The 144179-nt window shown below is 40.9% G+C and overlaps 5 protein-coding genes across 14 annotated transcripts in view; 2 read left to right on the top strand and 3 right to left on the bottom strand.

Moving 5' to 3' along the window:
• The window catches only part of RAB27A (RAB27A, member RAS oncogene family), a 74932-nt gene extending 30600 nt beyond the window's left edge, over positions 1-44332 (bottom strand). Inside the window, exons 1-3 of one of the 3 annotated variants that reach the window (XM_080667618.1) lie at positions 44148-44279; positions 27082-27199; positions 8631-8739 (exon numbers count right to left, since the gene is read on the bottom strand). The gene's annotated coding sequence lies outside the window, so the exon portion shown is untranslated. Of the gene's footprint in view, positions 1-8630; positions 8740-27081; positions 27200-44147 lie in introns of all 3 variants that reach the window. The other 2 variants (XM_080667617.1, XM_080667619.1) reach the window with 2 other exon arrangements.
• Positions 44333-59675: 15343 nt separating this feature from the next.
• On the bottom strand, positions 59676-63396 carry PIGBOS1 (PIGB opposite strand 1). 4 transcript variants are annotated; one of them, XM_080663805.1, is made up of 2 exons: positions 63290-63396; positions 59676-60038 (listed from the first exon to the last, which is right to left on the bottom strand). In XM_080663805.1, exon 2 carries the CDS (start codon positions 59962-59964, stop codon positions 59800-59802), a length of 165 nt encoding a protein of 54 aa, XP_080519931.1. In that variant the 5' UTR covers positions 59965-60038; positions 63290-63396; the 3' UTR covers positions 59676-59799. The 4 variants fall into 4 exon arrangements, with proteins under 4 accessions (XP_080519931.1, XP_080519929.1, XP_080519932.1 ...); XM_080663803.1 differs by lacking the exon at positions 63290-63396 and adding an exon at positions 61552-63214; XM_080663806.1 differs by lacking the exon at positions 63290-63396 and adding an exon at positions 62934-63059.
• PIGB (phosphatidylinositol glycan anchor biosynthesis class B) lies at positions 63259-93199 on the top strand (the record flags this gene model as incomplete). Its single annotated transcript, XM_080663793.1, is given in 13 exon segments — positions 63259-63472; positions 65510-65645; positions 66072-66189; positions 71552-71656; positions 74381-74511; positions 78424-78564; positions 80523-80574; positions 81882-82093; positions 82670-82734; positions 90748-90961; positions 92556-92736; positions 93054-93180; positions 93183-93199. Coding segments are annotated over 13 exon segments (1629 nt in total). The 5' UTR covers positions 63259-63342.
• On the bottom strand, positions 92185-137336 carry CCPG1 (cell cycle progression 1). 5 transcript variants are annotated; one of them, XM_080663751.1, is made up of 11 exons: positions 137154-137336; positions 119479-119547; positions 116250-116370; positions 112989-113065; positions 111095-111299; positions 109010-109105; positions 107029-107280; positions 100246-100367; positions 96527-97935; positions 94065-94162; positions 92185-93540 (listed from the first exon to the last, which is right to left on the bottom strand). In XM_080663751.1, exons 2-11 carry the CDS (start codon positions 119536-119538, stop codon positions 93524-93526), a joined length of 2457 nt encoding a protein of 818 aa, XP_080519877.1. In that variant the 5' UTR covers positions 119539-119547; positions 137154-137336; the 3' UTR covers positions 92185-93523. The 5 variants fall into 5 exon arrangements, with proteins under 5 accessions (XP_080519877.1, XP_080519879.1, XP_080519876.1 ...); XM_080663753.1 differs by lacking the exon at positions 109010-109105; XM_080663750.1 differs by lacking the exon at positions 92185-93540 and having other exon boundaries at positions 93830-94162.
• Positions 137337-137666: 330 nt separating this feature from the next.
• Positions 137667-143113, top strand: PIERCE2 (piercer of microtubule wall 2; the record flags this gene model as incomplete). The annotated part of the gene is made up of 2 exons (XM_080667166.1): positions 137667-137681; positions 142766-143113. 2 exons carry the CDS (start codon positions 137667-137669, stop codon positions 143111-143113), a joined length of 363 nt encoding a protein of 120 aa, XP_080523292.1.
• Positions 143114-144179: the final 1066 nt, after the last annotated feature.

The raw sequence follows: 144179 nt of genomic DNA, 5'->3' as shown, positions 1-144179 counted from the left end.
AAGAATGACATTTTACAGATGATGGCTTTCCTATGTCATAGCTTCTGTATTCACAGGTGTAGGCTACCAGTATTAATAGCATATAACAGAATTCTTCTCCAAAAGATGATCACTTGGGTACAAATAAATATTCTAGTGTATCATATTGCAGCATCTTACTTGGCTCCAAGTTATTCAGAAATAAGAGCTAAGAATTTTAAAGTGGGTCCCGTTAATGTTTAATCATTTGGGGGAGGGGGCCTCTTAAAATGAATGAGGAAGCAGAAAGCAACTCCAAATTCTGCAATGATAGTGATGCAAGAAGACACTGTGGCTGCCTTATTTCCTCTTTACATTTAATTTGAAAAAAATTGGTCATTTCTATAAGTATGTTTTTATATCATTTAAGGTACAAAAGAAAATGCTGTCACCAATGGTATCACTATTCTAGAATTCTCTAAACCCACTTGAATGGAATGTAAAGACAGATGAAACTATCTTTGTTGCACCAAAAGTTAATGGTATCATGGGAGAAGAATCACACATGTAAGTCTACAGATAATCTTCATGGGTTCTGTTTTCTATTCATGCTGATAGCAATACATAAGTTTGTTCCTAAACCAACCCCCCATAAAGGAAGTGTTAACAAACCAAATACTATAACTGAAGGTATAGAAATGCCACCATCAATATTCATCACAGTTTGCATTCTTCAGACTGTACCTTTAGACAATGATCTGCCTTATCTGAAAATAAATGCTCAGACCTTTCATTCTCTGGGCTCGGTTTTCTAAAGGATAAGTAGAACCCAGAAAGGTTAATTCGTTTGCACAACCAGTGTCCATTCTAGCCCAAACTTAGTGTCCATCACTCACGTTTTTACAAATGCATGTTGGGCTTACAAGCAACTAGATATAGCCCCAGATGGTTTGGCTCAGTTGTTAGAGCGCTGGCTTGCAGATTGAAGGGTCTGTGGTTCGATTCGGTTGGGGTGCACACAATCCATGTGTCTCTCTCACGTCAATGTTTCTCTCTGTCTCTCCCTCTCACTTCCACTCTCTCTAATAATCAAATGAAAAAATATTCTCGGGTGAGGATTAACAAAACAAAATAAAACAAAACAAAAAGCAGAGCTGGGTTGAATCCCCATGTTTCTCACATACCATCTACCCACACTCAGGGGCTTTAAGCCCTGCATTTCATGTTTCCATTCTATGAAAAAGAAGATGATGTGCACTATCTCAAGACATTGTCCTAAGGATTGAATGGGATACTCTTTTTTAAAAAATATATTTTTATTGATTTCAGAGGGGAGGAGAGAGGGAGAGATAGAAACATCAATGATGAGAGAGAATCATTGATCGGCTGCCTCCTGCATGCCCCTTACTGGGGATCGAACCTGCAACCCGGGCATGTGCCCTGACAGGAATTGAACCGTGACCTCCTGGTTCATAGGTCGACGCTAAACCACTGAGCCACACCGGCCAGGGTGAATGGGATACTCTTTGTGGAGTGCCCAGCACAATGCTTGGCATATCCTGGGTACTCAGTAAACGTTAGTTTATTCCTTTCTCCCCATGTGGACAGAGCAGACTGACTCTGAAGACCTAGAACAATTTCTGAAATTGCCACTGGGAAGCTCAAAGCATATATTTAGTACTACTTTTAATTGTTTTTATTTTATTGTTATAGAAAGAAAGAATTCAAAAAACCATAACCTGGAATCGAACCAGCAACTTTTCAGTACATAGGATGATGCTCAACCAACTGAGCCACACTGGCCAGGGCTCAAAATATATATGTATAGCACAAACGATTGCTGACTGGTTCACATTAGTTTGCTGAGTCGACAAGGATTACTTTCAAACTACTTCTTTTTTGGCAGGTTCAAATGATTTTCAATTCATTTTAAATAGATATGTTAATTTCAAAAGTTATGACCAGCTTAAAAGCAGATTCAGATTTGTATGAAAAACAGCAATCTGTTCTAACAAACTCATACTTGTTCAAAAAAATTTGAATGGTTCATACTAGTTCGGAGTGAAAGAGTTGAGTAAAAGAGGTTCTACCTAGAAAACCATCTCTGACTGATCTAAAACCACTCTGGCTAAAACCAGACATTTAATCAAAATTATTTGGGTCTGGGTTTTGTTTGTTTGTTTTGTTTTTTGGTTAATTGTCACTCAAGGATATTTTTCCATCGATTTTTTTTTTTTTAAGAGAGAGTAGAAGGGGAAAAAAGAGAGAGAGACAGAAACATCGATGTGTCTCTCTCACATCGATTGGTTGCCTCTCGCACATACACCGACCAGGGCCAGGATCAAACCTGCAAGCCAGGTACATGCCCCTTACCAGGAATCAAACCAGCATCCCTTTGGTATACAGGCCGAGCCTCTAACCACAGAGCCACATCAGCCAGGGCTATTTGGGTCTGGGTGTTTTTTTCTATGTATATTTTTTATTGTTGATAGCATGTCTCCCATTTACCCCCTACCCCCTTTACTTCCCTCCTCCCAGACTCTACCCACCTCCCCCAGGTCTTCAGCACCCTATTGCTCATGTCCATGCGCTATGCATATAGGTATACAAGTTCTTCGGTTTATCTCTTCTTGTCCACCCCCTCCCACATCAAAATATGTCAGTCTGCTCCATGTCTCCATGCTTCAGGTCTTATTTTATTGGTCAATTCATTTTGCTCATTAGATTCCACAAATAAGTGAAATCATGTGACATTTGTCTTTCTCAATTTGGCTTATTTCACTTAGCATAATATTCTCCAGGCCCATCCAGGCTGTCCCAAAGTGGGTCTGGTTTTAATAGCTCAAATAGCTTCAGACTGCTTTTAGCTAGCTCTAAGTTCACATCTGGAAAAGCAGGTTCTGACTGGCTCACAGAAGGTTTGATTGATTCAGAATATATTTTACTGAATCAAGCTAGTGCTGACCAATTAAATCTATCTCTAGCTGGGTCATACTTGCTCTAATTTTATCAAACTGCTTGTAAATAGTTCAAGTCATGTATAAAAGGGTTTTTACTGGCCTAGACTGATAAAAACTGGTTTAAAACAGTCCACATTGAGAGATCACATGTTCAAACGGTTCAAGACTAGAAATATAACATAATAATCAGAAGCACCAAAAACAATGATTTGTTGCTCTAAACTTACACTGAACCAACAAACTTAAATTTTTACATATAATTACCCTAATTGTAATTAGTCTGTATCCCCAAAACTTATCTCCACCACAGTATAGTTTCTTTCTACACTTGAACAGCTTGTACAGTAAACAGTTTGGGAGAAAGGAGTACTGGCAGAGAAGAACCCTCAATAAACAATTGGGAAAGATGAATAAACAATGGGGAAAAGAGTGATGAGTGACAAAGGCTTCCTTGGTTGAGAAGCCACCTCCTGTTTATCTCAGGGACCTGGCAAAAACACATCAACCCATGATCAGACAATAAAATAAAGAGTTCAGCCCTGGCCAGTGTGGTTCAGTTGGTTGAGCTTCACCCCAAAACACACAGCCCTGGAGACAGCCCAGTTGGATTCTCAGTCCAGGCACATGCCTGGGTTGCATAGGTTTCAGGCTCGATACCCAGTAAGGGGCGTCCATGAGCAGCCCATCATTGTTTCTGTCTTATCAGTATTTCTCTCTCTCCCTCTTCTTTCCTCTCTCTCTCTCTCTCTCTCTCTCTCTCTCTCTCTCTCTCAAATCAATTTTTAAACATATTACAAATATATAAGTAAATAATAAAGAGTTCAGTTGGGGAAGCTTAGCAAATTAGGGGGCTATGTAGTATTTGTCCTAAACTGGCCACAGAGACCAAGCTGATCTGGGTTAACAGAGACCAGAAGTCTAAAGAGTAAGGAAGCAGCAAGGAAATACAAGGAGTCAGGGGGCAGGCAAGTCTTTGAAGTGATAACGAGGATTTTTCAGGGTTTCAGCAGGGTATTGATGGCGACAGGCTCCTTATTTGAACTGGTGGTCCAGAGAGTCAAAGCCTGGAATTAATGGAACTATTTCATCTTTCAGCAGAAAATAATCCTAATCCATAGAAAATGACATCCCCAAACCCAATCTGCAGTCCCACATGTGGTTGTCTCACCACTGCTGATCACCACTAAATGAAGATAACTATTTGTGAAGGTTCAACTGCAGGTAGGTTTTCATATAGAACCATCTTCATATAAAAAAATTACTTTTGTTTCTTAATTTTGTTACTCAAATCTCAAGTAGTGTTACTGGGGCCTGTTTTCCAGGAAAAAAAAAGAAAAAGAAAAAAAAAAAACTCCACTCAATAATATAAATTATTTTTTATGTCAGTAATTTAGAACAGAGAGGAAAACAGTGAAAACACAGTGCAGAATTTGACATTTGGGGCACCCAAACATTATTTTGTGCATAGCATTTTCAGTAAGTAGTCCAGCCTGTGGATGCTTGGGAAGCCAATCATCAAGGCTTCCCAATTGCATTGCTCTTGCTAAAAATGGGTCAGAAGCCTAAGTCAGATGTCCATGTGCCGGGAACCAATTCCAGCATGTAATAATTACAAGAATTTCATCAAAAGGTTGGTGAAGCGTGGGGGGCTCAACAAGGGTGAGCCACATATGTAATTTACCTGTTGGAAATGGCTAAACAGCACTTTCCCCAAACCTGAATAGGATTGTCTGCTGCCAGACAGCTCAGGGCATTTTATTGCCTCCTGTTGGCCAAACACCTGAACAGCTGTAGGCTATTCCCCAAACTGACAATGCTTCTGTAACCTTACCCTTTGAAGTGTATTATCTCCACCTTGTCTTAGGACAGGTTGTGTTGAATAAAAGCATGGGTCCTCGGTCAAGGGAGAGTCTTTAGTTCCTTAAGCTGGAGATCCTCTGACCCCCAATGCCTTTCAAAATTATCTTTAGTCTCTGGACTTTTTAATCATCTACGCACAGCCCTTTTCTCCAGAATGCTGAACCCTTTGTAAGGCTGGGAAAAGAACCCTGGCATTATGGCACCCGAACAGGGACTACTTGAACCCTGGAAGTACCAACATCAATGGCAAACTTCTGGAGAAAGAAGGATTCGCCTGAGCGGATGGTAAAGTTCACTGTGCGTAGAGCCCATGTCAGTTTCGGAACCCCGAGGATCCATAAATGCGTGAGTGATATTTTGTGTTTAAGTCAGATTATAATGGGGAAAAATTTGGTCAATAGGCAAAATTATAAAGAAACTGGAATATGTAAAGATACTTTTTAAAATCAGGCTGAAAAAAGAGTGTCGTGGTCATCTTTCATGTGGTTTCTTGTTCAAATTAAAATCTTAATTTGCATTTGGAATCCAAAATCTGTTAAAGAAGTAAAACCCCGCTGCCGAAACCACCTCTGGTGCAGAGAAATTCAAAGGTGGCAGGAGAGGGCAGAGCTATCGCTCTCCTGCAATGAGATTACTTAAAGTTTTGTTTAAAAATTACCGAAGAACATCTTATGATAACCAAATTTTGGCAAAAATAAGCTTACATGCTAGTTATTACTTCGGAAAGCAAAAAAGGAAAAAATTTAAGATCTGTCTTTATCTATTAAGCATGAAAAGATACACAGCCAGATCTGATACTGGCTCTTTCCCCCAAAGCAAGCAGGATGTGGGGGAAGGGAGAAACACGTGGCAATCCAATATGGACGCCCACTCTCCCAGTATGCTAATTTAAAGTCTCCTTTCTTGCCATAAAAATTTAGAAATGTGTCTGGGATTTCTGTACTCGTGGGGAGAGAAGTTAGCTTGAAACAAATGTGCACAACTGTCCAACTTTTGAACATATTAGATAGGTTTTAAGCTGAACTTGACTTTCTACAAAAGCTACAGAAATGAAAAACCCAGAACTGGGGTTTTTTTCCTAAGAAAAATGGCAAATTTGACCCAGGAGAAGACACAAGTAGTTCCAGCAGCTAGATTGGCATTTCCATAATAAAGAGTAGTTTTTAAATTGCTAATGAAGCGTGTTAAAAAGTTAACTTTTAAGGCCTTCAAGAAAATCAGTAAATTGCGTTACAAAAATTTGCCAAAGAAAATGCTTTAAAATAATTATAATTGACTCTAGAATCTCAAAGAAATTGTTGAAATATAGATAAATAATGTATTAATTATAAAGATCTAAGTAGCCCAGCTAAAGACTGGCTACACCCTTTGTAAATGGAGGAAGGGGTAGTAGCCCTTCCCTCAGCAGACAGGTAAGCCAGTTTCCCACCAGTAGTTTTCCCTGCAGTGGCAAACTCTTAAAGAAAAAAATGTGGCTTGTTTGAAATCAGGCTTTCCCCTGAAGCTTCTCTTGACAAGGAATGTGGTAATTTGCATTTCAATGGCTACAAACTTCCTCCAAACTTGTTTGGCAGCTTAAAATTTTAGAAGTTTGCTTAATTATATAAATAATAAAATTAAATGTTTAGATATTTTGAAATGAAAAAATGCTAAAATATTAGTCTAAATTTGCCTCATGAAAAACCTAGAGGACAGAACTGAATCTATTAATTGATTATGTCTTGTATTTTTGAAATTTGTTCTTAAAAATATAAAGGTAATACTAATCTAGAAATGCTAAATATTTGACCTGCCAGCTCTGAAAGTTCAAGATTCAAATTAAATTGGGAGAAATTATATAGTTGTGGTAATTAAATGCCTAAAGTATAGAAATTTATTTTTGAGAAAATAAAATTTTGTGTGTTTTCTGAAATAATTAGGAATTCAAAATATGTTACTTATTGGTCTAATTAAAAAAGGATTAATTATGTGATCCCAATCGAAATTTTTAATATAAAGAACAGTTTAAATTTAATTGATATCTTAAGATAATTATAAAAAGTATTATAATCTTTAAATCATATATATGTATATGTATATGTATACACACACACACACACACATATATATATATATATGATATATATATGTGTGTGTGTGTGTGTATATATATATATATATATATATATATATATATGATAGTTTTTCCATGTTAAAATTTCAAGGCTCTAACCGAGAGATGATTCTTGGAAAACTCCAAGGGCCCGGAGTGATTCAAAGAATTTATTCTCTCTTACTAAAGGAAATATTTTGAATTTAACCGATCTAATATACTTGAAATTGTGTGGAAAGCTTTATCAAATAAAAATTAATAACTATATTTTACTTATAAATGTTATAAAGGTTTTGGCCTCTAAGAAGGGCAAAATAAGTAACTAAATATTTCTTAAAATCCAACAGAGGAAATTTCCCAGCCTCCATGGGCCAACCACTTCACCTACATTCACACAACAATGCTCATCACAGCCTTAGAGGCAGATGGTAAATACCACACACACTTCTCCCTTCTGAAGGATCTCAGTGCCATTCTGTCACAGATGGCACCATGAGGCGATGAGTAACTGGGTCTTGGGCAGTCTATCCACATGTTAGCATGGGCTCAACTCCAACATATTGTTGAAAGACAGAGAAAATTGGAGGTTTGTTAATTTTAATGTGCATCCACTTTCTTATTTTAACTTTTTAAAATTGGGGTGCATCTTACATTTCACAGTCTTACAACTCACAATACCTTGCAGCTGCTATTAAATCAGGGGGCACTGGAGATACAGCTGTGTGAAAATCTTTGATTCATGTCCTCAAACAATATCAAGAATATACCATCAACATTTTAGGTATGAAGAAGCACAGCAGTAAACCTACCTCAGATGGCCATTGTGAAGTTTGAATTAGTGTATACATATAAAGTACCTGGCACATAGTAAGTCCTATGTAACTACTATTACATAGTATTAGCTGCTATTAACTGCTATTATTAGTATTAACTGCTATTAGCATCATCATATAGCAATCTAGCTTCCAAAGAGCAATATGCAGACAATAGTCCTTTCCTAGAACTGTCAAAAAAGAACTGGGTCCTTAAACTAAAATTTAATAAGATAAAAAATAAGGATCTGTGAAGAACTTGAACATGAGGTCATTTCTTTAAACTCTGTAAATACCTTGAAGAAGTAGCATGTAAATACCACAAGTAAATGTCTCCTAAAAAGTCGAGAATGCCCCAATTTGGGAGATGCAAAAGACTTTCTTATTCAGCTCATTTCTGTCTCTCCTCCTTATACAAATATTTTTTCAAAGTGCTCTCCACCCTCACTCTCATCAGATTAAAAATAGAAAGCAAGGAACACCCACTTCCTCAACATGTACTATGTGGTGATAATTGCCTCGTGAGAGAAAGTCAATGATCTTCTTCCTTATTTAAAAATTAAAACATGCTTAATTGGTTTTTCAGGGAATAAGATAGAAGAGAGTGGTAAAGATCTATTTTTTGCTCTCGCTTTCACACACACACACACACACACACACACACACACACACACACACACACACCATAGCCCAAATTCTCCATGAAGCTTCTTATTAAACTCAATCATAGACTCCTCCAATCTCCTATCAAGGCAGAATAATTTCAAAACTCTTTCAGATAGCTCAGCCATTTCTTAAAAGCCAAAATTTCCCTCTATTGCCCATGGGATGGGATAATATTAACTGAACTGAGCAACTACCATAGGCCATAGACAGTACTAAACATCATGATTTTACTTTATCTGCTTATGATCCTTAAAGGGAACTTAATGTCTGTACAAGACTTACACTGTAAGAGTGGTGTTTTCTTAATGTGATGGCAAGTAGGGTGGGTTCAAATCCTGACTCTTTGTATAATGTGGTCCAAGTTCTTCAAACTAAACCTCCATTCTTTCAACTGTAAAAACAGAGATAGCATTACTAACCTCATTGGGTTATTTTAAGAATTAAGTGACATAAACCACAGAAAGTTTTTAGACATTGCTTGGTTTATGTTAATCATTCAATAATTGAAATTTGTCTTTAGCTTATGAGGTCTCTATCCATCACAAAAGCTACCTTAGCATTCCAATCTAACAATGAATTTTATCTGTGTGATTCTGGGCTATTTCAGATCTGGAATTCATCAGTTGAATGCTCTACTTTTCAGAATAGGAAACTGAGGTCCAGAGAAGGCGAGTGAATGGTCTAAAGTCAACCAGCTGGTTAGATAATGGGGCTGAGCTAGATCCTATGTCTTCTAAATTCCAATTCTATATTATTTTCTAACACACCAAGATTTTAATTTTATTTGTTTCCCCTCCTTCAGAGCCAAGAGCCTCAATTATAGTTGCTTTGATTCAGGAATCGAAACTTTTCTGAAGAGACGTTTTACTGGAAAATATTTTCAATTTGTGAGAATGGTTATAAAATATTACAATGTCCCTACATAGTTCATGGACTTCAATTGTCCTCACCTGATTCCTGTGTAGAAATAGGCACATGTGAATATAACTATTAGTTTTCAAATAACAGCACATAACAGCATTTTTGAGAACTATATTGCCATATATTCTTTCAAACATTTTAATGTCCCCTTATCCAGGGGTGCAGTTAGAGAAAAAGTTTCACATACCAATGACCTGCATAGAACTATAATATCTATCAGTGTTTTTTAACTTTAATGTTAAGAAGCAGTAAGCTTTTCTTGGTTTCTTTCTTTTTAAAAAAATATATTTTATTGATTTTATACAGAGAGGAAGGGAGAGGGATAGAGAGTTAGAAACATCAATGTGAGAGAAACATCCATCAGCTGCCTCCTGCACATACCCTATTAAGGATGTGCCTGCAACCAAGGTACATGCCCTTGACCAAAATAGAACCTGGGACCCTTCAGTCCACAGGCTGACGCTCTATCCACTGAGCCAAACCAGTTAGGGCTTTCTTGGTTTCTTATGGCACCATTGTTGACCCATACCTGGCATTCTGGAGGACATATATAATAGAGATAGTAGAAAGGGTGGAGGTAAGTCATACAGAGTAGGGCAGGACAAAAGAGGCATTTTATAATGTACCAACTTATCAGTAGAGGCAACTTGTGTTTACCATTGCAATTCCTACACCCTGAAGTGAAACACATCTACTTTCACTACAAACACAAGATATGTGCTGTCCCATAGTGGGGCTGTTCTTTCCATAAGAGGAGACAACTATTGGAATCCAGCTCTTCTTTGTCTCCTTATTGAAAGATGAGTTTGAGTTATTAAATTCAGAATATTCTATTGTAATTGCATTAGACCGTCACTTACAGCCTATGACTCATAAAGGCACTCCTATCATACAGAGTTTTGCAGTAATATCATATATCTATCCTTAACAGAGAAAGGAGATGTTCATGGATAAAAACTGACAGGATCTAAGTTTGCATACCTTTTAGCCTAATATTTATAAACGTGCCTGTGACATAGAAATATTCCACTTCCCCCATTTAAACAAAGTGAAAAGACTAAGTTCTAGTACATGGTGATATTCCAACATAGCAAGTTATTCAGAGAACAAATAAATTATCTGTAAATACTGTTGGATTAAATGTACATTTCCAAATGTACCCTCATTTGCAAAAGCTTCCTCCAGACATTTGCAAATTCTTCATAAGTATTGAAGAGAAAAGACCAGGATAAAGAAAAAAATCAGCATTCTCAACCCTGAGTTGACCTACTATTTCTGAAATGTTACCATCACCTCAGTAGGTGACCAACATAACCCAAGAAACAAATAATACAAGCAACTGTACATTAGGAAGTAAGAGGCACTGGAATAATTCTTGAAAATATTCTTCTGGATGACCACTGTCAAAGACTCAAATGAGATATTGGATCTTTTTAAAAAAATTATGGAGACCATTGATTCATTTACTCAAAAGATGTTATTTGCTGCCCAACCCTCTTCTACAATCAGAATATGATTGTTTATAAGAATTTATGGAAAGTAAACTTAACAAAACAGTGAGTGTTATATTACTTACAGTTTGTGAAAAGTACCTCCTGTTTTATAGACATAGGTGACAGGAAAAAGGGCACACTATAGAACATGCCATTTGCAAAATACAGGCAATACAGTAGCAAAAGGCGTGGCTGTTGGTTTTGCTGAGTAATACCTCAAATAATGTGAAAGCACCCCCATAATGAACACAACCATGTCCCTGCAATGGAATGTCCAACCCATGGCCAAATGTGCCTCCAATGACACCATGAACCAGCGATGTCTGTAAGAATTCAACAGAAGTATAAAGTCAATAAAGTCTACTCCCACTCAGTAATTACAATGGATTAAGGCTGCAACACTGATCATATGGCTTAAGCCTGGGGTTTTTTCCACTATAGCTTAAAAACTCAGAGAATAAACTAAAAATAGTTTCCAAAAGTGGAAAAGGAGGAGTGACCGGTTAGCAGGGGGAATTCTGATATTAACAAGTTCTGAAGAGGTCAAGTGATGGGGTGGAGGCTATGTCAAAGCGCCACCAAACTCCCGGGCCTGAGACTCAAAGGTGGAACTATTGGGAGTGACAGTGCTGCTCGCACATCCAGGACTGTGACAACAAGTAGCACTCAAAGACTTGCTATTAGAACATTTCAGCGTTGAAAAACACAGAACACCTTTCCATTTTTGACCTAGAAATGGAGTCTGCCAAGCCTTGTGCTCCTAGAACACGGGACATACGTGAGAAGAACTTTGACCAACACAGCCTGGCTCCAACTTGCATCTCAGCTACCTCAAGCCTTTCATGTGCTGCAGTTCTGGAAATGTGTCAGCCTGTCCAGGAAACACACCAAATCAAAAAGCAAACCACTTCACTTTGTGAAGGAGCAATGAGGCCTCTTTCAGTCCAAGAAAAATATTAGGATGAAAGAAAATTATGAATAAGAAGAAGCAAGAACTGTTGAGGATGACTGTCCAAATAATAAAAATAACTAAAGAAATATCCCTGAGTTGCAGTAACTGGGGAACAGAGGGACTCTTTTATCACTGCCTTTTTTAAAATATGAGAATATGAGTTGACAAGAGAAAAATTGAGATGTTCTACATTAAATTACAGCAGGCTAGAGAGTGAGAGAAAGAGGCAAGAGTAATTAGCCCTGCCTAATGTGGCTCAGCAGTTAGCACGTCGGCCGACGCACCAAGGGGTCGCAGGTTCAATTTCTAGTCAAGGGCATGTACCTGGGTTGTGGGTTCGCTCACCTAATGGACAAGGTCTAATCAGATATACTTCCTATTGATTCTCAAGAACTCTTTCCTTGTTCCAACTGTTCAGTATGCAGAAAGTTAGACTGTTTGCATTTCTATCAGCAGCTGTTACAGAATGGGGTGTGCCTTGGGTTTACTTATGCAAAAGGACTGAGGACCTATAATGTACTTGCAGCCATCCAGCCAATTTCTAAATCAGCCTGTTGGATCACAGTTCCCTTTTTTGTTATTGTTGCTGATTGCTAATTTTCTTGCATTTTGTTCAGTAAATGTGATCTCTAGAATATACAATTTTGTGAGTTAAGTTTAGTGAATGTTCCATGATTGTTATTGTTTTTTATTGGAATAAAAACTCTTATAGTTAAAGTAGTTACGTATGCGATTTAGACACCTCCAAATTATGCTGCTTTGCTAAGTTATTCAGCCTTTAGTGCATATGTTACTTGAAATTCTTATAAATGGGTCATTAATTGAAAATTTGCACTAGCCTTTTCTCTTTTTCTTTCCTTTTAAAAAAATTCAGAGTGGATTCACGTGTCCATTCTTGTGAAAATATTTAAGAAAGTGTTGTTTCATTTACACTCACTAAATGACAGCAAGGTCCTGACACACCTGTTCAGCCCATGTTTGTTTTCATACTGTTAGGATAGTCAACTGAGCAATAAGGAATGAACACAATATGTTGCATCATAACATTTTATTATGGATCACTGTAGAGATGATTTTATGTTTGGGGAGCTTCTTGTTTGGCTTCTATAACTATGAGAGCTACTCTAAGTCCATAGCAAATCAATGTCTTCATAGCCAGCTGGATGTTACTGCGTTAGGGTCTCAGAAACCTACATAATGCCATTGCAGCAAATCTTACTGCCTCACAAAACTGCTCTGGTCCAGCTGATTGCACACATTCTACAGCAAGTTTCTTTAAGTGAAATCTTACATGGCACTCCAACATACAAAATAAATGAAAGTAAAACCATCCTGATGAAAGGAATGAAGGTAAGACCTCCTCCTCCCCACCTCCGAGATCTGTGGGTCCAACAAAGACCTAACAAGAACTCCATTGTACACATTTGGAAAACCAATACAGAAAGCTCTGTGTTCAACCTGGCTCTGAATCAGGTCATTTGCCTTCAACTTTGTACCCAAACACTTCCTGTCTACCTAAATACCTTAGATTAACAACTCATTTACAAGGTCCCAGGCTTTTTTATTCAGCAATTCCTAAAGATGCCACCTCTCAGATCTCCCACACTTACCACAACCTTAGGACTCTTATCATGTGGGAGGGAAATCTGAAATGTGTTGGGTGTTCCTGGTGAGAATTCCAAGAAGGGCAACCTGGAGTTTGGAAGAAGTCTATAGGAAAGAATCTTGGGGACAATGATCATTGGACACTCATGGGGAAGGAAGAGCTGAGGTCTAGGGCTGAATAGCCCTGGGAAGATGTAGACCAAACTGGATGGAAGTAAACCAAGAGGCAGCACCACCCCTTAGGACAGGAAACTAGCATCCTTGAAAAAGTGAACTGTTGAAAAGATATTTATAACCAGCAACATTGGTTATCTTTTCCTGTATGTAAATGGACACACCGAGGCCATTAGAAAATATATCCAGCTCAGCTGGCATGGCCCGTTAGTTGAGTGTGGACCTATGAACCGGAGGTCATGGTTTGATTCCCAGTCAGGGCGCATGCCCAGGTTGTGGGCTCGATCCCCAGTAGGGGGCATGCAGGAGGCAGCCAATCAATGATTCTCATCATTGATGTTTCTCTCTCCCTCCCTCTCCCTTCCTCTCTGAAATCAATTTAAAAAATATTTTTAAAAAAGAAAAGGTATCCAGACTAGTCTTGATGGACTCAAGAACCTATACTTAGGTGGAACCCTCAAGAGTCAAGATATTCTTTGAAAAACATAGCAAACTTAGAATAATTGTGAATACATTATTTTTTGCTATGTCAGAAACCACTTTATACTAAATTAAAGCATAGAATATCATAGAGAGGCACAAAATTTTTTTAAATACCAATGATAGAAAAACAAAATTATCTCCACTAACTTAATCTTTTTCTATGAATTCAGAAGAAATTGCTACTATTGTATTTTATCCACAGAACCCCTTGTACCAGCTTATGACTATGTCATGAGCAATGTTTTACAGGCATACTTTGGAGATATTGTGAGTTTGGTTCTAGAATCACTATAAAGTGAATATTGCAATAAAGTGAGTCACACAATTTTTTTGGTTTCCCAGTGCCTATAAAAGTTATATTTACACTATATTATGGTCTACTTAGTGTGCAAATATAATCTATAAAAGTGTACATACCTTAATTAAAAATACTTTATTATTTAACAATGCTAATCATCACCTGAGCCTGCTGGAAAAATTATGCCAATAGATTTGCTCGACACAAGTTGCCACAAACTTTCAATTTGGAAAAAAAATGCAAATCTGTGAAGTGAAATAAAGTGAAGCTCAATAAAATGAGGTATGCTTGTAAATAAAAGCTTTTCTATTTAAAACTCCTAGAAAGTTACAGGAAAGAAGAAAAGGAAGGGCATAGGGAAGATGGGAACAGAACAAACCTTTGTGTTGCCTATCGGAGCAGACAGCCTTATGTAAAGGTGGCATAGAACCAATTCCAGGATTCCAGGGGTTAAGTATAAATGGAGGTGCCAGAGAGGTGGGCAAAGTTCATCAAAGTCAAATACAACAAATTAAGGAGAAGTTCAAGAAGGAGAGAGATGGAGAAAAACCAAGATGGTGGCATAGGTAAGCACCTAAACTGCTGCCTCGCACAACAATTTCAAAACTACAACTAAAAGACAGAACGGACACCATATAGAACCACAGGAAAGCTGGCTGAGTGAAAATTCTACAACTAGAAGGAAAGAGAAAAGCTCACAGAGAATTGGAGGTACGGCAAAGGGTCTTTGTGCGCGCAGAGGGAAGGGCAGCTGAGAGCCTGGCTGACTTTCTTTGGCGGAAGGGAAAAGGAAGCCCCCGACCACACTGAACCCCAGTTCTGACTGCACTGAACCCCAGTCCTGGGCGAAACCCCGTAGACCCAGGCTCATACGGGGGAGTCTGGACTATCAGGTAGAGAGAAAGGCACCCGGAGACTCGGCGACCCGGGGGAGACCTGGGGAAGCCCCAGCAGGCAGGGTTCCGGAGGTGCGCACGCCAGTGTGCACAAAGGCTTCGGAGGTTGCCACAGGCTTTCCCTAGCAGAAGGGAGTCCGAAGCTCCTGACTGCACTGAGCCCCAGTTCTGACTGCACTGAACCCCAGTTCCAGGCGAGCCCCTGGGGACCCACGCTCTTGTGGGGGGAATCTGGACTCTCGGGCGGAGACTTGGGAGCCAGGGAAGGCAAAGGTCTGCAGGCACGCACGCGCGCAAGGGCAAGGCTGACTGGAAGCGAGGACTGTCTGCTCCGCCCTGAGACTCCACCCCATCCAAACTGAGCACAGAGGCTATTGCAATTTGGCAAGTCTAATCCTATAAGGCTGTCTCCAACACCAAACTTCTCCCAGCGTAGACACAGCTGATCCCTACAGCCAACTGGCCTGGAGGTCAATTCCTCCCAGTGATACCAACAACAATCAAGACTTAACTACAACAAGGCTGTACACACAGTCCACAAAGGGGTGCACCAAGAGTGTCCACCTCAGGTTAACTGGGGAGGCCGACCCACTGGGCCATATAGGAAACCTAGCACACAAATCTACCCTACCAACTCAGGAAAGCAGTGAAAATGCGGCATCAAAGAAACAGATCACAAACGAAAGAAATGGAGGAAAACAAACGACTGGATATAGAATTCAAAACCACGGTTATAAGGCTTTTCAAGAATATCCTAGAAAAGGCCAATAAATATAACGAGACCCTTGAAGATATGAAAAAGGACCAACTAGAAATTAAACATACACTGAATGAAATAAAAAATATTATACAGAGACCCAAAAACGGACTAGAGGTACACAAGAATCAAGTCAAAGAATTGAAATACAAAGAAGCAAAAAACACTCAACCAGAAAAGCAAAAAGAAAAAAGAATCCAAAAGAGTTGAAGATAGTGTAAGAAGCCTCTGGGACAACTTCAAGCGTACCAACATCAGAATTATGGGGGTGCCAGAAGAAGAGAGAGAGCAAGATACTGAAAACCTATTTGAAGAAATAATGACTGAAAACTTCCCCCACCTGGTGAAAGAAATAGCCTTACAAGTCCAGGAAGTGCACAGAACCCCAAACAAAAGGAATCCAAAGAGGACCACACCAAGACACATCATAATTAAAATGCCAAGAGCAAAAGACAAAGAGAGAATATTAAAAGTAGCAAGAGAAAAACAGTTAATGACCTACAAGGGAGCACCCATACGACTGTCAGCTGATTTCTCAACAGAAACTATGCAGGCCAGGCGGGAGTGGCAAGAAATTTTCAAAGTGATGAATAGCAAGAACCTACAACCAAGATTACTCTACCCAGCAAAGCTATCGTTCAGAACTGAAGGGCAGATAAAGAGCTTCACAGATAAGAAAAAGCTAAAGGAGTTCATCACCACCAAACCAGGATTATATGAAATGCTGAAAGGTATTCTTAAAGAAGAGGAAGAAGAAAAAAGTAAAGATAAAAATTATGAACAACAAATACATATCTATCAACAAGTGAACCTAAAAATCAAGTGAATTAAAAACCTGAGGAACAGAATAATCTGGTGAATATAATAGAATCAGGGGCATAGAAAGGGAGTGGACTGATAATTCTCAGGGGGAAAGGGGTATGGGGGCGTTCAGGAAGAGACTGGACAAAAATCATACACCCATGGATGAGGACAGTGGGGGGGAGGTAAGGGCAGAAGGTGGGGTGGGAACCGGGTGGAGGGGAGCTATGGGGGGAAAAAGGAGAAACAATTGTAATAATCTGAATAAAGATTTATTTAAAAAAAAAAAAAAAAAAGAAGGAGAGAGATGGCTTAGGATTTGGAGGAGAATGTTCCAGGAAATCAGGAGGACAGCTTGCCATACAGAATGGAGAGACCACTTACTTAGCTCAGCAGAAATAGTAACTAGAAAAGGCCCAAGTAGTTGTCACTTCATCAAAAGTCAAAGAGATTCTCTTACCTTTGATAAAAACTAACTGGAATTTAAGAAAACATAACCGGTGGGGAGTATCTATGGGAGGATTCAGGACTTATGGAAGTTCTCCTACTCTACATAATTGTGAGAACCCTACAGGAAGAACTCTGTTTACAATAAAGCTCTATGGTTCTAACTTCGCCTTCCCTTAACTTCCTTTTCCTTTATATAAACACTCCTTCATCTTGGCACACAGAGGGTGCACATGGCTTGCCATGTCTGCAGGCACTGGGTTTCAACCCTTTCTTTTTCCAGAATAAATCGTTTAGGTAACGAAACACCTAGATGATATTATTTTTCAGTTGACATCTAAGTCAGGACAATTTATTCCATCCATTTGCTCTCCCCTAGCCTTAGCCCAGTGGTCGGCAAACTGCGGCTCTGTTGACTAATGAGTTTGCCAACCACTGGATAGGGGCTTAATCACAAGGAACAGCAACAGCCTGTAATTATTGGAATCGAGAGTCTAGGTCAGTGGTCAGCAAACTCATTAGTCAACAGAGCGACAAACCGCGGCTCACAAGCCGCATGTGGCTCGCGAGCCGCAATTTGCCGACCACTGCCTTAGCCCATTCAGTCTCAGGCTCCCCCTAATTGTTCCAGCCAGGTTCCTTCTCCCAGGTTCCTTCTGCCCTGGACAGATGAAAAGCCAAGCATCCAAGTTAGAACTTGGTCCTCCAAAGCCGTACCTTGTCTTTGTCATCAGCCAAGCCTGAGATAAGGCAACTTTGTGAACCAAGCCTCTCTTCTCTGAATGCACTTCTGAGAAAGATATATGAAGGTAGGAGGCTAAGAATACAGAGACTAAAGTGAATGGGCAATATGATCACTCAGAAGGAATCTAGAGGGGCCTGTTTAAAAAAAAAAAAAAAAACAGCAGCTAAAGAAACTTCATTATAAATTTACTAACACAAAGATTATGTGTTCACAGAAAAAGCATGAATCAGCAAGAGAAGGAGCCAAGAGATAAAGAAAGTTATAGACAAGAGGAGCATAAAGCACAGGAAAGGAGCACCATGATGTGAATATCCACGAGTTTATAAGACATTGGTAAGCAACAACTTCGGGGATTTTGTTTTAGTGTTGGAAGGAAATTAAAGAAGCATGATATTAGAGAATTGAGAGAGGTGACTGCAAAGTAATGGAAAAGATTTTATAAGACACACAAAAAATCTATCGCATAATTCTACAATCATGGCTTAGGAAGTTCACTTTTTAAAGTATAAAGTTAATCTCCACATACCAACACACTTAATTGCCAAGGTTTATAAGTTTAGTGTTTTGATCCCAGGAATTATCTTTCCATTTTAAAAATATGATATTATCAATGTGTATCCTTTTTAAGTTAAACTTGCCCATATGTATTTGTACATCACATAAAAACACAATTGGCATATAGCTATCAAGCAATGAAAATAAACTAAAACTTATAACAATAAACCCCAATAATGTTAATCAATTTTCCCAGCAATGAGGAATCACCTTAAAAATTCATACACAAATATCCAAGAAAAGCTCTTACCTATTTATATGTTAGAGTCTACTGCAAAGAACATAATAGAGAAAATCATTCTGCATAGAAATTACAAGTAGTAATTTGAGATCATCTCCATTAATTGCTGGTGCCTCTAAGCAGCTGGGATACACATTCCTTTAGCTCCTCTAAAACATTTCTAAACTATGAATATTTCTGACACAGGAAGGAATAGATATTAAAGTTCTATTACTTCTAATCTAAAAGGTCTTGATCTTATGTTCTCTGGAGAAGACAGAAGCTCATAAAAGAACATGGGTACAGTTCTACTATTAGGAAATTAGTTTCACATGCATTCTAGTAGAGAACTTTTACACTTTTGTTTAGATACAAAATGTTTATGAACTCAAGAGATATAGTGTGGTTTTTCAAACCAAAATCTGAGACATGAGGTCTGCCGATGGGTTTTTTGTGAGCCTCTCGGGAAAAGGCAGAGTTGGAAATACAGTTTAGTTGTCAAAGCATTAGAATTTCTACAGCATCTCACTGGTTTACGGGGCAAATGCACAAGGACGGGTGAAATGGGGCAGTACCAGAAAACCCATGCAGCTGGTCCTCACAACGCACTCTGTGCACAGAGGACACATGTGATTATTTGGGTTCTCTTCACTTCTGACCAGCAGGCTCAGCGCTGAGGGCCTCCTGATTCCATCGCAGAGAAAAGGGAAGGGAAGTTGTTTTCATGGAAACACCCTCACCTACTGTGCTCCTTTCTCACAGCCTCAGTAATTAACAGAAGGATCACAAATTAAGCCAAATGCTTCTCTACCCACTCCACTCGCACCCTGGAAACTCGTCCTCATAAGCCACATCCAACTTGGATATTCCTTTAACCAGTTTCTTCTCAACGTGTCTGAGTGCTTTACCTGCTTAACTTTATGGGTATTATGCTAATTCTAAGTGCTCCTCTGCCATCTTCTGAGTGTGTCTCATCTCCCCAGTAAACTTGCATGTTTCCTGAAGTCTGTCTACTTCTGTATTGCTTCGCCACCGACACTTACCAGTGGCTGACAGTAGGCCAGCTGTCACTCAACTGCTAATTGTGTCTACCATCTGGCTTTCTTTAACAACCTCTTCCTTCCTCTGGTTCCCTCTGTTCCCCGCTGATTTCATTCAGGAGTGACTCAAAAAGTATCCTGGAGCTCCACTGATAGCTGCTCTTTTTTTTGGTAAATTAAATTATATTTGCATTCAATTCAGCAGTATTTAATAAGCAACTTTTACCTGCCCAGCACTGTGCTAGCAACTATGAATGGCAGTCACTCCCCTCACAAATTGGTAATTGGGATGAGGAGACAAAATGAGCTCCTTGTCAACAAAGGACAAGTAAGTCAAGAAAATAAGGGAGAAAAATGTCTGGTATATCACACAGACTACCCAGCACAGGACATCCAAAGTAAAATAGAGGGCCCTGGCCAGAGAGCTCAATTTGTTAGAGCATCGTCCTTATACGCCAAGGTTATGGGTTTGATCCTGGTCAGGGCACATAGAAGAATCAACCAATGAATGCATCAATAAGTGGAACAACAAATCTCTCTCTCTCTCTTCCCCCCCCCCCCTTTCTCTCTCTCTCTTTCCCCCTTTCCTGATTTTTTTTTAAGTGAAGTGGACTAGAGGTCAGAAAACCTTCACTCTGCTTCTTACTTCCTAGCTGTGTGGGCCAGTCACCTCACCTCTTCCAGCCTGTTTACTCCAAATGGCAATATTCCAATTAAAGATTATTGGAATTAAAGGATACATTGGGTGAATGCATTTTATAAACTGTAAGCTGCTGCAGGGTACATGTAAGATGGTGGTTTTATAAAACAAGAAGACCCTCGGCAGTCAGAAAGAGGGAACTATCTGACCAAGGCTTCAAGCAGGAACCAGGGCCTGAGCTGAGCACCTTCAAAGTCAGGAAGGGTTTAGCTGGATGGGGAGGGAGAGGAAAGAGAGCATGTTTGGTGCAAGAGCATGTTTTCACTTCAATGTGACAAGTATTGAGAGCCCTGTTAACTACCTCACATGCTACAAGTGTCAGAAAGATGTCACTCTTCCCCTCAGAGAGCCACAAGAGAAATGCACAACTATAAATCACCCCTTGAGGAATGATTCTGAGGCGATGTGGCAAGCTGAAGAGGGCTAGAAGACAACCATCAGTGTGCGGCGTCCTAGTCCCAGCTCTGCTACCATGTGTGTGTGAGCTTCATGGCTCACCACCTCCTCCTGGCCTTTTCTCCTCAAATAGGAAATAAGAGGTTTAAACTTAATGGTCTCTTCCCTATACAAACACGCTATGCTGTATGATTCTAGGTTCAAAGTCCAAACTTTAGCCACGAGAAATTTAAATGGGGTCATGGTGGCAGCTGTCCCCTCTTACTCCTTAAAGCCTAGATAAGGGCAACAGCAGTGAAAATGAAACAAAGGAACCTGTGAGGCATTAATTTTCAAATAATATAATGCATTGATGCACTGGGGAGAAGATGAAGTAAAAAAAAAAAAAAGACGCCGAAAGAAATGCCTGAAAACCATCCCCATTCCCTATGGTCCCACATTTATCTCTGTCCTTGGGAGTGAAAGGTCCAAAAAGAAGACTATCACTGTGCAAACCATGGAAGAGGGGACACGCAAGACCCAGGGTCACAGCAGGATGTTCTTGGCCAAAGTAAATTACACAGGACGTGATGGGCAGTCCCTGCCGTTCCAATGAAATGTCATTTGCAAACCTCATTCCTCTGTGGTAAGATATTTTATCTGGCAATAAGGAAGGGGGAAATGTCAGCAAAGACAATTGGATGTCACTTTGGCTCCAAAGCATTCTCTCCACGGGGAAGCCTTTATTAAGGCATCTACTCATTCAAAACTTAGCCCTTGCCCATCATTATACACCTCCCAGCTGGCTACATGTTAATGAAAACACATACTGCCCAGGAGTAATATCATCTTCCTTCAGCCTCTATCTCAGTCTCTCTCACTTGGCTAGAAATAGCTACCATTTTACCACTGATGTTAAGAAATGACATGCCAAAATGCCTGTGGGTTTTCAGAGGAGAATTAGCTTAACTAAGCCACATCCCTCCATGTTCTTACTCTCATTTAAAACACCACTGCTATATGTGTGTGTGTCTCCTGATGCATGCCAGCAAGAGTGTCTCCAGGAAATTGCTTCCCAACCTTCTTCATGCTATTTGTCTGACAAACTGGGGCAAATGCTCATGACTGAGGGCAACAGATCTGGGGCTCTAGCAATGCCAGACCCTGTCCATCCACCCCAAGAGAAGAGGGGTTCAATAAGTGACTCAACACAACTTCAGGGCATAGGCACACCACAGAGGCTCTGCTCTAGGTAGATAGTGTGAAATTCCTGGGATACGGGTATATGAATGTCCAGTAATACAAGATAATGCCAAATTGTTGTCCAATATACTTGCTTTATGCTCCCAACTTCACATCTTCAACAACATTTGGTGTTTGTTGTCAGACTTCTCAAAATGGTAACATATTTTGATCTAAATTAGCATTTCTCTGATTGTTAATGTGGTTGAGCATCTGTTTTTAATTTGTTGGCCATTCAGGTTCTGTTTATGGAAAAGCACATTGATATTCTTTCCCTGTTTTTCTATTGGGTTGTCTTGTCTTAAGGACATGCAGGAGGGAGTTCATCCTACATTCCTGATGCTAGTCCTTTGTCAGTTATAGATGCAAATATCTTCTTCCTGTTTGTGGTTTGCCTTCTCACTTTTTTAATGGCTCAGTCTTCAAGTAGTCTAATCTAGCTATCTTTTCTTTGATAGTTGTTTCTGATAATATCCTGTCGAAGAAATCCTTCCTTACCTACTGGTAAGGAGATAAAAATATTCTTCTACATCATTTCCTAAAGGTTCTGCCTTTTACATTTAAGTCTTTGGTCCATTGGTAATTTATTAAGGCATATGGAGGGATTCACTTTCATTGTTTTTCCCTGAATGATACCTAACTGTCATAGTACCATTAATTGAAAAAAAATTCAACATATATGGTCAGATCTGTTTTAGGGTTCTCTCTTCTGTCCCTTTGGTCATTTTCACTACCCCTGGGCCAATGTCACAAGGCCTTAATTACCAGGATTTTACAATACGACTTTATGTCTGGGAGGACTAGTCCCCTCCACTGTACTATGGACATTCTTGACCTTTCACACTTCCATCTAAGTTCCACATAAATTTAATCTATAGATGAAATTGAGAACACTGACATATTCATGATATTGACCCTACCTATCTATGTCCATGTATTTATGTCTTTTAAATGCCTTTAAAACTGTTATCAACAAATAAATTCTCTTCATGAAGATCTTACACATCTTTAGACTTGTTGATACTTTATATTTGTGTCACTATTGTGAGTAATATCATACATATCTTCTATTTATTACTCAGCCATACTAATGCTAATGCTTTGTTAGCTAAAGTATTACATTTTGTTTATCCTTTCTACTCTCTATACCTTTTATTTTTGTTTCCTGTCTTACTGTGCTAGTTATGACCAACAAAAGTATTGAATAGACAGTTCACAGGATGATGTGGTAAAGGACTTCACATCATATGTCAAATAAGCATTATCCTTTAAAGGGAATAGACACTATCAACAAAATGGTCATTGATGCCAATCTGATAAAAAGTATAACTGATTTTTGATGGAATTAAGTAAGGGCTTCCAGACATCCAAGTATAGGCCAAGCTTAGAGCCATGAGAAGGGAGCAAGTACTGGCGTGACTGACTGGGAGGATGGGAGAGCATTCATACTTGCAAAGGAATAAGACAGAAAAAGGTTATGATGCATTTCGGGGACATCGGCAGATGGATATGGCTAATGGGTGCATGGGGACAGGAGAGGGTGTATCCAAACAGAGGCTGAAAGATGGGAGTTTGGGACCTAGGCCTGTAAGGACTCCTATATGGCACTAACATGGTTCCATTTCCTCTGGGCAATGGAAAGCCACTGCAGGCTTTTGTGAAGGAGAGGAACACAAGGTTTGTGCCTTAGAATGATGTCTCTGGCAGCCACGTGGAGACTGGGAATACACAGAGGATCAGGAGGCTATGGGGAATGATGGTGAGTGACTTGTGTCAGTGATGGTGAGGATAAAGAGGAAGGGATTAATTCAAGATATATTTAGGAGGAAGAAAAATCAGTATAACTTCTTAACTGACTGGAATAGACGTTAAAGATAACCAAAACTTCTAGCTTGGTAACTGAATGAATAGTATTATCATTAAGTAAGAGGAAAAGATGGTTTGAGATGATCATAACTAACATGTATTAAGTACTTTTCTAAGCCCTTTTAAATACTAATTTAATCCTCACAACAACCCAATGAGCTCTCTAATTTACAGATGAAAAAACAGATGCATAGGAAGGTTAAATAAGTTCTCCAAGGTCATACAGCCAGTAAAAAGCAGAACCAAAATTTGAACCCAGATACACTCTCAACTACATTATACTCTCTGGGACACGTCCAACTAAATGTCTCTCATGTCTGAGGGACATCCAGGGTTGTGTTTAATTGACAATTGGAAAACTGAACTAGGGCACAAAAGAAAAATAAGAGTTAACAATATGGATTTTAGAGTCATCAACATAGTTGATTTCTTGAGGCCAAGGGAGTGATAATAAAGATATTTAGAGTGAAGAGAGAGCCAAACTATCAGGATCAGTAAGAGAGATCTGAAAAGGACACTAGGAAGGAGATTTTTTAAATGATAGTCCATAAGCTGGTCAATCACCACAGCACAGAGGTATGAGCTTGAAACAGTCTGGACTTTCTCCTTCTCGTGAAACAGGGGATCCATTCAATATTGCTGAATGATGAATCTAGCATTCATACCCAAAAGGATCCCTGCATAAACTACAACAAAGAGAAGAAACACCTAATAAAGCATGGAATGGGGAAAACAAACAAAAAATCGATGCTGTCAGCTCCTGGATGATTTGTATCTGTGTTTGTGCAAAGTGGCTCCTGTCTCCAGAGGCAGCAACAATGCAAACTCCTCTCTCAAGCAGCACCCTCATCTCATTCATTACCTCCCTACCCTCCAATCCCCACAAACCCAGCCTCTGCGCAGCCAGAGGGCGGGACCTTACCAGGACACAGCCACACCAGAAAAGTAGAGAAAACAGGAAGCTGCCCCATTGAAAAGACAGCACAGAAGAATGATGGCTTCTGCAAAAATCAGCTTTTGCTTTCAATGGGCATGTTACATGACTTATCAGCTATCACATATGCTATAGCCTGAGCTCTAGCTCTAAATCAACCAAGTGCAGAGGGAAGAAGAAGGAAATAATAATAGCAAAAGATGGGCAGATATCTGAGGAAGCTTTAATCCTAACGAGGGGAAACAGAAACCGAGGGAAGTGGTGAGCATTTCCTCGTTGAGCTCTCAGGTACTGACTGTCTAAGGAGGGCAGAGGCTGAAACAGCAGCAGAGGCGGCCCTGGGCTCTGAGACCTGCTTACTTGCGCAGGTCCTGGTTGCCATGGTGCCATTGGCTAGCTGGCAGCATTCTCTTCTGCCACAGTTTCTGTCTTGTGGGCAGCAGCAGGAAAGAAGAAAAAATGTTTGTATTCTAATGGCTGCTGGGCCACTGAATACTATGTCTTGGAAGAACAAGGAGAAAATGTAAGAGACAGAGAAAACAACCCAGATAAGATTAAACCCCTTTGGAATGTTTTAAGTCCAATCTGGACATTCTATGGGTGAACCTCCCTCGTGAATAAACATTCCTCCCTAAAGCTTTTTTTTGGGGGTGGGGGTACCTGTAATCCAAGAATCTTGACAGAGAATGTCAGCTTTTTATCAAGGCTATTTCCCACAGTGATTTCTGAATAGATGAAAAGCATGAACATGCGGCAAAGAAAACAAAGCGAGGTATTGGTCAGCACACCACAGTGGAAGTCAGGACACTGCCTTTGCTCTGACACTAACCAGCCAAATGACATTAGCACTTCCAAATCTCAGTTTCTTTATCTGTGAAATGGGGAGGTTTTACTAGATGAATGTAAGGATCCTCCACTCTCCTAGCCTATGCTGAGGATACTCAGGAGTAAGAGAGTCCTTCCAGGTACCTCTCAAAGGGCATTAGACTGCTCATGTGCCAGGACTCTGATTGTGCCCAGGGACACCTGACTGTGAAAGTGACCACAACTCAATGGAAAAGACAAGTAAACACATACACAGGACACAGGAAGTTACACACATCTATTTGATTAAACCAACATTAGTGGGCAGAGGCCATGTCTCATTCATCTTCACACACTCAACATCCAGCACAGTCTAGACACTTGGCTAACAAATGGTTATTGAATGCACTTGCAAGCACATCTTTAAAACATAAGATTATGAAATCTGTTCAACTATGAGTTGAACTGTGTTGCCCCAAAATTCATAGGTTGAAGTCCTAACTCCTAGTACTTCAGAATGTGACCTTACTTGAACATAGGGCCTTTAGGGAGATAGTCAAGCCGGTGGACCCTAATCCAATATGACTAGTGCTCTTAGAAGAAGAAATCTGGACACAGACATGTATAATCGCAAGATGACAGGAAGGGACTCGGGGAGAAGATGGTTATCAACAAGCCAAGGAGAAAGGCCTCAGAAGGCGCCAGCCCTGCCGACACCTTGCTCTCAGACTCCTGGCCTCCAGAACTGAGACGATAAATGTCTGTTGTTGAAGCCACCCAGTTTGTAGAACTTTGTTTTGGCAGCCCTAGCAAACAAGTGGTACAAATCCAAAAGTAATGAAATGTGCTTCAAAGTCATCACCCAGATCTTTCATTACCGCATACTAATTACCCCCCAAAATCTATGGGCTTTTCCTTACATAACCACAATGCTATTACCAAACCTAACAAGATTAAGGCAAATTTAATTCATAGGAAAGATACACCTTATAAAATACAACCTACACCAAAACACATACTTAACATAAAAGCTATTGACAATATTAAAAACAAAATACCAATAAGTTTAAATTTTTGTGAATAAAATCCTCAGAGGATGAACAAGACTCGGAGAACAATTCAATTCCTTAGTCAGCTCTCCTAATCAACATACTATCTGAGAATAAAAACCTGTTACTTTATTAAAGTACAGAAAAGAAAGGAGACATGCAGTCAGTATTCATACCCACTCTCTGGTCATTGAAAATGCACTTTTCTCAAACTAAACTCAAGAAATTCAGCAGACATCTTAAAGTCTTTGCTTTAAAAAAAATACTAATATGTGCAGTGGTAGTCTATGTTAAATTGCACACATTTTAAGTGCCTGAAAATGACATGGCAGAACTCAAAGACTTAAAAAATATATATATAAATGTAAAACCATACCTTGACAAAGTATAAATCCTCAGTTGTTTTTCTAAGACTTTAGAGACTGGAGTTTCCAACACTTCAACAATTAGACAACTTCCAATCACATGTCCTCTTCAAAAAGCTTACTTTTTGTCTAATACAAAGAGAAATGTTAAAGTCAGAATTGCCTGCTTACAAAACTTTTTCAAAAGAGTCTTTTGAAAAGCAGTTTGCTCCATCAACTTTCAAAATCAGGCATCTCTGTAAAAACCACAATCCAGCTAATTAGTCTCAGCTGTTCGTCATATGGTCTGCAGACAAGTCAAGTGATTTTACCCTTTCAAGCTTACTAAAACCTGATTTGACTGGCCTCTCCGACAGAAGACGGCTTCTTGTGTTAAAGACTAGTCTGTGCTTAAACTCATTCTCCTCCCCCAATCAAAAAAGTTGAACATTTTTTTTCTTGAGAAAACATCTTTAAAAGTATCTTGTTCTCAAGCCCCTCCAAGGAATATAGGAGATACATGGAAGTGGTGGAGGGAATGGGGTTAAGATGACTTACTAGAACTCTCGCTTCTGGCCTCCAGACCCATAAGTAAAACTATCTGCTGGGAGGTCCACCCAGATATCTTTCTGGCATCCCAAATTCAACTTACCTCCTTTGCTCTTCTCTCAGGCCCTGTTTCAGACCCACTTCTCTCTGTGTGTTGAGTAACACAATCCCAAAAAGCACCCAGCCAGAAATCGGATGGTCCTCATTGACTCCTCCTGTTCTTCCCCACCCACTTCCGATTGGCCACCACATTGAAGGGATCGTTCCTTCTCTCGCCTTTATTCCAAGCTTTTATTTCCCATCTGCTGGCTACAATTAACCATTTGTTTGGTTTTCTGGCCCTCATCCTGGCCCCACCACTGGCATCCTCCGCATCGCACCCAAAGTGATCTTTCCAGAAGACAAACAGGGGCCCATCACTGTCCTCTGTAAAACCTGCCAATGGCCCCCAGGACCTCCACAATGGAATCCCTACTCCTTAGGCTTCTGCCTTCAGTGTTTCTTACTACTCCCTGCCTCCTGCCTCCAGCCACCAGAACTATTTGTAATTCTCTAAACCAGTGGTTTTCAAAATGTGAAATCAGCATCACCCGCATCACCTGGGAAACTGTGTAAAATGCACATTTTGGGGCCCAGCTCAGGCCTACTGAATCAGAAACCCTGAGGATGGGGCAGCCGTCTGTGTTTTAACGAGCCAGCCAGGTGATTCTGATACAGGCTGAACTGAGCCTCTGCCCTGGATCCACCAAGCTCTGTTCCCAGGAGACTTATCCTTTGGCTCCTCCTTCTAGGGAGCAATGCTGAGTTAGATACCTCTTCTCCATACTTTTTCCTTAAACTGGTCAACCCTGTATAACTGTCAGACTTACTCCTGGTTGGTTGGTGAATATCAGGAATTGTGTCTTAATTGATGCACTCATTCCACAATCATTTATTGAATACTAACTTGTCACTGAGATAGATGCTGGACATAAAACTAGGGACTGTATCCTTTGCCACTAGAAGCCACCCTGACTTTAGCAGCTCAAAGTGTCACTGAAGACTCTACCCATCCAATTTACAAAAACCCATCACCAACTGAAAGAACTGTGGGAAACTAAAGACGTGAACGTAACCAGTCTGACATCTCTGATGGTAACAGAATTTTTGGTTCACATCTGATGCCAACTCAGATGTATAGATTCAGATGTATAAAGGGGGAAAGGTGCATTTTCATGAAAACTTATGTACTATTCTTTATTATCTCACAGCAACCTTCGACTTTGGAGAATAATTTAGTAAAGGAATGTAGCAAGATTTTTATTTTTAAAAAAATATATTTTGATGGATTTCAGACAGGAAGGGAGAGGGGAGATCGAAACATCAATGATGAGAGAGAATTATTGATTGGCTGCCTCCTGCATGCCCCTCAGTGGGGATCAAGCCCATAACCCGGGCATGTGCCCTGACCAGGAATCAAACCTTCTGATTCATGGGTCGACACTCAACCACTAAGACACACTGGTGTGGCTATAGCAAGGTTTTTAAATCTCAGATTAAAATTCATCAGAGTTAGCTTAGTCTAATTACAGAAGTTGAATAAAGTTTCATATTAGCACTTCTCAGCTTTCATCTTGCATAGGACTCTCCTAGGGATTTTGTTAAAATCCTAATTACGATTCAATAGGAATCTGCATGTCTGACAAGCACTCAGGTGATGCCCAGGTAATACTAATGCACCCAGTCCTAGAACTATACTTTGAGTAGCAGGTAAAATATAGACAACCCATTTCCATAGAACTATCAGTCTATCCAGCAGAGCAACAAAACCTTTTTTTGACCCCTCTGCACGGAAAGCTTTCTAAAATGTCTTTCAGACTTCAGGATAAAGGTGACATCCAAAACATACACACATTTAGTTCGGCTACCTTCCCACACCTCACTAATCCTATCTAATAAAAGAGTAATATGCAAATTAACCATCACTCCGCTACACCCACCAGCCATGCCCACCAGCCAATCAGGAGCAAATATGCAAATAAACCCAACCAAGATGGCTACAGCCACAGAGAGCAGGAGGGAGGCTTGGGTTTCCCCAGCAATGGAAGAAGCCAAGCTTTCTGCACACCCTGGCCGGCCCAGGCCTCCACTCCAGGCTACAAAGTTTCAATTGTAGAAGATAAATAAGCCCCAGATACCAGGGCCTCCACTTGGGTCGCCAGGGGGCATGGCCGGCCTGCAAACCACCACAGGCCCTTCGCCCAGGCTGCCCCACGCCCCAAGGGAACCCCCACCCTTCAGGGCAAACCAGCTGGCCCCCACCCATGCACCAGGCCTCTATCCTATCTAATAAATGAGTAATATGCAGATTGACCATCACTCCAGCACACAAGATGGCTGCCCCCATGTGGTCAAAGATCCTGCCCCCATGTGGACACAAGATGGCCACCACAAGATGGCCAGCAAGGGAGGGCAGTTGGGAGGGACCAGGCCTGCAAGGGAGGGCAGTTGTGGGCAATCAGGCCAGCAGGGGAGGGCAGTTAGGAGGGACCAGGCCTGCAAGGGAGGGCAGTTGGGGGTGATCAAGCCTGCAGGGGAGGGCAGTTAGGGGTGACCAAGCCGGCAGAGGAGGGAAGTTGGGGGCGACCAGGCCTGCAGGGAAAGGCAGTTGGGAGGGACCCAGGCCTGCAGGGGAGAGCAGTTGGGGGGGACCAGGCCTGCAGGGGAGGGCAGTTAGGGGTGATCAGGCCTGCAGGGGAGGGCAGTTGGGGGTACCCAGGCCTGCAGGAGAGAGCAGTTGGGGGGGACCAGGCTTGCAGGGGAGGGCAGTTAGGGGTGACCAGGCCTGCAGGGGAGGGCACTTAGGGGAAAACAGGCTGTCAGGGGAGCAGTTAGGCATCAATCAGGCTGGCAGGGGAGTGGTTAGGGGGTGATCAGGCTGGCAGGCAGAACCAGTTAGGGGCAATCAGGAAGGCAGGAAGGCAGGCAGGCAAGCAGTTGGGAGCCAGCAGTCCTGGATTGTAAGAGGGATGTCCGACTGCCCAGTGGGATCAGGCCTAAATGGGCAGTCGGACATCCCTTGATGGGTCCCAGATTGGAGAGGGTGCAGGCTGGGCTGAGGGACACACCCCTCTCCCCCATGCACAAATTTTGTGCACCGGGCCTCTAGTATAACAATAAGGGAATTGTATTTAGACATAAACTCACAAGGACAAAGTGAGTGGAAATAACAGCATTAAAATATTGGAAGCTAGAAAGTAGATGGACATGAGGTAACAGATTAGCAGACCAGGAAAGGTGACTCATCTGCCAGGAGGGAAGGCCAAGAAGGAACTCATCACTGAATCTCCAGAAAGGCTCAGGCCTTTGGAACCTGAACATCCCTGGAGGTGGGGGGAGGGTAAAGTTACTGCTGAAAGTGGTGGAAGTCTGCTTAGATCCCAGCCTTGTGATTCCTCCAGCTCTGGCAGAAGTCGAAGGTTTATTCTCTGGAGAGAGTAAAACTCTGAGGGTCAAACTCTTGGAGGCTCTCAGAGGCATACCAACTTCAGTGGAGACAGAGGGAGGCAGTGAGAAGTTATATAATAAATATTGAGACACCCCCCCCACCACCACCACCCACCCACACAATGACTTCCAGAATGCAGGCATTCTCCACCAACCATGTTCAAACAATCTTCTCTGGACAATCTGCCCAACCCAGGAGGCAAGGCCTAAAGATAAAAGGAGCCCACAACATATCGATCTAACTAAAACCATAATGTGCTGTGGGATGAAGGAGGGGATGGGAATGGTACACAAGTGAAATAGAGGTAGGTAGAGAACCAAGCTAAAATTCTCTTCTTCCATAGTAAAGTGTCAATAGGTAATGCCTAAAACTGAAAATAATCAACCAAAGAATGTCATTTAGGACAGAGGCTTCAACTACCAGCAAGAGTCAACTAACAGTAAGAATTGAAAACGGATGACTCTGGGGAGCAGGAAATGAGCCAGGGGAGGGGACTCTGATGGTTTTTGGCAACAGGCTTTGTAGATCTATGTCCATGTGTAATCTTGATAAAAAATTTTAAATTAATACAAAAGAAAATGAATGCCCATACTTCAATATTTTTTTCTCAGCTGATTCGGGACATCACAATAAACATCACTAACTTGCTGTGCTCAGGGTCTAGGAAGGACTCACACTGAAGCAGGATGTTGACGTCCAGGCTCTGGAAATAGGCTGTTTGGCTTTGAATCTCAGCTATGCCACTCACTGACTGTGTGACCTTCAGCAAGTTACTTAACCTGTCTATGCCTCAGTTTCCTTATCTGTGGAGTGGATAATAACAGAATTATTTTGTAATAATTTAGTATTTAATTAAATGTAATAATCTAATACTATAAAGTACTTAGTGTTTGGCACATAGTAAATGTTCAATAACAGTTGTTATTGTTGAGGTATGTTTGCCCCTATAATAAATGCCTCCTGACCTCTGTACTGATTGTGTTTTTTATTAGTTTATTTCATTTTCCCTGGCCACACCTTTCTGGAATCACCCACTCCCCCTTCCAATGTGCAATATCTTTTTTTTTAAATATATTTTTATTGATTTCAGAGAGGAAGGGAGAGACAGAAACATCAATGATGAGAGAGAATCATCCATCTCTCCTGCCTTCTGCATGCTCCTACTAGGGATCGAGCCTGTGACCTCCTGGTTCATAGGTCAACACTCTGCCACTGAGCAACACTGGCCAGGCCAATGTGCAGTTTCTAATTGACAAGACATCTGGAAAACAAATGACCAAGCTTACTAGAACTGTGTATAAAGTGTATAAAATGGAGGATAATGGGCACCAAGAAATGTGAGGCTGATTGGCAAGTTTCAATATAGGAACCATCTGTCTGACTGTGTAGAACCCATTGGGTTTGCTTCCTAACTGTCAACTGTGGGTCAGCAGCTGGTGACCCTCAGTGTAACCAACCATCCCAGTTTACCCAGGACGAGCTGATGGAGTTTCAGCCCTGGAAGTCCTGAGTCCCTGGAAACCCCAGCACTGGGCAAGTCCCTTCATTCTTTTGAGCCTGTTTCATCATCTATAAAATGAAGGCTAATATCTACTTTGAAAGTCTGTTGAGGATTAAATGAGAGGATGTTGTATATTACCTGACACATAGTAAGCTCTAAATAAATGGTAGCTCTCGCTACTATCCTGTTATTATCAACTCTAATATCAGTGGCAAACAAATTATTATTAAAAACCTAACCTGTACCTTGGTTATTTTCTTACTGGCAAGCTGAAATGTTTGCTCTTGTGCATTTCCTTCCACTCTTGTCCTACACAATTTGTTCAGGAACCAAGACATATTAAAGGGCTTTAATATTTCAACATTTCTGACTTCTGCACTGGGCAAAGGCCAGGTGTCCACCATCTTTTGATACACATTATCTCTTCCACACAACGTAAGTCTTAAGGAGTATTTATGTCAGTAGCTGCTTCTAAACTTCCAGGCAGAAATCAGCATGCCACCTCACAAAGAAGGACATCAGGCATCATACCTGAAATTCGTTTTTTTAAAGTTGCATCATACTTTTTCCCTTCATAATGGCACCAAATCGCTGTCTCTTAATGGACTGACAACTCACTAAATATGTCAATTCTATCCCTAAAAAATAAAGGCTCTTATCAAACAAATGAAACACCATTTCTGACCTCAAAAGCTGAAGTAACTCAGTACTCATAGATCTGAATTAAAGTCTAGAGCAGCCGTGAGCAAACTACGGCCCGCAGGCCGGATCCGGCTGTTCTATCCGGTTCTCTTGCTCTCCCCTCGGCTCCTTTACTTTGAATTTATATTAGTTCACACAAACACTCCATCCATGCTTTTGTTCCAGCCCTCCGGTCCAGTTTAAGAACCCATTGTGGCCCTCGAGTCAAAAAGTTTGCCCACCCCTGGTCTAGAGAAAAACACTCACATCCGTGCACCCCACAACACAAGGGTGAGGCTGCCATAAGGAAAGTTGCACAATTAGGGGTAGATACCGAAAGCAACACAAGTTACTCAAAGCCAAGACATGGGCTGGGAACCCTCCAGAAGGCAGCAGAGAGAATACGAACAGCCAGGCACGAGAGAGACGTCTCCCTATGAGCTCCAAGCTCCCTCCTCCCGTGCTCATGTTCCCTCTGCCAACGTTCCCACCCAGGGCCCAAGGCCTGGGAGTGTGAAACACTAGAGAACCACAGGCCCTCAGAGAAGCTTTGAGGGGCATCTGGTCCAATCACTGGGTAAGGATGAACGGATCCTGGACAGGATTTCTCCAAGTCTGGTCTGATGCCTCTGGCAGCAGGGTCACCTGGGGACCTGATGGAAATCCAAAGTCCTGAGTTCCACCCAAACCTCTGTATTGAGAGGGACCTTCGGGCATTTGCATTTATAACAAGCGTCTGAGGGGACTCCTGGTTGTGCATAATAAGGTTTGAGAGCAGCTGCTCCAGGGAGAAAACATGCAATGATAGCTGCAGATAACCTGCAGGGAAGTCCCCGTTGAACCACTGCCAGTCTCAGATTCCAAATCTGTAAAAGAGGAATAATCACACCTCCACAGCAGGCTGGTGATGAGAGTGAAAGGAGAACAAGTAAGAGCCTCCAGCAGGTGTTCAATAGTGTTAACCCATCCCCTCTCCTCACACAGCAGGTGTTCAATAGTGTTAACCCATCCCCTCTCTTCTTGAGTGCATGGCATTCTAAGGAAGGTTTAGAACTATTGTCCCTGTTTTGAATAAATGTCACCAGGGAAAGCAGATGGCTGGCTTAAGTTAAAGCCTCGACTTTAATGAGTCACCAATGAAAAGGCCGAGGCCAGCAGCTCTAACCAATGGTTGGCTTGTAAAATGTCTGGTGGACAGTGGTTCTCAGGCCTCACTGTGTGTCGGAATCGCCTGGACAGCTTTAAACCAGACCGGGCCCCATCTCCAGAGTTTCAGACTCGGTAGGTCTGGGGTGGGGCTGCGGATCTGCATTTCTAACAAGCTCCCCGAGAGTGCTGACAGTGTTGGGCCCAGAACCACACTCTGATCATCGCTCTACAGCCCAGGATCTAAAATCTAACGGATCTGACACTTGGTAACAAAACAAGAAAACTATGCTGTATGCATTTCCTGTTTGACACCAGACGGGTTAGTTACATGTAAATAAAGAGAAAAGTAATAAACCAACAGTTGCCGAGGCTGTGCTGCCTCTGTTCCAGAGAATCTTTCTTACTGTGTTTCTTTTTAATTTTTATTTTTCAATTGAAATTTTCTTTTTCTTTTTTTTAAATATATTTTACTGATTTTTTACAAAGAGGAAGGGAGAGGGATAGAAAGTTAGAAACATCAATGAGCGAGAAACATTGATCAGCTGCCTCCTGCACACCTCCCACTGGGGATGTGTCCACAACCAAGGTACATGCCCTTGACCTTTCAGTCCACAGGCCGACACTCTATCCACTGAGCCAAGCCGGTTAGGGCTGAAATTTTACTTTTCAATATTATTCTGTACTAGTTTCGGGTGTAAGGCATAGTGTTTAGACAATCATGTACGTACAGAGTGGACTCCCTGATATTTCAAGTACCCAGTTGGTTCTATAAATAGTTATGATATTATTGACTAGATCCCCTCTGCTGTAATTTACATCTCTGTGACTATTCTGTAACTACCAATTTGTACTTCTTGGTCCCTTCGCCTTTTTCACCCAGTCCCCCACTAACCTCCCCATCAGTCTGTTCTCTGTATCTCTGACTCCGTTTCTATTTTGTTCTTTAGATGCCACAAGGAAGTGACTCATATGGTGTTTGTCTTTCTCTGTCTGACTTATGTCACTTAGCATTCTTACTGTTTCTTGAAAAGCACAGAGAGAAGACTGGGAGAGGTGAGTGCCATCTGCCTGCCCACTAGTGAGTGGCCCTGTGTGAGGACCACGATCTCCGAGCCTCAGTTTACTCACTGGGAACAGAGGTGGGCTTGGTCACAGGCTCCTAAACCTGGCTGTGCACTATCAATCACGACAGCAGCATTTAAAATAAAACATGGGTTCCCCAGACCTAACGCTAAATCTAAAAAATTAGAACCTCCGAAAGAGAGACTGAAAATGTGTTGCTTTTTGTGGGTCTGTTTTAAATAAAATCTCCCTGTGTGATTTTCCTGGGCAGCCAGTTTTGAGAACCTATTACCACGGTGATCTTTCAGGCCTCTTCCAGTGTTAAAGCTCTCTGATCTTTTTGATTTCTAAGTCCCCGTGCCCCGAGTCTGTGCTTACCAAATAACCTCCTTTTATATTTGCTTCCCATGGAGTTTTTACTGCAGGAAGTAAGTACATTAGTTCTCAAAGCAAAGGAACTAGTCTGCTTAACAGTTCCTTTTCTCATGTATCAATAAACTGGCATTCTAGTTTCAGTATAAAAAATAAAAGCCCAATGTGTAAGACAAATGAGAAATTACATAGGATGAGGGGGGTCACGGAGGCCAGCAGGGCTCAAATCACAGACCCTTACAGACCATGGTTAGAACATGTGGATATTATACCAACTGCAGTGGGAAGCAACTGAGGAATTTGAAACAGCAGAAGGATATGATCTGATTTATATTTTTAAAAGAGCACTGGCTTTGTGTGAGGAATGGGCTGGGGGAGGAGTGCATGACGGAGGCAAGAATGGCACCAGAAAAGCAGCAAGACAGGCAAGAAATGCTGGCCTTTAACTGGTATCTGGCACATAACCAGAGTGGGCACCAAGATATTCCTGGTGATATCATAACCCACTTGTTTCCCTTCCTGTGATAAGACACTGGTTGTTGGTAATGTTCCATCTGAAAGTCACTTCCTTTGAACAGCAAAGCAACACAATTTTGGACTGCCCACCTTACAACTGGTAACAATCAAGAAGTATTAGCATAAGGATATAGAAATAGCACGTGGGGAATGCGGAGACGTGTTTTCTAAAACCTTCTCTGCCATCAGTTAGCCATACGACCTTGGGCACAGCTCTGAACCTCTGAGGGGGAGGGGAGTCTGCACTGTGAGGTTTCTGAGGTGCCTACTGGCCCTTAAATTGTGTGATGCTGTAAGAGTAATAAGTGAGGTTTCCTAACCTAAGTGGCAAAATGAGCTGGTGACTCAGGGTAGAGGTTTTCATCATTGACTTTTAATTTCCCAGAGCGGCTCTGGTCAAGCAGGAAATGGGTGTTAATAAAGAAACCGTGCAGTCTTACTATTTCCATGGGAAACTCTGGTGGCGGGGGCACCTCTGGCCAGCGGGAACTTTGGGAGGTAGACACGCCTGGTCATCTGAGAGCTCATCGCCTGAGGTGCTGAGGGTACAGGTCTCTGAGGCATTTAGGCACCAAACCTTCAGTCACATTGTGCTCCATGGCCTTCTGGCAGGCCCCCCGCCTTTGCTGAATCACAGTGCAGCCTGGCTCTTACTTCCTATGGACAGGCTGACCACAGGGTCCACTCCTCTCCAACAGCCAACCTGACTCCTCCTCAAGGACCTCACTCCACGTGGTCCCTGAGGGCAGTGGTTCCCAGTCCTGGGCCCTACGCCACATGTAACGACTTAGACTTGGGGTGAGGGAGAGATTAAACGGACAACAGTGGTGCAGTTAGGCTTAGTGACTTCACCTGACGGGGGGAATTTGCAAGCGGGAAGCTGCAGGCCAGAGAGGCTTTCTCAGCCTCCGCACCACTGACACCTTGGGCAGGATAACCCTTTGGCATGAGGGGCTGGCCTGTGCACTGTAGGATGCTCAGCAGCATGCCTGGCCTCTACCCACTAGATGCCAGTAGTAACACGTTTTATTTTTGACAATCAAAAATGTCTGCAGACCACCTAGCGCACAAAGCCACTCTTTCAACTCAGGGAAGCAATTAAAAAAAAAATGTCTGCAGACGTTGCCCAACGGTCCCTAGGGATGAGGGGGTCAAAATCAGCCCCGATGCAGAAGCACTGGTGCAATATCACATAGTTCATTATCGGCAATATTGGAGACTACAAACCAGACTACCAGCTACCAGGTATGCCGGTTCCTCTACAGTCAAGCAGGAGCTCCGGAACTCAGAGTGAGTCACTCCCTGAGCAAACACCACAGCCCACTTCCCAGCCCTCTGCGCCGAAGCAGAGCAGGGGCAATGGGGAGCTGGCCTGGCCCCGAGGACAGAAGCCCCGCCAGGTACAGCCAGCAGCCTGTTGGGCCGCATTTGGTCTCCAGTATCTGACCTTACCTTTCCAAGGGCTGCTGAACCCTTTTACTCATTCTAGGGGTCACCCCTTGCAGTGGTGAGATGCTTTATGAAAAAAATCGCATATTGCAAGAAACAAAGAAGTCCCAACCATGACTATGGATTATATTTTAAAATTCTTAGGTATCTCAAAGGAACATTTAAATCATGACCTATTTCTATATGTGTCCTTTTTCCCACGTTAGGGGTAGTACAACAATAAAAATACCTCACTGTCACCTTTAGTTTGCTGATTGAGGCCCTGTGTATGCTTTTAATGATATAAATACACAGGAGATACATAACCAGCCAAGCTAGATAAGACTGGATCAGCTGCCCAGGTGGTGAGATCAGGGCAAGATAGATCAACTGCAGTTAATAAGAACAAACAGATGTTTTAGTCTCTTGGCAACCAGTTTTATTATTATGCTTTGATCTGGCAGCTGGTAAGGCTTTATATGAATTAATCAACAAAGCTATGAAAAAACAAAATTAGTGGCCCTGGAATATGGTATTCTAGTGGCGGTCAGAGAACTCATGTTCATTTTCAGGGCAACTTTCCTAAATAGATACAAATGGCCTTATAATAATAATAAAAATAACCCATCTCTAAAGGGCAAGTCACATATACCTATCTACCTACATTGGTCCTTACCACATATCTGCCATATTTTTCCTACCAAAATACTGAGGGATGAGGAGTTTCATAGGAGTGGGCCACGCAGAGCAAGCAGGCTTTCAATAAGACCATACTTGGCTATTGTGGAATTACTCTCAGTCCACCTTAATCAAAGCACCCTACAATAAAAATTCAAAAGGGACAAAAATATTAACAGGCCCTTAAAAGGAATAAAAACACATAGGAGGAAATACAATCAAGTGGTGGCCCTCAAGAAAAAGTCAAGGGTGTCTCATGACAATGGCTTTGATTGCAACATATTGGATCTGGGGACTGGGGGGAGAGCATGATATTGGAGTAATCACGCAGGGGTGGGTCAACAGGAAAACATAAGCAATTTATACCGGATCTCGTAAGGGAAGACACTGTGCAGCAGACCAGCCACTGGACCTAGAGTCCCAGTTCTGGTTCTGCCACTAACTGTGTGATCTTACAGATTGACTTCATGTCTCTGGATGTGAATTTCCTTACTACAAAAATCTAGAGCAAAACTAAATCTCCTCCAAATTCTTTCTCCTTCCAATACTTTTGAGTTTACGAGTCCTCTCTGTCCTTACATTGGACACATGTGAAGTCACCAAAATGAGCTCAGTCACTATCTGGACATTACCGTGATCCCTGCATTTCCTGTGCATAAACATGGGTTGACCTGACTAGGGTGACCAGATTAAATACAAGACACAGTTAAATTTGCATTTCATAAAAGCAAATACTTTTAAAATACAAGTATGTCCCAAATATGGCATGGGACATACTTACAGTAATAAAGTATTCATTGTTTATCCAAAATGCAAATTTTTTTTTTTTTTTTTGCTAAATCTTGCACCCTACCTCTGACCCCACATGAAAAGTTCAATTTTAAAAATTGATTCCATACATGTGGGTGGTTCTAAGAGTCGCTGAGGCACTCAGTGCGAGACCTTCTCAAGAATAGCATGTATAGACACACACACACACACACACACACCAGGAAAAGAGGAATAACTTTCAACACTCCTCTTGAGTAAACGAGGCAGTAAATACAATGAGTGTTAGGCCTCAATGATACAAGACAAAGAGTGTGGTGTGCCCCCCTGTACTGCAGAGCAGACAGGAGGCCAAAACAAGCTGGATGCTCCCTGCTCCACACATCTCACCCTATGGACGTAAAGTTAATTACACACCCCTTATCTCTTCCTCCAACTCAGAGCTCATGTCTGCTCCCAAGGCAATCAGCTTAAGGGAAACCAGATCATAAACTCAAGCTTCCTGACCAAGAGGCAGAGGAACAAATATGACCCAGGCAGAAAGAGCACCAGGCTTAAAAAGGGAAGGCAGTGAAAGGGAAAAATTACCCTCTTCAGAAGGCAATCTTGTTTTAACAACGGCAAGACAATCTTGCTTCTTAGGGGCTCACGCTTTTTTTTAAAATTTCAGCTTTATTGAGGTATAGTTGACATGTGAAATTATAATTTATTTTTAAAAAGTAAAAATAAAATTGTAAGTTACTTAAAGCGTACATCGTGGGGGATTTGATGTACATGTACAATGTGAACGGATTCCCTCCGTCTAGTTAAATAGGCGCTCACACTTTAAACATGCAAGCCCTGTTTTGTTTTTCAGGAGATATCAAACCTATCATAATTTATTAGGGAAAATATATATATCACACATATGTAAAAATAATGCTTTTTCACACTGCAGTGAAGATATAAATAGGGCACATTCTATGATAGGTTTAAATAACAATGGAAGGCAGATTCAATTTTAAAGATAACGTAAAGATTAATTACCATACACTGTAAGCCAATTAACTCAATTCTTTCTGGGAAAGAGCAGCAGGAAAGCCCGCTCAGCTGCAGCCAGTACTGCTCCATCAGCAGTAGCAGGATGAGCTGGACTAAAACAAGGTGCTTGGAGCTATTGGCTAAGAAAAATTAAATGTGTGGTCTACATTCGGCAAGGGTTCATTGAACACTCCTTTTGTCTAAGATACTTGCAGTATAAGCCTCAAAAATGAGCTGAAGTCATGCCTGGCCTCCAGGATCTTACAATGTGTCACAGAAATAAGGACATACACATAAACAGTTGACAGTCTAAAGTAGTCATTTAATTAAGTGTCAGGTGCCTCGTTAGCAGATCAGTCTCATAATTAAATATCAAAATGAGTTTCCAAGTAGGCAATTTCAGGTGGATGCCAGAGAAAGATTAATTCAGTGCAGTACAAAGCATTCATCAAGAAATGAATTTCCATTTTCTTGAATTTCCAAGGAATTTCTTTCTCCCCCTAGACAAGCATAAGAGATGGAATCACTGGAGGAGCACTGAATGCCTGACCCAAGTTCTCTGGGCTCCAGAGAAGAGGGCTCTCCATGGCCACTGTGGAAAGAACAGAGCCCTCATCTTTCTACTTATTTGACCTTCCCTTTCCGAGGAGGGTAAAGCATTCTTGGGGACAACAGGAGGATAGAAGAGGAGAGAGATGTTAGTGTAGCTATGGACATTGCTTCTCTTAGATAAAATAAGAATAGCAAAGCGATAACCATTTCTTATTCTCCCATTCTCTTTTCAATCATTCAATACATTTTTGAGTGCTTACTATGTGCCAGAAACCATTCTAAATGCTATGCATACCATAGTGAAGAAGAGAAATTCCTGACATTCATGGAGCTTGTAATCTACCAGTGGGAGACAAATATTGAGAGAGAAAGAGAGAGAGAGACAGAGAGAGAGAGAGAACAGTATTAGAGATTCTAAAGAAAACTAAGGTAAGATAAGGGAGCAGAAAATGTTGGGAACGGTGAGGAATGCTATTTTAAATGGGATGGTTCAAGAAGGACGCTATACAGAAATGACTTTTGACCTGAATGAAATGAGTGAGAAGACCATGCAGACATTTGAAGGAAGAGCATTCTAAGCAAAAGAAACTTCAAGTGCAAAGCTCCTGAGGTGTGCCTGGCTAAAGCAGAGTAAGCAAAGGAGAGAGAACTAGAAAATGAAGCCCTAGCTGCTTTGGCTCAGTAGATAGAGCATTGGCCTGCAGTCTGAAGGGTCCTGGTTTTGATTCCAGACAAGGGCACATGCCCAGGTTGTGGGCTCGATCCCCAGTAGGGGGCATGCAGGAGGCAGCCAATCAATGATTCTCTCTCATCATTGGTGTTTCTATCTCTCTCTCCCTCTCCCTTCCTCTCTGAAATCAACAAAAATATATTAAAGAAAGTGAGGTCTCATACCATATAAGTGGCATGTAGGCCATGATGAGACTTTGTTTTTCTTCTGAGATAAAAGGCTACTGGAGAGTCTGAGCAGAGGTGTGAGTGACTTTAGCTGCTCTGCTGAGAACAGACTGTAAAGCGGTGAGGGTGGCAGCAGGGTGGCTCTGTAGGAGGCTTTTGTAGTGATCCAAGAACTTGATAGTGGCATTGGAAGTGGTGAGAAATGGTGATTATCCTAGAAATACTCTCAAAAGTAGAACCAATGAGATTTGCTGAAGGATTAGATATGGAAATGAGAGAACGAAGAGAACCAGGGATGACTCCTGGGTGTTTAGCCTCAGCATCTGGAAGAATGAAGTTGCCACTAACTGAGATGGGGAAACTAAGGGAAAAGCATGTTTGGGATGGGAAAATCAAGAGTCTGGTTCCTACAGACTGTTGCCCACTCCAAAACCCTTACATCTGTTACAAAACCAAAGCAGTAGAAATTGAGAATCTAAATTTCATGTGGAAATTCAAGGGATGCAGAATAGCCAGAATAATCTTGAAAAAAATACAAAGTGGGAAGGCTCACACTTCTCAATTTCAAAGCTACTACAATGCTACAGTAATCAAGACAGTATGGTACTGGAATAGGGATAGACATATAGGTCAATGGAACAGAATTTAAAGGTCAGAAATATACTCTCACATTTACAGTCAATTGATTTTCAACAGAGGTGCCAAGACCATTCAAAGGGGGAAAATAGTCTTTTCAACAAATGGTGCCAGAAAACTGGATTTCAACATGCAAAAGGATGAAGTTGGACCTCCACCTCATATCATATACAAAAATTAATTTTAAATGAGTTAAAGATTGAAATGTAAGAGCTAAAACTATAAAACTCTTAGAAGAAAACATAGACATAAGTCTTCATGACTTTAGATTTGGCAATGCTTTCTTAGATTTGACACCAAAAGCACAAGCAACAAAAGAAAAAAATAAATGAATTATACTTTATTAAAATTCAAAATCAAGGCAGGCCATGGCAATTAGGAAAGGGAGGAAAGGAAGAAAGTGGGAATGAAAAGCAACATAAAATAGGTTGTTTGGCTCAGTGGATAGAGTGTTGGCCTGTGGACTGAACGGTCCCGGGTTTGATTCTGGTCAAGGGCATGTACCTCGGTTGTAGGCTCCCAGCCCTGGTGGGGGGCATGCGGGAGGCAACCAATCAATGTGTCTCTCTCACATCAGTGTTTCTCTCTGTCTCTCCCTCTCCCTTCCACTCTCTCTAAAAATCAATGGAAAAAATATCCTCGGGTGAGGATTAAAAAATAATAATAATACAGAAAAGAATGATCCTCAGTCAAGCTCTTTCAGCATTAATATTAACCTTTATTCATTTCCAACCATCTAAAGAAACCCTATTTTCCAGACTGTGTCCCACCCCCCAAGCAAGTTTTTAAGAAAAGAAAAGAAAGGAACAGGAACAGTGAAGCACCAACAAATTAAATCAGCAATAATTACAGAAAACTTATAGGCAAACACTACTCGCCCCTCCCAACATCTGATTGACGCCCCTCCCAACATCTGATTGACGCCCCTCCCAACATCTGATTGAGGAGCCAGCCATAAAGGGAGAAGCCATCCAGTAGGGAAAAAACAGCTGTTAGCCCACAGAGGTCAGGAGAGACACTGCGGCAGAAGATTCTGAGGCCATGTGGCCCAGGTAGCCAGTAGGAACCAGAGGCTGGGAATGCAAAGTCAAGAGCTCACAAGATTTCCTTCACTTCAGGCCTGACTTTGCTTAACTGTGATCTACTGGACAGAGACAAGTCTTTGGCAATAGTTGGAGACCTGTCATCACATCAGTACTACCGCCAGCCAATACCTGAGAGCTTTCTGTCTGACTGACAGGAGAAAGGGGAACCCTCTCCCACCTGCCAGTTTGCCATCCAGACCCTGACCAACAAAGGTGTTGTAAAGACGTTCAATAATTCAACCGAAAACAGCAAAAGGGCGCAAAGAACTAGAGGTCAGTGCAGGAGGCCTGGGACCTTCCTTCTCTCCTCCCAGTGAAGTTCCTCCCCCACGAATGGGGACCCTCGCGCCTGGATGCCACCCGGAGTTGACCTCAGCCCCCCATCCCAACCTAGGACTAGTCTGCATCAGCACCTCGTGCCCAAGCAGGGCGTCATCCCGGCCAGTTGTCATCGTGTGGTCTGTGCGATGGCCATCCAGGGCCTGGGTGCAGCAAAGCAACTTTTCTGGCAGGCTCAGTCACCCAGAGGCCAGGGGAGAAGAAGCCGCAACCTCCAGCCCTGCCCAGCCCAGCCCAGCCCGGCCCAGCCCAGGCCCAGGACCAGACCCGCTCCTGGCCGCTACCCCGCTCAGCCCTCTGGGAGACGCGGAACGCGGCCGCGCTGGTGGCGCTGGTGGCCAGGACGCGCTTCCCGACTTATGGCACCGCTCGCCTCACCTGGCTCAGCCCACTGTCCCCACGCTGCTCGGCCTCTGTGCGCGCAGCAGCCACCCGTGGCAGGCCTTTTTTGGGTCCTTGGCGGGTATTTTCCGTCTGGCCCCACATCACTTCCCGTAAAGGAGAGCGAGGTGGGGGCGGGACCTCCTCTCCACCCTCCACCTCCCGCTTCCTCCTGTCACCTCGGGGAGCACCCCCGCCCGACTCCGTGCGGGTGCTGGGCGGACACCGCCTTGCGCTGCTTGCAGACCCGCCGCACCTGCTGAGCCTCGGAAAGGTCCGATCGCCTCCTTTGGCTCAAGCCAGGTCTCCACTGCCCTTTCCTGGAAGGCGCGAAACAGCGCGCGTGGTGGGGTGGGGTGAGAAGGGGAGGCGAGGTTCGTTTTGAACATTGGGTGACATTTACAAACTGCTCCAGGATCAATGCGCTGCGACATATGGTTAATGACTCTCGCCAAATCTCCTCCTCCAAAAGCCATTTTCTAAAGGTGTTTTCTAGGGCATCAGATCGGTGTCTCCACTTGTAGCAAGAATTGCTGAGAGTTGCAAAGTCAGCCCACCCGGGTTCCTAAAGCCCCGGGGATCCCTGGGGTCCCCCGCACCCGGAGTCCGGCTCTGCCATTGTCCATCCCGCCCCGCCAGCTCCTCATTCAGGTCGGCCTGGGCACGGCCTTCCTAGCACGAGGGAAATCTTAGGACCTTGGGAGAGCGGAGGGGATGGTAAATGTATTTCTGAGAGGAATTGACAAACAGGATCTCTGGCCGTACAGTCTAATTAGGATTATAAAATCACTCAACATTACATTTCTAAGAGTGATAGAGGAATTCATTAAAAAAAAAAAAAAAAGATACAGTAAGGAGAAATCTGCGAGCCTGTGCTGCCCCCTAGGGTTTGCGTGGGCCTACTTGAACCTGCTGCTGGGAAATCGGTTCAGGTTTCCAGGTTTCCAGGTTTCCAGGTTTCCAGGTTCCCACTGAGAGACGGCCAGATTTCTCCTCCAGTGGGCTGGGGGTCAGCAGTGGCCTTGGGCCTGCCCCCGTGGGCTCTCAGGCAAAGCACTTCCGAACCAAGTAATTTCACTTCCAAACAGAGCAAAATGAGTGGAAGCCCTGGTCCAACTTCTCTTGTCATCTGTTCTGTCTCACTGATCTAGCTCTACCTGCACCACAAATTCCAGCTGTCCCAGACCCACCTGCCCAACCCCATCATCCTACCAGTCTGTACCTACTCACAGTCTACATCACAGTACAATTAGCTTCTCAGATATATGTCCAATTTACAAAATCACATATAGAATAACCATATGAAATGGCCAGGAATTGAAGATATATTCAATCTAATATATCCAGGCAAATATAACATAGTGACCTCAGAACTAGGGATAACAGATTTCACACAAGGTGATGGTTTCAAGCGATGTTCCCCAACTGAGAGAAGGGCCATCAGACTGTTGTTGGTTGAGGGTAAGACAGGAAAAGTAGCCCCCGGCTGATGTGTAGAGAAACAGCCCTGGGAGTCACTGATCAGCTAAAATCTGGGGATGGGAGGTGGAGGGGCAATGCAGCAACTGTTAATGGCTGATATGATGATATGAGACTGGGAGAGCCCCGACTTCAGTACTCCCCACTTGTGCCTGCTGTTATCAGGAGTTTACCAGGTAGATCAGAAAATAGACAGTGGCCTATGGCCCATATTCAGCCAAGCACTCCATTAGGTACCCTCAGGGAGCTTGAAAGACCAACAAGTAAGCAGTTAACTTCAGTGCTGTGAGATAAAATCCCTAATAAGGAAGTTAAATACTGCCACTGGAACACAGACAAATGACACCAAATCAAGACTTCCCAGAGAAAGTGATGTATACATTTTAAAGTACATCAAAGAACACTATCAAGCCCAGCCAATGTGGTTCAGTGGCTGTGCATTGATCTATGATCCAGGAGGTCATGGTTAGATTCCAGGACATGTGCGAGGGCTGTGGGCTTTTCAGGGACATGTGGGAGGCATCCAATCAATGATTCTCTCTCATCATTGATGTTTCTATCTCTCTTTCCCTCTCCCTTCCTCTGTGAAATCAATAAAAATCCTATCTAATAAAGAGGGAATATGCTAATTAACCATCACTCTGTCACAAAGATGGCTGCACCACAGCTGAGGCCAAGTTACCATAAGGAGCCTTAACAAGCAATCAGCAGGGACCTGAGGCTATGCCTTCCCCCCGCCCCCATGGGGCTTGACAGGGGACCTCAAGGTGCGCTTCCTGTCCTGGTGCTGGGCTAGGGGACCTCAGGCTGCTCCCCCCACCAGGTGGGGCTTGACAGAAGACTTCAGGCCACGCCCCTCACCCCTGTCTGGGCTGGGGGACCTCAGGCCATGCCCCCCATCCTGGCACCGGGCCACGGGACCTGAGGCTATGCCCCCTGCCCGGCAGGGCTTGACAAGGGTGGGACTGGCCGGGTCTGGATCTAGCCCAGCCATGGGCAAACTACAGCCCGCGGGCCGGATCCGGCCCGTTTGGCTGTTCTATCTGGCCTGCGGAGCTGAAAGAGCGGAGGGTTCTCTTGCTCTCCCCTCCGCTCCTTTACTTTGAATTTATATTAGTTCATACAAACACTCCATCCATGCTTTTGTTCCGGCCCTCCGGTCCAGTTTAAGAACCCATTGTGGCCCTCGAGTCAAAAAGTTTGCCCACCCCTGATCTAGCCCAATTGGGGTGGCTGGGTCTGGGTCTCATGAGATTCTGAGTTGCATGTGGGTGGGCGGGGACTTGACCCTGGGTCCCATGGTGAGCCCCAGACTCTGACAGGAGAAAGGTTTTCATATACATTTTACTAAATTTCTTTCATCTCTGACAATTCTATTATAGAGAAAGGGCAAATAGCAATATTAAGTTATTTCCTCTAATTAATCCCCTTTTAATGTGTATGAATTTCGTGCACCAGGTCACTAGTATATAGATAGATAGATAGATAGATAGATAGATAGATAGATAGAAGAAGAACACTATTAAGAGAGTGAAAACATGATCCACAGAATGGGAGAAAATATTTGAAAATCAATACCTGATAAGAATATAGTGTCAGACTATATAAAGAGCTCTTACAACTCAACAACAAAGAAGATGAACAACCCAATTTAAAAGTAGGCAAAGGATTTACATAGACATTTTTCCAAATAAAATATAATAATGGTCAACAACAACATGAAAATATGTTCCATGTCATTAGTCATTAGGGAAATGCAAATCAAAACCATTAGAGATACCACTTCACACCTATTAGATTGGACAAAACTTTTTTTAAAAAAGAAAAGTGTTAGCGAAAATGTGGAGAAATTGGAACCCTTATACATTGCTAATGGGAATGCAAAATGATGCAGTCACTTTGGAAAACAATTAGGAAATTCTTCAAAAAGTTAAATAGAGAATTACCATATGTCCCAGCAAGTCCATTCCTAGAAATATGCCCCAAAGAATTAAAAACAGGTATTCAAATAAATATTTGCACCTGAACATTCATTGAGGTACTATTTACAATCACCAAAGATGGAAACAACCTAAATGGCCATCAGTGGATGAATGGTAAACAAATGGTGGTATAGCCATACAATGGAGTATTATCCTATATAATAATGAGGTGATATGCAAATTGACTGTCACACCCTCGCAAAGGTGGCCGCCCCCATTTGGTCACAAGATGGCTGCCACAAGATGGCCAGCAGTGGAGGGCAGTTGTGGGCGATCAGGCCAGTAGGGGAGAGCAGTTAGGGACAACCAGACCAGCAGGAGAGGGCAGTTAGGGATGACCAGGATGGCAAGGGAGGGCAGTTGGGGGCAACCAGGCCTGCAGGGGAGGGCAGTTGGGGGCGACCGGGCCTGCATCCAGGGAGAGGACTGTTCCTTAGCTAAGGACTTATTTATTTTAATTAGGACTGTGAATACATTTTTGTCTTTAAGCTACATTCACAAAATTTTTCAAAAATGCTCACTGTGAACACTGTGAATGTCAAAGTATTTTCTTTTAAGTATTTTATACATACTTGTAATTTTTAGAAGTCTTGTTTTGTATTTGTTAAACTGAACACAATTTTCAGATAATGTTTAAAAATTACTTTTCATATCTGAAATAAACTTAAAAAAAATAAAAAAGGATGCAGTAGCCAGTTTGAAGGGGCTCCCACTGGCCAAATCTGGGACAATTTGAAGATCAAAATAAATAGTGATAGTCAGGGCTGGTTTTCTGGTCATGCAATTTGCATGTCACCAGGGCCCTGCACTCAGAATTTTGGTGCTCTGGAGTTACCATCATAAAACTCTTGATAATTTTACCTTTAAATTTGTGTTTTATAAGTGAAATCTGATGGCACAATAAAGCAAGCTAGGGGCTTGGAGTATCTGCTCACACATGGTTCTGACCCCTGCTACTGCCCACTCCTCACCCCTGGTGCCCTGGGCCTTGCCCAGCCTTGCCTTCACTGCCTTGCTCCAGGATACTGACTGGGTCACCTTGGCTGAGGGAAGCCCACATTCCACCATCACCTTCTACCTCAGCAGGGGCCTGGGCATGAGTGTAGGAGGAGTCAGGGTTGGGCACATGCCCCATAGCTCCATTGGGTAGGTAAGAAGGCAGTGCCATGACATATTTCTGTGCCACTCATCAGGGGCCGCCTTTCGCCACCACCCAGGAATCAAGAACGCCCTAGCTGGAGGTTGCAATCCTTTGGGGGTTGCCCATTTGTGCCCATGAGGAGACTAACTTCCTCATCCCCACCCAGGGCCCTGCATTTTGGTTTTGCACTGGGCCCCACAAATCATGTGGTCAGCCCTGGTGATAGTAATAACACATGGAATAAAAGAGGAATCTGCAAATCAAACTGACTCATCATTTTTGCAGTATTTCTACCAAAAACGTAAAACCTGAATCTATCTAATTATGAGGAAGCATTAAACAAATCCAAATTAAGAAACACTTTACAAAACAGTAGACCAGTATTCTTAAAAAATGTCAATGTCATGAAAGGCAATGACTGAGGAATGCGCCAGAATAAATGAAACCAAAGGGACATGACAACTAAATTCAAATGTGAACCTGGATTAGTTCCCAGAGCAGAAAAAACACACCTCTTGCTCTAAAGAACATTAATTGGTCTTGGTAGAATTTGGATAAAATCTGAGATTAGATAATATATCAATCTTAACTTCCTGATCTTGATCATTATACTGTAATTAGAGGACCAGTGCACAGGCCTCGGCCTGGCTTGCACAGATTGGGCTAAAACTGGCTCTCCGACATCCCCCAGGGGTCCTGGATTGTGAGAGGGCACAGGCCAGGCTGAGGGACCCCACCAGTGCACAATCAGGGCTGGGGAGGGACCACAGGAGGATTCGAGGGCATGTCCCACCCATCTCGCCCAGTCCAGATCGGCCAAACCTCAGCAGCAAGCTAACCTACCAGTTGGAGCATACTCCCCCTGGTGGTCAGTGCTCGTCATAGCAACTGATGGAAAGGTTGGACACTTAGCATATAAGGCTTTTATTATATAGGACTAGAGGCCCGGTGCACGAAATTCATGCACAGGGGGGGTGTGTCCCTCAGCCCAGCCTGCACCCTCCCTCAAGGGATGTCCGACTGCCCATTTAGGCCCGATCCTACCTTTAGGGTCTTCCTGGTTGCCCCTAACCATTTCTGTCAGCCAGCCTGATCACCCCATAACCACTCCCCTGCCAGCCTGATTGATGCCTAACTGCTCCCCTGCCAGCCTGGATTCCCCCCAACTGCCCTTCCCTGCAGGCCTAGTCACCCCTACTGCCCTCCCCTGAAGGCTTGATCACCCCCAACTGCCCTCCCTTGCAGGCCTGGTCCCTCCCAACTGCCATCCCCTGCTGGCCATCTTGTGGTGGCCATCTTGTGTCCACATGGGGGCAGCCATCTTGTGTGTTGGAGTGATGGTCAATTTGCATATTACTCTCTTATTAGATAGGACTAGAGGCCTGGTGCATGAATTCGTGAAAATTGAAGGGAAATTAATTAAAAGAAATATTTTAGAGGCTAAGGAGGGACCGCAAGAGGGCTCCAGGGCGTGTCCAGCCCATCTTGCCCAGTCTGGATTGGCCAGACCCCAGCAGCAAGCTAACCTACCTGTTGGAGCGTCTGCCCCCTGGTGGTCAGTGTGCGTCACAGCAACTGGTTGAATGGTCGAATGAACAGTCGGACACTTAGCATATTAGGCTTTTATTATATAGGATTAGGAAAGAGAATATTCTTGTTTTTAGGACTTGCACATTGAAATATTTAGGAGTAAAGGGCATCATCTGGACAATTTATTCTCATAGGTCTAGAAAAACAATAACATGTGTTTGTATATATATAAATATGGAGAAAAGATTAAATCAAATTTAATAAAATGTTAATATTTGTAGAATTTGTATAGCAGGTATATAAAAATTCCTTTTATTATTTTTGCACCTTTTCTCTAAGTCCAAAATTATTTCAAAATAATAGTTTTAAAACATTTAAAAGTCTCTTCAGAAAATCCCCCAGGATCAAATCTAGTGGCCCTTTGATAATCTATCATTGTCTTGGCTTTCCCCGCTAACTCTTTTTCTCCCCCTATCCTGCACTCCTGATCTTGGGATTAGAATGGATTTGTAATGAGACTGGAGAAACCACCACCTGATTGTGTTACCCGGAAGGCCCTGATGATACCCTTCACTGCGGCACAGGTGAAAATACATGAATTGCTGAGGAGGCCACTGACATCTTTGAAAAGCTCAGTGGTAGTTGTCCTTTATGGACTGAAATTGACAGAAGCTGCTGCTGCAGTAGGGCTCCCTAGAATCAATTAGAAATAAAAGAATTTCTGAAGGGCAAAGGACAGATGACAGACATAACTACTATACTGGGAAGCAAAAGTGGAGTGCAGCCAGGGTGTCTTAACCAATAGGGATCTGTGGTGATGGCTAATAGATTTATGGTACCCTTTTAAAGTGTACAATTATGTGGTTTATTATATATTCAAAAAGTTGTATGCTCACCATTATCTAACTCTTGAACATTTTTATTTATTTTTAATTTATTTTTTAAATAAATCTTTATTATTCAGATTATTACAGGTGTTCCTCTTTTTTTCGCCCCTCATAGCTCCCCTCCACCTGATTCCCCACCCCGTCCCATGCCCTTACCCCCCGCCACTGTCTTCATCCACAGGTGTAAGATTTTTGTCCAATCTCTTCCCGCACCCCTCATACCCCCTTCCCCCTGAGAATTGTCAGTCCACTCCCTTTCTATGTCCCTGATTCTATTATATTCACCAGTCCATTCTGTTTTTCAGATTTTTTATTCACTTGATTTTTAGATTCACTTGTTGGTAGGTTTGTATTTGATGTCATTTTGTTGTTCATAATTTTTATCTTTACCTTTTTCTTCTTCTTCCTCTTCTTAAAGAATACCCTCCAGCATTTCATGTAATCCTGGTTTGGTGGTGATGAACTCCTTTAGCTTTTCTTGTCTGTGAAGCTCTTTATCTGACCTTCAATTCTGAATGATAGCTTTGCTGGGTAAGAGTAATCTTGGTTGTAGGTTCTTGCTGTTCATCACTTTGAATATTTCTTGCCACTCCCTTCTGGCCTGCATAGTTTCTGCCGAGAAATCAGCTGACAGTCGTATGGGTGCTCCCTTGTAGGTAACTAACCGTTTTTCTCTTGCTGCTTTCAAGATTCTCTCTTTGTCTTTTGCCCTTGGCATTTTAATTATGATGTGTCTTGGTGTGGTCCTCTTTGGATTCCTCTTGTATGGGGTTCTCTGCGCTTCCTGGACTTGTAAGTCTATTTCTTTCACCAGGTAGGGCAAGTTTTCTGTCATTATTTCTTCTAATAGGTTTTCAATATTTTTCTCTCTCTCTTCTTCTGGCACCCCAAAAATTCGGATGTTGGTACGCTTAAAGTTGTCCCAGAGGCTCCTTACACTATCTTCATATTTTTGGATTCTTTTTCTTTTTGTTTTTCTGGTTGGGTGTTTTTTGTTTCCTCATATTTCAGATCTTTGGTTTGATTCTTGGGGTACGTTGATCTACAGTTGAGTTTCTGTATATTCTTTATTTTAGACAGTGTATGCTTAATTTCTGACTGGTCCTTTTCCATTTTTTTGGCATTCTCATTAAGATCCTTAAAGGTCTCACTAAGTTCCTCAGAGGTTTTTAGAAGATTCTTGAGTAACCTTATAAATGTGGTTCTGAACTCTATGATGTCCAGTAGTTTGCTTTCCTCCATTTCTTTCATTCGTGACATGTTTCTTTGTCTCCGCATTTTGCTGCTTCCCTGTGTTGATGGAGTGGCTTTGTGTGGTAGGTGACCTATAGGGGCCAGTAGCTCAGCCTCCCCAAACACCTGAGGTGGACGCTCTTGGTACACCCCTTTGTGGGCTGAGTGCAAAGTCTTGGTGTAGTTAAGCCTTGATTGCTGTTGGTACACTGGGAGGAATTGACCTCCAGGCCAATTGGCTGTGTCTATAATGGAAGAACTGCTGCACTGGAGACACACTTATGGTGCAGGACTTGTTTCAGTGGGCTTTGGTGCTCACTGAGTCTGCCTCTTGAATGTGTCACTTATGGATGTGAGGAGTTGAAATCTGGTGTCTCACACTGACCACTGGGTACACTGGCTTCTGGATCTCAAATGGGGTACAGGTCAGCTACTGTCTGAGGCCACCCAGCAGGAGATACAGCGAGAACTACAGTTTTCTCCTCTTTGCTTGGGGTTTGGAGGTTTTGGAGCTGTCTGACCTGGGCTGCAAGTTTGCTAGGTTAAGCTGCGATAGGGCAGGCCATTCATATGCTAAAGCCGCTGCTTGGAGCTTGGGTGGGTTTGTAGGTTGTGCGGAGCAGGGTCTCAGGGCATCACTAGGCTAGGGCATGGCAAATAGCGATGGCTTCCAGTTAGCCGGCTCTGCGTCTCCTACCGCGTCCCCGTGTCCCGCGCCCCAGCACAGGAAACAATTATTCCTGCGCGCAGCTCTGCAAGCAAGCCACCCTCACTTTCCGACCCGATGGCAGACAGTCCAGCTTCTCCCTGTAGGAGTTTGGGTCCCCCGCGTCTCCCCAGAAACTGGATTTCAGAGTAATCGGGGGCTTGTCTCCCTTCAGGTTGAAAAAAGCAATGCCTGCTGCCAGTCTGGATTGTGCACCTCCGTACCTCAGCTTTTCAGCGCTTGTGCACGTCTCAATGCTCTTTTCTCTTTCCTTCTAGTTGTAGAACTTCCACTCAGCCAGCTTTCCCGTGGTTCTGGGTGATAGACGTTTTGTCTTTTAGTTGTAGTTTTGAAATTGTTGTGCGAGGCAGCAGTTTAAGTGTTTACCTACGCCGCCATCTTGGATCCTCTCCCTCTTGAACATTTTTAGCACCCTAAAAAGAAAACCTATATCCATTACCAGTCAACCCCTATTCCTTCTTTCCCCTAGTCTTTGGTAGCCACTAATCTATTTTGTCTCTATGTATTTGCCTGTTCTGGACATGCCATACATATAGAATCACTCTTATGCCCAGCTTCTTACATGTTTTCAAAGTTTATCCATGTTGTAGTATGCATCATATTTCATTCCTTGTTAGAGCTGACTTAATACCACAATTTGTTTATCCATTCATCAGCTGATAGACATTTGGATTATGTCCACATTTTGCCTACTATAATAATGATGCTATGCACATTCATGTACCAATTTTTGTGTGGGCATTTTTTTTATTTATCTCAGGTACATACCTGGAAGTAGAAGTGCTAGGTCACATGGGAACATTATGTTAAACTTTTTGAGGAACCACCAAACTTGTTTCCTAGAAGCTACAGTTTTACATTCCCACCAGTAGTGTATGAATGAGCATTTTCATTTCCTGACATCCTCGCCAACACTCATTTTGTCTTTTGATTGTAGTCATCCTAATGTATGTGAAGTGGTATCTCATTGTGGCTTTGATTTGAATGGCTGCAGTATCTTTACTAGAAAAAAAAATCAGTTCATCCTCTGGCACTTGATATGTAAAAACTGATTAATGCATCCTTCTCAAAAGGAGGATCAAATTCAATTTAACTTGATGTTAGATAGAGGATTATATGAGTTGGCTATCATAGGATTATGTATTCATACCAATTGTCATGTGACTTGACTGTGAATCCTGTGGGAAGTCTATGTAACTGCCGTTGACTTTCGGCTTGACCACATGGCATGCTCTAAACCAACAGAATGTGAGAAGACATGCTATTTGCCACAATTGAGCAGAAGTTTACAATTCCATATTTCCTCTCAGTTTCTCTCAATCCTATATTCTGTAATATCCCAGAGTTCTGCTCATTGAGCCTACATCCCACAATAGGAAGACATACACTGAGTGGCCAGATTATGATCTCTGAACGCATAATAATCTGGCCACTCAGTGTATATGTGTGTGTGTGTGTGTGTGTGTGTGTGTGTGTGTGTGTGTGTGTATTAGAGGCCTGGTGCATGAATTCATGCATGAGTGGGGTCCGGCCAGCCTGGCCAGGGAAAGGGGACATGGGCGGTTGGCCGGTCTGCCTGCTGGTTGAACTCCTGGTTGAGGAGACAATTTGCATATTAGCCTTTTATTATATAGGATATACACTGAGTGGCCAGATTATTATGTGTTCAGAGATCATAATAATCTGGTCACTCGGTGTATATAGCAGAGCCCCAGTCTACCTGTAGCCAAGCAAAACCAAGCCTGTCAGATAATTGATATTAGTACATTAATTTAAATTTTTATATATTTTTATATGCATTAAAGAAAAAGTCTCAAGAGCTCACTAAACTATTAAGTGTGTTGATTAAATCAATGTATGCATGGATAATTTTCACTTTGTACATTTTTGTATTGTTTGGAGTTTTTAATGAACTTACAACATTTATGATTCTTTCTTCACTCACTGTTATTTTATATTATTCATGTTGTCTATTCAACTTAGATTAAGCTATAGTGAACTTACTTTTCAAGAAAAAGAAATCAATAATAAAAATGATTTTATTCTTTAAAAATGAGTGTAGTTTTTAAAAAGCACTGTGTAAAACTCTAAAGACTCCACACAAAAAAACCTACTAAATTTAGTAAATTAATTCAGCTTTGTAGCAGTATACAAAATTAACACCCAGAAATTTATGGCATTTTTATACACCAATAATGAATTCTCAGAAAGAGAAACTAAAAAACTAATCCCATTTACCATTGCAACAAAAAAAATTAAGATACTTAGGAATAAACTTAACCAAGGAGGTAAAAGACCTGTACTCAGAAAACTACAGGATGTTGAAAAAGAGACAGAAGAAGATATAAGTAAGTGGAAGAATATACCGTGTTCATGGATTGGTAGAATTAACATCATTTAAATATCCATACTACCCAAAGCAATCTATAGATTTAATGCAATCTCTATTAAAATACCAACAGCATATTTCATAATCTAGAACAAATACTCCAAAAACTTATATGGAAACAAAAAGACCACGAATAATTGCAGAAATCTTGAGAAAGAAAAACAAAGTTGGAGGAATCACAATACCAGATATCAAATTATACTACAAAGTCACCGTAATCAAAACAGCCTGGAACAGGCTAGTACTTGTTCAATGGAACAGAACAGAGACCCCAGAAAGGGACCCAAGCCATTATGCTCCATTAATATTTCACAAAGGAGGCAAGAGCATACCATGGAGTCAAGATAGTCTGTTCAAAAAATGGTGTTGGAAAAATTGGACAGATACATGCAAAAAAATGAAACTAGATTACCAACTTACACCATACACAAGAATAAACTCAAAATGGATAAAAGACCTAAATGTAAGTCGGGAAACCATAAAAATCCTAGAAGAAACTATAGGCAGCAAAATCTCAGACATCTCATAGCAATATGTTTGCGGATACATCCCTAGGGCAAAGGAAACTAAGGAGAAAATAAACAAATGGGACTACATCAAACTAAAAAGCTTCTGCACAGCAAAAGAAACCATCAACAAAACAAAAGGAAAGCAACAGAATGGGAGAAGATATTTACAAATGATACCTCTGATAAGGGCTAATATCCAAAATATATAAGGAACTCATACAACTTAACAAAAGGAAGACAAATAATCCAATTAAAAAATGGGCAAAGGACCTATTAGTAAATAGACACTTCTCCAACGGGAACATACATATAGTCAAGAGAAATATGAAAAAACTAGAGGCCCGGTGCACGAAATTCGTGCATGGGGGGTTTGTGTGGGGGGGCTCAGCCCAGCCTGCACCCTCTTGCAATCCTAGACCCCTCAGGGAATGTCTGACTGCCAGTTTAGGCCCGATCCCTGCATGGGATCAGGCCAAAACTGACAGTCAGATATCCCTCTCACAATCTGGGACCACTGGCTCCTAACCGCTTTCCTATCTGCCTGCCTGATCCCCCTAACCACTCTGCCTGCCTGCCTGATCACTCCTAACCACTAGCCTGCCTGCCTGATGTCCCTAACTGCTCGCCTGACTGCCTGATTGCCCCTAACCACTCTGCCTGCCTGCCTGATTGCCCCTAACCACTTGCTTGCCTGCCTGATCACCCCTAACCACCTCTGCCTCGGCCCCTGCCACCACGGCTTCATCTGGAAGGACGTCCGGAAGGTTGTTCAGCTGTCCAGTCTAATTAGCATATTACGCTTTTATTATTATACTAGTGACCCAGAACGCAAAATTGCATAGCCCTGCCCACCCACACATACACCGCCAACCACCCACCGCCCTGTCTTGACACCCTAACCTCTCCACCCAGAGCTCAAGTGTGCTTGGCCCTGCCCCCAACCCCTCTGGCCTTCTCTGGCCACTTCAAGCCCCACCCTTGGTCCCGTAAGTCGCCTCGGGCTGGTCCCGCCTCCTCGGGGCACCTCCCTGCTTCTGCCCCATCTCCGGAGCAATGCGGTGGCTCTGCCCCACCACGCACGCAGCCTCCTGCTGAATAGTCATTACAACGTGAGGGCATCACGACCATTAGCATATTAGCTCTTTATTATATAGGACTAGAGGCCCAGTGCACGAATTCGTGCATGGGTGGGGTCCGGCTGGCCCAGCCCCAATTGGGGCGGATTGGGGCTGGGCCTATCGGGAGGAGGAGATGGCAGGAGGTTGGCTGGCCCGCCCCGATCAGGGCTGATCGGGGTGGGGCTGGCTGGGGGATTGGCCATAGGTGACTGGCCGGCAGGCCTCGCCCCCGATTGGGGTTGGGGGACTGATTGGGAGTGGGGACAGCCATGGGGAGGGGCTGTGGGTGGTGGGCCGGCTGGCCCCGCTCCCAAATGGGGTGGGGGTTGCCAATTGGGGGCCAGCAGCCTGAGGGAGGGGCCATAGGTGGTTGGCTGGCCAGCCCTGCCCCTGATTGGGGTGAGGGGGCCTATCTGGGGTGGGGCAAGGCAGGGGGAGGGGCTGCAGGAGGTTGGCCAGCTGGCCCGCCCCCTATTGGGGTGGGGGGAGATTAGGGGCGGGGCTGGCTGGGGGAGGCGCTGCAGGGGGTGTGGGCCGATGGGGGTGGGGCTGGCCGGGGGGAAGGGGGTGGGGCATTTGGCCAGCCAGCCCCTCCCTTGATCCAGGTGAGAGAGTCTGGTAGTGGGCAGTACTTATTAAAGGATACTTTTGAGAACAGGAACTGGGAAGAATGGGAAAAGAGCCGGTTTGAGCAGAGGAATAAGCAAAGCTGCAATGCTGGCCTGGGATCAGCCTCAGCTAACCACACAGAGAGCTCTTGGGTCAATGGAGAAAAAAGGAGACATATGTACCTGATGGGGCCGGTTTGCTGGCCACAATGGGTATGGTCATTATGGTTGCTGGCTTTTTATATATATATAGCTAGGATATGCTCAAAGTCACTGATCATCAGAGAGATGCAAATTAAAATGACAATGAGGTACCATCTCACACCTGTCCGAATGGCTACCATGAACAAATCAACAAATGACAAGTGCTGGCAAGGATGTGGAGAAAAGGGAACCCTAGTACACTGCTGGTAGGAATGCAGACTTGTGCAGCCATTATGGAAAACAGTATAGCGTTTCCTCAAAAAATTAAATATGGACTTGCCATTTGACCCACTGATCTCACTTTTAGGAATATATCCTAAGAAACCCGAAACACCAATCAGAAGAATATATGCAGCTGTATGTTCATATCAGCATAATTTACAATAACTAAGATCTGGAAACAGCCCAAGTGCCCATCAGTAGATGAGTGGATAAAAAAGCTGTGGTACATTTATACCATGGATTACCACACAGCAATAAAAAAGAAGGATCTTTTACCCTTTGAGATAACATGGAGGAACCTGGAGAGTATTATGTTAAGTGAAATAAGCCAGTCAGAGAAAGACAAGTATCACATGATCTCACTCATATGTGGAATCTAACTTAACAAAATAGACCGATGAACAAAATAGATCCAGAGACACAGAAGCATGGAACAGACTGTGGAATCTCAGAGGGAAGGTGGGGAGGGTGGGTGGGTGGGAAGATCAATCAAAGAACTTGTATGCCAATATACATAACCTGTGGACATAGACAATAGGGTGGTGAAGGCTTGGGGTGGGGTAGGGGGGCTCTAGCAGGGGTCAATGGGAGAAGAAAGGGGGACATATGTAATACTTTCAACAATCAGATTTTTTTAAAGCACTCTGTACATGTGTGATTACATTTGTAGCTCTCACTGAAAATACTAGTTTAAGAATATTAGCTGAAAAAGTAGTATCCAAAAAAAACCAAACACAAAAAATACAAGAAAACATAAACAAAAGAAAAAACAAAAAATATTGTATCAGTTCTTAGCAATCTCAAAACACCCTTTAGCTATATGAATAATAGCTTCATAACAAATTCTTCCCTAACCACCAATATTAATGCAAATTTGCTTAGCGGGTTAAATAGATGTGTCATATTTTCTACCCTATATAGCACCATATACCCCCTCTAAAACCTCCTTTGATCTGAGTTAACCCAATTCTCAATTTATTCCACCATTCTGCCTGGGATGAGACAGGGCTGCAGTTGAAAGACTGAAGAAGGCTAACTGTAGGCTAATTGAGAGACATTCTGTTTGGTTGGTGTGGCGTGGTAGTTGAGTGTCCACCCATGAACCAGGAGATCGCAGGTTCAATTCCTGGTCGGAGCACATGCCCGGGTTGTGGGCTTGGTCTCCAGTAGGGAGCAAGCAGGAGACAGCTGATGGATCAATGATTCTTTCTCATTATAATGTTTCTATCTCTCTGCCTCTCTCTTCTTCTCTGAAATCAATAAAAACATTTTTTTTTCAGAGACATTCTGCCTGCGGTGGATAACTTGATTCATTTCATCTACAAACACTACTGTAAATACCATTGCCAGCTATTTTATAAAATATAATATTCCTAGGAAATAAAATATCCCTTCCAATATTCATTTTTACTTAAAAGGAAATTATTAATCTGTCCCGATGAAAAGAAAAAAAAAATGGCAAATAAAAGGACAGTAAACATTAAGATTGACAGTACTAGTTTTAAAAATCATGATTTATTTATGTTTAAAATGTATTTCAGAAGTTTTTATGAGACTATTTATAGTCAACATATAATTTCAATGGAACTTCAAGCAATTACAGTTCAAGTCGCTGTAGTATTAACTTTTCTTCTTTTCTGATTCCTCTGCCAATTTCAACTTTTCTTTTAATTCCTTCTGATCTCTGGAATACTGTTCAAATATTGGTTGAAAAATATATATCCCTCCAGCAATTCCAAGGATGCCAGCAAAAAGCAGTTGTGGTAGAGTCACTCTCCCAAACATGTTTTTTAACAAATGCTACACGGTACAAAGATGGTTTTGAATAACTCCACTCCACTCAGGAAAACTCTTCAGATCTGTGGACAAAGAAAATGGAAAACAAAGCAATTAGTACAAGATACTTTTTAAAGATTTCAAGTCTCTACTTTGTTCCAGAGTGAACGATGTTTTCTCATAATATGTAAATATTACTTACTGATTTAACTAAAATAGGAATACATATATTTAGGGAGTATGGAAAATGAGCGTTAGGGGATGGTGTAAAAGCTAAATCCTATTACAGAATGTTCTCAAAGGATAATTTAAAAGCGCAGAAGTGCCGAAACCGGTTTGGCTCAGTGGATAGAGCGTCGGCCTGCGGACTGAAGGGTCCCGGGTTCGATTCCGGTCAAGGGCATGTACCTTGGTTGCGGGCACATCCCCAGTGGGAGGTGTGCAGGAGGCAGCTGATCGATGTTTCTCTCATCGATGTTTCTAGCTCTCTATCCCTCTCCCTTCCTCTCTGTAAAAAATCAATAAAATATATTTAAAAAAAATAAATAAATAAATAAAAATAAAAGCGCAGAAGTGAGACAAGGTTGAGCCATATTCTTTATGCGTTTAAGGCATACCAGTCCGTTCTGGAGGTAGGAGACAGAGAAATATTACTTTTCATTATTAGCCCATCTTTACTATCATATTTTTGGCAATATGTGTATTAAATACAATAGTCTTTTAAAACAGGCTAAAAATTGTATGAATTTCCTTTGATGCTTTATTAAGTACAAGCAGACATCAAATATAAATCATTTGCCATCCATTTTTGACAAAAATATAACGGAGATTTGGATGGTTTTACTTCTAACAGAGGAGTTAAGACTCTAGCACTTGCTGGAAAGTTATATTCCTTGCTGACATCTTAGTCTCTGGAGAAACTAGGTAGGTGTTTATGAATGAGGAAAGCAGAGTAAAGGTTTTACATATTCCCATTATTATAACAATATTTCATAGCCTCCTAGACCAAACCTGAAGGTCACAAAAACCATTAATGGCAGAAATGATACTAGAAGCTAGCTTGCCCTTAATATCACTAAAATGTAATATAAACTAATCTGGGAAAGAAAAACCTGTTTTCTCCTAGACTCTATCATTAACTAGACAAATGACAACGTCACCAAGCATACTTTGGATCAATGTCTGCTAAGTGTTAAAAAAAAAAAAAAAGAGCCATTTGCTCTTTGGAAAATCGATAATTACCCTTCTGCCACTAGCTGGCTAACTGACCCTGACCAAGTCATTTTACCTTTTTGAACCTCATCAGGCTAAATCATCTTTACCTTGCCAACTTCGTTCAACAAATAGTTATTGTGTGATCACCCAAACAGTGAAATGTTGCATAAGCACATTTATAATTATCATTTACAGGCATACCTCGGAGATATTGCAGATTTGGTTCCAGATCACCGCAATACGGAGACTATCACAATAAAGCAAGTCACACAAAGCTTTTGGTGTCCCAGTGCATGTCAAGGTTGTATACACTATACTAAAGTCCGCTAAGTGTGCAATAGCATTATGTTAAAAAAAAAAAAAAAGCAACAAGATACATACCTTAATTAAAAAATACTTTATTGCTAAAAAATGCTAACCATCATCGGACCCTGCAGCGAGTCGTAATCTTTTTGCTGGTGGAGGGTCCTGCTTCGAAGTTGATGGCTGCTGACTAAGGAGGGTGGTGGCTGCTAAAGTCTGGGGTGGTCGAAGCAATTTCTTAAAATGAGTGAACAGTGAGGTTTGCTGCTTGGATTGACTCTTCCTTTCACGAAGGATCTCTCTGTAGCACGCGATGCTGTTGGACAGCATTTTACCCGCAGTAGAACTTCTTTCAAAATTGGAGTCAATCCTCTCAAATCCTGCTGCTGCCTTGTCAACTAAGTTTATGTAATATTCCAAATCCTTTGTCGTCATTTCAACAATCTTCACCGTGTCTTCCCCAGGACCAGATTCCATCTCAAGAAGCCACTTTCTTTGTTCATCCATAAGAAGCAACTCCTCATCTGTTAAGACACTGGTTGCTCCACCTTGAGCTTTTATGTTAGGGAACCGGCTTCTCTCCTTAAACCTCTTGAACCAACCTCTGCTGGCTTCAAACTTTTCTTCCGCAGCTCCTGCCCCTCTCTCGGCCTTCATAGAATTGAAGAGAGTGAGGGCCTTGCTCTGTATCAGGCTTTGGCTTAAGGGAATGTTGTGGCTGGTCTGATCTTCTATCCAGACCACCAAAACTTTCTCCATATCAGCAATGAGGCTGTTGCGCTTTCTGATCATGCGTGTATTCAGTGGAGTGGCACTTTCAATCTCCTTCAAGAACTTCTCCTTTGCATTCACAACTTGGCTAACCGTTTGGCGTAAGAGCCCTAGCTTTCGGCCTATCTCAGCTTTCGACAAGCCTTCCTCACTAAGCTTAATCATTTCTAGCTTTTGATTTAAAGTGAGAGATGTGCGACTCTTCCTTTCACCTGAACACTTAGCGGCCATTGTAGGCTTATCAACTGGCCTAATTTCAATATTGCTGTATGTCAGGAAATAGAAAGTCGGAAGGAGAGGGAGCCAACCGGTGGAAAGGCTGGTTGTGGAGCAGTCAGAACACAAACATGTATCTATTCAGTTCGAAGTTCGTGGTCTTATGTGAGTTTAATTCTCAGCGCCCCAAAATAATTACAATCGTAACACTGAAGATCACTGATGACAGATTACCATAACAAATATAAACAATAATGAAAAAGTTGAAAATATTGCGAGTTACCAAAACGTGACACACAGACACAAAGTGAGCAAATGCTGTTAGAAAAAAGGCGCTGATAGACTTGCTCTTCACAGGGTTGCCGGAAACCTTCAAGTTGTAAAAAAACAAAAACAAAAAAACCCGCAATATATGCGAAGCGCAATAAAGCAACGCGCAACGAAACGAGGTATGCCTGTGCGACTACCATTACCCGTCAGACATCTCCCACCGCTCAGTTCTCACTCCAAGCCGCTGACCCCGCCTCCCGCCTGTCCGCGCAGAGGCGAGGTCCGATCATTCCAGCAGTTTCTGGGTCTCCGGCGCACAGATCACAAAACCAGAGGCGGCAGCAACCCGGACGGAAGGAAGTGCCTCAGGGAAAGTGTGGGCAGCCCTAGGCAAAGTTTAGCAGCCGAGCCCAAACCTGCAGCGCTCCGCGGCGAAACCACTACCAAACGGAGTTGGTGAAAGTTGCCCTTTCCCGGCTCCCTCTGCGCCCGCCCGGACGGCTGCTCGCAGAGGCCAAACTTAGTGCGCCCCAAAGCGGCGCGCGCTCCTTGAGCCTACCTCGCGGAGGAAGGGGGTCCTGGATCTGCAGCGGGCGTCGGAGCACCTGCGGGATGGAGCGGGAGCCCGGCGACGGCAGCCTCTTCTTCCGCGGCCTCCAGAACCGCTCCCGCGAGAAGGTGAAGCTGCGAAAGAGAAAGTCGGCCTTGTACCTCAGCCCCCAGGAGAGCTCCCGGCGCCGCGGTGAGTGAGGGGTGAGGCGGGCCGGCGAGTGGCGGGGGCGGGGGCGGGGGCGGGAATCAGGCCTCGGAGCGAGGGCTCCACCTGCTGGGTGAGGGGGGCAGGAAATCCTAGTGCGCTCGATGCTGGATTCTCGATCCCAGCTGCCCGCCCGGCACCGGATTCTGCATTATTGAATGCCGCCCGCCCCCGCATGGGAAGTGCGTAGGCATGGTGAGGCCAGCCTGTTTTAGAGAGGGGCACCCCGGCCTCCGCAGCGACGGGGGGCTGGTTCCTGGAGTGCGACCAGGTCCCACCCGCCTTATTTCATTTACCCCCTTTGCCTTCTCTTAGGTCAGGATGAGATGGCAGGAAAAATCAACCCCCCCCCCCCCAGCAAGTTGGGGGCGGGGGTAATATAAAGATGGACTTCTCATTCATTCAGGGCACTAAATTCAAATTAAAAAAAAAAAAATACTCTGTCCTTGGCCTGTGTGGCTCAGTTGGTTGGAGCGTCCACCGTACAGTGAAAGGTTGTGGGTTTCATTCCCCGTCAGGGCACAGACTCTGATTGCGGGTTCCATCCCCTTGGGTGGGTGAGGGGCAGGGGCGGTGTAAGGGAAGCAACCAATCGAGGTTTCTCTCGCATTGATATTTCTACACACACACCTCTCCTCCCTCCCTCACTCTCTAAAACCAATGAACATATCCTCTGGTGAGGATTTTTAAAAAACCATTTAAAAAGAAACCCTCTGTATTCAGCCTATGGGCTGTCCATCTATGGTTAAGAGCAGGGTGTTGGAGTCAGCATACAGACCTGCTTTTGAATCCTGTTTAGTCATTTGCAACTTTTTTGACTTTAGACAAGGCAATTTATTTCTGAGCCTCCGTTTCCTCATTTGTAAAATGGGCTAATATCCACCCCATAGAGTTATTTTGAGGATTAAATGAAGGCATGAAAAGAGATAAACTCAGTGCCTGGCATTTGTAAGCACCACTGGTGCTATTTAAAAATGTACAGATCGCCCAGCAGGCATGCTCAGTGGTTGAGCCTGGATCTATGAACCATGAGGTCAGGGCATATGCCCGAGTTCTGGGCTCCATCCCCAGTGGAGGACGTGATCAATGATTCTCATTTTTTTTTTAAATATATTTTATTGAATTTTTACAAAGAGAAAGGGAGAGGGATAGAGAGTTAGAAACATCAATGAGAGAGAAACATCGATCAGCTGCCTCCTGCACACCTCCTACTGGGGATGTGCCCACAACCAAGGTACATGCCCTTGACCGGAATTAAACCTGGGACCCTTCAGTCCGCAGGCCGATGCTCTATCCACTGAGCCAAACCGGTTAGGGCTCTCTCTCATTATTGATGTTTCTATTTCTCTCTCTCTCCCTCCCTCTCTGAAATCAATAAAAAAATATATTTTTTAAAATGTACAGATTGCCCTGACTGGTTTGGCTCAGTGGATAGAGCATCGGCCTGCGGACTGAAGGGTCCCAGGTGCGATTCCGGTCAAGGGCATGTACCTTGGTTGCGGGCACATCCCCAGTGGGAGGTGTGCAGGAGGCAGCTGATCGATGTTTCTCTCTCATCGATGTTTCTAACTCTCTATCCCTCTCCCTTCCTCTCTGTAAAAAATCAATAAAATATATTTTAAAAAATGTACAGATCATTTTATAAGCTACTGTTTGGCACATATTACAGAGTTGTTTCCTAAGTTAATAATTTGTTAGTTGGTTTCTTTCTTTACATACATATATAGGATAACCTAATCCACCTAAGGCCTTATCTAACCCAATCTCTTTTTCAATATATTCTCCTTATACAGTAAGTTGTGAGAAAGATTGGTTAAATGAAAGGAGTGGTCAATCACCCAGTGGTGAGGCCCTTGTGTAACTCTCAGCCCAGGTCTGCTTTGAGAGTAATGTGGAGGGGTCAGAGTTCACCACTGTGCCTTAACAGAGCCTGAGCAAGGGGCCAACCAGAGCAGCAGATTTTAGTTCTGCAAGCAGAACTTGCCTGACTTTTGCGCCACAATTACCTGTTTTGTTTTTCAGATCTTCTTGGTGAGAACATTTATCTGGTCTTGTTTACCATAGCGTTACGAATATGTAACTGCTTTTTAGTCCAGACAAGTTTTGTTCCAGATGAGTACTGGCAGTCTCTTGAAGTTGCACATCATATGGTTTTCAAATATCCTTTGTATTTTCTTGTCCAGATTAGAAATGTGTATTCAATTCATCTTGGGAATTGTGTTAGTTTCTATTACACATTTTCAATCAATCCTCTATATTTTCTCCAAATAATTTTATCAAAGTATGCCATTATTTTATGTTAATATTTCATCTGTATATTTACTTGATGTTAATGTACATGACTTAATATTTAGCATATATTTCCACAGTGCTCAGTACTGTGGGGAAAATATATGAAATAAAAAACACATTCCTGCCTTGAAGAAGTTAAGAGTTTAGTTGGCCAATTGCATTTTTAATTTAAATATCTAGTATAAAATGCTGTGTTTTTAAGCTGCTGTGTTAAAAAATAAAAGTTTTATATATGGAAATGAAAATTGGTTTTGTTTCAGTGCTATTTAAAATTAGTCCTTAATATTACTACTTATGGTTATTTGACCTGGGAATGGACAGAAAGATTGAGGGGTTACACTTATCCCTTAATCTTTGCAAGCATTTACAAGATTTTGCATCTTTTGGGGAATGATAGTGTTCAGTTGCTGGTAAGTTTAAATAAAAGTAATCAAAATAGTTCTTAAATGTAGATTATTCCATCCTTTTTATTTTTTAACGTATCTTGTTGAAAGGATTACAGTTGTTTCCTTTTTTCTCCCATTGACCCCCTCCACCCTGCCCCTGCCCTCCCATTCCATCCTTTTTTAAAGGTTAGGCTATATTAACTAAATAGTATTATTGGTATCATGAAGTTTGTTTTTAAAAGGCTACTCTAACCATATCTGGGAAGCACAGGGTTCCAAAGACATGCTGTGTCTGATGTAGCTCTTCAATACGCGCTAAAACACAAGACTGAGCATGAAAATGTCTTGCTGGGAGCAATCCTGTTAAGATTTTCAGAATGATTACATTATATATTAATTATTTGGATCCTTCAGAGTCACTTGAGAGCAGGTTGTATCTTGTTTTTTTAACTTGTGAGCTGAAGACCATGTTATATGAGCTTATGAAGATTAAATACATATAAACACACTCAGAATTTAGTATTGAAATTAGTATTTTTGATAAAATCAATTTGACAAAAATTTAATGATATGCACAATCATTGTGCTACATTGTAATTAGGCCTCAATAGTAAGTAGGGTTGTAATTCCTGGAACATGAATTTCTGGGGTTATTTGCCAGGAGAGGATACAAAGGAAGAATTAATAGAACACAAATTTCTCTGACCTCACTGTCAAGATCCTTTAAGCTATCGTCAAGTTGGACTCAGCACTTTGGGTCTTCCCATTTTCTGTTAGGGAAGTACCCCAGAATTCCAAAGGCAGTCCAAATCCTGAGGGTTTTTTTAAGCCTGAAATACATTGAGGTTCTGGGATTTTTTAAAAAAAATTTAAAGGCAGGATTATACTCTTCCCTTTGCAATGCTATTTGATTCTCCATTATTGAGAAAGAAGGATCAGACCTGTGCTTCTCATGGAATTATCCTGAGCGGTAGCAGAGTTTCACTGACACAGGTAGAACTTAGGAGCTGTGAATTCTCTTTTCTTCTCTCAGGGCCAACCACTGATCATGCAGAGTATCCATAAAGTCTGGAACCACAAGTGCGTATACATGATGTCATCAAGGAAATCTTATATCTCAGGAATAGGTTTTATTATCAATGAAGGGGTCTTAAGAAAACTTCCCGTTCCTCCAAGCCCTATTCACTGTAGCTGGCCCACCTGGCCATTTTGTGATTAAAAGGAAACCTTCTCTGGTCTCCATCCCCACCCCACGCTACCACCTCTCCCCAAAAAGCACCTGGTCAAATTCCAGGTAGAGAAACTTAGGATGCTATCATCAGTCATTCATACTCTCTTATTGATTATTTTAAATAAAGGTGATATAATTTTGAACTAGAAGGGATCAGAGAAGTGAAGCACATAGAGACCAGGTCACAGCATGTTTAAAGCAGAGCTAAAACTAGATCCAAGGTCTACTTATTCACAGCCTAATGCTCTTTACATATCACTTCTCTTTAAACTGCATAAGGTATATGCACAAAATGAGGGATGACTTAGCACTGTACTGTCTGATATGGTAGCCACTAATCACATGTAGTTATTAAATACTAGAGGCCAGGTGCATGAAAATTTGTGCACTGGGGGCAGGTCCCTCAGTCTGGCCTGCGCCTCTCACAGTCTGGGAGCCCTCATGGGATGTCCTACTGACGGCTTAGGCCTGCTTCCTCAGGGAGCAGGCCTAAGCCACAGTCTGGCCTTCCTCTGCGGGTGGCGACTAGGCCAAACAGGGGAAGGCGCTGCCCCCATCACCTCGCTGCTGCTGCCACTGCTGGCCGCCACAGCTGCCTTCCCTTGGTTCTCGCAGCCGCCGCGGCTTTGTCTAGAAGGATGGTCGGCTGTCCAGTCTAATTAGCATATTATGCTTTTATTATTATAGATTTGTGACTAGTCCAAATTGAGGAGTGCTGTAAGTATAAAGTACATACTGGATGTCCAAGACCTAGTATAAAATAAGAATATAAAATACTTATATAATTTTATATTGATTAAAAGGTTGAAGTGATAATATTTTACATATATTGGGTTAAACAAAGTAAAATTCATTTTACTTGCTTGTGATATTTTACTTTATGTGGTTCACATTCTATTTCTGCTGGACAGTCAGTGCTGGCTTAGAACATGTGAGAAGAAAGAGGGATAAGAAGGGAGACCTGATGGGTACCACAACGGGGCTTTGAGTAGTCAGAAGATGGTGCAAGGGCATTTGGCTCCTGGAGCTTAAGGGAGGAATTAGGAGCTTGAAGAACAGGAATATAGACTGGTAAGCTGCCAACACAGGCATCGTCCTCAAGATTTACCCTGACATGTTCTTTCTCCTCTTTGCCCCACACCGCTACTTTGTATTTTCCAGAAACCATATGAAAGTATTACTTAATTCTTCTCTGGTCCTTAGCATAACCTGGAAAATGATGGTATCTTAACTGTCTGGAAAGACTGCTAATAACGGAAATTTACATCTCCACTTACTTTTGTATTGAGCTAAAATCTACCTTATTTTTCATTTTTAAAGATTTGATTGATTCTTAGAGAGAGAGGGGGAGAGAGAAACATGGGTGTGAGATCGGCTGCCTCCTGCACAACTCCACTAAGGATCAAGCCCACAACCCAGGCATGTACCCTGACAACCAACTGAACCACACTGGCCAGGGCAAAATCTACCTTCTTTTAAATTTAAGATTTCTATGTGACAACCCTTCAAAAAGTTTTATTTATCTAGGATAAACAACTCTAGTTCTAAACCTCGTAATCAAATAACGTCCTCTAAAGATCTTCTAATTAATATCCGTCTGAAAATGTGGATCTCCAAACTGAGCCCAATATTGAAAGCTAGGGTAACTAGTTCAGAATAGTATAGTGAGACCATTACTTCATAAATATTCTTCTTCTCTCAGGGAACAAAGATTCTTTTATTTTTTAGTGGCTACCTCACACTGTTGGCTCATTAAGTTTGTAGCCAAATTGAGTTTTCAAATGAACTTTCAGGCCTAGGAGGTGAGAATGAAGCTTACAGATCTCTATGCAGAGTAAACAGAAGGTATATAATAGGTGCCCTTTACTGTATTTTATAGGGCACAGTTTAAGTGAAATTATGAAGTATAGCACACTTGTAACTCTTAAGATTTACACATTCATTTATAGGTTATTGGCAAAGAAAAGGAATACAAAGCTAAAGTGTTAGACGCCACTGACAACTGAAAGTTAAGCAACTCTAATTATAATGTAAAGTTAATGAAGTTTGAGCCAACAAAAATATAAATCTACATGTTTTTAAAAACATTTTTGAACAAACCAACATTAAATTATGCTTTATAGCAGTGTTATTTTGATAATGATAACTATGACATTTAAAAAAAACTCTTAAGATGCTAATGTATAGCATTAGAATTACTAACTGTAATTAAGTTATAATACAGGGGTGGCAAAAGTAGGTTTACAGGTGTTCGTATGGAAAATCCTATATAATAGCCCTAACCGGTTTGGCTCAGTGGATAGAGCATCGGCCTGTGGACTGAAAGGTCCCAGGTTCGATTCCCGTCAAGGGCATGTACCTAGGTTGCGGGTACATCCCCAGTAGGAGGTGTGCAGGAGGCAGCTGATTGATGTTTCTCTCTCATAGAGGTTTCTAACTCTCTGTTCCTCTCCCTTCCTTTCTGCAAAAAATCAATAAAATGTATTTAAAAAAAAAATCCTATATAATAAAAGCCTAATATGCAAATTGACTGAACAGTGGAATGACTGGTAGCTATGATGCGCACTGACCACCAGGGGGCAGATGTTCAATGCAGGAGCTGCCCCTGGTGGTCAGTGCACTCCCACAGGGGGAGCGTGGCTCAGCCAGAAGCCGGCTCACAGCTGGTGAGCGCAGCAGCAGTGGCAGGAGCTTCTCCTTCCTCCACGGCAGTGCTAAGGAGCAGCCAGCCGAGAGATAAGGAGCAGTGAGCAGGCGGGGGTAAGGAGCGAGGGCTCCTGGACTACTAGAGGGCACAGGCCGGGCTGAGGGGATCCCCCCTGCATGAATTTCGTCCATTGGGCCTCTAGTAATATAATAATTAAAGAATTAACTCTGGGTTTCACATACTCACAACTGTAAACCTACTTTTGCCAACCCTTATATGTTTACTTTTTTGTTTAAATTTGCTCTTAAATTTGCTCGTTAATGTCATCTGAATATTACTTTATTATCTATAATAGAAGCCCGGTGCACAAAATTCATGCATGGGGGGGTGGTCCCTCAGTCCGGCCTGCACCCTCTCACAATCCGGGACACCTTAGGGGATGTCTAACTGCCAGTTTAGGCCTGATCCCGCAATCCAGGACCTCTGGCTCTTAACCACTCATCTGCCTGCCTGCCTGATCACCCCTAATCACTATGCCTTCCTGCCTCATCGCTCCTAACCACTTGCTTGCCTGCCTGATCGCCTCTTGATCACCTCTAACTGCTCACCTGCCTGCCTGATCACCCCTAACTTTCTCTGCCTCAGCCCCTGCTGCCGCAGCTTCGTCCAAAAGGACATCCAGAAAGTTGTTCAGCTGTCTGGTCTAATTAGCATATTATGCTTTTATTATTATAAATTGCAAGATGGGGAAGCAATGTAACTTAATAGTTAAGAGCACAGGCTTTGGAGTCAGGGAGACTGGGTTTGAATCCTGGCTTTCACACTAACTAGCTGTACAGCCTTGAGAAAATTACCTAACCTCTCTGTGTCTCAGTTTTCTCATTTATAAAACAGTATCAATTTCATAGGATTGTTAGGAAGACTGAATGAGCTGATACATATAAAATATTCGTATACTTACGCCCTAGCCAGTTTGGCTCAGTGGATAGAGCGTCGGCCTGCGGACCAAAGGGTCCCTGGTTTGATCCCGGTCAAAGGCATGTACATACATCAGTTGTAGGCTCCTCCCCAGCCCCGGCCCTGGTTGGGGCTTATGCAGGAGGCAACCAATCAATATGTCTCTCTCACATCGATGTTTCCTCTGTCTTTCCCTCTTTCTTCCACTCTCCTTAAAAATCAAAGGAAAAATATCCTCAGGTGAGGATTAACAAAAATTAAAATTTTAAAAGTTAAAAATATATATATACTTAATATGATACCTACCTAGCATACAGTACTGTGTTTTACTAAAAATTACCTATTGTTATGCTAATGAAAATAACTAGATATGCTTCTAAAATAGAACCTTAACACAATGAAATGGTTTGTTGGCTATTTAAATTAAAATTTGTGTGTGTGTGTGTGTGTGTGTATAGTGATAGTTGGATTAGCTTGTTGATTTCTTATGATAATTCAGTGTGAACCAACAGATGTTTTTAATTTCTTTTTTTTTTTTTAAACTAATGAAGATTTGGATTCCTAGACTTGCCCAAGCACTTCTGTCTGCTATAGCCGACTTGAGGCTTTACTCATTAATGAAGCAACTAGAAAATCAACAAGTAGCAAGATGGGTGGTAAGTCCTCAACACTTTAGAAACTATATGCCAGTTATTTTCATTCCTATGAGCATAAACAATATTGATTCCCAAACCAGTTTCAGAAGATAATTCATACAATTTTATAGAGTACTTTCATAATTAATAACAGTAAAATGCAAATGGCACACTCCATCTCTCTTCTGATGAGGCTCTAGGTGGTGGAAGTCACTGAAGCCCTCAAACCCTGTGAGAGGGTGAACCTAGGATGTCTCCTCTGGAAGCACCTTCACTCCTCCCAACTGTCAGAGTCCTTGCCTCACTTTCCATGAAATTCAGTAGGAATAGTTCTAAATCATTGCCTACCTCACAAGTTGCCTCAGCCTTTTACAACCCTGTCCACTATTCCTCCAGCTACCTGAGACTCAGCCTGAGAAATGCCTTTTCATTAAAGCACTGATCCACCTCTGGCTAGTGTTTAAAACAGCTGGACTCTATAAGGGAGTGGATGTGGTGTAGAAGGCTGTCTTTTGTCATTTAGCCTATTTCACAGTGGGGAGATAGATTCCTGATCTCCCATTCAAACCTTGACTGGATTTTCCCATTTAAGCCATATCCTGAAGAGTAATCAGATACTGTAGTATTCTCGTTACTTGACTAGCTCTTTCCTAAATTTGAGCCGCCTAGAAATCTTACTACCTTTTTTGCACTGTTTTTATTGGAAAGTTTGTTCCAAACTCCAAGGTACCAATTTACCAACACATTTCTGGAATATAATCTATATATATAAAAGGCTAATATGCTAAATGTCCAACCATCCAACTGGTCGCTATGATGCGCACTGACCCCCAGGGGGCATATGCTCAACACCGGAGCTGCCGTGATGCACTGGCACTGCGGACCTTGTGCCCACAAAGCAACACTTGGCTTACCCCAAGTGGGACACAGGCCCTGCCACCACTCTAGAGCGACAGCCCACCAAATCGCAGCTGATGCTGCCAAGACCCCATGTCGCAAAATGCGGCCCACAGCCAGCCAGCCCCAAAATGGTCACTGTGGGCAGTGGGTAATGATGTCACATAGCAATGCCCGGCTTCCTCTCCCTAGCGACGACTAGACTCCTTGCAGTTTTTTCAGCCCAGGAACACGACTTGCTTTATAGCCAGGTGCAAACATTTCACACTTTAACCAAATGTCTGTGAAGCGTTTTCCCATGCCTCATCTCATTTGATGCTCACAGAAGTCCTGGAGTAGGTAGGTAGGAGACTCGGTGGAATCCTATTTTCTTCTCATTAGCCGGAAAACAAAGATTTAGAAAGTTTAGAAACTTGACCCAACTGGACCTTGAAAATGACTTCAGGTTTTCTCACTGCACAGAATATAGTCTTCAGGTTTTCTCACTGCACAGAATATAGTCAAACACTGCTGCAGTTAAATATTTTACCCTTTGTTCTCCCTGCATCATCTACAATAATAATCTGCTTCATGTTAATATTTACTGCTGTGTTGCTGACAATTACCTGAAAAAGAAGTTGAGGTGCTTCACTGGGCTGGAAAAAGTTTAGCGAAATCAGAAAGCAGATCTAATTAAGCACGTTTATTATATATATATATATATATGGCTAAGTTGTCTTGCACATGTGCGATACATATAAAGCTCTCACTGGCGCCAATCGCACGCGTGTTTCCATCTGTCATTGTCGATTGTGAATTTGGTTGACACTTCTATTATAAAGGGTGAATGGCTATATTAAAATATTTCTTCTAATTAATTTCCTTTATTGTACACGAATCCATGCACTGGGCCAGTAGTTTATTATAAGTATTAAGAAATATTAAGAATTCACTAAATATTAACAGGACATATTTCTTCAGGTAGCATGTTGATTTGCATTAAAAAGACAGATTGGCTTAGCAAATGAGCCCTTGCTAACTGATTCCAGGATAAAGACAGTCTCTATTTTGTGCCTTTATACACTACCAAAGGCTCAACCTAAAATGGCAGAGGCATCAGGCCTTTGAAATCCTTCCCCCAAAGTAGCAGCACTGGGTTCTTCTACTTTAGGAAATGCCTTTAACTCCACAAAAATTGGAAACAGTTCTTAAAGGCTTTATTTGAAAAGATAGGAAGTTAGTACACCTGTTTAACACCCTTGCATCAACTAACAAGCTTCTTTTAAGATGGTTGTTTTGTAGACTTAATGTTGCTTCTGTTTGCGTATTCTTTTAAAAACTGGTTTGTTAATTTAATCAATTTTCAAATTAAAAGTTAATGATATCTCCTGACAGGTTTTTTTCTCACCTCTATGTTTTCTTAATTTTTCATCAAGAAATAGGGCAACATTCCAAACCAAGATCAATAAAAACAGTCAATTTACTTGTCAGTATTATAAGACAATTTGAGGAATACTGATTAGGACAATATAGTTATGAATCTCAATTCTCTATAAACTATACCATCAAAGAATCTGTATTTTGTGTCTTTTATTAGTGGGAAGTGAGATTTAAATAAAATGCAATGCCATGAAAATGTATTTGAAAGTGTAAACTTAACTTTAGCAAATATAGATCTAATATCACAGACATGTATTTGATATAAATTCTTAGAAACAATGTTTGGGCAGGCCTACTTTTAACATTACTTCCCTTTTGATGTGATTTTTGTGCAGCATTTAGACTTGTTTACTATTTTCCATAGAAGATAACACTAACTAAGCTTTTTTATTTCCCCCTGCATGTATGTTTGCTCATAATTGTTCTTAGTTTTTTTGCCAGTTATGCTCTTGGTTCACATGGTATTGCTGTACCAGAACTCTTACAAACACCATGGAAACTGTTCTCACTGTAATTGCTCTTTTCTACTACCCTTTGGAAGGTTCAAAGTCTATGAACAGGTGAGATATATTGCTGTGAATATACAAAATTCTAAAGCATGCTTTTGAAAAGATCTTAAATATCAACACATTGTAATGTCCAGTGGATCCTTAATGTTTATGAAGGTTATTAGACCCAAAAAATTTCAATTGATAACATTCATTATAGCAGGAAACAGATATACTAGTACTTAAACTGGTAATTAAGAAGAGGTTAATAAAAAGACTGTTTACAAAGATGTAGACAATGTTTAGAAAAGTCAATAAGGGGATACCATAGTGCCCCAGGACTAGTCTCTGTAGGAAGTTTCTATTACCCCTTGGCCCCAAGGAGCAAGGAGAGGAAATGTTGAGAGGGCCCCAACAGGAGACAGGCACAGCCAGCCTTTAGCCATAGCAAGGAGAGAGCGGGGAGAATAAAATACCCTGACTTAACTCTTCTGTCCTCCAATTAGCCAAAGCCAATTAAAAAGCAAAAGAGCCCATTGATAGAGTCCATACAGGTCAGCCGCCCTGCACATGGGGTAGGTGAAGAGTGGAGGAAAACAGGTCTAGAAAGGGCAACTAGAAAATATATGGACCTAATTTGGGCATATGCATAGAAACTAGGGAAGCAAATGCCAGCCAAGGGAACAATGTGACCAAAAGCATAAAACCATAAAGGGGCTTCACTGTATTCTGGGCAGCTTGTCCAGAGTAGCTAATTTGTGGTAGGATGCATGGGAGAAGAGAAGAGTAAGGGATGAAGCTGAAAAGGGACTTTGCCCTTTTCCAGAACTGGAACTTTATTTTATAGGTTGTAGAAAGCCCTTGGAGGCTTTTAAGGAGCATGGTATAATCATATCTGATTTAGAAAGAATTCTCTTGTAGTAGCTATATTTAGGATATAATGAAAGGGAGAAAGCCAGAATTTGAATCTGATTAAGAAGCTAGTGTCCATTCTCATATTAAAAGGTGGTTGCAAGGATGACATTAAGCAAGATCATTTCTGCATTAGACTCTTGACTGAAAGAATAGGCATTCAGTTAAATTATCTATATGATGAGAACTTTATCACAAGGCAAAAAGTGAAAATAAGGAAAATAGGCATCTTAGGCTTGTGGCCAGGCCTAGAGGAAAATTACAGACTATCTTAGCCACACAAATGAATTAGAAGATTATGCAGAATGCAAGGTAGTTTTGAGGAATGGGCTGTTTTCTTGTGCCTTTATAGCCCAGCCTATGAATCTGTTTTAGGGATCCATCATTTTGAGGCTTAGCCATTCTCTCTGTGTACTTCTATTCTCATTACCAACTGCCCCATTTCCTGTGTATCTCACATTCACTTTGAGAGACTCTGATTCGGTTTGTTAAATGTCATTTTCCTTATTTGGACATAGCTTTCACACTGGCCAGCCTAGATTGGCTGCCTGATTCAGTCAGAAAAGGAGAGTCATGGGGTATAAGCGACCACTATATAAGCATTCGTTCCATGACAGGTACTATTCCTGGCTTGACAATAAATAAAAATTTTCAAACTCCTTTAAAAATGCAAGTATTATAAATGAAAGATTATTTAAGGGTGGTATGAGAATATCTCAGCATTGACTTCTATTAAAGTGTATAGCATAGGACCTATTGCAAAGTAAGTGCTAAATAAGTATTAATGATAACAATGATGTTGTTATTAAGTAAAGGAATATTTCTGGGCAGTAAAAAAAAAAAAAAAAAAAAAAGACTACGATGACTATAAAAAGATTCCAGGCAAATGACAGGACTTGATGTGAAATGATGGTAGTGGGAATGGGAGAGAAACAAAATGGGTGTATAGATGAGAAGTTGCTATTTAAGGTGACTGAGAAACTGAGTGATACTATTAACTTACATACTAGACACTGAACCTGTTTTAGTTATAAGGCTTATTTGAGACACTTTGATTTTGAAGGCCCCTAAGCTATCTGTGTAGAAATATTCAGAAAGGAGTAAGAAGTCCACGTCTGAAAATTTGCAGTAAGGTTAGAACTAGATTAAATTATCCATAATCTCCTTTAGCTACTTATTGAAAGAAGTCCTAGTAGTAAAAATCCACATTTCTATCCATGATCATATAGGTTTTATAGCAGGCTTTTATCAGTTATACATATATATTTTTCACTTGGATAAAATTAGCAGCTTACTTTTAAAATAAAACCATATGGACTCAGAAATCCCTCATGCCTTGGCTGGTTCGGCTCGGTGGATAAAGCATCAGCCTGAGGACTGAAGGGTCCTGGGTTCAATTCCAGTCAAGGCCGTGTACCTCGGTTGCAGGCTCAGTCCCCCACCTGGTTGGGTGTGTGTGGGAGGCAACCAATCAATGTGTCTCTCTCACATCGATATTTCTTTCTCTGTGTCTCTCTCCCTTCCCTTCCACTCTCTCTAGAAATCAATGGGAAAATATCCTTGTGTGAGGATTAACAAAAAAAGAAGCCCATCATAGCCTAAATAATCCTAATGTTTCTTTAAATGCATTTGATTTCTTTCTTAGAGAATGATTTTGTGTGACTTTTATATCCTTATGAGAGATTTGATCATTTTTCATCAGGAAAGCAACTGGCAGAGTTGTATGGCTAAAAGCTAGTACACCTGTCAGCAAACACGAACAACATGCTATCTAATAAAAGAGTAATATGCAAATTAACTGTCACTCCGTGACAAAGATGGCGGCGCCCATAGTGGCCAGGGCGGATGCTGGCGGCATCGCTCCGGCAACGCGAGCCCAGCGTCTGCTCCTCAGTTGCAGAGGGAGGGGAGGAGCCCTGGCCACGCGGAGGGAGGGGAGGGCCCAGAAAAATGGATCTTCCAGTTCCTGATGCTGATGGAGCCCTATGGATGCCGGGGTCCTCTGCCCACAGCCCCCAGTCGCAGCCCGGCAGCCCCAGTCGCAGACTGGAAGCACCCTGCCCGCAGTGCAGACGCGACCAGCATGGCACCGCGGCAGGGGAGGTCTGGGGGGCGCACTACAGACATCAAAGTGCTGCCGCCATGGCCGTCCTCCCCCGAACCCCCACGCATGCAAGTAGTATGGTCCAAGGGGGCTCCCACGGCAGCTGATGCGCACCACACTGGTGGGGAAGTGGGACCTGGGAGCCCGCCACGGCCGCCCCCCCTTTCCCGCCCCCCCGTGCATGCAAGTAGTATGGTCCTGAGGCACGGCTCCCACGGCAGCTGATGTGCACTGTACTGGTGGGGAAGTGGGACCTGGGAGCCCGCCACAGCCGCCCCCCTTTTCCCGCCCCCCCCCCCCCCCCGTGCATGCAAGTAGTACGGTCCTGAGGCACGGCTCCCACGGCAGCTGATGTGCACTGCACTGGTGGGGAAGCGGGACCTGGGAGCCCAAGCCCCTGAGTACCCGAGCTGCCAGGCATCGTATGCCGGGGCCCTAATGAGGCCCCAAGACAAGCATCTTCCCAGAGGCTGTGTGGAGGGAGGGGAGGAGCCTCTGGCCAGAGGCCTGGGAGCGGGACGCTGGGCTCGCATCGCCCCTGGCAACACAAGCCCAGCGTCGTGCCCCGGCCACACGGAGGGAGGGGAGGGGCCTCTGGCCAGAGGTCGGGGCGAGGGATGCTGGCGTTGTTGCAGGCCAACTGAGGGACCTCCCCCCGCCTCCTGTGCACAAATTTCGTGCACCAGGCCTCTAGTTAAAACATAAAATAATTGCTTATTTCAAAATACTAGAGATATATTAGAGGGATATTAGAGCTGGAAAACACTTAGATATTACCTCTTTTTATAGATGAGAAAAATTGAGAGCCAGAAGTATACGTAACTTTCCTAAGTTCACATAGCTGTTTATACCAAAAGAAAAATGCTCTCATTTAAAAAAAAAAACAGAGGTGATATCACAGTGTAAATAGGAGATAACTTCTAAACTCACTTCTAGTTGTCTTGACAGTACATTTTCCTTGTCTACAGTGTCAAATACTCATCCCTGGTGGCAGTTGCCTTCATAATTCGCCCCACAGCAGTCATTCCATGGGTACCTTTGCTCTTCAGACATTTCTGGCAAGCACAGAGAAAGCTTGATCTCATTCTACATCAGTTTTTACCTGTTGGGTAAGTATTGCTACAATCCATCTATTAATTTTAATAACCTGCAAAATATATTTCAAATAAGATTTTACATCTTTGAGTCAATTATTGTATCTTCTAATGTCAATGAGAATTGTCAAAGGAAACAGAGTATTTCCAAATTTATATTGTAACTAGAGGCCCGGTGCACAAAATTCGTGCACTGGGGGGGAGTCCCTCAGCCCAGCCTGCACCCTCTCCAATCTGGGACCCCTTGGGGGATGTCCGACTGCTGGTTTAGACCCAATCACCGACTGCCAGTTTAGGCCCAATCACTGTGGGATCGGGCCTAAACCGGCAGTCAGACATCCCTCTCTCAATCCAGGACTGCTGGCTTCCAACCGCTTGCCTGCCTCCCTGCCTGATTAACCTTAACCACTTCTGCCTGCCAGCCTGATCACCCCCTAACCACTCCTCTGCCAGCCCGATTGCCCCCAACTGCCTTCCCCTGCCGGCCCGGACCCCCCCAACTGCCCTCCCTCCCCTACAGGCCCGGTCGCCCCTAAGAGTCCTCTCCTGCCACATGGGGGCGGCCATCTTGTGCAAGGGTGTGATGGTCAATTTGCATATTACCTTTATTATATAGGATACTTATGATTTTGATTAACTGTATTTTAATTTGCTTAAATGAATAAGAATCTTTGCAATTTTTCTTAGAACTTTCCTATACTTTATTTCCTAAATATTTCTCAAATACATTTTAGAGATACTTGATTCTTTTACATTTGTATAAGGCTGTGTAATTTATAATGGGCATTCTCATATTACCTCATGATTTTCAAAATTCATAGATCTAGGCAATTGTAGTTGTTTTTTGTTTTGTAGAAGAAACACAGGCTTGGCAAATTAAAAATGCATTAGTCAGCCCTAGCCAGTTTGGCTTAGTGGATAGAGCATCGGCCTACGGACTGAAGAGTCCTGGGTTCAATTCCAGTCAAGGCTCAATCCCCAGCCCTGATTGGGCCGCGTGAGGGAGGTAACCAAATGATGTTTCTCTCTCATTCCCTCCCCTTCCACTCTCTGTAAAACTCAATGGAAAAAAATATGCTCGGATGAGAATTAACAACAAAAAGGATAGTAGTTGACCTTTGGAAGGGAGTGGAGATTGACCGGTTGGAGGAATGAGGGGGCCTTCTGAAGTGCTACTGATGTTCTGTATTTTGCTCTCTGACAGTTACACAATTGTGTTCATATAGAGATGGCTCATAAAGTGTACTTTTCTGTATATACGTTTGTGGTAGGCAGCCTCTGAGATTGCCCCCACTAATCCCATCCTCTGATATTAATGCTCTTGTATAATACCCTTGTCTTGAGCAGGGGGTAGACATTTTGACTTAATTCTAACAAACAGAAATGGCAGAAGGGTGTCTCTTCCACGATTGGGTTATAATATTGACTGTGGCTTCCATCTTGGGTGCCTGTCTCACTCAGCTGGGTCATGCTGGGGGAAGCCACTTGAGGCAGTCTTAAGGAGGGGGGTCACATGTGGGAGACTAAGCTCTGCCAACAACCATGTGAGTGAGTTTGGAAGCAAATCTCTCCATTACGCCCCCATCAAGCCTTTAGATGAAATTATAGCCCTAGCCAACACCTTGAGAGACCTTGAGCCAGAAGCACCCAGCTAAGCTGTACCTGGCTGTATTCTTGACTCAAAGAAACTGTGAGATAATAAATGTCCTTAGTTTTAAGTTGCCAAGTTTTGGGGTAACATGTTATTCAGCAATAGATCATGCAGTGTTTATTACTTTTTAAAACCTTGTTTAAATGCAGCTCATGTAATAAAAGATCTTTGAAAATGTGTAAATCCATATTCAATATGTGAAACTAAAGTATTTTTAAAGTGGTTTTTTGGAAATGGCTTTGATGTATGGCATTTGCAAGGCCGTATGCCAATATGGATTTTCAGTGAGTTCAGAATATTAATCATCCTTTCTGTTTTTCAGATTTGTCACTTTGAGTTGGTCTCTGATAATTGATCGTATATTTTTTGGTCAAGTAAGTCAAATATATTAAACTATTTTTAGTCTAACCATTTATTACACTAAAAGTTCAACCTGATTTTTTAATTCATGAATATTTGGGAACATTTAAATGATATGGGTTAAATTAAAAAAAAAACTGCTAGCATATATCTTTGGTTCAATTTGTTATGCTTTCTATATAACAGAATTGTGTATTCCTAATTGAAGTTCAATAGAATCCGTTTTTTTAAGATATTTTTGTCAGGTTTATAGCAATAAAAGTTTGATTTATTAAAATTATTTTAGTTGTCCTCAAGGTAATCATTCAAAATTCAAATTAACCAGAATATTCTTCAAGCATTTGGTTTGACATTTTAATCTCACAACTGTAGGTTGTTTCCAAGTTCCCTGTTTTTAAGTCACTTATGGGCTCTGGAATCAGTTGCCACAGTTTGAAGCCTAGTGCCCTCATTAGCCTTGTGAACTTGGACAAGCTATGTGAGTGAACTTGGAATCCAACCACCTTTCTTACCAGTTTCTTTATCTGGAAATAATTGTGGTACCTGTCTCATAACATTGGAGTATTAAATGAGATACTGCATATATGATGCTTACAATGGGGCCTGGCACAAGTGAGCACCTAATGTTAGCTGTTGTTGCTGTTTATTGTCTGCTTTGTGCCATAATTCCACTTGTAATATTTTCAAAGCTTTATCTTACTAGGTAATATGTGATGTAAGGTACTAGAATAAAATTTTTAATGTGGGTACCCCACATATACACTCTGATAAAAAATAAATTTTATAAAGTATTTTTGTTGTTAATCCTCACCCAAGGATATTGTTCCACTTACTATTAGAGTGGAAGGGATGGGGAGACACACAGAGAGAGAAACATCAATGTGAGACATACAGATTGGTTGCCTTCTACACACGCCTGCCCTGGGCCTGGGACCGAACCTGCAACCCAGGCACTGCCCTTCAGTCTGTGGGCCAACGCTCTGTCCACTGGCCAAATTGGCTAGGGTAATAAAAATTATTTTTAAGTGTTCTCTTTAGCTCTAATTCTATGTAAAACTTACCCTGTCAAAATTTGAATGTTTATTCAGACTTCCTTGAATCTCAGAAACCTAGTGTTTTACAAATGAACAAAGAACACACGAATACTTAGAACATAAAAAAATGCTTTCATATGGTCATTAATCAAATTATTAGTGTAAACTATTGTTTTGTTTTTAGATCATTCCTGATTTAATGTCAACATTCTGCCAGATACCCTAATGCCAAAGACTCAAACTTGGCACTAACACATTTCTGTTTCTCTTTTCTTCAACTATGCCAGTGGACTCTGGTTCAATATAATTTTTTGAAATTCAACGTGCTGCAGAATTTGGGGACATTTTATGGTTCTCATCCATGGCATTGGTACTTCAGTCAAGGATTTCCAGTTGTTTTGGGTACTCACCTACCCTTCTTTATTCATGGCTGCTTTCTAGCCCCAAAGAGGTACCGGATACTTTTGGTAACTGTGCTGTGGACACTTCTGGTTTATAGGTAAGATTTTATTTATTCAAATAGTTAATTTTGATGATGTTACCAAGGAATTAAATTCTTCAAGAAGTAAACTGTTATCTTTTGGAGATGCATTAACTATTAGGATTTGGTAATTGGGATTATTTAGCAGAAAAGGTAGTAATTATGTTGGTACTCAGATAGAATGAATACTTCTGATACGTATAGTTTACTTAAGAATTATGTTCAACTTTTAAGAAGCTGAACAAATTTCATTTGCTCTTAGAACTAAAATTTTAAATATTAAAGGACCAGAAAAATATTTTAAAATGAAAATGTATGCATCTTTCTTCCAAATTTGAGTAATGACTTGGATTGGTAATAGAAATCCCTTTTTGAGAATGTAATTGTACTTTAGACATTGACATCAAATGTTAGAATTACTTTTAACACATCATCACCTTATAACTAAAAAAAACCCAACAGATTCCTGAAGCATGAAATTCAGTCTCAGTGCTTAGAATAACAGGTAATGTTAATTATATTTCATTTTAAATACATAGGTTTCTCAAAGTATCGTGTAATATGAGAAAATATTTTAATTTTTTTTTATTATAGCATGTTGAGCCACAAAGAATTCAGGTTTATCTACCCAGTTTTACCATTCTGTATGGTGTTCTGTGGTAAGTATTTTTGTTCAATATAGAAAAAAAATACTTGAAGTAGGTAAAAGATAAGCTCTCATTAAAGCTCATTACACTATAAAATATTTTCAACTAGGCTAAGAGAATTGCTTCTTAATTGCAAAATAACTATATTACTGCAGTATGCTTTCTACAGCCTAAATATCCCTTTTCCTGTGTCCTGTAAAGTGAGATAAAATCGTAAGGACCCAATATCCAAGTCATAAGGATCCAATATCATTCTGATGGTGATATTCCTGGCTGTTAGAAATCTCTCACTAAAAAAAGTAATGGAATAATATATCTATTTTAGAATAGCTACTTTAAGTTTACAGTTAAACTATTAAGTTCTTTGTTTCATAAATGAAAATATATTTATAGCTGTTGAAACTAGTTTTTAATGCTTTTGATGCTTTAACACTCAAATGCATATGTAATTTTAAAAGTGATTCACACCTAATTTTTGTGGCCCTTTCTCCATTTTTTTCCAGTAGGTTATTTGCAATATTTTTTTACATGTGACTTCTAAAGTTTTATATCATTCAGCTCTGGAAAACATGAATTTTCATATTGGTTGGCTTGGAAAAATTATGAATTGAAATTTTGCTAACTTTACCTTTAATTCAGAATAAATGACAGTTGATTTCCTTCAAATATTAATTACTAAAAATCACTGGACTGGGGAGGCATGAGTAATCAACAGGGACTAGAGATAGGGCAAAGCTAGAGAGTTAATACTGTCAATCTTTTTACTTAAAAAAAGAACTCCAAAGAACCCATAGACTTAGCCTTCTTTGACGGAGTAATCGTCTCCTGCAGATCTCAAATGCACTCTCTTCAAGTATTAAAAAACACTCTATATCTGGAGTACTGAAACCAGTTAATTTTTGTCATTACTTTTTTTTTTAAATCCTAACCTGAGGACATGTTCATTGATTTTTAGAGAGAGATGGGAAGGAGGGGGAAGGGGCATGGGTGTGAGAGAGTAACATCAATCTGTTCCCTTCTGCACACACCCTGACCTGGGGCAGCGATGGTACCCCAACCATATGTATCCTTACTGGGAGTCGAACCCCCGACCTTTCAGTGTACGGGATGACCCTCCAACCAAGCCACCCAGCCAGGGCTATATCATTACTTTATGGTCTTGCTTTATATACAATGTAGGCACATATAAAAATATAGGTATGTAATTATATGCCAAGTCTTTTAAGAATACTGGGCCCATTAACCAGAGCATATTTGTTCATGAATCACTATTCTTATCTTTTTTTAAAGTTTGAGTTATAGTTAAATCAAGCTTGGTTTCTGCCTGGGTATTATCAGACTATTGGAAGACAAATGTGTGTGTTGTTTAGTTTGGTTAATTTAGGAAGTTGTTTTGGTTTTCTTTTTATAACCTGAGTCTTGACAGCATTTCACTTGTGTATCTTTAGGGACTGAGTTTTCCGAACCCCTTTTCCAGTCCAAAAGATGTCATCTTTAAAGTGTTAGGATCCCAGTAAACTCTTGTTCCCAGGCCCAAAGACTTAGATAAAATGCTGGTGAGGATGGAGCTCTTCTTGTAATGGACAAGAATTAGACTTTCTTCCATACTGTGTCCACTCAGAAGGATCCCTAAAGGACTGAGACCCACCAAAACCCCTGACCTCCTCACAGGATGTGATCTCTTCCTGCAGACATGTACCTAAGGCTTCTGAGTGAGCCAAAAGATTCTGACTCTTAGAAGACTCATATTTCCATTAAGAGTTAAAACTCTTTAATGCTAACAGGTCCCAACAACAGGACCAATGAAGTAGTGAACTCACCTCAACTTGGTTTTTGGAATGATGTCAGACAACAGTTCTTTGGAGTTCTTGATGTTTGAGTCTTTTGAAACTACCTGAAATCTTGCGTTTTACTGTACTTCAAATATCAGTTTTATTCTATTCTCGTGTGACCTATTTTTTTTTTATGTTGTTAATCCTTACCTTAAGATATTTTTCCACTGATTATTTACAGAGAGTAGAAGGGAGGGGAAGAGACAGAGAAACATCTATGTGACCAGGACCAGGGATTGAGCCTGTAACAAGGTACATGCCCTTGACCAGGTCAAACCCAGGACCCTTCAGTCCTCAGCTCTATCCACTGAGCCAAACTGGCTAGAACCTGTGCGATCTACTTTAACCTGATATATATAAACATGACACCTCTATTGGCAATTGCTGTATAACAAGCCACCTTAAAATTCAGTGGCTTAGCCCGACTGGTGTGGCTCAGTGGTTTAGGGTCGACCCATGAACCAGGTCACAGTTCGATTCCCGGTCAGGGTACATGCCCACGTTGTGGGCTTGATCCCCAGTAAGGTGAGTGCAAAAGGCAGCTGATCAATGATTCTATCACCAAAAGGTTGCCAGTTGATTCCTGGTCAGGGCACATGCCTGGGTTGCAGGCTTGACCCCAGTAGAGGTCGTGCAGGAGGAGCTGATCAATGTTTCACTCTCACATCATGGTTTCTCTCCCTCCCTTTCTCTAAAAAAATCTGAAAGAAAAAAAAAAAAATTAGTGGCTTAAAGCTCCATTTATTTTTACTTACTATAGTTCAGCTGTGCAGTTCTCATCTCCACTGAATTCACATATACAAATGTAATCAGCTGCAAATGGGGTACACACAGCTCTATTGACCTAGGTGGGCTCTCACGTTTGGGGTTCAGCAGACTGCCAGGGGTCCTCAAATTTTTTAAACAGGGGGCCAGTTCACTGTCCCTCAGACCGTTGGAGGGCCGGACTATAGTTTAAAAAAAAACAACTATGAACAAATTCCTATGCGAACTGCGGGCCCGGGACGAGTCGGCTGCTAAGCAGGACAGGCAGCGGCACCCGGCGGGCCGGATAAATGTGCGGCCCGTGGGCCGTAGTTTGAGGACGCCTGTGTAAGCTAAGGCACTCAGCTCTTCTGTGTGCACTCGCTCTTCAGCAGGCTACCTAGGATTTGTTCACTTGGGGTAGGCAGGGCTCCAGGGAAAGGAACAAAAGTGTACAAGGCCCTTGAGGTACAAGCATGAAACTGTTGCTTCCACCACATTCCCAAAGCCAAGGCAGATTCTCGAGATGAGAAATAAACTTCAGGCTTATGTAGGGACTGGACACTGGAAGAGGAATAATTGGAGCCATTTTTTTTTTCAATCTGCAATAACTTTTCTTCTCTAGTTTGAGTTTCCCTCAGTCCTATCCAAAAACGACTCGTCTAGAAAACGTATCTTCTGTGATTGCCTCTGACCCTTACTGACCTGTATAACCTTGTGCCTCAGTTTTCTTTCCTTAAAATAAAGTTGCCACTAGTCTAATAGCACTGAAATTCTTAGACTGAACCTGTCGTTTGTGCTGGTGTTTCCAGCACCTGCTATCCATGCTGGATTGGGTACCCGTTTCATGTTTTCACCAGAGTAGCCAGTGCAGACTTGCTTGTCTCTTATTAGGCCACTTTCTTTTTCCATATGCTAATTGTTTTTATCAAAATTACATAAGTGCATTGTTTCAAAGCCATAACAAATAATTTTTAAAAAATGCTTCTACTGCCCTCTCCATTTCCCCTCACCCGAGGCAATCACTTTTAGGTGGTTATTTTGTCATTTATCTCTAAATAAAATGCTAATAACACCCTTAAAAATCTTTGGTTTTGACTTTACCTCTTGACTTCTCACTATGGATGAAAATATAGCTTCTTTCCTTAGCAAAATATAACATATTTTATGCCTCCCTGACTGTGCCCAGCACTCTCATTATGTTTTTGATGGTTCCGGGCCCATTCTCTTATCCCTTTTCAGAATTAAACTACCCTTTTTCTCATCTGAACACTGAAATCAAGTTGACTTAAAGCTTTCCCAGGGAGTATCCTATCTAATAAAAGAGTAATATGCAAATTGACCATCACTTCAACACACAAGATGGCTGCCCCCATGTGGACACAAGATGGCCACCACAAGATGGCCAGCAGGCGAGGGCAGTTGGGAGGGACCAGGCCTGCAAGGGAGGGCAGTTGTGTGCGATCAGGCCAGCAGGGGAGGGAAGTTGGGGGCAACCAGGCCTGCAGGGAAGGGCAGTTGGGGGGGACCTAGGCCTGCAGGGGAGAGCAGTTGGGGGGGGGACCAGGCCTGCAGGGGAGGGCAGCTAGGGGTGACCAGGCCTGCAGGGGAGGGCAGTTAGGGGCAAACAGACTGGCAGGGGAGGGCAGTTAGGGGCAAACAGGCTGGCAGGGGAGGGCAGTTAGGGGCAAACAGGCTGACAGGGGAGTGGTTAGGGGGTGATCATGTTGACAGGCAGAAGTGGTTAGGGGCATTTAGGAAGGCAGGCAGGCGAGCAGTTGGGAGCCAGCAGTCCTGGATTGAGAGAGGGATGTCCGACTGCCTGTTTAGGCCCGATTCCAGTAGGGGCCCAGATTGGAGAGGGTTCAGGCTGGGCTGAGGGACACACCCTCCCGTGCATGAATTTCGTGCACCGGGCCTCTAGTTTAAAAATGAAAGCATCAACTCAGAAATATTTGTAATTGGTAGAACTTGGTAGAGATATTTTTCTAAACACTTAAGTTTTCTTGTAATTCTTGCCAAAACAGGGATGCATCCTTGATACCCATTTGATGAGATCAGTAATACACAGCCCCAAACTTTCCCATCCTCTTCATTACAATGAACCTCCTCAGTCATTACTGAAGAATGCAGATTAACACACTAAATATCCAAAACTTAAAATGTGATGGTGAATATCAAGATAAATTATAATTGGTAATTAGGAAATATGGCTGAGTTAAGAAGGAACCAATTCATGAGGCACCTTCTCATAGACTTGATTTTAGATTTTTTTCCTTGGAGGACAATCAACTGGAACATAAAAGATTTAGAACACTTTTTAAATAGTAGTCTGATGAGAGTGATTTGATAAGAACCCTGTGTATTTTTAATTATAAAAATACTCATGGTATAAAAAATAAGCCATCAGGGTCATCATCATTATCTGGCCCCATTCCCCAGAGGTAACTATCAATTTCTTATAAATTCTTCCAGAAATTTCCTACATACCTACTTTTAAATATTTTTGTAGGCTCAGATAACAGGAGAAAATTAAGTATTCTGGGATGCTATTTAGCATTGAGTTAGCCACTATGTGAAATGAAGAGGCCTATATTTTGACAGGTAATCCACAGGGTTCATACTATGTTCCTGTTATCCTGGAAATTACATGAGGCTGGGAGATTTCTGTAACTGGCTTTATAGGACAGAAAGAAAACGTGTGTTCTCAGAAACTTCAGGTATTGGGAGCAGGAACTTATATTTCAAGTTAGGTAATGCTTACATTCCAGAGTGATGACTCGAACTTTGTGAAGCTAGCTCATTTTAGGGTGGATCCTTTTAGTGACAACTGCATCTCCTCCTTACGTGTATATACAGTTAAGTAGACTTACTGATGGTAGCTATTAGGATCTTGTTAATTACCTCTTTTAAATATTAAAGCCATACTGTGTCCCTATAAGAAAACCATGAATTCTGAGCTCTTGTGACTCAGTCTAGCGTTCAAGCTGGTATCTTTCCTACTCTCCCTTTAGCAACATGAGGATGGTTTGAAGACCCTCAGTCATATTAGACTATTCCTTCTTCCTAATGCTTTATTATTTCTCCAAATATGGAAATACATTTCTCACTGAAAGGATCCATCGTTCTAAAGTGAGCTAGCCTCAGGAAGTGAAAATCGCCACCATGTAAGCATTACCTAACTTAGAAGACACCCTTCAAATACTTAAGCAGCTGGGAATACAAGCACATTATCTTCCTGCATTCGCATAGAATGCCATTTTTACCACCTTGTATTCCACTTTGTACCAGTTGCCCAAGCTACTGTATCCCAGAGCCATAATTTTTTATAACATTTTTAATGATCATAGTGAACGAATTGTTACTGAGTGAACTACTTTAAAAGCCCATGGTATACTTATTTGAACATTCCTGAAAGCAAGTTAGGCTGTACACTTTAATGTACCTTTTTGTAATTTGAGCCCACTAGGTAGAAAGCACTTCACTTTCAAGTTGTATTCACTTGTCTGCTCTATCTGTGGCTGAAATTACAGATGGCAGAACTTTTGGAATCCTATTTACACTGTAATAAAGATAGTTCTAATTCTCACCCTCTTTGGTAGGTTCCTCATTTTACCATTTCTTTTTTTTTTTTTTAAATATATTTTATTGATATTTTACAGAGAGGAAAGGAGAGGGATAGAAAGCTAGAAACATCGATGAGAGAGAAACATCGATCAGCTGCCTCCTGCACACCTCCCACTGGGGATGTGCCCGCAACCAAAGTACATGCCCTTGACCGGAATAGAACCCGGGACCCTTCAGTCCGCAGGCCGACGCTCTATCCACTGAGCCAAACCGGTTTCGGCCTTATTTTACCATTTCAAACATCTTACAAATGTTAGTTTTAAATGAAGGTTTGGGGTTCTTCACCTGGCTATGTTTTTTATCACCATTCTTCACAATGTTCTTTGGATAATCGGAGTTATTTCCAACAGTACTAGGTGAATGGATGTGAAAGTCCAATTACTGAATGGAATGAACCAGAGTTAATGTTATCTAAAATATTCACAGAAGAACAAAATTGAGCATTGAGATTTCTTGCTCAAATTTTATTTCATCAATCCTTCCTGGGCCAACTTTATTAGTTGTAGTTAAACGGAAACAGCTCTAAATTAATATTATTCATGTTCAGGGTAAGATAGCTCAGTGGTCGGCAAACTCATTAGTCAACAGGGCCAAATATCAACAGTACAACGATTGAAATTTCTTTTGAGAGCCAAATTTTTTAAACTTCTAACGCCACTTCTTCAAAATAGACTCGCCCAGGCCATGGAATTTTGTGGAAGAGCCACTCTCAAGGGGCCGAAGAGCCGCATGTGGCTCGCGAGCCGCAGTTTGCCAACCACTGAGATAGCTGATAGCAGTCAGCTAGGTAATGGTCATGGAAAACAGTGCCTTGACCCCAGTGGGAATTAGTGCTAAAATTTCAGGCAGGCCATAGATTGGGTCCTGGATACCCAAATTCCAAAAGAACTATATCTATTTTGTGAAGACAATGTATGTGGAATATGAAACCTAATAACAAGGAACTTAATAAGATTATTCTTTTGGCCCTAGCCGGTTTGGCTCAGTGGATAGAGCATCAGCCTGCAGACTGAAGGGTCCCAGGTTTGATTCCGGTCAAGGGCACACCCAGTGGGGGACATGCAGGAGGCAACCAATGATTCTCTCTAATCATTGATGTTTCTATCTATCTCTTCCTCTCCCTTTCTCTCTGAAATCAATAAAAATATATTACAAAAAAATTATTCTTTTCTAGTGTTAAGGCCTGTTCTTTGATGGTATTTTCAACAGATTCTAATATGCTCATTATCAGTGGCTGTTGCTAGAGAGGACTGTGGGAGGGAGACAGGGGCTTTCAATTTATACTTGTTCTACCAGGGTTTTTTTGCCACATTTAAAAAAAGGGGGGAGAGGGATTGGCCCACCCAGTGTGGCTCAGTGGTTTAGGGTAGACCTATGAACCAGACGGTTGCGGTTCCCGGTCAGGGCACATCCCCAGTAAGGGGCATGCAGGAGGCAGCTGATCAATGATTCTATTTATTTACCAACTACTATGTACCAGGACAGGCCCTGGACATACCTTTTTTACTAATACTTGAAAAAGGTACCATTATCCCATTTGCAGATGGAGAAACTAATGCTCAGCAAAGTAAAGCAATTTTTGCCAGAGTAAGAATTCAAATCTGGGTCTGTTGGACTCCCTGGCCATAATCTTTCCACTATATTTCAATTCCTTTTTCTATAAGAAGGTTAAGACCGAGATCACAACAGACAATAATAGTGAATTGTCAATTATAAAGGTGACTTACTAGTTATACTAGTATACACCTTGTTTGTCCATGACAGCATTACAGCTGTGCTTCTACAAAAGATTATAAAACATGTCATATTTATCTTCATACAGGGTATTCACTAAACCACCTGAAAATGTGGAAGAAACCAGCTCTAAGTTTCCTGTTTTTATCAAACATGCTTCTTGCCCTCTATACTGGTTTAGTTCATCAACGAGGTACTCTTGATGTCATGACTCATATTCAAGAACTCGGTTACAACAATCTCAATAAATCTGCAGCTTCAGTATTTGTAATGATGCCTTGCCACTCTACTCCTTTTTATAGGTAATAAAAGTTGTTCCACTATATGCAATCATTAAGAAAATGAAACTACTTTAAAATTCCTTTCAGGTTCTGGAATTAGGAGTTTAAATTAATTGATCACTGATCAAATGATTATAAAAAATTTGAAACTCCATATTTATTCACAAAATTTAAAAAGTATGTCAATAAAAATCATATACCACTTTTAACTTCAATATCCTTTTTAAAAAATTTAAACAATTTAGATTTAAGTGATCAGATTCAAATATAAATTTTATATAGGTTATTTGCTGGTATTCTTAGTAAAGAAATTAAGAGTTATCACTGACTTTATCACAAATCTTTGTGATACATCTTGTATGTATACAATTTTAATCTCAAAACACTGGCTTCTAGCCCAGATTTACTGCTGGACGACTGTCCTAGTCTTAAACCAGTTTTTTTAAACTCTGGATATCAGTTGTCTCACCTGTAAAAGTTAGAGAATTCAATTAGATGATATCCTAATACTTGAATTAGTGTTTCTGTGAATATAACAATAAAATTGTCTTAACTCTGCAGGATATTTAAAGACATCCATTTAGCCCAATGCGTGTTATTTCAGGAAGGTATACTAGTTACTAATTGCCTAATAGTACAAGGGCAAACAGCTTTTCTGCAGGAAATTCTACACCTATTTAACTTAATCTTAATCTGGCTTTCAACAATCTGAAGTTAATTTTCCATGTGCACAGTCAACCTGTCAATGTTATCTTTTCAAGGTAATTTATCATTTTTTATTACTCTACTTATGTCAATAATTTATAGACAATTTGGAAAATTAGGATTACCTAGCAAAAGTCCACGTTAGATGTTAAGACCCAAATATCCCTTGAACTTCAGCTTCCCCTACTATATAAAGAAGACTAAAGGTGAAAGAGGAACATTCACCCCTCCCCTGATCACATTAGTGGCAACACTGCAGAGAACACGTGTTCTAAAGATACCAAGTTGCTTTCCATACGTGGTTGCTGTGTTTGATGTCATCAAGTTCTCATAATAGGCTTTTTCAAAGTACACAATGCAATAAAAAAAACAAACTCTTGATGTCTATTTTGGAATATAAGGCTGCCAGCTGTTTCTGCTTTGCCCATTATCTCCAAATGTATAAGAGTCATGAAGTATTAGGTCTTGTGTGAATTTACTTTGTATGCATTTCATAGATAAAATAAACCTCTATCATATATTTATTTTTATTAATTTTTCCTAAGGCAAAGTTATAAACATGCTTTTTGCATGATTCAAGTAATTGGCATTAACTTGTCATAATTCATCAATCCAACTTTTTTTATACATTCTCTAGTCTTTCTAGGCCACAGTAAAACCATTACTTATTTGGATGTTAATCAGTGAACATACATTGCTCTCTAATACAAACTCTTACTTATAAAGGTGCTATTGCACAAGTACATGGTGTGAAAATCATATTCTCCAACTTTGAGAAAACTGCATTAAAGGCTTGCTTCTTCACCTAAATTGGAACCCAATATAGATTCAGATTTCACATTCTGTTATGTAAACATGATATATCTTAAGAGCAATTTGAAAACTTCCACAATAACTTTCTTTCTTACAGCCATGTCCACCACCCACTTCCGATGAGATTTCTCCAATGTCCCCCAGACCTGACTGGAAAAAATCAGTATCTTGATGAAGCAGATGTATTTTATCAAAATCCTTTAAGCTGGTTGTATAAAGAGTTTCACAACAATTCAACATTGCCTACTTACTTGATCATTTTCAACGTTTTGGAAGAGGTAAGGAAACATGAAAAAAGGGAAAAACAGTACTTTTATTTCACCTGAAGTTTAGTAAATGTTCAGGGAATTAGACAACATAATTTTCATGGTCCTTTTTAACCCCTATAATTTTGTAATTGGCCTTTTCCCTAGACAAAATCAGTTCCAGTTCTATGTATATCAAGGTATATATATATTACTTACCATGATTTAAGAAACTGCATTGTTTTATTAAGAAAAGTTGTAGAGGCGCAAATCAGAGTAAGTCATTCTAAAATTCTTGAAACAGAACTGAGCAAAATGTAGCCTTTATTTACTTAAACATTTATTTCTAGGAAATCAGTGCTTTCCTAATTTCAAGAAACTATGAGAGAACTGCTATTTTCTTCCACACTCACTTGCCAGAGGGTCGAACCGGAAGTCACATATACATCTATGAACGGAAGTTAAAAGGGAAACTCGATAGAAGATGAAATTCTGAACTGTTTTTAGATCTTTCCCAGAGAAAAAGACACTGCTGGGTAAAAATATTCAGATGCTGCTTAAATACACTAGTAAACACTGGATAAGATTCATGGAACTAGCAAAACACCTCTGAACTGCTTTACCAAATATTACTACTGAGGAAATGTATGAAAATTATCACAAAGTGTAAAATTGTATATTAATACAATGCCCAGATTTTAAATAAAGACCTTTAGTTTTCCTCATGTTGTAGTTTTATTGTTTCTTCCACAATATTCAGATGTGCAAGAAATTTCACAAGAGAACAAGTCAGCAAGCTCATAAGAAGGCAGCAAATTCTTCACAAGTCAACGGGCTCTTGAACCCACAAAAAGACAAGAAGAGTAAGATTATAAAATGTTAAAGAAGAAATTCCATCACAATGTACTTTTTTTCAAGCTCAACTACAAATTTCACACAAATATCAGTGTTAATTACACTTTGTCATGTATGACTTGAGCTTGCTTTAAGCTCATACACTGAAAGGAAGTCTCATTTCATGCACAAAACCTGTTGCATGCCTGGCTTCCTTAACAGAACTATAGTTGAACATTTCCAGTGCCAAAAAATACTCAGCAAAGCTAAACAGGAAAATGCAGGTTAGTAAGCTTTTGCTTAATGCTTCCGAGTAATAATATAAAGTCATCAAACAGATACTTAGAAATGATCTTGATCCTTTCATCCTAGTTTCAACACATTGTAGAAAGCATCCATATTTGCTGGTTTTCTAATTTAACTTAATCCTGATTATCAATATTTAGGATCAAAGGGTAACTGCCCCAATTCTATTTCGACATTTGCCATGTGTCTTCCATTAGTGCGATCATATTTATGCCATTTACCTTCCCTCTTATAAGGTTGTGGCTGAGGGTGCTTCTGCTCTTGTTTTCGATGCCTGGAGTTTTCAATATTTACCATACGTTTCTTTTTATCTGGTCGACTGAAAGCAGTAAACACATTTTTCATCTATGTTAGAGTTAAATTTATTTAAACAAAAAACAATTTAAATGTTTTTCTCCATTAATCTATTATCTGAACACTCTGAGAAAGGATGTTAAATTAAACTGAAGTATAATCATAGTATAACCATGCCAGAAAGATTCAGTCTACTTTTATCCTATAGAAAAAAAGACCAAAAAAAACCAAACCAACAACCAAAAAACACCCCAGTAATGTGACAATAAAATAATGAGATGTTTCCACTATTTTTCTTCCTTTCCTGAAAAAAATCAATCCCTCCCCATTGGCTTCATCCCTCAGCAGAAATATGTTTATATACCACTTACAAAACAAAGTCCCTCTTTTTCTCTCTTACAGCTCAAGTTAATCCATGTCTACATTTACTGGTTTCCTTTATCTCTATAATCAGGCTTCTATCCCAGTGTCACTCAACCAGTCCAAAATGCCACCAGGCTTCTGTCACTACTTCCCTGGAAACAGTCCATAATGCCATCCATGGCTACCCAATTCCCCACCCAAGAAATCTAATCCTTTTTTTAAAGTGTTTAACACACATATATTTTTTACTTGAGATCATCTTTGGATGTTCATGATGCCACTCTCTGGTCTCGTCATTCTCAGCCTTCTTTTCCTACAACCCCTCATATGTTGGTGTTCCCCAAGAGTCTGATAAATACTTCCAGCCTAGACTACACACACAGCCTGGGCTAAACTAATGGCCAACTAATCCTCTCCTTTGGATGTCAATAGGTTCCTCCGAGCACAACTCATTTCCAATTCCCCTTACCCAAAACCTTAACCCAGAAATCTGGAAATTGTTGCTTTCTACTTCTTTCATAAAAACCACCACTAATTTTACTATGTATTACTCAATATCTCCCCTTTCTGTTCATGCCTGTATTTTAAAAACCACCTTAGCTTCATCCTTTGCAATATATCCCACAGGCTACTGTCAGTGATCCAAAATGCCATAAAGCACATACTTCAGCATAAAATGTGGCTCTCCATGTGAGCTAAATATTGTCTTCTGTTCATACCCCAGCACTATCTTTCCTCCCTAAAGTGGCATGTCTTCACATCTCCAAATACCTATCTGCTTGGCAAATTCATTTCTCCTTCAAAGCCAGTTTTAAAAAGTTGAGTTCCTAACTCCCAAAAGCTTGTGAGCTCCTTCACAGCAAGAATTTTCCATGTTTCCTCAATGCAGCCTCACAGTGCTTTACTCATTATAAGCACTAGATATTCATTGAATGACTAATGACACGAGTCAGTCTCATTATTTTATAGACACATTATTTTTATTCAGATATATAGGGTGTCCCCAAAAATGTATACACACTTTGAATGATTATAAAGGCGGTGTTTATTAATATACAGTTCATTTTAAAAACTTAAAAGAATCTACAGAAATGAATAATGGTTTTTGTCAATGCCTGTTTTCAAACTGATGACCATTCTGGTCCAGGCACTGCTGGTAACTGGAAGCAATGGAAAAGCAAATATCAAGAATCATTTTGTTCGCTATTTGTGTGCCCTCAATTCATCTGTTTTGTGCCGTAAACTTCATCTTTTATGTATCCTCATAAAAAAGTCTAGTGGATTAATTTTCTTGTTCAAAGCTTAGTCTGGCTAAAAAGAAAGAAACATCAACTGAGCTATCTATCAGCTGTTAAAAGTATGTATACATGTTTTTGGGACACTCTGTATAACTATCTCAAATGTAAAAAATAAGCTAACATTTGAAGATTAGTCAAGTTTCATATTATTGAATATAAAGGTGATAAGCAAAGATAGTTATTTTTAGAAGTTATGTACAAAGCACACACATTAGAACTTGTGGCTTGTCAAGTTTGCCTCTTTAATCATATCACTACAATAATTCTGTAATAAGTGAATTAAATATTGTAATTTAGTTGACGAATGGAATAGACAAATAAGTGGGACATCTAAATCATTATATGTAAGCCCTTCTGACTTCAGAATTTAATTTGAATTGTTCACTCCTACCTCCCCAAAAGTGAGTAAATAAAAGATTAAAGAAAAATTTCACTTAAGGTGATTACCTTTTCATATAGACTAAAATGAAAACAAAATAAGCTAATGAAACTATTTGCTTAAGTCAAACTGATACGAAATTTTCAGTCTGTAATAGCTATTAACTTGAAATTATCTTTCAATTTAATTTATCCTAAATTCTGACAATAAAGTACTTTTACAAATAGCACTATTTTTTTTGTTGAAGTACTTTATAAATAATAACATCCAAGAAACTTATCAAATAAAATGCTATCCAATCTACAAATGTTAAAAACTATTATAATAACATGGTGCTATGTAAACCGACCTGGGTCCATATGGAGGGGAAAAAGTGTGACCAAAGAAGTGTCTATATATATATCCATCCAACTTCTCAAACACTCCATCATTATCTACTTGATATTCCTTCATGTCTTTAAGATAATCTTTAACATCATTAACAAAGTCAGTGAAGAGCTTCTGATCATGTATAAAGATACCATGTATGAAAAACTTATCGATGAATTGATCAAGTTCTTTCCAGTGATGAAAACTATCCAGTTTTTCTAATAAGTACCTTTCAATTAACTGTCTAAATTCATCTATCCTTACAGGATTGGACACTTTCATATTAAAAAGGTTAATGGATTCCTGTTGAGCACATTCAAATACACCAGAACAAGACTTTCTGAAAGAATTATAGTTTTCACTACAGCCATGTTCAGCACTGCATTTCTGTGAATTTGTATTTTTCCCAAATTCTTCAAAGTGAATTGGCTTTTCTTTCCTTCCCTCTCTTTGCATGGCAGGGCCTCTATTATTCTGGTTTTGGGTACGTGCCTTATACTGTGGATGTAAGTATTCACTAAAAACTGTTGGTTTTTTAGCTGCTCCTTCTTTTGTACCACCAAATCTTTTATTGCCCTTTTCATCAAAGATATTCTTGGTGGTATCTTTGAAATGTCGGAAAGTGGATTTAACTGAATCTGAGAATTTTTTCAGATTTTCTTTTACAGCTTCTTTAGCCTGCTTAATTTTTTCTTTATGGTGCCTCACAAACTCTTTGGTAGAATTCTTCATGGCATCAAATGTTTCCTTAACTGAACCCAAAAATGTATCTTTTGACTTATTTTTGGCCCTGTAGTTTCCTCTGCCCCCTTTCTTTTTTCCATCAGTTTCTTGTTTTCCATTTTGATCTTTTGCCTCAACATACAGTCTTTCCCACAAATCAGAACGCTGCTGTTCAAAGGTTAGCTTCCGTTCCAGCTCAGTGAGTCTTTCCCGTAAGATTTCTACTTCCTTTTTTTCTGTCAATACATTGGGAGAATCTGGGTTGCCATCTGACTGCCTAGAGCTTAACTGCTGAAGTTCCACCCTTAAAGCCATGGTTTTTAGTCGTTCTCTCTCCAGTTCCCTCCTTAGCATCTTTGCTTCTGCCAATAGAGTCTCCCTTTGATTAAGGATGCTGCGTGTTTTCTGCTTTTCTTCTTTCAAATACTGCTTAAGTTTCTGGTTTTCAGTACCTAATTCAGAACTTGTCCCTTTATCTTCCAATATCCTAATCTGTTCTCTTAGTTTCCTTAACTCTTCTTGTAATGAAGACAATGCTTTTTCTTCCTTCTCCAGAGATATTCTTAAATACTGATTTTCTGTATCAAGGCTCTTTTTTTGAGTTTCATAGGATATCTTCTCTGCTTCAGTAAGGGTCCAACACTTTGCAAGGTTCTCCTTCAATGACTAAATTTTTGTGAAAGAGAAGAAAGAAAAATGACAAGTGCTTTAAAAGCTGAATTTAAATCTTTAAGACATATAATTTTTAAAATCTTTATTGTTGGGAGTATTACAGATGCCCCCTCTGTTCCCCCATTTGCCCCCCTCCACCTAGATCCCGCCCCACCCCAGGCCTTCACCACCCTATTGTCTGTGTCCATGTGTTTCCCATAGTCATGTGGAATCCTTAAGGGAGAAGAGGAAATAGGCTTCCTATCTGTTGACTACAGGATTCTAATCTCTCATGAGAAGACTCCTGGAGAGAATGTAGGCAGGACTAAAGGCTTATGTGATCCTTGTGTGAGGGAGATTATTTTTTATAAAAAAGTTAAAGCGAGAGATGACTTTACGCTTCAAAAAATTCTCTTTATATATACTGCACCCTCAGAAGGGAAAAAAAATTCAATAATCTTTATCCTATTTGAAACACCCTAGTCCTATGCAAATTAACATCTCTAAGTTCTGATAAATCATATAATTTCTCTTGCCCTTAAAAGTACAGAATGAATCTTGCTAACATTTATAACTAATTCTCCCAAATTCAAATACTCTGAAAAAAACTGATAAGATTAACTATATAATTCCAAGGTCAGCACCCTTGATTTTAAAAATTCATGTTCACCCGGCCAGCATGGGTCAGTGGGTCAGTGTCAACCTGGGAACCAGGAGGCCATGGTTTGATTCCCGGTTGTGGGCTCGATCCCCAGTGTGGGGCATGCAGAAGGCAGCCAATCAATGGTTCTCTCTCATCATTGATGTTTCTCTCTCTCTCCCCCTCTTCCTTCCTCTCTGAAATAAAAATATATATATATATATATATCCTTTAAGAGAATGACAGTATTTTCTACTTGAAAAATAACTACCTGAAATGGATATTTCACTGTCTGGCTTATGAATCTTCAGAGAACAAATTAAAATTTAAAGTTTCATTATAGTCATATCTTTAAATGCACAGGCAGAGGCAGCCACAGAATGAGTAGAGGGCACAACATTCCTTATCCAGTAAACTGTATATTCTTGAATTAAGTGCCTGGTAAGCAGATCCTCAGCAGGTCCTCCATGAAGATCTTCAAAATTCAAACCACATTTAACAGCTGGAGACAAAAGCTCTACAAGAACTAACTCAGTAAAGATTTATGCAGGGCAGGTCTCCTAAAAGCCAGTGGCCTAGGGAACCAAAAACCATGATAGTGAGTGAAGAAAACGGCTACTCTTGAAAATATCCTCTGACCACGATAGGGAAAACTATACTATTTACAATTAACTTTAGTAATCCTTCCCTGAAATATGTAATTCAGATGTCAGGTGGGATTCTGTCTTCCAAAGAAATATAATCAGAACCTTTTATGGGATACCTACATAAATTAAGTATAAAGGAAATTTGGGGAAATTGAAAAAAAATAGAACAGTTTATTTTCCTAACCTGATTTTATCTATAATCCCTATACCCTTCCCAGGGAAGATCTAAACAGGAGACCCACTATTCTGCTCGTCCTCATAAACCCACAAATGTGTTAGGTAACTGGACAAAATGAACAGCTGGAGTTAGGTGAGTTTTAGAAAAATATAACATGCTATCTCTTCCTTCAGAACTAACAAGAAATCTTAGAGGGAAAAAACTGGCTGATTATTTTCCTTGATCAAGGGAAGGACTTAAGATACACACACTCCTCTTTCTCATTAAATGAAAATGTTTTGCTCAGCTCTGTAAAAATAAAGTTAATAATATCAATAATATAGTATCAATTTAAAATAGGTTAATTATAAGTGATTAGGACTAACATCTTTGAAGTCAGAATTAAATTAAGCTCTGCCAGCTGCTAGCCTTGGGAAAATTACTTAGCTTTTTTTAATCTCTTTCCAGTCTTTGAAATGAAGTTAACACTTGCTTAATTCACAAGGTAGTGATGAGAAATGAGAAATACTGTATGTGAGGTACTCACAAAAGTGACAAGGACACAAAGAGTATTCCATCGACAATTATTAATATTATTGATTTTCCAATCTATACTATATCTATATCTTAATAGCATATTAATTATGGGCTAACAATTTTTATAAAATGTACTAGAGGCCCAGTGCACAAATTCATGCACTGGTGGGGTCCAGTCGGCCTGTCCTAGATGGGAGCCATCAGGGGTGGGGGACCGATCAGGGGCGGCGCTGGGGGTGCCCGCTGGGAGGTAGGGCTGGACGGAGCGAGGGGCTGCAGGCATTCTGGTCATTTTGCTGTTCGGTCAATTTGCTTATTACCCTTTTATTATTAGTAGTACACACCTTATAATCTGTAACAGAGACTTGTTTCTGGTCACATTGGGAAAGATAGTCCTTCATATCAATCAATTCATCTTCATGTATCTTTCTGACTAACTGTTGACGTTTCTGAATCTGAAATGTGCCTAAAAATGAACATTTTTATTAGAGATTTATAACATGTTATGATTGCCAGTATTTTGAAACATAATAAAACATTTTATCTGCATATGTTTAACTAATCAAGATAGGATCATTTCCCTCAAAATAACAGCATTTCAGTTTTATAAACATTCTCAATGTTTATAAACAAAGAATGAATAAGTAAAATCTCATGCTGTCATTCATCGAATGGTGGTAGATGAATGTTAGTATAACAGAGATCAAGCCAAATAGGTTGATATATTTTTTTGTTTTATTATACCAGGGACATTTAAGTTGTTCACAATCCTTTTGATTAAAACAAGCAGCCCACATTATCCTAACAAAGAAAACAACTTATGTAATGTTTTTATCTTACTCTATAGAGGCACTCAGGTCTAGTTTTGGGGATTTTTTTTTTTATTAAAATATTTTATTGATATTTCACAGAGAGGAAGGGAGAAGGATAGAGAGCTAGAAACATCGATGAGAGAGAAACATCGATCAGCTGCCTCCTGCACACACACCTCCCACTGGGAATGTGCCCGCAACCAAGGTACATGCCCTTGACCGGAATCGAACCCGGGACACTTCAGTCCACAGGCCGACGCTCTATCCACTGAGCCAAACCGGTTTTGGCGGGGATTTTTTTTTTTTTTTAATAATGAAAAGTGACAATTCTGCTACCGAGTGTCACATGTTGTGCTTTGACTCATATTTCTTCCGAGCTAATGAAAGTGTGTGAAGATGCCCACTGGGGCACTGCACAAAATATGGAACACTTCACGAATTTGAGTGTCATCCTTGCACAGGGATGCTAATCTCCTGTGTATTGTTCCAATTTTAGTATATGTGCTGCCAAAGTGAGCACTCAGGCCTTTTGGGTTTTGAGGGATCTCTGAAGTACATCAATTATTGCATTCCCCCATAAAAAGAAAGAAAGCATGAAGTCTAGCCCTAACCGGTTTGGCTCAGTGGATAGAGCGTCGGCCTGCGGACTGAAGGGTCGCAGGTTCGATTCCGGTCAAGGGCATGTACCTTGGTTGTGGGCATATCCCCAGTAGGAGGAGTACAGGAGGCAGCTGATTTATGTTTCTAACTCTCTATCCCTCTCCCTTCCTCTCTGTAAAAATTAATAAAATATATATATTTTTTAAAAAGCATGAAGTCTATTCACAAGTTATAAGGAAAAACAAAAATTTCTATTTTCCTTACTATATTTTACCTAAATAATATAACACAAACCCAAAAGGTATAACAAGGAAAATAACTGGCTTTAATTATCCACCATTCTCAAAGCCCAAATCTTTTAAGACTGCATTGGTTAGGTCTGCACTGAAGTACCACCATCCCTATCCCAGCAGTCATAAAGGGATCTTAAACCAACTAGGATGCTATCTATTTTTACCTTAAAATATAAAATGTTTATTTGCCAAGACATGCCTTTTCACATGCTGCTACATGCTTCATGCATGAGAAAAAAAACACCAGGAAATGAAAAATAAGGCAAAATGCGTTTGACAATATTACATCTACTGAGTGGCATAGCATTATGTAAAGATATCACAGAGTTTTGTAATGAAAGGATGTAATGACAGTTTAGTATTTCTTCTCCTACTGCTAAAAAATATTATTAGTTTCTTCAATACATCTTGAAAAACGCTAAAAACTTTTGCCAAATCAGACAACTGTTACCAATTAACAGCTGATACTGTTAGTATTCACATCCTTTAAATTTTCTAATTTATAAAAGCATGGCAAATTTGTTTAAGTATTACTCAAAAGAATCTGATTTTTAAAATTGTTGAAATAAATACATCTGTAATTCCCAGAGTGACCGAAAATCTTTCTTTTCAAACTTCTAATAGGATGAATTCCTTTGACCATTGGAAAATAACCTAAAACTGTGTATTGATATCTGATTTGGCAGTACTATTACATAGCATATGTTTGATGACTGTCTTTATGTGGCCTTTTTCAACCTATCAGGTTTTTGTTTTTTTTCCAAAAGTGAGGTGGCAGCCACTCCCTGAAGTTTTGGTCCTCCCCACCATATATACACATCTCCAGCTGCCTAACTATAAAGCTTTACTGCTCAAAGTATAATCTTTGGCCTTCTGGTACAAGCCTATTTATCTTAATCTTATTAACCCACTGTCAGTTTTTGCTGTCACTGCTGTAAGACTTCTCTACCAATCTCACCAGAGCTTCCAGCCAACATATCAGGTGCCTGTTGGGCACAATTTTGGGGACAACTTCATAAAAATAAAAAATAAAAATTAAAACTTTAACTGCTGCCCTAAACCATTCTAAAGTTGGGTAAAAACAAACCAAAGTGGCTCACCATCTATTTATTTATCATCTAATAAAACTGTTTCCCATTAACACGCCCACCTCCAAAAGTAAAGCAGCTAGCATACTTATTGGAAGTTAAAAAACAAACCACCAATATCTCCATTACCCCAGCTCAAAGTTCTCTCTTCCATTATTAGTTCAATCTCCCTTATTTCACCAACCTTTTCTCCATATGCACTATCATTACAATTAAGGCCCTGGTCACTGAATATCTAAATTACAAAACTTCCCGAATGACTTCTAATTTTCCCCATACCATTTTTCTTTCCTATACTTTTTCTCTAAAATTATTGCCATCATGTCACTCTATAAATCAAACTCTCCTACCAAATTCCAAGATGTTTTACAATATAACAGCATCCCACAAAGTCCAACCTTACACTCCATTATTTCTAAATATCAATTCTGCTCTAGTCCAGGCAGTCTTCTCACTGCTCCCAAACCCAGCAAGTTTACTTTCAAGTTATCAGACTCTCCATTGCAGGAATGTTCCATTTTCCTTCCACCTCCATAAGCATAATAAGACCAAACACACCTCAAATCCTACCATCTCTAGGATGACTCAGTTAAGTGTAGCCTTTGAGCTATAAATTACATCTGTTCTACATAATGTGGCACCTACTTATATTCTGTTACATTGTTGTCCAAGAGCTGAGCAGCCTACCAATACTTAAAGCAACTTCATGAGAAAACTGAATCAACTGACCTTCACTAATGATTTAGAATATGGATAGTTTATAAACAAAGAAAAGTAAGGAAGATAGGTGCATCATATATGAAGATTTTTCTTTAAACTTCTGTAAGCAGTTTCAGAACCTTAAGCAGTCGCAAATACCTGTAAGTACATTACTTTACTATCCTCAAACTACTTTTCTCTTCCTTCCAAGATAGGTCTGAAACTCCAAAATTATATAGAGCCAAAGTTGGTACATGTTTTGAGTGGCTCTTAGTAGTATGTTGTTAAATGATTTATAAAGCAACCCAGCTGGTGTTGCTCAGTGGTTGAGCGTCAATTTATGAACCAGGAGGTCATGGTTCCTTCCAGGCAGGGCACATGCCTAGGTTATGTGCTCGATCCCCAGTAGGGGGCATGCAGGAGGCAGCAGATTAATAATTCTCTCTCATTATTGATGTTTCTATCTATCTCTCTATCTTCCTCTCTGGGATATCAATAAAAATATATTCAAAAAAATGATTATAAAGAAAATGATTATGGTGTACAATGACTGACTTCATGGTGCATGAGAAATTCAAACTGGCTCTGAAGTCAACTCTAAAGAGCTCCAAGTGTTGAGATCAGTGACAGAATTTTTAAAAAAATGTGATGTACTTTAAATAGTGATCTTGAAAAAGTAGTAATTATTCAGGTTTTTGTATGCTCATTGAGCCAGTCTTATTACTATATAAACCTTCTTCATACTCAGTCTTTTCATATTCTAAAAAGTTAATTTCAAGAAGTACAGGAAAATGTTTTAGTAAATATAATTATCAAAGTAAATTTTACAAATGACCAAAATCCTAAATAATGGCAATAATTTCTCAATTTTGAAAGCACTCCTCTCTAAATTGGTCTTTCTAAAAAATACTTAAAAGTTCATGCAATTAGTGAGGTTTTAATGGAATCTGGATTAATATTAAATTACTAATTTTATTTTTAGTAGGAAAAAAGATTAAGATAAGACCTTCTCCTTTGTTACCTCCAGGTTTACCTGTGGGGGGGGAAAAACTCATGCTCAAAAAATAAAATATATTCACATATTTGCTCCAGCTAGATAATAAAAACGTTAAGTCAAATCCCATCACAACAAATTTCAAGGAAGGATACAAATTACAGTATTTCAGTAATAAATTCAAGCAGGAGTGTAATTACTTATTTTTATTATATAAAGTTAAATACAAGAAGAAACACATTTTACTGACTCTGACTTAAAACAAGTATTGACTGTCTTCAGTACATTACCTCACTTACTACTACATTGAATAATGTATTTTTCCCACAAATCAACATGGAATATTTCTTCAAACTTTATATAAGGGACACATTGGTAGAAGGAACTAACAAAACAGAAAGTTAAAGTGTGGATTATGTAGTAAAAAAAATCCTAAAAGTAAATAGAAGGCAAACTGAAATTTGTTGACAAGATCTAAGACATTTGTTTTGATTCTAATATAGCAGAGTGTGACTGTTCAGTTCTCACTCTCAACTTTGTGCAAATACGTATCCTATCTAATAAAAGAGTAATATGCAAATTGACCATCACTCCAACACACAAGATGGCTGCCCCATGTGGTCCAAGATGGCTGCCCCCATGTGGACACCAGATGGCCACCACAAGATGGCCAGCAGGGGAGGGCAGTTGGGAGGGACCAGGCCTGCAAGGGAGGGCAGTTATGGGCAATCAGGCCAGCAGGGGAGGGCAGTTGGGAGGGACCAGGCCTGCAAGGGAGGGCAGTTGGGGGCGATCAAGCCTGCAGGGGAGGGCAGTTGGGGGGGACCAGGCCTGCAGGGAAGAGCAGTTGGGGGTGACCAGGCCTGCAGGAGAGGGCAGTTAGGGGCACAGGCTGGCAGGGGAGCAGTTAGGCATCAATCAGGCTGGCAGGGGAGTGGTTAGGGGGTGATCAGGCTGACAGGCAGAACCAGTTAGGGGCAATCAGGAAGGCAGGTAGGCGAGCAGTTGGGAGCCAGCAGTCATGGATTGTGAAAGGGATGTCCGACTGCCTCAGACATCCCTCAAGGGGTCCCAGATTGGAGAGGGTTCAGGCTGAGCTGAGGGACACACCCCTTCCCCCCGCCCCCGTGCACGAATTTTGTGCACCGGGCCTCTAGTATCTATATATATAAAAAGCCACTGACCAGAATGCTGTTAATGACCGGAATGACCGGTCACTATGATGCCCACAGCGGCCAGTGAACCGGCCTGATCGGGGGGCAGAGCCAGCCAGCCAAGCTCCTGCAGCCCCTCCCCCTGCCTGGCCCCATCCCAGATCGGCCCCCCAACCCTGATCAGGGGCAGGGCCAGCCGGCCAACTGTCTGTGGTCCCTCCCCCTGGCCGTCCCTGCCCCAGATGGGCCCCTACAACCCCAATCGGGAGCGGGGCCCACTGGCCCCTCCCCCCAGCCAACCCAGCCCTGATAGGGCCCTGATCAGGGCCAGCCCAGCCAGCTAACCTCCCGCCGTCTCCTCCTCCCAACAGGCCCAGCCTGAACTGCCCCGATTGGGGCCGGGCCGGCCAAACCCCACCCATGCATGAATTCGTGCACTGGGCCTCTAGTACCTTAAATAAAATTTCATGTTTTGACCAATGTGACTCAGTGGTTGAGCACTGACCTATGAACCAAGAGGTCATGATTGGATTCCAGGTAGGGCACATGCCTGGGTTGTGAGCTAGATCCCCAGTAGGGGGCATGCAGGAGGCAGCTGATCAGTGATTCTCTCTCATCACTGATGTTTCTATCTCTCCATCTCCCTTCCTCTCTCTGAAATCAATAAATTACATATTAAAATATTGAGAAAAAAGAAGATTCAATGGTTGGGCTCCCAAATGAAAAATAACACCACATGGAAGTCCTTCCTCTTTTTACCCAAGAGACTTTCACAAGCTTTTCATTAAGATATTCAATGTACACAAACACTAACAAGATTAACAGTGAGCAGAGTATAATGCTAAACTACAAAACAACAAATGTTAACAAGGTAGGGGAGTGTGGGAGTAAGGGGGAGAGATCAACCAAAGGACTTGTGTGCATGCATATAAGCCTAACCAATGGACACAGACACCAGGGGGGATGAGGGCATGAAGGGGGGGGGGGTAAAGGGCAATGGGAGGATAAGGACACATATGTAATACGTTAAACAATAAAGAAAAAAAAATTAAAGGAACAATATATAAAGCTTGAGTGAAACCTAAAGGCAAAAAACAAAAAAGAACTAAGGCAGAAATAATGAGCACCAATTATTGTGACATTTCAATTGTAACTATTTCAACTGGGATTTAGATCATCCTCCTAATAAAGTCAGAGTTCAAACTACTTTAATTGTGGTTCTAAAATAAACTACTTACCTCATTGTAAGCATTTCAGATTTTTAATCTTCTAATCTTTTCCTTATAAAAAAAATACATGCCAATAATCCTTACATTTCTTAAATAAATACTGCTTCCTTTAAGTGAAAATAGCTTTGTCATTAAATATATGAGCTTTCCAAGGGCATATATTTAGTGACACTAAAACAGGCCTAAAATTCCTCACTCTTAGTAAGTGCCTCTATCCTAAGCCATCAGTTTATGTTTAACAAATTTTCAATTACTTACCATAGAAATGTCCAAATCCCATGCTGATTGCAATCACCAGAGCAAGTATAATACACTTATTGAGGCCACTACTGAAATGGCGTTTACCCAGCTCCTTAGAGGGTTCAGTTTCTTGGTCAGCGAGCAGTCGTTCTTCAGATTCTGAACTAGAAATAGTTTTCTTCCTAGCACGGCGGCGTCTAAAGGCTGGACTGGGCTGATGGCTGGTTTCATCACTACTTGATTTGTCGTCACTCGGCTGAGATGAAAATACTATTAAAAAAAAAGTAGATAAATATTTAAAATTTTATAAAAGGTTCCCTAGTATGTATGATTTAGAATAATCAATGCCACCCCTACATGCTTTTTTTTACATAAGACAGCCAAAAACAACACAACATGAACTCAAGTTTTCAAGTTTATCAACATAATGCCAAAACATAAAATATTTCAACTGTGATATACAAGAATCTGTTAATCATATTCTGTGCCTTTGAAGGTCTAGCTGTTTTATTGTTAAACCTCTCTTATAGTTTATACCATCAGAACAATCATTCTCATAGTCTATTAAATTTATTTGATAGTAGAGCTATAAACAAATACTATTTCTAGAAGAAAAGAAAAAAACCCTGTATCTTTTCAATTTCAATTTAAGCTCAGCTGTTTAAGGAACACAGGGACATATACAAGCAGTTCCTTGGGTGTTTTTCTAGTTTCACTTCCATTCTGAGTCCATAATTAAGGTTCAGAACACTCTAGTTAAACACAGACTTCCAGAAGTCAGATGAGCCCTTCCCTTCAACTGCCACTCTTACTAGAAGGCTATTAATTTCACCCTCTAGTAAATATGTCAGCATGAGGAAGTGACACAACAGCTATCTCCGATATTAAGGAACAATCTGGTGCAGCTCCTTTATGAAAAAAATAGTAAACCGTAACTTTTTTTTAAAATTCACAAGAAATCTCAAGTCCTGGAAACATACTAGTATACACCAGAAAAATTATCTTCAGTTTTTTCATATGTATAATTTATTAACACGGTTTCATATTATCAAAAAAATTTTATGTTGACAGAAAATTACATGACTTAGAAATAATTCCCCCTGGCCAGTTAGAAAGAAAGAGAGCATTAAAAGTAAGGATAAAATGTGAGCTTGAACTTGATACACAGAGCTCCAAAACAACAAACATTCATGCTTTAAAAAAGCAAAACAGTTCTTCAGAAGGCAGGTTATCCATGCCACAGGAAAGCTGGTGACTTAAGTTAGGCAATACTTTTTAAAGAAGGATCGTGGAGGGTTCAGTTAGCTTTCACATTTACGACGAAATACACGAAGAGAGAAGGCACTACTGAATGAATATTCCTAATATTTAGTGATACAGAAGCTACTGAGAGATCTTTTGTTCATGACCCTTATGCCCATCATGTTTATCTGGTTATTCTTGACCACTAGTTTTTCCAAGATGCCGCCGCCTCAGGTGTGAGGTTACATTTCTTGGACAAAGAGAAAGAAAGGAAGACTTAAATAAAGCATTACATAATACAAAGGCATTCATGATCATGGATGGAGTATTTAAGTCAGACTTTCTGAGAGTATTAAGATGGGTCAATGTAAAAACAAACCTTTATTCAAAATTCCTTTTAATAAACTTTCAATTCTACATTAACATATTGACTTCATTATATATTCCAAGTAAACCAGCCTAACCGGTATTAATAAATTTACATCCTTATCTAATGCTTCCATCTTTTTAACCCATATATGATAGCTGAAATATTTTTTATTTTTATAAGTCTTTTAAAGCTTAATTTGGCCCACAGTCCAAGATGCAAGCAATGCAAAGGCATGCAATAAGCTTAGCCAGCTTTATCACAAAATAAATTTGAACACCTGCTTAGAGTATCATAGCTGACAATAGATATCTTTAAAGCACTAAGTAAGTAGTAAATGTGACTAGGCACACTCAGCTCTAGAAAAGCTGACAGATTTAGTCACACCACCTTGGAAAGCGAGTTGGCTAGGAACATGGTGTTTCAGCTGATCAGCCCATCCCCTTATGCATTCAGGAATCTTCCACAGCTTCTCCCACCACCTTTCTTTTGTGAATAAACAGGAAAAAAGATGTATAAAGCTTTATTATAAAGAATAACAGGGAAAAAGAGAACTGAAAATACTCATTTTAATTATCATTTAACATTATTATTTGTGCTCCATCAAAATCTAACAATTATGCCTTTTTAAAAAACATATAATACAAACTTTTCTACAACTACCAACTTGGCTCTCTTAGGGGAGGAAAGAGTCATATGAAGAGGGAGGGGAGTGTTCTTACGTCAACAAAAGATAACTGTCACAAGAATTTAATTTAGAAGAAGAAAAAAACTGAAGTTGAAATCCAACACAGATAAAAAAAGGAAAACAAAAAACAAAATAAGCAATGGGTAGCAGGAAATTAAACTGAGAAAAATATGGGATAAGTGAAAGAGAACAAAAACTCTGGGTAACTGATATATACTAGTATATGTAGTATTTTCAACACAGCCCGATGTAACTTTTAATTATTTTTAACATGTTCTTTATTGAAGTAATTCCTTTGGGAGGGATAGCAATTGATAAAAATACCTAATAAAATATACCTCTTAACTGAATCTATAAAATTTCCAAGTCCAAATTTAGAAAGTAGATTAAAACTAGAATAATGTGCTCTGAAGTGTCCAAGTATCTGAAAAAAAGTAACAGCATGTATAGCGTCAATTTCTTAAATGTCTGCTTGGACCCTTCTCCACTACTCCTACTTCATTCAACTACCTTTTCTGGCCTACTAATATTCTCAAATTAAACTAGCACAGCCTTTAAAAAAAGTAATGGAATACTAGTATATAGTTTGAATCCTATATTTTAATAAATAAAATGAAATTTGATGACCAAAATGGATTCTAAAATCAATTATGTTTGCCCTATTCTAGCCAACACCGAAGTTTCTCTCTGATCACTAAGAACACCTGATAAGTATTTAAACATTTTGAATAAAGTGTTTTCAAGCTCTTGTATAGTCAAACTACTGAAACACTAGTTGAAAATAACTCATTAAATGAATTAACTAAAAAATCTCTACTTGCAGACTTTTTATTAACTTAAACTGAATAAAAATTCCATTGTCGATTTTGGCAAATGTAATTAAAGAATGGTAAAATCTAAAGAAATGATCTAAAATAGATACTACATGTTCCTGTTTCTGCATCAAATTAAGAAATTACTGGAATCACTGGCAGTATTCCAAGGTGTCTCTCACATAATTCACTCTTAAGTTGTAATTGTGGGTTAATAACTGTTGGTTAATTACAGGTTTGTTTCTTGTATTTTCTAGTAACTTGTGTCTAAATAGTTACACCACATTGAAAGATGTTCTATGTCCCTAAAATTGAGCCAAAAAATTATAGAAGGGAATTAGTTCAGTAACTCACATTTTAACCTCCAAATGATTCTGTCTGAACAATCGACATTAACTGCATTAACAACGTGACTTACAATAGGCACATTTTCATAACTCAATCTAAAATGAACGATCCAAAGGTCAGGGTTTTGGGATGCTGCTGTACTGCCAGCTACTTGAGCCCTATTTTGCACATAGTAGCAACTCAGTAACCGTTTGTTAAATGACTAATAACTGAAGAGAAAGAAGTTTCACTATTTTTACAATATAAAATTTTTATCATTGTAGGTAGAAATCTTAACATTCTCCTGCTTTTAGGCATAATGGCTCAATATCCACTCTTAAAGATATAAAACATGTCAAAGCGAGTGTTTGAGACATTAACAAACCTCCTTCTCCTTGAAGCTTTTTTTTTTTTTGGTCTTTTACTTAATAAGAGATGGCATTTATTGTTATAGCAAAAGACTGGGCTCTAGGCCCTAGAGTCTAGGAAAACATTAAATATAACAGTAAACTTTATAAAAACGTTTCTTGAGTTTAACTCAAATATTTCAAAACTTGAGATTTAGGATTATAAAACAAGTCATTATATACAATATGGTCACGGGAGTCTCTAAGTCTGTTATCAGTGTATTCTTTGTATAGTTCTTACCAGTTTCTGGTGGACAGAATGTATATTGGCTGCTAGAGGAAGAGCCCATGTTAAAGTCTTCTGGACTCTGTTCTTCTTTAACACTTAAGGCTTCTTCTTGATTTCCAATTTCTTCTAACTTAGGTGGCTCAAGGGTCACAATATCAGAATCGTCACTGACAGTTCCAAAAGAAACATTGTCTTCAAGTGACTTTTCTTCCTCTCCCTAAGGAATCATAATTTGTGAGATAGTAAATTCAACAATTATTTAAGGGCCTTATATTTTCTACATAGTTCAAAGCTAAAATGGTACTTTAGTATGGTAATTTGGGCTTGAAATAAAAGATATGAATCCTGTCTAATAGGAAAGGATTACTCAATAGTAGGTTCATCTTTTAGTATGAAAACCCCTTCAAACCCCTGGGTACTCCTTGTAGGCTGCAAAAGCTAAGCAGCCCACCTTTACGACCCAAATGAACACAGAAAGGAGAGGATTTCTTACTGGTTCCATGGGTTTATTTATGTGTAACCCTGCAGTCAGGGAGCCCATTAAAAGACTGATGAAATTTCCCTGGTTATGTATGTAATAAACAGTTATGCCATGTAAAGATCATTTAGCTATCTAGTTTTATCTAGAAGTCAGGTAAATGCTAAAGGATAAGATTTAGTTTGTCCTCAAATTAAAAACTGACCTTGATTTTAGCTTAATTTCTCAATATAATTCAAGAATGTAATCTAATTAGACAAACTATACATCAATACATCGACAAGGCCTGTATACCTATGGATTGATGTTGAACCCTGAATCCATTTTGTCTGTCTTTTCCTGTTTACTAATGGTATTAGTCATAATAATACTTGTACTTGCTCTTTGGGTTTTTCTACATAGTTCAGCTGTTTATGATGGCTGAACATGTGTAACTGTTAATACTCTTTTTATGGCTTACGTGTTATACTAGATGCCAAATACAGAAAGATGAGAGACAGAAGGCAGGACTCGAATCATTATAGTTCTCAGGATAGAAATGGTCCAGAGTGCTTTTTTTAAATGAAGGCCATAAAACCTGACTGCCTTCCATTTACCTGCCTTTCCTGGTTTGGGAAAATGCAGCTGCAACTCAGACCCTATGGTTACAGTGTTTCCCCATCACCAATAGTCAAGATGACATCTATACTGAGACTTCCTAGGAATGAGCCTTCCTAGAACTGAGAGACCACACTATTCGACCTTCAGATTTATGATCAAAAGGGGGAAATGTGGATGAAAAAAAGGGGTTCTATGGAAAATAACCTCACAGGATGATCTGATCATAAATTCCTAACTGGGCACGACATGGTAGGTAGTCACACCCCAGGCATATAAACAAGCCCTGTCCATTATATCTGTACATCTAGGTCAACGCACCTATGAAATAAACTGCAGCCACCCAAGATAGTACATAATCTTGTTAACTATCATGTAATCCAATCATTACCTTACTTTTTCTGGCCCCCATATAATCTTCCTTAATTTCAAATGTGTGAAAGAAAATGCAAAACTTATTCTGGGGAGCATTTGAGATCTTGCTCCTACCTAGCATGTCAGAGGTTTGGCTCAAACTCTTATAAAAATTATCTACCAAAAAAAAAAAAAAATACCACCTTTTTTTTAAAGCAAATTATATTAGCGGTTAAATGAATAAGTCTTTTAAAACATTACCAATAAATTACTTTTCTAAATTAAAACACATCTGAATCGGGAGTTTATATAAAAGCTAACAACTTTAACATTAATTGATCAATCTGGGGAATCTCAAAATCTTCAATGAAATTTATTTTTAATTCAAATAGGAACAGAATGCACAACTAGAAATGGAAGCTTTAATTAGCATTCTCTATGTTTACCATATTTCCACAGAGTAGAACACAAGCTTACCACAAGTGCTAACTTCATTTCCTCCAAAGCTGGATAAGAAGTTTCTCCCACTACCATTGTGACAGTTTGGCTGCTCTCTGATATAAAGCAAAAATTAATTCAATTACATTTTATCACTTTCGCAGTTTTCATATATAATGATTTGGGTACAAAAAAAAAATGTATTCCCAATTTCTTAAAGTGGATTTAATCAAATGACATAAGTCATTCTTGTATTGCTAAAAAGATCTGTATTTCAAATATAATTACTTCAATATATGAAATTGTCAGGGGATAATTTAAGACACTGAACTGAATTCAATTAATAGCAACTAAAGCAATATAATCTCTAAGTAAACAGTCTCTACCTTACAATACCAAAGTACTTACTTTAAAGCAAGGTGTTTATAAAAATCTGTTAATATGGGAAACCAATTCTCAGATATCTGATGGAACATATCCTGCATTGTTAAAGTTTATTCAAGCTAAAGGTACCACTACTCTAATGACTATCAATGTCTGGCAACATAAGATTCAAAACTATGGATCCGAATTATAAAATATAATAAAAAACAGACTGTAAAAAAACACGAACTTGAGCCCTGGCCAGGGTGGCTCAGTTAGCTGAGCGTCATCCCTGCACCGAAAAGATCATCTGTTTGATTCCCAATCAGGGTATATGCCCAAGTTGCTGGCTGAAGTCCATGGTCAGGGTGCTGTACTACAGGCAACCAATGGATTGTTTCTCTCTCATGTTGATGTTTCTCTCTTTCTCCCCCTCTCGCTCTCTCTCTGAAAAATCAATAAAAACATATTTTAAAAAAGACTTGGAAAAATGTACAGGAGTTCATATTAGAAAGGATATACAATATTAACAAAATTTGAAAGTATTAAAATAATCTATATATATAAAAGGCTAAGTGACTGGCCAACCAGCTGGTAGGTATGATATGCACTGACCACCAGGGGGCAGACGCTCAATGCAGGAGCTGCCGAGTGACAGCAACTTTGCAGAGTGACCTCTTGCACTCCAGGACCCCTTGGGGGATGTTAGTCTGCTGGTTTCGGCCTGATCCCCGCAGGCCAGGCTGAGGGACCACATCTGCCGGAAGGACCCCACTCACTCCACAGATGCCCTTCGAGCCCCGGAGTCACCCCAGGTGCAGCCGGCTGGGGAGGGACTGTGGGAAGTTGGCTCCAGGGTATGTCTGGCCCATCTTGCCCACACTCCGCCGGACACCTTCTAATTAATTTCCTTTCAATGTGCACGAATCCATGCACTGGGCCTCTAGTATAATAATAAATGTAAATTTATGCATAGCAAAAAACATACAGGGTGGGGCAAAAGTAGGTTTATAGTTGTTCATCTATATATATAAAAGGCTAAGTGACTGTCCGACCATCCGACCAGCTGGTACATATGACACACACTGATCACTGGGGGCAGACACTCAATGCAGGAGCTGCTGAGCTGTGGTGACTTGGCAGCAGCAGTTCTCAGGTGACACACCCCGGAACCAGAGAGGTTTCTTCTAATTAATTTCCTTTCAATGTGCACGAATTCATACACCGAGCCACTAGTATGGAAAATAATCCTATATAATAAAGAGCTAATATGCTAATTAGACCGAACAGCAACCTTCTGGACGACCGTCCGGATGACCTTCTGGACAAAGCCAGGGCTCCAAGGGCCTGCCGAGGCTGCGAGGGGCTGCAAGGGCCAAGCCCCTTGCATGAATATCATGCATCGGGCCGCTAGTACAGCCGTGGGCAAACTACGGCCCGCGGGCCGGATCCGGCCCATTCGGCTGTTCTATCCGGCCCACGGAGCCGAAAGAACGGAGGGTTCTCTTGCTCTCCCCTCCACTCCTTTACTTTGAATTTATATTAGTTCACACAAACACTCCATCCATGCTTTTGTTCCGGCCCTCCGGTCCAGTTTAAGAACCCATTGTGGCCCTCGAGTCAAAAAGTTTGCCCACCCCTGCATAATAAATGATAATACAAGAATAAACTCTGTGTTTCACATACTCAAAACTGTAAACCTACTTCTGCCCCCCCATACCAAATGTTTACAGCAATTATCTCCAGACCAAAAAAATTATGGGTAGTTTAAATTTTTTTTTCTCATCATTTTTTCTCTAACATGTATTTCACTTATAATTTAATCCATACAAAAAAAGGGAAAAAACATCCACTGCTTTTGTATGTTATAGTCCTTAACAGAATATTAATTTGGAGGTAAGACTCCTCAACAAAGGTGGACTTGTGTCCAAGAACTCCTAAGGAAGTATGTAAATTTTTTTAGATAAATGAGTATATGCATTTTTGGGGAGGGACTGTCCCTAGCTTTCAGTTTCTCAAAGAGATCTCTGACCCATGAAAGATGACAATCACTGTTCAAAAGAAATTAGTAATCAACAAGTAGGCTAAAAACAAGATTAACAGGTATAATCTAGTGTAGTGGTCGGCAAACTCATTAGTCAACAGAGCCAAATATCAACAGTACAACGATTGAAATTTCTTTTGAGAGCCAGATTTTTTAAACTTAAACTTCTTCTAACGCCACTTCTTCAAAATAGGCTCGCCCAGGCCATGGTGTTTTGTGGAAGAGCCACACTCAAAGGGCCAAAGAGCCGCATGTGGCTCGCGAGCCGCAGTTTGCCAACCACTGATCTATTGTATTTCTAGCCTGGATACCTCCACTTGATTCTCCGGGGGGGAAATGTTCTGTTTACATTTTTAGTAATTTTTTTAAAGAAGTTTAGAAGTAATTTAAATACGAAGATTAGAGTATACATTCATTATTTGAGCATCATACTTCTTCACATAATTAATGTGAATATCAAATCCCATAAAAAGTGGGATTATACACAACGTAGATGTGACACAGTTGTTAAATGCCATTTACCACTTCTAACCAAAGTACTCTGAAGTGTGACAATAACTGGAAAAGTCTGGTAAATCTCTTGTGATAATTTATTAATTTCATACATCACTAGTCTTAAGATTGACAATATTGAGTCACTGAAGGACTCAATATTACATGCGCAATATCAAAGAGTTATCTGGAGGCTCAAACACATACTGCAAATAAACAAGGCCCTGGGAAGGCTGGTACCACCAGACTCTGCAGGGTTGCCCACCTAGTCCACACTAACGCATTAGTCCTTCAATGGCCTAATCACTTAGCTGTCCACCTAGAAAGAAGGCAAGATTCGTAATGTCCCAAACACGTCCAATTTTAAAAAATAAATGTATCAGACTTATTAAACATCTTACCCCCTTGTTCTAACTGCAATACGTGTAGCTCCTCTTGCTCTAAAGATGAATACTCTGGGATGAGCTCACAGCTGTCACTGGCTGTCCCATGTTCAGAAGTCACCATCTCTATATCAGACCCCTAGGGAAAAGGGAAAATCAGTTATTTGTCTATCAGCTCATCAAAGCTGGTTTTGAATACAAGTAGATGCATCCATTATTTAAAGTCCCAATGCTGCTACACTTCAAAGAGAGCAGTATCTAATCTGACTACCTTTTTTTCAATTTACTCCATAAAGGCCTACGGCAGGGAAAGAGCAAAATGGAGAACAGGTTTAGATTCTAAAAGTGAAGTCAGATTAAAAGGTGAATGCTCTAACTACTCTATTTCACAAACCCAAACAATAAATTTGAATCCCAAAGGATAAACATTTGTGAGCTATTTTTATTAATTTGCTTCTACTCAAGATTACAGAGTTTATTAGGAAAGATAGGTATAAAAAATTTGAATCAGAAATTTAACTTTATAGCCTATTCAGAGAAACAGCCACATGCAAATAACTACTTATTACAGCAATGTACAAATGAAAAAGTTTAAGGGTAAGGCTTACAATGAACCCATTAGATTAATGGGGTTCCTTATAAAATTTTAAAGTATTTTTATTCTTCCAAGCTTGTCCTTCCTACTTTGATGTTAGACTGTCTTTTACTTAATAAATAGTTAGTGGATTTTGAGGGTTTTTTCCTTGTGTCTTAATTAGTGAAATAAAGTTAACCATTAGTTAATTGTGCCTCTATCCTTGCCCCTCAATTTTCTTATAGCTTACTAATCCATGAAACCAAAAGGTCTGAGTTCTCCTGATAAGCATACCTCAAAAAAAAAAAAATTAAAAGAACTCATTAAAGAATTGGGTTTTAAATAATCTTGAATGTAAGTTTTTTGGGTTGCCTAAAGTGGTAGGAAATGGTAGAAACAAAGGCAAGGTTAGGGATAGACTGGTAGTTTCAGGGGAGATCAGTTCTGGCCTAAATCAGATTGGGAACTTTAGGAAAGGAAAAAAAAAGAACACACATGTAAGACTTGATAACTAAATATGACGGGAAGAGGAATACAAGTACGTAAAGATATGATCTACTCTGTGACAAGCTATCCCTAACACAGAATACCCTCATGCCAGAGAGGTTTACTTGCTGTCTTGCTTCACACTGCACTCCCAAGTAAGACTCCCCAAGCTGCCTAGTTAATTATGCTTGAAGGAGAAGTTGTTGCTAAGGGAGTTGATCTAAGCTTGATAGAAAACAGGTTAAAATTAGAAAAGTCACTTATTAAAAAAAAAAAAAGAAGAAACTACCTCACCCAAATAAAGAAAAGAAACCGCCTTAGCTGGTTTGGCACAGTGGATAGAGTGTTAACCTGTGGACCAAAGAGTCCCAGGTTCAATTCCGCTCAAAGGCACGTACCTCGGTTGCAGGCTCCTCCCTGGCCCAGGCCCTGGTCAGGGCGGGTGCAGGAGGCAACCTATCGATGTGCTTCTCTCACATCGATGTTTCTCTCTGTCTTTCCCTCTCTCTTCCACTCTCTCTCAAAATCAATGAAATTGCCTTGGGTGAGGATTAAAAAAAAAAAAAAAACCACCTCAAACTCAATTGGTAAAGTTGCTATTACATTTTGAAACTTTCTTGCAGAAAAGCCATCATTTTTTGTTAATGTTGTTTTTTAGAAGATATGACTAATTGTCTAAACCTCACATTATCAAAATAATTATAAAAAATGCCATCTGAAATATTTTTTGAAATTTGACATACTGTTTATTTTTATTTATTTGAGAGATAGTTATATCAATTTGTTGTCCCACTTATTCATGCATTCATTGGTTGTTTCTTGTATGTACTCTGATCAGAGATCAAACCCACAACTTTGGCATATCAGGAAGATGCTCTAAGCAACTAAGACCAGCCATTAAAATCCTTATTAATGAAGAAAAACAAGTGAGGCTTAAGAGAGCCTAAAAACAAAAAGAGAAATAGATAAATCCAATAAACTTTGAGTAGGTATAGATGATTTTTATGATATTGCTTCTATTCTTCAGTATTTTATGATTTTTCTATAATGGACATATATTACCAGTGTGAGAAAATAATGTTTATTATGTACTAACTAGAGGTCCGATGCACAAAGATTCGTGCAAGAATGGGCCTTCCTTCCCCTGGCTGCCAGCATAGCCTTCACTCCGGCCCGGAGCCACCTTTCCACCTTCCCACACTGCTCAGAGGCCCAGAGTGGCTGGGGCGGTGCAGAATGCCTGCATCGTCGCCATGGCGACAATGCAAGCATCCTGCCCTGCCCCTGGCCGCTCAGTGCCTGCGTATGCAAATTAACCCGCCATCTTGTTGGGTTAATTTGCATACTCACTCCTGATTGGCTGGTGGGCATCACGAAGGTACAGTCAATTTGCATCTTACTCTTTTATTAGTGTAGATTATGAAACATCAAACTTCTATAATAAAATTCATTTTGTGATGCAGTTCTAGCCATAGTGCTTTTCCTAGCAAGTTCTGCTACTATATATCACAAGTGGAACAGATATTCTCCATGCTCCTTTCTCGGTGTTTTTAAATGCAGGCTCTGATATTTCCCAGTTACATACTTTTGGCAAAATTACTTAACCTCTCTAAGCTTTACTTTTCTCAACTATGAAATGAGAATAAAAGTAATCTATACCATATATTTAAAACTATATGAGAATATAGGTAAAGCACAGAACCTGACCAATAATAAACCCTCAATAAATATTTTCCTACTGTCTCAAAGCTGAGAAAAGCAATAATGTAGAAGATGTTGGCTCATAGAGTTTTCAGTAATGAAGTTTAATGTAGTTGGGAAAATGTCCAAGCTAGAGACAATGAAACCATATGCTTAAATGTAGAAAAAATACTGACTTTCAAAGAACTCAGTTTTTACATCACTGCTAACACAGTAATATTACAAACTAGAGGCCCGGTGCACGACATTCGTGCACTGGGGGAAGGGGAGGTCCCTCAGCCTGGCCTGCGCCCTCTTGCCGTGAGCCCAGCTTCTGGCTGAGCGGCACGCTCCCTGTGGGAGCGCACTGACCACCAGGGGGCAGCTCCTGTGTTGAGCGTCTGCCCCTGGTGGTCATAGAGACCGGTCGTTCCACCGTTCAGTTGATTGGCATATTAGCCTTTTATATATATAGGATTGCCTTATAAAAAGTATTAAATAGCATACCTCATGATTGATGACAGTCCAACCACAAGATGAATCACTGTCGCTAGAGTTTTCAGCCATTTTTCAGGTCTACAAACACAAAAATACATTGACATGTTAGGCACATTTTATTTTTTAATATTTTTTTTATTGATTACAGAGAGGAAGGGTGAGGGAGAGACAGAAACATCAATGATGAGAGAGCATCACCAATTGGCTGCCTCCTGCACACCCCGCAATGGGAAACAGGACCGCAACCCAGGCATGTGCCCTGACCAGGAATCGAACCATGACTTCCTGGTTCATAGTTCAAAGCTCAACCACGAAGCCATATCAGGAAGGTGGGCGTACTATGTGTGACCTAAGTATGAAAAGTGACTTTCTCTCTCTCATTTGAAACTGAGACAACCTACCCATGAATTTACCATACAGGATATGACTGCATCCCTGAATAAACAAATACAACCAAACTTTTAAAACAAGGAGATCCTCCAAAACTGGAAATAGTCTAGACCAGTGGTCGGCAAACTCATTAGTCAACAGAGCCAAATATCAACAGTACAATGATTGAAATTTCTTTTGAGAGCCAAATTTTTTAAACTTAAACTTCTTCTAACGCCACTTCTTCAAAATAGACTCGCCCAGGCCTTGGTATTTTGTGGAAGAGCCACACTCAAGGGGCCAAAGAGCCACAAGTGGCTTGCGAGCCGCAGTTTGCCAACCACGGGTCTAGACCAGTGGTCAGCAAACTCATTAGTCAACAGAACGGCAAACCGCGGCTCGCGAGAGTGGACTAGACAGCAAATACTTCAATTGAAATTAAAATGGGGTGGAGGAGGGGTTGGGGAGCAGAAGTTGGTTAGAAACTGTTGTCATTAGCAATAACCTAGACCTAGTCCTAAACCAACATACATTTGTCTCTACCTGGTTTGTTCTCCCCTTTCTTTCTGAAACTCCTATTTAAACTTCAAATCTGCCCAGCTGGTGTTGCTCAGTGGTTGAGCATCAACCTATGAATTAGGAGGTCATGGTTTGATTCCTGGTCAGGGTACACGCCCAGGTTGAGGGCTCCATCCCCAATAGGGGGTGTGCAGGAAACAGCCGATTGATGATTCTCTCTCATCATTGATGTTTCTATCTCTTTCCCCCTCCCCCGAAAATAAAGTATATATATAAAAGCCTAAGCGACTGAATGACCAGTTGACCAGTCACTACGACACGCACTGACCACCAGGGGGCAGACACTCAACACAGGACCTGCCCCCTGGTGGTCAGTGCGCTCCCACAGCGGTAGCATGGCTCAGCTGACCAACCTGTCCCCGCGGCCCATCAGCCCAGTGGCAGCCACTCAGTCCCTCAGTAGTCCTACAGGTCCAATCTCCGGAGAATGGGCCAGGCACCAACAGACCAGCACCGCCGATCTACTGGAAGTTAGCCTAAGGCACCACAGCCACTTCCCCTCCCTAGACGCTCAGCAAGGAAGAAACAATATAAAAGCGGTTGCCAAGTGGCTCCCAACAACCAGCGTGAATGTCAGTGGGACGGATCCAGATCCTTGGATGGCAAGGGCATCCCACTGCCCGCCCAGAGGGCCGATCGCATCCTGGCCCCCCAACCCTCCTCAGAATGGGCGCCAGACACAGGGCTCACAGCTGGCGAGCGCCACCATAACGGCACGAGTCTCTTCCGATTGGGAGTGACTGGGCGCAAGCCCACGGCAGGCGCAGCGGGGCTGGGATGAGCAGGAGCAGCAGGCAGGAGAGGCAGGCGGCATTTGACTGTGGGTTTCGGCCGATCCCCACAAGCCACCCCGAGGGACCCCACCCATGCATAAATTCGTGCACCAAGCCTCTAGTATATACATATGCATATGTGTATATATTTAAACTTCAAAACCAAACTCACCAATGCCTTACTGACTCTGTTCTATACATTTAACTCTTATTGTACAGTGTATGTACTTCTATTGTTACACATATTCTGAGAACACAATTACTGTACATATTAGAGGCCCAGTGCACAAAACTCATGCACCGGAGGGGGGGGGTGGCGGTCCTTCAGCCCAGCCTATGCCCTCTTGCAGTCTGGGACCCCTAGGGGGATGTCTGCCTGCCGGCTTAGGCCCACTCCCTGTGGGCATTGGACATAAGCCAGCAGGTGGACATCCCTCTTGCAGTCCGGGAGCCCTCGCTCCTTATCGTCCACCTGCTCGCTGCTCCTTACCACTCGACTCGCTGCTCCTTAATGCTGCCGGGGAGGCGGGAGAGGCTCCCGGCACCACTGCTGTGCTCGCCAGCCATGAGCCTGACTTCTGGTTGAGCGGCGCTCCCCCTGTGGGAACGCACTGACGACCAGGGAGCAGCTCCTTTGTTGAGCATCTTCCCCCTGGTGGTCAGTGCGCATCATAGCAACCAGTTGTTCTGGTCGTTCCACTGTAAAGGTCACTTAGGCTTTTATTATATAAATACTGAGAACAGATTAGAGCCAAGCTAATGGTTAGTGTTCTAACAGAACTCTACTGCAGAAAATTTAATATGGAACTGATAGTCAAATGAGAACAGAGCAAAAAATATATCTGAATCTTCCATTAATGATTCTAATAATTTTTAAGTTAACTAGAGGCCCAGTGCATGAAATTCGTGCATGGGGGTGTGTGTCCCCCAGCCCAGCCTGCACCCTCTCACAATCCGGGACTGCTGGCTCCCAACTGCTCGCCTGCCTTCCTGATTGCCCCTAACCGCTTCTGCCTGCCAGCCTGATCACCCCCTAACCAATCCCCTGCCAGCCTGATTAATGCCTAACTACTCCCCTGCCAGCCTGTTTGCCCCTAACTGCCCTCCCCTGCAGGCCTGGTCACTCCTAATGGCTCTCCCGTGCAGGCCTGGTCCCCCCCAACTGCCTGCCCTTCCCTGCAGGCCCGGTCGCCCCCAACTTCCCTCCACTGCCAGCCTGGTCACCCCTAGCTGCCCTCCCCTGCAGGCTTGATCGGCCCCAACTGCCCTCCCTTGCAGGCCTGGTCCCTCCCAACTGCCCTCCCCTGCTGGCCATCTTGTGATGGCCATCTTATGTCCACATGGGGGCAGGATCTTTGACCACATAGGGGCAGCCATCTTGTGTGTTGGAGTGACGGTCAATTTGCATATTACTCTTTTATTATATAGAATAGAGGCCTGGTACACGGGTGGGGGCCAGCTGGTTTGCCCTGAAGGGTGTCCCGGATCAGAGTGGGGGTTCCCTTGGGGCATGGGGCAGCTTGGGCAAGGGTCCTGTGGTAGTTTGCAGGCCGGCCACGCCCTCCGGTGACCCAAGAGGAGGCCCTGGTATCTGGGATTTATTTATCTTCTATAATTGAAACTTTAAGCCTTGAGTGGAGGCCTGGGCCAGCCAGGGTGTGCAGAAAGGTTGGCTTCTTCCATTGCTGGGGAAACCCAAGCCTCCTGCTCGCTCCGTGGCTGCATCCATCTTGGTTGGGTTAATTTGCATACTCGCTCCTGATTGGCTGGTGGGCATGGCTTGTGGGTGTAGCAGAGTGATGGTTAATTTGCATATTACTCTTTTATTAGATAGGATATTTTAAAAGAGAAGATACAAAGGGGTGGTTGGATACTACAGTATAAATCTTACCATGTTTTAGATAAAGTTCTCAATCTAAAGTAAGATTATGTGGCTTTTAAGGTCATGCTAGAGCAGCCAAATTTTTTAAACTTAAACTTCTTCTAACGCCACTTCTTCAAAACAGACTCACCCAGGCCTTGGTATTTTGTGGAAGAGCCACACTCAAGGGGCCAAAGAGCTGCATGTGGCTCGCGAGCCGCCGTTTGCCAACCACTGTGCTAGAGCATTTTCTAATATGTTCATTTGAGGTCATCTGATTGTTTGATTTCCTATTTACAATTGATTAGGGGCCAGTTTATAAATTTAATGGTAAACTTAAAAAAAACTATTACAGCAAAAATTTTTTCTGCCTAGTAGAGATGATTATTCCAAAGACTACAGTCTGAAACCCTATAGGATAAACCAATTTTATATTTTGGCTATTTCAGCATTCCTTTAAAAAATACATTTTTATTGACTTCAGAGAGAGGAAAAGGGAAAGAGAGATAGAAACATTTGTGAGCAAGAAACATCAATTGGCTGCCTCCTGCATGTCCCTACTGGGGATCGATCTACAACCTGGGTGGCCCTGACCTGGAATCAAAACAGTGAGCAACCTCCTGGTATATGGGATGACGCTCAACTAACTGAGCCACACAAGCTGGGTTTAGCATTCCTTATTAAATTGACTATATAAATCCCATTTTCTCATTGAACGTTTACATGAGTTTTTAAAAAACTTTTTGATGTTACTACTGGTATTTGAATTGTTTAACATCATTTGAAAATTATGGGCTGACATATGGGACTATACAAAAACTGAGAAATTATTTTGCAGGAGGAAAGAAGAAAGGTCAAAGAAGGCTTTATAAATGAGTTACATTGTTTTTTTTTCAGACATGCTAGGCAGGTTTTTAAACTGAAATCGCTGTCAACATTTAAAAATTGAGAGAAATCACACAAAAATAAATTCTGGTTCCTCATTTATAACAAAGATACGATAACATTGGAAGGATTTCTTTTTAAAAAAATATATTTTATTGATTTTAGAAAGGAAGGGAGAAGTAGAGAGAGACAGAAACATCAATGATGAGAGAGAATCATTGATTGGCTGCCTCCTGCACGCCCCCCACTGGGGATCGAGCCCGGAACCCAGGCATGTGCCATTGGCCGGAATCGAACCCAGGACCCTTCAGTCCACAGGCCGACGCTCTATCCATTGAGTCAAACCAGCCAGGACTGAAAGGATTTCTTAAGAGAACAGAAAAGCATTACAGAACAAAAGCAAAGGCAGCACCTCACAACTGTCAGAATGGCTATCATCAAAAAAATCAACAAATAACTGTTGGGAACCCTCCTACACCATAGGCGGGGCTGTAAATTTGTGCAGCCACTCTGGAAAATAGCATGGAGGTTCCTCAAAAAAATTAAAAATAGAGCTGCCTTAAGAACCAGCAATACCACTTCCAGATATTTATCCTGAGAAAACAAAAACACTAATTTGAAAAGACGTATGAACCCAAGACGTGGAAGCAATCTTAAGTATCCATCCATAGAAAACTGGATCAAGACAGTGTGAACATATATACAACAGAATATTATCTGGCCATAAAAAAGAATGAAATCATGCCATTTCTGACATGGATGGACATGGATGGGCTTAAAGGGTATTATGCTAAGTGAAATAAGTCAGACAGATAAAGACAAATACTATATCATTTCACTTTTATGTGGAATCCAAAAACAACAAAACAAATGACTAAACCAAACAAAACAGCAACAGACCCGTAGATATATAGAACAAGCTGATGGTTGCCAAAAAGAAGAGGGATTAAAAAAATAAGTATTTTAAAGTAAAATAATTTTAAAATCTATCATTGAGAATTATTTTAAAACTAGTGCCCAGTGCACATTGAAAGGAAATTAATTAGAAGAAATATTTTAATATCGCTATTCACCCTTTCTCTATAATACAAGTGTCAACCAAATTCACGATCAACAATGAGAACTTTATATCCTATATAATAAAAGCCTAATATGCAAATTGTTCGACCGGGAGTTCGGCCACTTGCTATGACGTGCACTAATCACCAGGGGGCGGTACAGAACATGGCGGGCGTTGGCGATGCAGTGCTGGCAGCGGGCAGCAGTGGAGGCGCTGCCAGCCCCTATGGGTCCTGACTAGAGTAGGACCCGTGGTGGGATGGTGGAGCAGGTGAGCAGGCAGCAGAGGCGGTGGGGGGGGCCACCGCTGGCTCCCAGGCACTGAGAGAGCCAGGCGGGGGGGCCTAGCCCCGACTGACTGTCCTGCAGACGGCAACCAGCAGCATTGCCAGCAGGCCCTGATCGCCTGATGGGGCCGGCCCCAGGCTGGTATGGGGAACTGGGGGTGGGCAGGGGCTGTGACTTCTCGCCAGCTACCTGGGGGCGGGGGTGATAGGGACGAAGGTGCAGTGAGAATGCAGGGTGTCCACTGAGCTCACTCTCACTCCCCCTGCTACTCTCCCCCGGGACGCCAGGGCTCACGTGCCATGCCGGGGAAGCCCTAGAGCTGAGGTGCCGGGCACCTGCAAGGAGCCTGCCCTGCCACACACCCGCATAGCATCTTCCGGGTGAACCGGGTCAGTGCGCATCATAGCGACCTGTCAAACAGTTGGACACTTAGCATATTAGCCTTTTATATATATATAGATGAGGATCATCAGTTGAAAATATTACTTCTTAGTAACTTATGAATTTTTATTTTTTTATATATTTTTTTATTGATATTTTACAGAGAGGAAGGGAGAGGGATAGAGAGCTAGAAACATCGATGAGAGAAACATCGATCAGCTGCCTCCTGCACACACACCTCCCACTGGGGATGTGCCCGCAACCAAGGTACATGCCCTTGACCGGAATCGAACCTGGGACCTTTCAGTCCGCAAGCCGACGCTCTATCCACTGAGCCAAACCGGTTTCGGCAACTTATGAATTTTTAGATTTGATAAATATGTAAACTTAATGTATTTTTAATGGTGTATTTTATTTATTTATTTTTTAAATAATTATTGATTTTAGAGAGATGAGGGGAGGGAGGGAGGAAGGGAAGAGGAAGAGAGGAAGAGAGAAACAGACAGACATTGATTTGTTGTTCCACTTATGTATGCATTCATTGATTGATTCTTGTATGTGCCCTGACAATGGACTAAACCTGCAACCTTGGCTTATAGGCGGACAACACTCTAGCTAACTGAGCTACCCAGCCAGGGCTGTGTATTTCATTTCTACAGGAGCATTAAACTGTACACTGGTTGCAAATCAATGATTGGCTAAATATTTACTTACCAGGTAGACTGAAAGGAGTCATGTTGGACAAGTAAATAAATAATGTATCTTTTTAACAAGTTCACAATTATGTATTTATTACATAAGCTCTTCCACAATAGCTCCAGGGAACTGTTACAGATCCTGCCTAAACTATGCTTATTCTAACAACCAAAACATACACAGCCATGAGACTAATATGAAACACTTGAAGGAAACAAACCAACATGAGTCATATCATTGCTTTTTCTACCTTCTTAAGAAGAGAACAAATGATTAAAACAAAAAACAACAACACCAGGAAAAGACCAGGAAAACCTAAAGAAATTAATTTATCATGGGATATTTGACTGCTGTATCAATGAGGAAAGAATAAAATATTTATAATTATGTAAAATTATATATAAAGTATAAATTATATATATAACTGATTTTTAAAAAGCATCAGCCTGTTAAAATTCCTGAAGTCTTATAATCCTTTAGTTATTGAGCACCAAGTGTATACAAGGCTCTGTTCTTGGCTCTGGAAATAAGAGAACAAGACAGACTAAGTCTCAGCCCTCATCGGGCTTAACAAAAAGCAAAGGCAGAAACAGTTAAAGAATATAAAAGTTTTTAAAAAGGCAATTATTCTAGCATGAATTGAGTATTATAAGAACAGGTATGAATCTTTTAAAAGGCACATATTAAGATGGGGAAGCAACTACAGGGCACCTAGACCTATGGGATGCAAGGAATCAGTGCAATATTCCATGATAAAAGTGAGCATGTAAATTTAACCAGTATTGACAAAGGAGGGGTTAAAAGAGAAAGGGAAAAGTTAGGAGAAATTTGAGAAGATGGAAAAGATTTTTTTAAAGAGAATTAAATAACCAATATAGTTAGTGCAGGTTTCTGGTAAAGTGACTGGGTAACTGGAAAAACCTTTCTCTATGGAACATAAAGTAGATATGACTTTAACATAAATGAAAGTGGCTGAAGCCTAGAGCATTCTTCACCATATGAAAGCTTCTCTCCTTCCCTTTGCATACCCCTTCTTCTAACCTCTTCTAGTAGCCTATATTCTCACTGTTCCTCCATAACTCACCCCTAAGACTTAGATGCTTTATTTTCTTAATAACCTTCCAAAACTTCTGAGTTGCCAGACCCAATCAGAAATATTTAATATGTGTATATCCCCTACCCTTCTCTAGGTAATTTCCATTTAAACAGTTCTTTTAAACAGGTAGTTCCTAGCTTTTGTAACAAAATAATAGCTCAGAGGATGAAATAAACAAAAACATTTCAAAAGAAAGTTAAATACAAATTGCTAAATTGGGACAGCTTTAGCATATTTGAATTTCTCAAATCAAAGAGCCCAATTTAATGAAGCCCCAATTTGATTCTTTGTTTAAAGTCTTGGAGGAAGGACAAACTTGACATCTAGCCCAAATAAGAAAAAAAAATTCTTTCTGGCCATAACTCCAAAGTAACAATTTGGATAAACAAAACTCTGTCATACTATAGAACCATTTTAATTCAGCTGTTCTCAAAAAGTTGGATTCGCTGCAATTAAAGCAAAACTTACAAAGTAACTTTCTGAGCCCCACCCTAGAGGAACTGACTCTGAAAACTGCCATTTTAAGTGATCTTCCTAAAATGATAATCTCACATCATTCCTTAAATATGTTAAGCTTTGCCCTAACCGGTTTGGCTCAGTGTATAGAACATTGGCCTTCGGACTGAAGGGTCCCAGGGTCAAGTGCATATACCTTGGTTGCGGGCACATCTCCAGTAGGAGGTGTGCAGGAGGCAGCTGATCGATGTTTCTCTCTCACGATGTTTCTAACTCTCAATCCCTCTCTCTTCCTCTCTGTAAAAAATCAGTAAAATATATATTTTTTAAAAAATGTTAAGCTTTTAGCCCAAGACGGTTTGGCTCAATGGTTGGAGTGTCAGCCTGTGGACTGAAGGGTCCTGGGTTCGATTCTGGTCAAGGGCACATGCCTGGGTTGCCGGCTCAAACCCCAGTGGGGGGCGTGCAGGAGGCAGCCCATCAATGATTCTCTCTCATCATTGTTTCTCTCTCGCCCTCTCCCTTCCTCTCTGAAATCAATAAAAAAATATTTTTTAAAAATGTTAAGCTTTTGCCCAGCCAGCAAGGCTCAGTGGTTAAGGGTCAGCCTATGAACCAGGAGATCACTGTTCGATTCCCAGTCAGGGCACAGGCCTGAATTGTGGGTTCGATCCCCAGTGTGGGGCATGCAGGAGGCAGCCAATCAATCGTTTTCTCTCATCACTGATGCTTCTATCTCCCCTCTCTCTCTCTCACTTCCTCTCTAAAAGCAATAAAAATATATATATGCTGGAGGCCCAGTGCACGAATTCGTGCACGGGTGGGGTCCAGCTGGCTTCCCCCAATGGGGGCCAATTGGGGTGGGACTGGCTGGGGGGGAGGGACTGCAGAAGGTTGGTTGGCCAGTCCTGCCCCCGATCTGGCCAGGGCCAGCCAGGGGGAGGGGCTGCTCCCCCTTTGGGCCCGTTGGCCGGCCGCAGTACATGTCATAGCAACCGGTTATTCCGGTCATTCCAGTCACTTGGCTTTTATATATATATATATATATATATATATATATATATATATATATATATATATATATATATATATAGAAGATAAGATATTTTCAAGTTAAGCTTTCAAGTACAGTCTTCAAGATAATGCCCAAAGGCGTGGAGTATCTTTTAATTTTATCTCTATCATCTTGTCTTCTCTCCAGCAAATCCCTTTTCCCCTCATACTTTTCACCATAAGTAATTACATAAACCCTTCTGCATTTAAGGACTTTACAATAATAATTACAGATCCTAAGACCTTAGCTTTTTACTGAAACTAAAAGTCACAGAAGATTTTGAGGAAAGGAATAAAAAGCTCACTCTGGCTGCCTTCCTGAGACAATACTATGGAAGGGCAAAGAGAGAGGCAGGAAGACATTTGCAAAACTACTACAATAATTCAGATGAGAGATGATGGTGGTTTGGAACTGGTTTGGCAGCAGTGAAGACAGTGGACAGATTATACATATATTTTGAAAGGTAGAGTCAACAGTGTTTCCTGATGTACTGAATAATGGGTAAGAGGAACGACTCTTGGCCTAAATAAATACAAGAATTGAGACAGGAAGACTTCAAAAGCAGTAAGTTATAAAAGGAAAATTGGTAAATCAGTTTGGGCCACGTTAAATTTGAGATGGCTATTATCACATCCAAATGGAAACAACATGTAGGCTGAATTTAGGAGACAGTTATGGGCCAAAGATGTAATTTTAAAACAATTTAGGTGGTAGTTGTCAAAACTAACAACACAGCAACAATATTAATTTTGCCTATAAAGTATAACCTAAGAGAATGTTACCTGACATGATGGTGCCCTTCATCATTCCTGGGTAGCTACATTTTACTATGGAAAAGGTAAGGTTTCCATCACTCTATCTTCTAGAATTAGACATGATGAGGAATAATAGGGGCATTATTCTCCCACAAGTCTATAATTCCGATGAAAGACAACCAATGGGCTGACAGCAAAGGTCCCAAAAGTGTTGCACACTATAAATGTGATCAAAGATGAGAGTCAGTCTAGATAGCTTTCAAGGACCTATTTCTATAATGTTTTGCAAAGGTTCTGAAACTTTCATCTCCCCAAAAGGATATGAAAATGTCTACTCTAAACCGGACTTCATTTGAGAAAAGGAAGAAGATTCAATATCCCAACTAATGAAAAATTTTAAATGTCCTTTCTGCCTGGCCAGTACATGCCCTTGACCAGAATCGAACCTGAGACCCTTCAGTTCAAGGGCCGACACTCTATCCACTAAGCCAAACTGGCTAGGGCTATTTATTGATTTTTTTAGAGAGAGAAACTTCGCTTTGCTGTTCCACTTACTTATGCATTCATTGGTTGATTCTTTTATGTGCCCTGACAGGGGAATCGAACCTCCTTGGCATATGGGGATGGTGCCATAACCAATTGAGTTACACTGTCAGGGCAAAAATAAACATTTTTTATAAATACATTTTTTATAAACATTTTTTAAAATGAAAAGACAAACCCAATTTTAAGTACAGTGAATGACTGATACAAATCCAATCATTTTACAGGTGATCAGTTTCTTCAAGGAACTCATATTAAAACACTAGAGGCCTGGTGCACAATTCGTGCACAAGGGGGAGGGTGTGTCCCTAAGTCCAGCCTGCACCCTCTCCAATCTGGGACCCCTCGAGGGATGTCCAACTGCCCGTTTAGGCCCAATCCCAGTGGGATCGGGCCTCCAGGATCGGGCCTTAAAAGGGCAGTCGGACATCCCTCTCACAATCCAGGACTGCTGGCTCCCAACCGCTCGCCTGCCTGCCAGCCTGATCACCCCCTAACCACTCCTGTCAGCCTGATGGATGCCTAACTGCTCCCCTGCCGGCCCAATTGCCCCTAACTTTCCTCCCCTGCCGTCCTGATTGCCCCTAACTGCCCTCCCCTGCCGGCCTGGTCGCCCCTAATGGCCCTCCCCTGCAGGCCTGGTCCCCCCCAACTGCCCTCCCCTGCAGGCCTGGGTCCCCCCCAACTGTCTTCCCTGCCGTCCTGATTGCCCCTAACTGCCCTCCCCTGCCATCCTGATTGCCCCTAACTGCCCTCCCCTGCCGTCCTGATTGCCCCTAACTGCCCTCCCCTGCAGGCCTGGTCACCCCTAACTGCCCTCCCCTGCAGGCCTGATCATCCCCAACTGCCCTCCCTTGCAGGCCTGGTCCCTCCCAACTGCCTTCCCCTGCTGGCCTGATTGCCCACAACTGCCCTCCCCTCCTGGCCATCTTGTGGTGGCCATCTTGTGTCCACATGGGGGCAGCCATCTTTGACCACATGGAGGCGGCCATCAACTTGCATATTACCTCTTTATTATATATGAGGATCATATATACCATCTTAGGTATCAATGGTGACCTGATAGTAGAGAAAAGACTTGGGGCTTTGATGAGTCCACAGTTTAGTACTTATGGCATCAAGATGTGGGTCCTATGGTTATCCTGCCTCCTGGTTATATTAGTCATGTAAGTGGATGCAAAGATAACCGATCTATAGTAAGCAGGCTCTCCTACTTCTAATGGAGTGGAATACCATTTAAAACACTGAAATCTATCACTAAAGATAGGCATCTGGAAAAAAAATCTTGAACAGGAGCAGTAATTTCATTTTATTCATGCCCAGGATACTGTTACATACAACAGATAAACCTTTTGATCTAGAAAATAAACTCTGCAAGAAGTGAGTCAATATACAATTTCTTCACAAGTTTCCTTCTATGATGCAACATCCCTCAAATTGGGAAACAAAAGCAACTATTGCCATATTTGAAGATAAAAGTATCCCCGTTTGCCTCAATCTAAAAGAAGCCACACCTTTGACAAAAAGTTTGAAATAAAGTGAATAAACAATACGAATCCAAAAGGCTATGTGAAAATTAAAATACCTTTTAGTATGGAAATATTCCTTTCAAGAGGTATTCTGAGAAAAATCCTGACTTTCCGGGATTGTTATATCTTAATTTTGGACAACCTGAAAGAGCCAACAAATATCTAAACTGACTCAGGTCCACACTGCTCTTATTTGAACACCACAGTCCCTGGTGGGAGGTCCTTTTTCCCTGTTAGGGAAATAACACACAAGTGGGAAATTAGGGTCCTGGCTCTTTGTTTTCTTCTATTCTCAATTTCTTAAAAAGTAATCTGTTTTCACTTATTAAAATATATATAAATATATATAATCATCACCTTATTTATTTATTTATTTATTTATTTATTTGCAGGGAAGGGAAGGGAGAAGGGAAAGGGAAAGACACTGGCCTGCTCTCCAGAGGGAGAGGGCCAAATAAGCTATATTTTTGTTTATTTTAAACATACTTTTCACAAAAGGATTACCTGTCGTAATTTTTTTTTACAATTGTCTTCAGCTTTTTCATTTGAGAAAAAAGATGAAAAGATGGAAAACAAAGGAATTTTATAAATTTTTATTGTTTCAATTTTTTCAAAGTTTGCACACCTTATTACAGAATAATTAAATATATATTCATTGTTACTTTCTAGTAGTAATATTAGATTAAAATATTAAAGATGTTATTTGCATTATGAACTAATCAAATAAGCCGTTTTACCAACCCATGATAAATTACCTATTTTTTTTCTTTTACTCTGATTTACTTGTATTTATTCTCATAAGTCATTAGAATTTACTGACAAGTTTCTAAAAGACCCTTTTATTTGTATACAACATGTGAACCTTGCTCTAAGAGGCAAAGCTGACTTCCCCAGAAGGAGGCATCTAAGTTCTAAACTATTTATTTTATTTTTCAATCCTCACCTGAGGATATTTTTCCATTGAGTTTTAGAGAGTGGAATGGAGGGGGAGAGACACAGAGGTATAAACATGGATGTGAGAGAGAGATATTGATTGGTTGCCTCCCACACGCACCCTCCACCAGAGCCTGCAACCAAGGTACATGTGCCCTTGACTAGAATGGGACCTGGGACCCTTCAGTCCTCGGGGCCCACCCTCTATCCACTGGGCCAAACCAGCTAGGGCCTAAACTAATTCTTGCACTGAAAGACCAGTGCTCTCTCAGAGGACCAGTTCAACTCAAAGTGCTATTTTAAAATATTAAAAACATCCACTGTCTACTGTTAAGTTAGACTTATCTTCCTTATACTTTAGATGTGCAATTAAAACAAATCAAAACCAAAATTAAAAGCACAACCATAAAAGCACACTTCAGTTTCAGGACCTTTAAGGCAGCAGAATGCAAAGTCACAATCAGGAGAGGAGCCAGGTTTCCTTCAATCAAAAAAAAAAAAAAAAGCCAAATAGCTCTACCAGAAATATCAAATGAAGATCACCTTTGAATTTTCTCCAAACTTCACAGTCAAAAAGTATATATTACATTGAGTCATCACACTTCAAATACATATGTTTTATGTAAATGCTAGCAGGCCAATAATAATTTGTATGAGTCACTCTTACAAAGTGGTAGCATTTTCATATCTGATTGATCTTCACAAATACCCCATGAAGTAAAGCAATTGGCTATTATTTACAACACAAATGGAAACAACAGGGACCCATAACACGGTAGTACTTGCTCAACATAACTAAACATCTGACTCACAATCCAATTTTTTTTGCATTCCATTGCACTGGCAATATGAACCAGAAGTAAGGTTTCAGGAAAGTGATTTATAGACAAGTACTAATGAAAAATTAGATTTTGACTTTCTGTGATGACAGAGGAAATTCTTTTACTCACTTAACTCATTTCCTAATACTCTGTCAGAAAACTCTACAGGCATTTAAACAGGTTTTCACACATTAAATGCCCTTAAAATAAAAATCCCAAAATTCATCAGTTAGTTGTAATCCTCCCCATATTGCAGAGCTAAATTTCATTTTAGAACTCAATTTGAGAGATTTTTTTCAAGTTTATTGTACATGATCTTTGAAGCTGACTCATTATTTTTTAGCTGTAATCTAGTCAAAATTGCAGAACTGCCAGAAGAACAATTCTTGAAAATGTAAATTATCACTTACAATTGGCAACTTCCTCACCTTAACCACACACCAACACAAAAACAATCCAGCCTCTAATAGTTCCGCAGTGTTAGATGAGTCTGCATTTTCTGTTTTAAAACACCCTGGGCTTACAGGCCTTGCTGCTGTGTCCACATTCTTTACATGCTCAGAAACGGTTACTTCTATGATCTTAGCAGTTCATACTTAATTTTTAGAAATCTTATTGAATTTGGATAAGAATACAATTATGCAACCTGAGCCACAATACTGTGAACAGTTCATAAATCAGACATGTTAATTATGAATGCTTATGTCCTGTAAATGGACCCAAATATCTATTAAGATATTGAGCCAACACAGTAAAATGGGAAAGAGGTAAACCCTAATTTTTCAAGGCTGATAATTACAAAAATACATTGACTATTCCTATAGAACAATATGGCCCTTCCTGTATGAAAAAAACAAAAAGTAGGCTTAATAATATGCTACTTACCTACCATATCTAACATACCCATAATAGGAAACAAAAATTAACATAAACTCGAAATATCAAACATATAAAACATAGTACTCAAAGTGATTCAATGAAAACATTTAAAATTCCCATTTTATAATAATTGCTTAACATTTCCACTGTCAAGTGCTTACAAAATAACAAATGATAGATTTGCTATATCCAGATCTGGATATATTTTCAGATTAATATCCCCATATTTTATCACCTGATGGATTTATAAAAATAATCAAGATTGCACTGCCTTAACTGAAGAAATACTTAGCACATTTTTCTTTGATTTTACTCTACAAAGTGAAAACAGAGCAAAATCAGATGAGATGTACAAATACTAAGAATTATTGTCATGGTTTTTTTTACCTTTCCAGGCCAACAAATGAACTCTGTGCCTTTCAACCATTACTTTACATTTTTTTGTTGTTACTTATTTGCTTTTCTAAGTAATGTTTAAAGAGTCTTTATAACTAGAATTGCTACACCTATCTCCATTTTTAAGTTGTTCTTTTTCTATAGAAAACTTGGGAAATACCAGAAAGTATAAAGAAAAAATTACTTGTGCCAGGCCAGCATGGCTCAGTAGTTGAGCACTGATCTATGAACCAGAAGGTCATGGTTCAATTCCTGGTCAGGGCACATGCCCAGCTTGCAGGCTGGATCCCCAGTGTGGGGCATGCAGCAGGCAGCTGATCAATGATTCTCATCATTGATGTTTCTCTCTCTCTCTCCCTCTCCCTTCATCTCTGAAATCAATGAAAATATATTTAAAAATAAAAAATTATTTGTAATTTCACTTTTATAATTAAAATTATCCTTTCAGTCTTATTTCTGTGGACCAAAAAGGGACCACATACTAAACCTGACACGTTCAGGGGAGGTCTTTTGTCATAACATACCTTTGCAATGTCAGGCTAATTTCCTTTTACCGAACCCTCTCACTGCATCAGAGCACAGACCACAAAACCCCTCATTGTTATTGTTACCATGTTAATTGTTAACTGCTAGTAATCCTATATTCACAAATGTAAAAGTGTGTGTCTATTCATTTTACTTTTTATCCAATCCCAGAGATTTCCCTGCTTTGTTTTCTCCCACCTTCCTAATACTCTATTATCAATGGATTTCATGTAATCCTTACTCCTCCTCCTTTGATTAGAATGTATAAAGCAAGGTGCAAAGCTGCCATTCTCTGGAGCATTTTCTCAATCCACTGAGATTTTGCTTCCCAGCAACTGTCTCAATTTGGCTCAAATAAACTCATAAAAACTCTACAGGTTTAAACGTTTCTTACGTTGACATTTCAAAGGCATATAATTGCTCTACATTCTATGTCGTTTACAAAATTAGAATCACACTATTCTCTAACCTGTTTTACTTAAAAATTAATATTTAACACATTTAAGAATGATTTTAAACATTGTAAATGATTTTAATAGCTTCTTTAATTATATCCCATCCTTAGGTAAAGGGTTAAAATTATACTTCAAAAGAATAACCCCCTTCCCGGCCCATGTGGCTCACTGGTTGAGCATGGCCCCATGAACCAGGAGGTCATGGTTAGATGCCAGTCTGTGCACATGCCAGGGTTGCAGGCTCGATCCCCAGTAGGGGGTGTGCAGGAAGTAGCCAATCAATGATTCTCTCTCATCACTGATGTTTCAATAAAAACCTATTTTTAAAAAAAGAATTAGAATTCTGTTAACTTCAAGTTATGATAGGTAATAAAGTAATTAATTTAAAAAATAAAAAATAAAAAATAATACCCCCCCAACTTCCTCTTTCCATTCCCTTTTTAGGCTCAGAGCTCAGGAACGAATAATAAAGCATTCACACTAGGATAGTGTGATAAATATCACCGAAAATTTGGGGCCTAATAATATTAAAACCTTAAGCCAAAGGATATGATGGGCTAAGAGTGACATTTCAAGCACTATCCAAGGGATGGGACCTTACTGGAAAATGCAAATCTCCCCAAATTCTTAATACCTGTTCTAGCTGCAAGAAAACTCCATTCTGTTTTTTCAATAAAGCTGGAGTAAATTTCATCCCCGCAACAAAGTACCTAAGTGGACTGAGTCCGTTAAAACTGGCGCTCCCAATGGCAGAGTTGGATTCATTAAACAAGGAAAACATGTAAGGCTTGCAAGGCACTAAATGGATAGCTAATCCAGAGGATTTTTCGATTAGGAAGACCGACGCTAAAGGGGGCCGCTGGAGGAGGACAAGGATATGGAGCGCCTGGTGTACGAGCAGAAATCTCACCTGCATTATTTAATATTTAATGTTTCTATTCCTGGCATCACGGGACTCAAACGTCACCAAAAAAAGATGGGCCGGCTGAAAACCCGGCAGGGTGACGCACATAACATCTCACCATATGGATTCTCACCCAACCCAGCCTTCGGGGGAAGGAGGGTCCCCCGAGCCACAAGCTTCCCCCGCACCTCTAACGCAGGGGTCTGCACGTGGCAGTCGGAGGCTGCAGGACCACCAGACCCGACGCCTCAGGAACTGATACCGGCTCTTTGCAGACTACGGTTCCGCGGCCACACGCACCAGGCGGCAGGAGTCGAACTCTGAGCTCAGCCTCAGAGGAGACCGCGCGAATGCCTCCGCCAGGCGTATGATCCGCGGGTGCCAGCCAGGGCCTTGACAGGTGGCCGCGACTCCTCTCCTGGGGTCCAAACCCACCCAGGGCCGTACCTGAAGGGGCAGCGCCACCTCCGCCCCCAAGTGCCGGCTGTCGCGGTGGCGTTGGTCACAGCTCCGAGCCCAGTGACGCCTCTTATAAAAACAACAACCTGCTCACAAGCGTCCGCTCCCGGGAGGAGGCGGCGGACAGAGCGCCGCAGCGCATGCTGGGACTCGTAGTCTCGCCCCTGCCTTACATCAGGCGGCAGCGGAGGGAAGAACTACGACTCCCGAAGAGCAGCGCAGCCCGCCGCGGGGAGACGGCAGGAAGCCGCGAGCCTCACAACATCCGGCCCGAGCGCTCTAAAGGCGGAGAGGCGCTGCTGAACGTTGCTATGGAGACGGGCTACTACAATCGCTCCAAAGGATTCATGGTTTCAACCCTGAGGACTGCTCGGGATTTTGATCCAGCCCACGTTTTCCCTTCTCTTTAGGCTTTAATTGGGTGTACTAAAAAAGCCGCATCCTTTGGCCTTCTCCTCATCCGCTGAAGAAAAAGACTGCCTTTGACGAAAAAAGAAAGATATGGAGAATGACCGGGTACGGCTGAGTGGGTTTGGACAGAAGGCTGGATGTTTTTGAATGTTGGTCTACTTTGCTTTAAATTTGGCGCACCCACCCTAAAAAAACAAACAAACAAACAAAAAACAACACCTTTTTAGGCAGCCACTGAGCTACACAGATGCAAAATGTACAATGTTGAATTAAGCCAGAATTGTTCTGAAGGTATAAAGGTGATTGGGGATGGTATGCAACTCGTACCCTATTGCAAACATGAGGTGATGGCTTTGAACAACAACAAAAAATGTACCTTGTTCATTTTGCATTTATTTACATTGTACCTTGCTCAAATAAAGATAGGAGCTACAAAAATATGTGCACTCATACTGTTGATGGAAACTAGAAAGCTAAGGTTTAACTGTCCCCCAATTGTGGAAAAAAAAAAGTTAAGAAAAACATTAACAAGAAAGATGGTGGGCCTCAACAGAAACAAAAGGGTGTCTCAAACATTATTACTTCAAACAAGTTCTCTATCCCTTTTTGTGGTGTGTTTTTTTTTACTTTGGATGTTACTATAGTTAACATCAACTGTGACACCAAAAAAGAAAAAATAATAATTTTATAATTACAGCTTCTCTAAGGAATATTTTTTTAAATATACTTTTATTGATTTCAGAGAGAGGAAGGGAGAGGGAGAGAGATAGAAACATCAATGATGAGAGAGAATCATCAATAGGCTGCCTCCTGCACGCCCCCTTCTGGGGATAGGCCTGCAACCAGGTCATGTGTCTTTGACCCTAATCAAACCGGGACCCTGCCATCGCTCTATCCACTGAGCCAACCCAGTTAGGGCTAAGAAATATTTTTATTATTTCAATGGCTCCTATACTTTTTAATATGTGTTTATACTGAAGGACTTTGAAAAATAAAAGTGGCCAGGCTTTTTCTAATTCTAGGAAAGCCTTACAAATTAAAAATTAGTAAGAAAGCTACTACCATCTATTTGTAGGTTTGTATTCTTTCCCATGTCAATTCTAAGACATAGTCAATTTTAAAATAATCATTTACAATTTTAATTTACCTTTTTATCCTTAAGTAAAAAACAGTGCTGACCCCATGCATAACTAACAGAGAACTTAATCATTTTATTATTCTTTGTATTAGACTGTTTTGTTTAGTTTTATTTTAAACTGTATATAGTTTGAACTCCACATTTTAAGAATATCAGATTTGAGGAAGGTGAAACCCAAATAGAAAGCTGCAGTGAAGGCCTATGACAAAAAAATAATGTGTATTTTATTTCTAAGTCTATAAACATTTGTGAATTATCCTGGAGGTCTAAAAGATTTAGGTAGACACTAATTTCCATATTGTGTGATATAAATTATACCAACAAAGTTTATCAGCTAACTTATCCTCTATTTTAACTAGATTTGTTTTTTTGTATTACATTTTGCACCAAAGCTGATCGAAATTTAGAATCAGGTGTAGTGGGTGACTTGATGAGAGTCCTCTGTGAATGAGATTCTCCTGGGCAACCTGACTGGGTGTTCATAAAATAAATTAGAGTTGGTACTTTCCCCCACAAATCACAGGGCAGCCACCTTCCACCTAAGAGGCTTTCCCTGTGCAGAGGAAACCTAGACATTTTGAGAAAAGCTGTCCTGTTGACACACCATAGGATGCTGGGAGCTTATTATTATCCAATATCTGGGCTCTTGATATTTAAAAAAAATACATAGGCAGCATCAAAAAAGAATAAATAGCAAGATCTGATGAGTTCTATTTCTAATTTTGCCAGCTTCCTATAAGATATATGACTATTAAATGAATATTAGTAAACTAGAGGCCCGGTGCACGAAATTTTTATATGGGTAGGGTCCCTAGGCCTGGCCAGCGATCAGGGCTGATCGGGGCCTTCCAGCTGCTGGCTGGGACTTCCCTTCCCTGGCTGCCACCTGCCGAGGCTTTCCTCCATTCTGCGCCACCCCCTAGTGGTCAGCACACATCATAGCGAGCAATCGAACTCCTGGTCTCCTGGTTGAACTCCCAAGGGGACACTTTGCATATCAGCCTTTTATATACATAGATTGTAGTATACTAATGTAGTGTTGTTAACCTGCAAATTTCAGAACTGAATTCTGGAAGAGCATACAAAAGCATTGAGGTAAATGTGCAAAAACTAAAATGATAAAAAATGATTCCATTTTACATAGCAATTTATCTTTACATCCAATTTTCTTTCAGTATATCTCCATAAGCACAGACTAAGGCAGATTTTTTAAAACCAATTTTACATATGGTATACAAAGGGGAAATGATAATGATGAAGGGTTGGATCATAGGTTGATAATCATTTAAATCTGAACAAAGGAAAAGAAAAAGTGTACTAAATACTTGACATTTGCAGATTTGAACTCAAGCTTTCACAACTAATAGGTTCTGGACATTGGTAAATTTAACTTTGCTGAGACATTATATAGAACTAGAGGCCCGATGCATGAAATTCATGCAAGGGGCTTGGCCCCCACTGCCGCAGTGGCCAGGGACCTCTGCCTTGGCCCCTGCCTGCCGCAGCGGCTGCCTCTGCCTCTGCCGCTGCAACTTTGTCCAGAAGGATGTCCAGTCTAATTACCATATTACGCTTTTATTATTATAGATAACCCAGGAATTCAGGGTGAGTTGGGTTTCACTAAGAGGAACCTAACTAATCTGATCCAAATATTCAACTTAGAAAAGGCTTTGTCCTCACATTAGTCTGACAGATCAGCTCTATGAACATTTTTATCTCCTTTTAGAGTTGGAGAAACTGAGATTATATGCTTGCTAAATTTTAAGGATTTAGAAGTCTTAAAGGGTTTCAGTTTCATGAATCACAATCTGCTGTAGTGAGTTCGTTATATATATTTGGATATTGATCCTTTATCAGATGTATCATTGCTAAGTATGTTCTCCCATACAGTTGGCTCCATTTTCATTTTGTTGATCGTTTCTTTAATTTAATTTTTGGCATTTTTATTATATGTCTGGGCATGGGCCTGTTTGGATTCTTCTTGCTTGAGACTCTCTGTGCCTCCTGAACTTGTATGACTTTTTCCTTCACCAAGTTAGGGAAGTGTTCTGCCATTATTACTTCAAATTCTCTATCCTTTGCTCATTTTATTCCCCTTCTGGCACTCCTGTGATGCGAATATTGTTACGTTTTATGTTGTCGCACAGCTCCCTTAAGCTGTCCTGTTTTTTAATTGTTTTCTTCTTTTTGGTTCTCTGATGGAGTGATTTTTTTTTTCCTACCCTGTCTTCTAATTCACGGATTCAATCCTTGGCTTCCCCTTATCTGCTGTGTATTCCTTCCAATGTGTTCTTTATTAGTGTTATGTCATTCTTCATTTCAGACTGGTCTTTTTTCATAATTACTATATATTTTCTCATGCTATTGAGCATCCTTGCCATCATTATTCTGAACTCTATATCTGATAAGTTTCTTATCTTCATTTCATTTAGTTCTTCTTCTCGAGAATTCTCTTGCATTTAGGGCTTGTTTTTTTGTCTCACCACTTTGGCTGCTTGTTTGGGTTTGTGTCTGTGTATTTGGTAGATCTGCTATGACTCCAAACCTCTAGTGCAGGATAATGTCAGAAGCTGTCTGTGACTGGCCCTAAGTACTCTGTTAGGAGCTCTCAGCAATCTGCAACTTGTGTCTCCCTCTTCTGGGGCTGGGTGCCTTTGGGAAGACCAAGATATGCACCAGGGTCTGCTTTACCTAGCCCCAGGCCCAGAAGGAGATCAGGCAAAGACTCAAAGCCTCCAGAGATCCACCTCTACCTGCAGCGGGATTGACACTGATTAACCTCAGGCTATTGACCACAGGGTGGGACAAGAAGACTTCCAAAAGGGTGGGGAAACTGCCTTCCCCTAGGCAAAAACCACTTGGATAGCAAAGTTCTGCCAGAGAAAGATGTCCTCAGCAGCATGAGATAATGACTCAGCACAGGAAACCAAGGTGGCTGCCCTCTGAGCTTTAACCCCAAAGCCCCCAACCCTGGACTCTACTCACACACCTCCAGTCCACTCTGCCCTCCCTCTGCCGGAGAGCCCAAGGTGAGTGGCTGCACATAAAATTTTATGCATTGGCCCTTTAAGAGGGTGTCTGCATTTTGAGCCATCTCTCCCTGGCAGGCAGCAAACCTGCTGCTTTTCACAGCCAGATGTTATGTGGGCACCTTTCTCAGTTCTGGTGCTCTGGGCTGGGGAGCCCAGCTTGGGGTTTAGACCCCAGAGTTCTCAGTGGGAACCCCCCACAGCTGAGATATCCCTCCTGAACTTCAGCTACTGTCTATGGGAGCCCGACCAGCCCTTTCATGCCTCCGTACTTCCTACCAGTCTCTATGCAGTCTCCACTTTCCCTCCTTGGTTATCAGGATTCTCTCCAGTTAGTCTTCAGTTGATTTTTTGGGGTAGTTTTTCTGTATTTTAGTTGTATTTCCAGTTTGGTCCTGGGAGAGTGTTAAGTGTAGCTTCCAATTATTCTGCTGCCATTTTGGATTTCCTCTGTCCATTTTTTAATCAGACTGTTTGTTGTTGTTGTTTTTTAAATTTCTTTATTGATTAAGGTATTACATATGTGTCCTTATTCCCCCATTACCCCCCACCTCCCATTCATGCCCCCACCCCCCTTGTTTGTTGTTTTGTGTGGCTTTTTGTGCTTTTGAATTATATGAGTTCCTTGTATATTTTTAAAAACTAACCCCTTATTGGACATATAGTTTGCAGACATTTTTCCCATTCTGTAGGTTGTTGTCTCATTCTGTTCGTGGTTTCCTATGCTGTGTACAAACTTTTTTGTTTGATATAGTCCCACTTGTTTATTTCTGCATGTGTTACCTGTGCTTTTGGTGTCATATCCAAAAACTGTTGTGAAGAATAATAAGATTTTTTCCTATTTTTTTCCTAGAGTTTTGCAGTTTCAGGCCTTACATTTACGTCTTCATTTTGAGTTAATTTTTTTTTTTAGTTAATTTTTGTGAGTGGTATTAAATTAGGGCTGGGCTAAGTTTAATAGTTTTGGGGTTCCCCCAAAAAAAGTTTATAATTGAGAATGATTTGATGTGTTTATATTTTAGGATAAGAAAAGTACTTTAGCTTCAACTTCAGACACAGAAATGAAACCTCAACAACTGCCTACTTGTGTGAACCCTGGCAATCCTGTGTTTTCATGTATGTTGGATCCAAAAACACTCCATACAGCTACCTCACTATCAGAGCCTAAGATGATTATGTATAAAACCAATTCAAGTACTTATGGTGAATGTTTACCTATGCCACAATTTTTTCCCTGCATTTATACTCCAAAAGAGCAAGAATTTTCAAGGCACATCAGAGCTACGGGACTTTATCAAAATAACACTCTAAATACTGCACCTGACAGAACTAGAACCCTTGATTTTCCTAATTTTCAACATACTCTATGAAAATATATTCCTTTGTATATTTAACAGAAAACATACTCAGGGAAAAAAAATGAGTTTTGAGTCTAAGGCTAGAATACATAATTGGGAATATGGAAAGATTTTAATTTTAAAAAATACCTTTAAGAAATAAAGTACTTCAACTGATAACTGAGTGACATTGACTTCTTTAAAATGTATTAGAATAGCAGAATAAAAGGTAGAAGCATTTTTGTACATCCTAGCTTTATTTAGTCCATGTATTCCACAATCTTAAAAAAACTTTCATGATCTCAGTTGTCTACTGGATATATTTATCAAGACAAAGGAACACAGGAACTCTAAGAAAGACTGAATTAAGGAAGACTCTGACCAGTAATTTCCCACTTGTGTGTTATTTCAAGTAATGGCTTAGAACCTGAGGAAATGTTAATTCCCTCTGCTAGGCTCATGGAAGAGAGGACATTTTTTTCCCCATTTTTTAAAATTGATTTTAGAGAGAGAAACATCAATTTGTTGTTCCACTTATTTATATATTCATTGGTTGCTTCTTGTATGGGCCCTTACTGGAGATTTAACCCACAACCTTGGTGGATCGGGATGACAATCTAACCAACTGAGCTACCCTGATAGGGTGAAAGGACTTGTTATTCATTCATTCAGCAAGTAATTATTTTTAAATTGATTTCAGAGAGAAAGGGAGAGAAAGAAACATCAATGATGAGAGAGAATCATTGATGGGCTGCCTCCTATACCCCACACTGGGGATCAAGACCGCAACCCGGGCAAGTGCCCTGACTGGGAATCGAATTGTGACCTCCTGGTTCATAGCTTGATGCTCAACCACTGAGCAACACTGGCCAGGCCAGCAAGTAGTTATTGAACACCTACTTATGGCAGACACTATACTATGTAAATGTAACATAAATAAAAGACAGTCTTTTGTTGTTTTGTTACCAGAAAAGGACCTGGCCTTGAGCAGGTCTGCTTAGGGCCACTGGTGGGTAGATTCTTGACTTCGTGCAGGAAAGATTTCACAGTATGAGTCCAGGTGATTTTTAGAGGACATTTATTAAAGCTGGGGTCAGTG

This window comes from Plecotus auritus (assembly GCF_963455305.1).
Source record: "Plecotus auritus genome assembly, chromosome: 1".
Classification (NCBI taxonomy): Eukaryota; Metazoa; Chordata; class Mammalia; order Chiroptera; family Vespertilionidae; genus Plecotus; species Plecotus auritus.
The sequence above is the reverse complement of the archived record's forward strand: the minus strand, read 5'-3'. Positions and strand labels throughout refer to the sequence as shown.

What these genes read in the sequence shown, in the direction of transcription:
- PIGBOS1 (XM_080663803.1), bottom strand. Translation starts at nt 62,475, where the DNA reads ATGGCCGCTAAGTGTTCAGGTGAAAGGAAGAGTCGCACATCTCTCACT.
- CCPG1 (XM_080663750.1), bottom strand. Translation starts at nt 119,538, where the DNA reads ATGGCTGAAAACTCTAGCGACAGTGATTCATCTTGTGGTTGGACTGTC. An exon ending in AAATGAAGTTAGCACTTGTG is followed by an intron (nt 111,300 to 112,988) that starts GTAAGCTTGTGT and finishes ATGATTCCTTAG; the next exon opens with GGAGAGGAAGAAAAGTCACT. An exon ending in TAGCCAACTCGCTTTCCAAG is followed by an intron (nt 107,281 to 109,009) that starts GTGGTGTGACTA and finishes TTTTTTTAATAG; the next exon opens with TATTTTCATCTCAGCCGAGT.